At 48.1% G+C, this 143,581-nt stretch overlaps 2 protein-coding genes and 2 pseudogenes across 3 annotated transcripts; 3 read left to right on the plus strand and 1 right to left on the minus strand.

Annotated features, from left to right (window-relative positions):
- The first annotated feature begins 1,266 nt into the window (after nt 1-1,266).
- Nucleotides 1,267-47,298, plus strand: LOC101140776 (protein unc-93 homolog A). Its single transcript, XM_055390804.2, has 9 exons — nt 1,267-1,433; nt 21,507-21,644; nt 25,967-26,148; nt 27,302-27,531; nt 29,216-29,341; nt 35,217-35,431; nt 37,262-37,397; nt 39,073-39,204; nt 46,480-47,298. Exons 2-9 carry the CDS (start codon nt 21,558-21,560, stop codon nt 46,743-46,745), a joined length of 1,374 nt encoding a protein of 457 aa, XP_055246779.1. The 5' UTR covers nt 1,267-1,433; nt 21,507-21,557; the 3' UTR covers nt 46,746-47,298.
- Nucleotides 47,299-56,256: 8,958 nt separating this feature from the next.
- Nucleotides 56,257-73,078, plus strand: TTLL2 (tubulin tyrosine ligase like 2). Of its 2 annotated transcripts, XM_004044959.5 has the most exons (3): nt 56,257-56,391; nt 69,874-70,030; nt 71,296-73,078. In XM_004044959.5, exons 1-3 carry the CDS (start codon nt 56,345-56,347, stop codon nt 72,868-72,870), a joined length of 1,779 nt encoding a protein of 592 aa, XP_004045007.4. In that variant the 5' UTR covers nt 56,257-56,344; the 3' UTR covers nt 72,871-73,078. The 2 variants fall into 2 exon arrangements, with proteins under 2 accessions (XP_004045007.4, XP_055246737.1); XM_055390762.2 differs by lacking the exon at nt 69,874-70,030 and having other exon boundaries at nt 56,283-56,391.
- Nucleotides 73,079-78,663: 5,585 nt separating this feature from the next.
- On the plus strand, nt 78,664-79,425 carry LOC101142654 (mitotic spindle assembly checkpoint protein MAD2A-like; annotated as a pseudogene).
- Nucleotides 79,426-88,576: 9,151 nt separating this feature from the next.
- On the minus strand, nt 88,577-115,558 carry LOC101141889 (putative T-complex protein 10A homolog; annotated as a pseudogene).
- Nucleotides 115,559-143,581: the final 28,023 nt, after the last annotated feature.

Raw genomic sequence — 143,581 nt, forward strand, 5'->3', positions numbered from 1 at the left:
GTCAGAACAAAGGACTGCCCAGAGGCTGCACGGGGCGGGGGGGCGGTGGCGTTCACACGGTCTGGAGCCCCCACCCCACCGCGTTTATATCTGGCACAGTCTGGAGGACCCATCCGTCTGTGTTCACGTCTGGCTGTGGCATCTATTGACCATGAGCTCTCAAAGTCACCTAATCATTTTGCATCTCTCTTTTTTCATGTCTAAGACAGGGATAATGATGGCACATACCTGTTAGCGGCTGTTGTGAAGCTCTGTGTTAAGTTCTTAAGACAGACCTTGTCACAAGGCAGCCAGGCGTCATAATCACCGATGCCATCTCTTAACAAACTGGCCGTAACTATGAGCAGAGGGTGCAATGCCGAGGGCTGTGGGGTGCCCAGAGGTGAACAAGATGAGTGCTGTTGTCAGGGAGCTTTCAGTGGGATGAGGGAGCAGGGCCCCATCACGAAGGACATGGGGTGTCGGGGGAAGGGGAGCCTTCTGGTGTGGGGGACATGGACAGACCTTCGGAGGAGAAAGGGTTGTGGGTTGAGTTGCGTCCCCCGGAAAGGTATGTTGAAGCCCTAACCTGGTGCCTGTGAACGAGCCCTCACTTGCAGAACTGATCAAGTTGAGCTGGGGTCAACTAGAGCAGGGTGAGCCTCGAGTTCCATGTGACCAATGTCCTCATGGGAGGAGAGGAGAGCACGGGGAGAAGGTGACCACTTGAGGACGAAGGCAGAGGTTGGGGTGACACGTCTACAAACGAGGGTTTCCCCGAACACCAGAGCTAAGAGCAAGGCATGGGCGCCCTCCCGCTGTGGAGTCTGCAGAGGGAGCCTGGCCCGGCTGACACTGTGGGTGCAGACTCCCGGCCTCCAGCCTGGGGGACAGGAAGTTCCTGTTGTGGTGACCTCAAGAAACTAACACAAAGGGGCATTTGAATTCAGTTGTCCAGGAAGATACAGGTGTTGCAGGGATGGGCTGCCACGTGGGCGGAGGCCTGGATGGGAAGGATTGTGCCAGGCATGGGTTCCTGCAGTGTGTTCCCCTGGCTGCCAGCGTCGCGGCACCTGGGAGTCATTAGGCAGCAAGGGAGGGAATTGCAATTCTGGGTGGGGCTCAGCTGTGCAGATTTTAGCAAGGTCTCCAGGTGCTTCTGCTGAGGGCCAGAGTTAAGACAGAGCTTAAGACAGAGAACCTCAACAGGAGGCCTGAAGGAAAGCACCTGGGAGTCATTAGGCAGCAAGGGAGGGAATTGCAATTCTGGGCGGGGCTCAGCTGGGCAGATTTTAGCAAGGTCTCCAGGTGCTTCTGCTGAGGGCCAGAGTTAAGAAAGAGCGAGAACCTCATCAGGAGGACTGAAGGAAAGGAGCCAGGCTGCAGCCCTCTGCCTGCCCTTCCATGCCATCATCTCCAGGATAAATGAAAGGGCCATTCAGGAAGCAGCACAGGTGAGACGTGGGATGGGCTCCGTGGCTGCCTCTGTTTCCTGCCTTCTGTCTGTAAACTTCTGATTCAAGGAGGTGGCGTGGCCTCTCAGGGCAGTTGTATTTTTGGTTTACAGGCTCGTCAGCCCCCCGCTTATCTATCATAAGTGGGACACACATATGGGAGGAAAAATTTCCTTTTCCTTCTACCCATCCTAGGTTCTCTGGCTGAGGTCCTATAAATTAGAATGGCAAAAGACAGGTTGACAAAATAGAAACAAACAAGGTTATTAACACGCTCATCATGCACACACATGGGAGCACTCAGCCATGAGTCACTCCAAGGGCTTATTAGAACTTGGGCTGATAGAGCTCCTAAACAAAATAATGACACATTTTAGAGGAGTGACAAGACAAAGGAAAAGACCTTTGGGCTTCTAGGGCAGGAAAGTGCAGCCGGCTAAACACATGGGAATTGAATGGAGGATAAGGCCTAGTTCCTAGTAGTCAAGTTTGCTGAGTAGGTTCCTCCAGTGCTGTCTCCAGGCTGATAAGGCCTAGACTTGCCCCAGTGACTGGCTTCTGTCCTTCCTGGTAGAGACAGGAGTGGGGACACCTTCACTAAATTATGTCCTGCTTTTAGGTAAAGAGGGGCAGGAGAGGGAGCTTCACTTATATCTGCATCTTAAAAATTGTCTTCAGCTCAAAATAATCCTTATGCCAAAGTGGCGTCTTTGGGGGTGGCTGACTCTGCTGCTCTTTACTTACCTTGAACTCCCACCATCATGGCTGCCTCAGAATCCCACAGGGCATCGAGAATGTTCTATGCAAATGGAGAGGCCAGGAGCAGTGGCAGACGTGCAGGTGGCACAAATCTCTGCCCTCAGGCCCGCTCCCGGTCCCAGTGACGTTTAGAACACACGTCCAAAGATATGATGAAGAATTTCCAGGTGGTGACAGCTGAGCATTAGGCCTAGCAAGGGGCCTGTTGACGAAGAGCCAAACTCTGTAAAATATTTGAAGAGATTTATTCTGAGCTGAGTATGAGTGACCATGGCCTGTGACACAACCCTCAGGAGGTCCTGAGAATATGTGCCCAAAGTGGTGGGGTGCAGCTTGGATTTATACATCTTAGGGAGACATGAGACTTCAATCAAATACATTTAAGAAGTACATTGGTTTGGTCCAGTAAGGTGGGACAACTTGAAGTGCTGGTGGGAGGTTTGGGGGACCTATTGCTATTAATAGCTTATAGGTAGGTTTGAAAATGTTCTGGTTGACAATCAGTTGAGTTTATCTAAAGACTTGGAGCAAATAGAAAGAAATTAAGATAAGTTAAGATAACAGGGTGTGGAGACCAAAGTTCTTATTTACAGAGGAAGCCTTTAGGCAGCAGGCTTCAGAGGGAACAGATCACAAATGTTTCTTATCAGAGGTAAGGTCTGTGTTGATGTTAGTGCTATAGGATATAATGAGGTCTGTCCGGCCTCCACTTCCCGTCGTGGCCTGAACCAGACTCTCAGGTTAAAATTTAAGAGTGCCCTGGCAGAGGAGGAGGTTCATTCAGATGGTTGGGGAGCCATAGAATTGTATTTTTGGTTTACAGGCTCGCCTGCCTGTGGGCCCCTTTGCGACTGCCCAGGCAAGCCCCTAACGTGAACATGCGCCTCTTACTGCCGCCTTCTAACCCAGGTGACATCAATCACTTACTCTCTTTCTGCTCTTTGCTCTGGTCCCAGGGAAGCAGGTCCTTTCACTCCTTGCCTTCCCGGGCTTGTGCACGCTGGGTCAGGCCCCATCTCATGGAGACTGCTCATCTTTTTGGGCATCAGAGTGAAAGGAGCCGGGCACATTCCTCAGCCCCGGGCTCAAAACAAACAAGCCCAGTACAAACACATCCCATCCTCCCATCCCACCACATATCGCCATATATCTCTCAAACTTCCTGAGCCCAGTACAAACACCACCAGGAAAGTCTCCGATAAGGAGACAGCCGTTCAAAGTTTTACTGAGAAAGCGGGAACCAAAAGAATTCCTTTGTTCCCCTGTAACTCTCAGGCTATAAAAAGCAAACACTCGCATTGTTCAGGGCCCTCTTGTATGCTGTGGAATGGAGGGACCAGGTTCGAACTTGTAGTAAAGATCCTTGCCGCTTGGCTTTGACTCTGGACTCTGGTGGTCTTCTTTGGGGAATTAATGGTCTGGGCATAACAAGAGCAATGAGGAAGCAGGACTCAGGCCCCCGACTCCTAACTCCAGGTGAAGTCCACCCTGAGCTCAGGAGCAGAGCTGCCTCCATCGGGTGTCGAGAGACAGAGCCTCCTCCCCAGCTGTGCCTCCTCATTGGCCCATGGGAGCTGCTGTGACTCTGACCCTGTACCTGGCTCTGTTGACTGGAATAGTCAGTGGGCAGCCAGCACACCTTTGGGTGCCATATGTGGTGAGATCCTATCCTGACTTGGCATTTTAAAAAGTTGTCTATAAAAAGAGCCAAACTCTGTAAAATATTGGAGAGATTTATTCCGAGCCAAACGTGAGTGACCATGGCCCGTGACACAGGCCTCAGGAGACCCAGAGAACATGTGGCCCAGGTGGTCAGGGCACAGCTAGGTTTTATACATTCTATAGGGCATAAGGCATCAATCAATACATTTAAGCCATACATCAGTTCAGACAGGAAAGGTGGCACACCAGGAAGCAGGGGCTTCCAGATCACAGGCAGATTCACAGATTTTCTGATTGGCAGTTGGTTGAAAGAGTTTATCTAAAGACCTGGAACCAATAGAAAGGAAATGTCTGGGTTAGGATAAGGGGTTGTGGAGACCAAGGTCCTTACTATGCTGATGCAGCCTCCAGGTAGCAGTCTTAGAGAGAACCGATGGTAAATGTTTCTTATCAGACTTAAAATGTGCCGGAAACTTAGTGGAGTATTTCCTGGATGAGGAAAAAGGCCTGGAAAGGGAATAGGATTTTCTACAGAATATAGACTTTCCCCACAAGAGACAGCTTTGCAGGGACATTTCAAGATATGGCCAAGAAACATATTTAGGGTTAAAATATTTGGATTTTCTTCCCTATCTGTCATGTGAAGTTACGCCAGAGTAAGGTTGGAAAGAGCCGAGTTACACAGGGTTAGTAAGACCCCTCCAATGAGGCTTTGTGGTTTGTAGGGTGACCTCCCCAGGCCCCTTAGGTAGGAATTTGGGCAGGAGAAGAAAAAGGTCAGAGTTTAGTCCTCAAGGCACAGACTTATGTTCTTGACCCTCCTTCCATCTGGTGGTACATTCAGGCTAATGGAAAAATCCTACGTATTCCACGTTCGGTCCGTCCTCCCTCCTCCTGCCTAAAGGGTTCTAGATGTGTGTAGTGATACAGCTGGGATGGTTATTTCTTCAGGAAGCTTCATCCTGTTTTCTTCTTCCTGTTTATCCTCCTCTTCCTGCCCAAATTTCTGTTTCTCACGCTGGAGTCCTTTTGTGTTTCATTCATACATTAACTTAAGGCCTGGATCCAGAAGGCTGATTCCTGTTAGTGCCTGCAGTTGATGTTTTCTCTATGACACTCTTAGCTCACTGGCGGCTGTCTAGATGAGGGTTCAAATCCAGACTCCATCACTCACCTGCTACGTGACATGGGCACCTTCTTTAGTCTTGTTGAGCTTTGTTTTCTCATACTTAAAAAGAATACCAATGACAACAACAAAACTACCATGCAGAGCTTCCATGCCCTGCACAGAGACTAGCGAGTAATGAAGTAATAATACAGAGTCAGCCCCCATTCCCTATGCAATTGACTTCTGCAAGGTCCAAGCTCACAGTGCAAATTGCTCCTGCAAAGCTACTTTGATTAGGCTCATTCTTTGACCTTCTTCCAGACAAATATGTCTCAGACAGGGAGAAAAAATAAGTCCTTCATACATCAACTGGTGTTACCAGACGTGGCACTGAGTCCCAGAGTGTGGTTCTAAGATGGACTGAGTTCTGCTTTTCCAATGGCAGCAACACCATGTGGAAGTGTTGAGGGGGCCTCCTTCCATAGGAGCTGACCGTGGCATCTGTGTTTTCAGGTGTCTGGGCAGTTGCATGCAGGAGACTTGGGCTGGTGTGTCACTCTTCTCACTTCACACTGAGCTGCCTGGTTGCCTGTGAAACTCTGCAGGGTCTTTGAGTTCCTGTTGGACTGGTTCAGCCTGTCATTCTGCCACCTCCTCCTCTGGCAGGATGGCCGCTGGCCCACAGAGCACCAGTCCCAACAGTGAGGCAGGTGGCTTCCTCAGTGGCATTTGGCAACGTGGCTTTCTATCTGTTGGAATACAGGTCAGTCCTCTTCACACCCTTCCGTTTCCCTAATGATTCCCAAGGTTGTCCTGAGAATGCAAATGAGTTTCCAGGAGCTGGCACTCTCCACATTTGGGCTTTCATGATACCTGGTGGTCAGCTCACCCACCCCCAAGGGCAGTCAGCGGGGGGATCTTCCAGGAACTCTTGGTCATGAGAGTGGTAACTTCCTGATGTGCCTGCACAGACACATGCGTGTGTTCATTGGCAGCATCCTCACACCTGTGCAGCATCAAGCAGGCCTGGCTCTGCGTGAGGCACATGTCCCAGCAGGCTGGCTGGACCAGCAGGTTCTGCCCAGTCAGACTTCCCTACCACACCAAGCACAGACAGGATGCTGGGTCCACACCCTGCTTTCATCTGTGTCCAGCTCAGATGCAACCTTGTGCTCCTCACGGGTTGTATGCTCGAGTATCCAAGAAGTGAGTCTTTTGATTGGACCTGAGCTAATCTCTCTCAGATTGGTGAAAGTGCAATGAGAATGGATGCTGTGTATTGCTGTTAACTCTGGTTATCCTGCCGTGGCACAGAACACTGGGCTCCTTCCTCCCGCCTAGCTGTGATTTTGTGTCCATCACACATCTCTCCCTACCCCTCCCCTCTCCCTACCATTTCCAGCCTCTACTATCCTCCATTCTACTTTTTAACTCTATGAGATCATTTTTTTCTTTTCTTTCTTTTTTTTTTTTTGCTCACACATAAGAGAGAGAATGTGTGGTGTTGAACTTTCTGTTCCTGACTTACATCACTTAATATCTTGTCCCCAGTTCCATTCATGTGGCCACAATGACAGGGTTTTATTCCTTTTTATGGCTGAATAGTATTCCGTTGTATATATATACTGCATTCTTCATCCATTCATCTGGTGGTGGAGACCTCTGTTGGTTCCATATCTTGGCTATTGTGACAGTATTGGGATGAATGTGGGGATGCAGATGTCTCTTTGATATACTGACTTCTTTCCCTCTGGATGAACACCCAGGAGTGGGTTAGCTGGCTCATATCATGATTCTATTTGTGATTTTTTTGAGGAATCTCCATACTGTTTTTTATAGTAGCTGTAGCAGTTTACATTCCTACCAATAGTTTTATGAATTTCTAAACCTTGTACAATAGTATTATTCTTCCCACTTCAGGGGCAAGGGATGTGAGACCCAGGCAGTTTAGGTGACCTGCTTGAGGACACACACTGTGCACAGTGGCTGAGCCTGCTCTTGCCACATCCAGGAGACTTCAGAGTCCCAGGATCCCAGCTGTGCTGTGCTCCTCCTTCAGCTGTGGGATCCAAGGCATGGTTTATTCCAGGACTCTTCCGTGTTTGGGAAATTTTCACAGGACACTACTGCTGTTGTTTGTCCTCCCTTTCTCAAGTCTAAGCAAAAAAAATGTATTTATGGGTAGCATTCTTTAGAATTTAGGAAACCCCAGGAGTCGTGGCCATCCCTGTCATCACACCTGGTTTCTGCTTTGACCTTTGGTACTGATAAACATGAGCAGCTGCCGTCCTGTGCCCAGTCCCCGGGGTGTACCTGCAGCCCACGCTGGCTGTCTTTGCTGTTCTGTGCCCAGGTGAGATGCGCTGCAGGCAGCAGGGAGCCACACAGACAACGCCCACCCTCCTGGGACTTGGCAAGCCCAAGGCCATGCACAGGCCACCACAGACTCCCCTGATGTGGGCTCATCAGGGGAGCCAGTGGGCCGGGGACACGTTACGGCCAGTCAGGTGCATTTGTCTCCAGTAGGATCACCCTCTGTGAAGGTAGCAGCTTGCACCTTGTTGACTGGTCACCAGTGACATGGAGTCTGGCCAAGGAGCCATCTTCACCCTGAGAACTGCGCCTGTGCCCCCAGTGCTCCCGCCTGGCTTCTGCTCTGTGCCTACAAAGCTGGGCTTTGTGCTGGCCCCTCTGCCTTCTGGCCTGTGACCTGCCTTGGCAACCTACCCTTGGCCGGTGGAGCCTTCCAGCTGGCCTCTGACCATGGGGCTCTCCAGGCCCTGAGTCACTGCTGGCCTGACCAATTCAGGTGTCCTGGCTTTTGCCGCAGGGCTTCTGTCCTGGGTCTCCTGATTGTCCAGCTCTGGGCTCCCCCTCCACAAATGAATGGCCTCTCCTGCAAAAGCTCTGGTCAGGGCAAATCCAAGGGCAGAAGAGGCAGATTGCAGGTAAGGCAGAGAGTGGACGGGCAGCTGCTGGGCCACTGTCTCCACCATTCTCTGGCTATCTCTGTCTCTCTCTCTCTCTGACTTTCTCTCTCTCTGTCTCCCTCTGTCTCTCTCTCTTTCTGTCTCTTTCTGTCTCTCTCTCTCTGTCTCTGTGTCTCTGGCTATCTGTCTCTGTCTCTATAACTCTCTCTGTCTCTCTGGCTATCTCTGTCTCTCTGCCTCTTTGTATCTTTCTGTCTGTCTCTGTCTCTGTGTCTCTGTCTCCCTATCTCTATGTCTCTGTTCTTCTCCCTCTGTCTCTGTCTCTGTCCCTCTCTGTCTCTGTCTCCTTCTGTCTGTCTCTTGGTCCCAGCTGGCAGCTGACTTTCCTGTCCTCCCAGGCCCTGGCAGAGCCACCAGGCGGGCTCCTGTCCTGTGCTGTCCTGGACCCCTCACCCTTGTTGCTGCTCTGGGTCAGAGCGCTTTCTTGAAGCATCCTCTACCCACCCCAGGGACTTGAAAACTGGATTTGAAATGCCAAATAGTTTTAAAATGCGAGCTACAGAATGTCTTCCTCAGAGCCCAGACTTCCCGGGGGTTCCTGTCAGGCACAGACAGGGCTACCACAAAGGAAAAAGGGACACATTACATTACATGAACCTCAGTCACTTGTTTTCACTGACATATACCTGAGTGAGGGCGGGAAGCAAGCCCAGGGTTGGGGAAGGTTTGACAACATGGTGTCTAGAATTTATGCCAATTGCAGTCAGTAGCTGAAGAGGACAATGCAACAGAGAAGCAGCCAAAGGCCAACTCGGGTGTCCCCAGGGCCCATGAGGCCAGCGCACGTGAGACTGGTTCATCAGTTACCATCAAAGCTGCACAGTCGGTGCATGAGGCTGCAGCACCACACCCCCATGGCCAAAATGGCGCTGCTGGGATCATGAGGACCCACAGCCCGCCCTCACCTGACAATCAGGAAGAATTTAGACTTTGTCAGTCTCAAAGAAGAAAATGATTATAAAATCCATACAGTGTTCCAGGGTTATCTGACAAGCAAGAACACCAGTAACTTAGTTCATTAGATGCCTTCCAGCGACAGGATGCTACTTAGACAAGTTCCCCTGAAACTCAGGGCTGCAAGTCTCTAGATTGATTATCTGCAAATGCAGCCATCTGCTTCCTGCTGTGACATTTCATTCCTCTGCCCTGGCTGCACTGCAGACAGACGCTGGGGAGACCTCGCCTTCTCAGGGTGGCACTGTGTGGAAGCCAGGACTCACCCGGCTCTGTTCCCACAGGGTGGCAGTTTTTCATTTTAACAGAGTTACAGAATAATCTACACGGATGTCACCCTGAGAGTTGTAATCTCCAGGAAAAGTTGTCATCCATGTGATTAGCACAGCTTGCCGTGTGTTCTGTTTTGATTTGGGTTTTGATTTTTAATTAACTTTGGCGAAAATCTTTTAATAAAAATCTTTGCTTCGAATTTTGAAAAGGTACACAGCAACCTGCAACACACGGGCAGATGATCAATTAAAAGAAGTTAAAAATAGTCCTTTTCCTGCAGAGTGGTACAAATTCACTAGTTAAGACATACTTATTAGATGTGTTAAAAAGAATGTGTTTCAGTGGAAATCTATAGCACATACTTTTAGGCTGTTCATTGTCTTTGAACTATTTTACAATTCTTTGCGAATTGCAGGTAACTGACGGAGATATATATAGAGAGAGATAGATAGAGAGAAAGAGAGAGGGACATTCTGTCCTGTCTAGTAGTGATTTTTACTGGCTTCTTCACCCTGTAAAAAAACAGCTTTCTCTCCATTTGCAATTCATTTCAAAATTCCTTTACACCATATAAATGTTTTCACTTTTCCTTTGAACAGGTTCTAACATCTGCCTAGTTCCCTCCTATCATATGTGTAAAATAAAATCTTTAACACTTCTGCATTTTAATATCTTGGTGCAAGTCATGATTTTACCTTTTTCTGAAAATTATCTTTCAGATAGTATATAGATGTAAAGTAAAGAACATGCTGTACTGTTTAGATTTTTAACCCATTGCTTATATTTTGTTCCATGTGAGTGAGAATGGGCTTCCGGGAATCAGAAAACATATTCTTTCCTTGTTTCAGGCAAGTATAACCATAGATGAAGTGTGTAATACTCATGGAATTTTCCACAGAAAAATGTGTGTATATTTTGCATCAAACAGAGCACAGCAACAGAAAAATCAAAGGACAAAGCTTTTAGTTTGCACATAGTAGAGGATAAAAAAGATGTCAGACCCTTATCCTTGGAGAATAAAAGAAGTTGGCATGCATAAAAGAGAGTAGGACTGCCTGACATATGACACTCAGTTGAATTTAGTTTGAATTTCAGTGGAGTCCTGCTGGGAAGATAAGACTACATGAATTACCTAGAAAACATTACCAGGCAATCCACAATTCACTGTGAGATTGTGTAATAAGCGATGTTCTTAAGGAAGTCCATGAGCACAAGAAGATGCTTGCTTTGGGAGAATTCCAGTGCCTTTACTTCCTCTTTAGTTCCTATCACTGGCCTTTTATTGATAAGTATTAGTTTGAGATTTCAAAACCCAATCTCATGTTTCAAGGTACAGATGTAACTGTACATTAGATACTCAAAAGCCGAGGATGAGGCCTCGGGATCGGCAAAGCTGGCCACCCGCCTTGAGAGTGGCTCCTACCTGCTGCGGGCTCCCTGTGAGCTCAGATGCTGCTTTCAAATCCTTTGTAGAGGATGGGGGAGGGGAAGGAGGAGCACATTTGTTAACGAGAGGGAAAATGCTGTGTGCTTTCAAGGGAAAATGCTAAATTCATTACAATAGCATATGAATTACTTGCTGTTAAGGAATAGGCACCCTTCATCTCAATAGAACCCTGTCTTTCAAAGCCTTCACTTCCGTATCCTTGAGGTTTCTCTTCAAAGAGGGCTGAGCACATTCACCCAGGCACTAGGAGGCCCTGTGCATTTTTTGTCCTGCTGTTTCCATGGATAATTTAAAAAGAATTACGAATATCTCAGTCCTTAGAGAGTCAAAGAGCCCCGAGGCCGCTCAGTCTAGGTCACCTGGAGTGGCTCCCTTTGTGGGTCCCTTTGCTGGCTGAAACCTGGCCAGAGCTCGCAGGGGACAGCACCCTGTCTTATCATAAGTTCCTCAAATGATTGTTGTATAGACCAATGCATAACCTGCTGACACTGGAATGAAACTAGGGAAAAAATTGTATGCTTCACTGTTAAGGAAATACAGCAGTATTGAGTTAGGTAACCGGTTGGATCAAGGTTGATACTGAAAACGCCCATCAGCAGGCAGGCCCTTAACTTGAACTTACTGTGTCAGTAAGAAAAAGGAGTACAAATTTATCTCTATCACAGCATTTAGAATCATCTTCAACAGGAAACCCAAGCCATACTTCTTTCCCTTAGCAAAACAAACAAGCAAATCAACCTATTTTTCAGAGGTTCCTTCTGAAGTTGAAATTATCATGATTGCCCAGAAGGATGTCCCACCAAGAGGAGCCTCAGGCGGTAATCCCACCAAAAGGAGCCCCAGGAGGTCATTCCACTGACAGGAGTCCCAGGAGGCCATCCCACTGAGAGGAGCCTCGGTAGGTCATCCCACTGAGAGGAGCCTCGGTAGGTCATCCCACTGAGAGGAGCCTCGGTAGGTCATCCCACTGAGAGGAGACCCAGGGGGACATCCCACTGAAAGGAGCCCCAGGGGGACATCCCACCAAGAGAAGCCTAAGGAGGTCATCCCACGGACAGGAGCCCCAGGAGGAGGATGCCCACCAAGGGGAGACTCAGTCCAATCATTAGCAATTCCTCTTACTCCCAAGCTGCCTGTTTATTCTGAGACCAGAAGGTCATACATGCCCTCCCTGGCCAGGAGCGAGAATGGATTGGAGTTGAGGATGAGATGAGTTGGGCTGAATACTTCTTGTAGATAAAAGGCAGCCAGGAGGCCTAGCAACAGAGCAGGATTCTAACACTCACTCCCTGGCCTGCAGGGCCCCTTGGAAAAGTGAGTTTTAGATGCACGTGGGGAGGAGAGTGTGTGTGCAGAAGCCAGCAACTCCAGAAAACGCCCATAACATGTGTATCTTTTTACAACGTAGCCTGTGTGTGGTGAGGGGAGATTCAGGCTCCATGACTAAGCTCTGGGTGGATCAGGGGCTGTCAAAAACGTGGGAGGGGCTTTTGGCCTCATGGAGTGGGGACTCTTCATTTGCTAGGTGCTGATGTCCACAAGTCAAGCCAAGCAGTGGGCTGTTCAGAAGCCGGCCCAGCCCGGCCAGCCAGCAGCAGTGCCCACATCTGCAGGTGGAGCTTGGCCTGTGTAGCTGACTCTCAGGCTCACCCCTTGACTTTCCTTTCAGAGGAGATAAGGATTCTGGTTTCTCAATTAAAGAAAGGGAATAAACAACTCCAAGTCATGGTGACATGTAGATGACGACCTCTACTTATTTCCTGGGAAAGTGGACTGAGACTTTATGGTCTTTCCTTAAGATTCATATGGAAATACGTGTGTGTTGTGAGAGATAAAAACCAAACAGACCAGCAGACTAATTTTTATTGTACCAGGGAGAGCCGCTATGCTAGAATCAGTCTTTGCAGGGTGGCTTATTGTAGACTTTCCTGGGATGGTAGACAAGTTTCAGACAGGGTGATGTAGAGCTGGGGGATGCCTCAGTCCATCAGCTGACCAGGAAACATTTTCAATGTGTCTGTATCATTCCAGGGGGTCTAGAGGTTCTACTCTCAGCTAGTCAACCATGAGAGAGAGGGGAGGCCTGCAGGGTGTGGGTCTGGCCTTGTCACAGGTAAACAAGAGGTCATCACACACCTCATGGGGTCAAGAGAAAGTGTGCATAGGGGGCCCCACCAAGGTCTGTGGGGGAGGGGGATTTTTTGTGCTGATTCTTTCCTGGAACAGAAAAAGGTGGGGGGAGATTTGGGAAAATAAGAAATTGGAGGGATTTTATGACTATTATTGTTTTCTTGGAGCATGGGTTCAGGTTCACTTGAAAATGTTGACAAGTTCATTGTCAGTAAAAAACAACAGATTTTGTAGCAAATGTTCAAGAAATGGTAGGTTGATTATAGACTTTCTTGTGTCCCAAATATCAGGTGAAATATGGATTCTATATGTTGATGAAAAAAACCTAAACTTTGTAAAGTATTAGAAGAAATTTATTTTGAGCCAAATGTGAAGACCATGATCCAGGACACAGATCCTGAGAACATGTGCCCAAGGTGGTTGGGCTACTGCTTGGTTTCATATGTTCTAGGGAGACAGAAGACATCAGTCCATGCATGTAATGCGTGCATTGGTTCAGTCCCGAAAGGCAAGACGACTTGAAGCAGGGGCTTCCTGGTCAGAGGTGAATTCAAAGATTTTCTGATTGGTAATCGGTTGAAAAAGTTATTATCTAAAGATCTGGAATCCATAGAAAGGAGTGTCTAGCTTCAGATAAGGGGTTGTGAAGACCAAGGTTTTATTATGTTGATGAAGTCTCATAGGTGGTACCCTTAGAGACAACAGATGGCAAATGTTTCCCATTCAGACATTTAAAAAATGCTAGACTCTGAGCTAATCACTTTGGGGTCCACAAAAGACCTGGAAAAAGAAGAGGATTCTTTAGAAAATGTAAATTTTCCCTGCAAGACACAGCTTTGCAGGGCCATTTCAAAATGTGTCAAAGAAATTTATTTTTGGGTAAAATATTTTGATTTCTTTCAAAGCCTGCTATCTGTCATGTGATGCTATAATAGAGTTAGGTTGGAATGTGGTGTCTTATTTCTACAAAGAGTCTGTTTTGTCATGCTTAAGATCTCTGTTTTCATGTGAAGTCTGGCTACTTGTTCCTGAATTCCAAAGCGAGGAGGGTATAATGAGGCACATTGGACCTTGCCTTCCCATCGTGGCCTGAACTAGATTGTTAGGACTCTATGGAATCCCCTTGGCTGAAAAGAGGGGTCCATTCAGTCCATTGGGGGTCTTACAATTTCATTTTGGTTTACAGTTATCTGAAAGTGGGAAGGGTAAGGTGGCAGGGAAAGAGGTGGGTGCAGGTACATCTGCAAAAATGATTTCTGCGCTTGTCCTACCTCTAAAACATGCGCACTCCCTCACTCCCCCGTGTTGCCTGACAGCTAGAATGAGTTGTGGAACATGCCAAGTTTGAGATACACACACACACCTTAATTTTCATTCTTTCACAGTTGGTCTGATGAATAAGAGGTAACAGAGACCCTTCATCATGTTTGGAGAGAAATTATAAGTACTCAACGGTTAAAAGAGTATAGTCACAAGAAAGAACATCCAAAAACCAGCATTAATAACAACTTACGATGTTAAAAAGACAGTAATTTGTAGATATTTCAAAGATAAATTGAGTCTTCGTGGTATGAGGGCATTTCAGCAAACGCTTTCATAGCGTCAGGATCTCACAGCACATTAAATCCCATCTGGGAAGGTTCACACTCAGGGTCAGGCTTTCCCTCATTTTGGCAGAGCCTGTACGTTCTACTAAAACTCTACTAGAATCCAACAAATACTTGCTGAATGCAAACAAGTGCGAAACCCAGGGCAAAATGCTCTCTGGCTTCTGCTCACTTCTGGGCCTGGGGCAGCCCCACAGAACAAGCCTTGTTCCATCTTCAAAACACTAGGGATGGGGCAGATTTTACCAGAACCCCATGGGCACGGGAGCACTTACAGACCCTCTACTGCAGCATGGAATCTTTCTTCTTGTTTTTTAACGTTTATGTGACATTTTTCTTCATAGACCACAATGATAACAGTTGTGTGAGCTTCTAGAGACTGTCCGGCCGCGTGCATGACATGCAGTTGGTGTTAACTAATAGCTGATGAGGAGATAAATCAAGATACTCAGCTCCTAAAAAACAAGAGACACAGTGTGAAGGCAGTGGGGAAAAGTGGTTTAGAAACAACTTCTGAACATCCGGGCTGGGGAGGGATGGGGGACAGAGGAGAGGAGGACTAGAAAGTGAAGGCCAGGCATGCCCATCCTCTCCGCTAAGCCCTTTTCATTAGGTTTATCCACACAGAGCTCATGTTGCCCACTTGAGTAGATACTGATCATAGCTTTTGGGCCACTGGAAATACACAGCTCAATATCATTCATTAACTGAACACACTGGGTAAGAAAAACACAGAATATTGGGGATTCCTTGGAAAAACAGAGTTTTACCTTTAGTGCCCACACACAGCCCATTTTCCTGAGAAGGGCCCTGGTCCCGTGTCCGGAGTGCAGACCCACAGTCTGAGACTCTGAGGGCGGTTGCCACAGGTGGGTGTGTTGACAAGTCATGGTTGCTTGAGAACATTGGGAGATCTTGCTACAGAGGTCCGTGGGTCCTTACCTTGGGAATGCCGGACACAGCGCACACAGCCCACCAACCCCAGACCCCTGGTGGTATCACACTGTAAGCACAGAACTCCTCCTCGTCTTGTAGTCCTCTCCATAATCCTCTCCAGTTCTCAAAACACATCAGTTTGATTTTCTCCTCGGCTGAGCCAGCGTGAGCCACCCATTTCTTCCCACACTGTCTGGGCCTTTGGGCCCTGCCAGGTGGCACCACTGCAGAGGGGCAGGACTGAGTGGGACACATAGGTGTGTGGTTACCTGCCTGAGAGAGGGTGGCTGACCATCTGGGACACCATGCCCAGTCACACTCCCTGCCACGCAGGCTGGCCCTGAGCCATGGCATTTAGGCCAAGGGGAGGGGCCCTGGCTGGCATTTGTCACACGTCTTCCCGTGTCTAAAGTGCAGAATTCGGGAAATACTTCTGAGGGCAGAATTGCCATGTAGCCAGCTGTCTGCCAGGGTTCATCCCAGGGCCCAATCCCACTGTGTGCTTCTTTACAGCTCATCATAAACTGGTCAGGACAAAAGGAGTTGCCAGCCAGGAGGCGAAGTGAGCTGGGGCCTAAATGATTGGTGATGAGCCGGGACTCACACTGCAGTGCCCACATGTGCCTCGATGGTGGCCTGACTCGCCCGTGGGGCTGGAGGGGATGAGAGTTGGCCTCTGTCGCAAGCACAGGGCTGGAGTGGTGGAAGCGGCTTCCCTGCAGCTGCTGCTGTCTTGGGTGACGGCATCTGGTACCTGAGCTGGCGTTCAGTTTCTTTATAACCCAGTGTGGTGGGGGTTCTGGAGGGCGGCCCTGGGCAGCAGCTCAACCAGGAGAATGGGCAGCCTGGAGGGTAGGTGGGGGGCTTAGCTTACCTTATAGAGTTCTTTCTACAACAATTCCTTTATAAAAGTGTAGTTTCCTTTAAAAATTGTATTCTTCTTAAATTAGATATTCTTCTTTAAAATATAGAAGTAGTATATAGGTGCATGAAATAAAAAGAGTAAACATGCCCCTTTCCTCCCACCAATTCTATGTCCAGTGAAGAGTTAGATTTCTCTCTCTCTCTCTCTCTCTGTATATATATATATATATATATATATACACACACACACACACACACAATGAGCCTATAATACATTTTGTATATATGCATGTCTATATATACATGTCTCTATTTATATTCACATATGGTGAATATATATACATATCTTCACATATGTATATATGGACATGCATATGTACAAAATGTGTATATGCATTTATGCATATGCATATGTATACGATTTTTCATACATGTTATTTTTAGTCAAAACTTAAGCAATAACCTTCCATGCTTGTCTTTACGAGATGTTCCCCCTTCATCATATCAAGTACCTTTCCAGTCTGTCTGTCTACAGCTTTCCAGCAAACCCTTTCCAAAGACAGTGGAGAAGTTTCCAGCAGGAGCAGCTGCTGAGAGACCCACACTGCACATACAGGCCTTACCGCCCGCTGAGCGGGAAGAAGCGGCACAGTGGCTTCTCAAGGACCACTGAAAAGAGGCGGTCATTGCACCGTAGCTGGAAACAAACGGGGAAAATGCCTCAGTCTCACCTGCTGACACTCGCTGAGATTTTAGAAGCCACCCGCTGCAATAGCGGCTGGGGCGAAGGGACGGCAAATAGGTCACGTCAACCGGGATGGCGTTATCTCGCTTGAGGACAGAGTTCAAATTGTATGGATGTTTGTGGTTGTGAGAGCAAAGGCACGAAATCTTTGGAGATTTTTGGACATAATTTACTATCACTGTGTCTTTGTCTGCATAGACAAAAATAATTGATAGAAAAAATGTCCAGGAAATTCCAGCAGCATCAGCACTTTCTGCCCCTCATCAAGGCACAGGAGACAAAGAGGTACTTGGCCCTCAGCTGTCCAATCAAAGGCCGGCTTCCTTGGCTGTCAAGTCACAGTCCTACTTGGCTGTCACCTGTCCAATCACAGCACGGCTTCCTCGGCTAATCACTGCTCGCAGCTGGATCTTTTCCACCCAAAGAGCCACTTGCTGCAGTTTGCGGGGCTGGCAGAAACGGCTGCTGAGCTGCAGACCTGGTGATGCCTGGGTCCAGCCAAGCTGCTCTCTCCAAACCCAGGTGCTGCTCTGTCACCCATGTGTAGATGGGGTGTGGATAGTGTGTGTACCTGCCCCATACTCCCTATCATTCCATCTGCTGCTCTAATTTTGGGATCGCACTTCTTCTCTGCATGGGAATTTGAATTCCCTGTTTTGCTTAGTTGTTCACTGTCTGTTTCCTGCACTAGAACTAGGCTTCTGTGAGAATGGAGACCTCTGGCCCTTTTATCAGTGCGGTACCCCAGTACCTTAGGAAGCATACCTGCTCCAGGGTAGACGCTCAATAAATAGTGTGGACGACTGTAGAAGTGGGTGCTGTATCCCAGGCTGCAGAGGGCTCATGGGAAAGGGAAAGGACCTACGAACTTGGAAAATAAAAAGGATGTGTGTGTGCATGTGTGTGTGCATATGTGTGTGTGTGCACAGTGCACACGAGTGTGTTCTGAACCAGGACCTACACGATCCCCCTGACTATGAGAGTGGAACAGGCCAGATTCTCTGCACTCGGGCTCACCTAGCGTTGTCGCCCTGATAGAAAGAGTGGAAGACAGTGATCAATCACAGAGCTGCTGCTTTCCTTCACTCTGGTGCAAAATGAGGGTTCCTTAGCCCAATCAGATGCTGTTGTTCAGGGGCCCTGCAGACCCTCGATGGTCTTGGATGGGTAGTCAGGCCACTCACATGTCCCAGGTGGAGACGTGGGCTAAGAGAAAGACCCAGAATCCCAGGACATCACCAGCAGCTTCAACCATGCCATGGAGGCTGGGAGGATTCACAAATGGTGTGAGGATGGGAGTATTTCCAGCCAGCATTGCTTTCCAGACCCCTCAATGGGTCTGCCCTCTCTGATAAGTAATGGAAATTAGCTAAGGGTCTTGGCTGAGGGCCTGACACAGCCAACTGGCCCCAAAGCTTTTTCTCTGATTGGCTCTCTGGGTTCTCCTTGGCTGAGGAAGAAGCCAGAGCCCCGAATGCCCGCTCAGCTCAGGAGGTGGCCTGTCTAGCCAGGGGAAGGCGGAGTGGTCAGCCCCTGCCAAGATTTAAGATGCTTTGGAACATTTGCTAAGAGAAAATACTCTCTCAAGCCGTGGTTGTGTTAACACAAATTGTTCTTCCTTAAACACACACACACACACACACGCACACGCACACAGCATGAGTACGTTTATTTCCAAAGTGTGAAATTCCCTAAAGTAGCCAAGAACTCCTTCTACTCCCTATAGATACCTTCTTCATCTTTATGTGGATAAAAAGGTGTAAGATACATTTGAATTTATTTGGTGTTGCTTTTATTAACAAAGATTTCAGATGTAAATGTCAAGAAAATTGATATTAATTTGCTTACATGAGTACATTCCTTAAAAAAGCAAACCATTGAGTAGACTTCCCTTAAATTAATCTTTAGCTTCTTGGCAGGAAGTTTGGTGATTTACAAGGTGATTCTGCAGCGCGAAGTACCCAAGGAGCCTGCGGTGAACCCAGTGGTAGGAAAATAGTGCCATCTAGTGGCTGGTGAAGTCTCAGTTTTCCGGAACACGCATGCTCTGAGCTTTGTACCACCCAGGGCATCTGTCATTTTAACGTCCAATGAGTGACCTGCAGATTCGAGCAGATCTACAGAACCACCTCTTTTCTCAAGCTGATAGAGCCCAGATGTCAATTTTAAGGACTGAAGTGGCTATTGACACCTTTTAAATCCTTTACACGTGCCCGTCTTTGGCCTTTGGGAGGTCAGCCCTGGGCCAGGCCATGGCTCCAGTGCACACACAGAGCTCATGACGCCAAAACCAGCTCTGAGAGCCAAGCCAGCTCTGGGTTTCTAGAGATTGCACTCTCTTCCCTCAGGCAACTCCATGTCTGCAGGAATGTGTAGGCTGCGGGAAGGCAGCCTCAGGGGTTGGGTAAGATAAGAGCGTCCCTTTGTTTATGATGAGACCAGTGGGCGACCTGCCCTGTGGTCTCATCCTAAGACCTGCCCTGGTCACAGGAACACTGGGGGATGTTGGGAACTATCTCCTGTAAGAAGCATTTTATTTTGCTACAGAGAAAAGGCAGAGAGTGAAATATACTGTTCATTTAAAAAAAATCCCTTTTAACATAGATAAAGGGGAGGAACTGGGAGGAAAAGAGAGAAAAAGCAGATGTAACTGAAGCCATGGTTTCAGAACTTCAATCCCAGTAGAAGTGCTGGAGGGACAGGGAGGGTGTGGCTGGGAAGGATGGAAACAGACCAGGTTTATTTGTGCACAAAGGGAAGCTCCTTAGGAGACACAGGCTGGTGAAGGGGAGGGGAAGAGCAGCCTCTGGAAACAGCCCCTAGAGCCAGAGAGCGAATCCTAGAGGATGGGGCTGGTGAGTTGAAGCAACCAAGGGAGAAAGAGCAGCAGACAGTGCAATAAAACATCAGGAAGGTCTTCTAATATCAAAATACAGGTCATCCGTGGGAATTAATGACAGGCCAGAAATGAAGTAAACTAAAGTGTTGCCAAAAAATAAAAATAAGGTCCAAGTTGATTGATCGATAACACGGTTAGTATGAAGAAGTCCACGTTATGCTAATTTATTTACGTATTATTCCAATTTGTATTGTCTCTGAAAGTCAAAATATCATCTTAGTCAATTAACATTTATTGGTGATAACATTTATTGGTGAAGTTGAACCATATAGGTATCTTGAAGTTAACATTTTTGCTATATATCAGGTGCTGTTCTAGGGGCTTTAAAAATTATCCAAGTCTTGAACTTTTGCAACCCTCCTTTTTAAAGAGGAAACAGGTTCGGTGACTCAGTGACCCACCTGAGATCACCTAGCTAACAAATTACAGGATTAGGGTGTGAACCCATGGAGCTCATCTGTTTCCATGCTCAGATCCCTTTGCTAGACTGCATGGCTCTTAAGTCTATGTGAGCATGATAGTCCATGATAGTCAATATAAAAAGCTATTGTTTTCATAAAACTTTCATTTTCACTGAAATACATTAAGTGACAAGAACTTTACCCCATTTATCATTGGCCCTGATCTTCTGATGGTCTGGCAAGCTTCCCTGAGTAGTGTTGCCAGGACGCTAGACTTACCTGCAAGATTTGCCTTATAGATCTAATCTAGACAGAAATGGCTGACTTCACAGAACTTTGGAAACAATCTGCAGACATCAAGTTTTACTTATAATTGAATAAAAATAATTTTTCTTATTAGCTATGACATTTGTGGTAAGTTGCTTAAAGCTCCAGACTTACCCCGTCTAATACAGTTGTCTCTAGCCACATGTGGTTAAATTTTAATTGTAATTAACTAAAAGGAGATGCAGTTGTGAACTCATTTTATCAGTTGCACTTGCCACATTTCAGAACTCAATAGTCACATGTGGCGAGTGGCTACCATACTGGACAACACTGCCCCAGACCAAAATACCAAATCATTTAACTTTTCTGAAGCTGTTTCCTGTCTTATAATGGGTCTAAGATTTCTAATGATCATTAGCATAGCACTGTTGTTGGTAACATGAAATAATGCACGAAATTCTTTGCATAAAGTACTCTACTCATGTAAGTTGTTTTATCTTTTAATAATTGCTGTACAGTGTTGTGAAACTCTACAGTCTTTGCAATACTAAGACTTTGGCCCCAGGATCTTACAATGACGTTAGCGCTTTTTCAGAAGTTGAACTCTGTGTCTTGAAGTTGACATTTATGCTTTGTTCTTTAAGACTGAAGTCCTCATTCTGCACCACTGACAGTTTCTGACAGTTTCTCTTACTGTGGAGGGTTCTATTCTATATACATATAAATAGTGAAACGTATCACTTTACCATCTGGGCCATGTCTATTAGAATTCAATAGGAAAAAAGCGCAATTACCTAGAAGCTGGTAAGAGTAATGATCTTTTGCCCCATACAAAGTGGACATTGTGGATCACAGAGAAGGTGAATGAGTAACAGAGCTCCCGTATGCTTCATGGGGACAGTGATAACCAAGTTCATTAACGAGTGACAGGCATAATGACTAACACACCTCTAACTTTCACCTCTAGCTCAGATGAGAGAATGGGACTTGGTACTGACTGTTTTTCCCGTGCCTCAATTGGTTTCTTTCAGGGAGCTACGAATTTACGTGTCCACTGATGATTGATCTTTTCATCCAGCACAATGGACAGAAGTCTAAGGAACGTCCTTGTGGTTTCCTTTGGGTTCCTGCTTCTCTTTACAGCCTATGGAGGTCTGCAGAGCCTGCAGGTATGTGTGTCCGGTCATCAAATTACCTGAACTTCTTGGCCTCCAAGAATCCCTGTGGTCACAGACAATAATGAATTGGAAATTTGAAAAATCTAATTCACCTGGTGTTTCTTTTTCACTCTGCACCAAATCCTCTAAAACAAACAGTGGTTCTCAGATGCAGTCCTACAGTGAGCAGTTCCCACTCATGTCTCAATAGGATTGCACAACAGCGAGGTGTGCGTTGCTCTTGGACAAGGACAGCAGGGGTCTTGGGACTGTGATTTGTTGGGACATTCTTTGCCTTTGGGCGGTTAAAAGGAGACACAGGAAAAGTCATTGTGAATTCTATGATTGATTGGATGCCCTTGGCTTTGTGGTTAGGGGCAGCCATGTGAATTTATCAAATGTCACTAGACCTTATAGATTCCAAGCCTACTCTAAGCTAAACTGTGAACTTTGACAACATGATCTCTCTATACTTTGAACTCCTTATGGCACGCTCTCCTCCATAGTTCCGTGAGCCCATGAAAAAGCCAAACGGCATTCTCTGAAAGGCTGCAGCATTCATCATGTGCACCTAGACGTAGACCTGACACATTTTCCCAAGCTGGTTACATTTCAAGTCTGATCTTTACCTGGATTCCAGTCTGAATTCCAGGGAATTCCAAGGGCTGGTCAGGAAGCAGGGCTATTGTTACTCCCCCGGCTTATTCATTGCCACAGTGTTGTACCCTGTGGCCTGGTGTGGTCACATAAAACATTTCAGAGCTTCTGATGACAAATTAGTGTGGTCTTACATGGTTCGTCAATGAAGAATAAGAATTGGGCACCTACTGTGTGCATAGTATGGAACCAGAAAAACACACCTGGGAACTCAGAATCCGAGGTTTCTCCTCTCACTGTTGTTGTGCAAACACTTGGGACGCCTGGGTTGCCAAGGAAGCTGGAATTCAGTCCTGAATTCTCAAGTAATGTTTCCTTTTGCTGAACTCCTATCTGGTTCTATTTCTGATCAGGCTTACAGAGGATAAAATGGCAGCCAACAGTGACTCTCAAAGTCAAGTGGAAGGGAACAGTCTCTTTTCTTTCTTTTTTTTTTTTTTTAGGCTTTCTGATTTATTGTGGAACATGTATTGGTCTATGAAATCTAAGTTTGGGAACCACTGGTTTGGTAATCTACTATCTTTTTTTTTTTAATTTATTTTTTTTTATTGATCATTCTTGGGTGTTTCTCGCAGAGGGGGATTTGGCAGGGTCATAGGACAATAGTGGAGGGAAGGTCAGCAGATAAACAAGTGAACAAAGGTCTCTGGTTTTCCTAGGCAGAGGACCCTGGGGCCTTCCGCAGTGTTTGTGTCCCTGGGTACTTGAGATTAGGGAGTGGTGATGACTCTTAACGAGCATGCTGCCTTCAAGCATCTGTTTAACAAAGCACATCTTGCACTGCCCTTAATCCATTTAACCCTGAGTGGACACAGCACATGTTTCACAGAGCACCGGGTTGGGGGCAAGGTCATAGATCAACAGCATCCCAAGGCGGAATAATTCTTCTTAGTACAGAACAAAATGGAGTCTCCTATGTCTACTTCTTTCTACACAGACACAGCAACAATCTGACTTCTCTATCTTTTCCCCACATTTACCCCCTTTGTATTCGACACAACCGCCATCGTCATCATGGCCCGTTCTCAATGAGCTGTTGGGTACACCTCCCAGACAGGGTGGCGGCCGGGCAGAGGGGCTCCTCACTTCCCAGAAGGGGCGGCCGGGCAGAGGCGCCCCCCACCTCCCGGACGGGGCGGCTGCCGGGTGGAGGGGCTCCTCACTTCCCAGACAGGGTGGCTGCCGGGCAGAGGGGCTCCTCACTTCTCAGATGGGGCGGCTGATGGGCAGAGACGCTCCTCACCTCCCAGACGGGGTTGCGGCCGGGCAGAGGCGCTCCTCACTTTCCAGACTGGGCAGCCGGGCAGAGGGGCTCCTCACATCCCAGACGATGGGCAGCCAGGCAGAGGGGCTCCTCACATCCCAGACGGGGTGGCGGCTGGGCAGAGGCTGCAATCTCGGCACTTTGGGAGGCCAAGGCAGGCGGCTGGGAGGTGGAGGTTGTAGCGAGCCGCGATCACACCACTGCACTCCAGCCTGGGCAACATTGAGCACTGAGTGAATGAGACTCCGTCTGCAATCCCGGCACCTTGGGAGGCCGAGGCTGGCAGATCACTCACAGTTAGGATCTGGAGACCAGCCCGGCCAACAAAGCGAAACCCCGTCTCCACCAAAAAAACACGAAAACCAGTCAGGCGTGGCGGCGCGCGCCTGCAATCGCAGGCACTCGGCAGGCTGAGGCAGGAGAATCAGGCAGGGAGGTTGCAGTGAGCAGAGATGGTGGCAGTACAGTCCAGCTTCGGCTCGGCATCAGAGGGAGACCGTAGGGAGAGGGGGAGGGGGAGGGGGAGGGAGAGCCACAGTCTCTTTTCTTGCCGCAATGGTTCATTACTTTTGGAATCCCTGCTTTGCCCAGAACTTTGTGTTGTTGTCACAGAATGCTGGTGTGAGTGAAATGCCTGTTGGGTTGAGGTGAGTGCATGTTGAATGCGGTTGGTGTGCACTTTCTGGAAGGAGGGAGTCTGAAGGATGTGGACTGGTCAGTAGCCCTTTCTCTTTAGAAAGCTCACCTGCCTGCAGAAGGAGACCCTGCTGTCCTCCTGGCACAGCAGCTCCCCTGGGGTCAGCATTCCTAGGAACCGACAGCTCCCCTGGGGTCAGCATTCCTAGGAACCAGTTCTGGTGGATCTGCTGTGGCTCAGCCACTGTCTGAAAATTGGCCTCTGGACTTGGAAGCCAGAGGAAGGGGGCTGGAGGGGGCTGGGAGCTGCCAGGGGTCCCTCCTCTCAGGCTGTGACGGCAGGACCCAAAGCTGTGGGCAAATGCGGGCAGACAACCCTTTGCCTCTTCAGCCCCACTTTGGGGTTGCCTCGTTGGGGAATCACTCATGGTGGCATCTGGATGAGCTCCGCAGCTGTGAGCAGCTGCCTGGGGAGTAGATTGTCCCACGCCCCGCCAGCACTTCCCACTCCTCCTGGGCTGGTGGAAGTGGGAGCTGCTGTCTCATGATGTCAGCGCTTCCTTCTCAAAAGACTGGAGATGCAGGGGAGCCATACCTCCCTCTCTGCAGGGTCCCAGGTCTGTGGAAGGGTCCCCTCCACTCTAGCTCCACCCTGGTTCCCGGCCCCACCCGGGCCTATTGTCGGCAGCTGACCTCAAGCATGCGGACGTGCTTTAACCCTCTAACCGGGACAGCTGTCTCTGCTAGTCAGGACTGGCGTGAGCAACACAGAGTGTTCAGATAGAAGTGACTCAGGATTGGCTTTGCCCCAGCATGCCGAGGAGCCGAGCCCACCTCTCTCCAAGAACCCCAAGGCTTCTATGGGGTTGGCTTCGCTCTCAGGCCCCAGTAAGGCACATGCATCCCCAGGCTCCCTCCTCAGAGCTCAGCAGCCCCAGTGAGAAGACAGGGCCTCATTCCAGAGAGTTCTCCTGAGTCCTCACCCTGGTCTGGACTAGGTCCCCTCGTCCAAGGACAAAGGACGCTTTTTTGTGGCACCTCCCCTGTAGCCACCTCCTTTCACTCTTTCTGGCTGCAGGCCTCCAAGTTCTCATTCAGCCCTCAACTTGGAGGTCACCTCCTTCTCCCCACCCTGCCCTGGAGCTGAGGTCTGGATGGGACACCCAGCACCCTCGTGGCGGCGTGTGCCTGCCCGGGTCGTCTCCACCAGTGGTGGCGGCCTGCAGTTTCCAGGATACGAGGGCCACGTCCCTGGTCCATTCTTGAACCTTAGACAGTGACGGGCACTCAGAGGCGGGCGATGGATATTTGGTGAAGGAAGAAATCATTCATGTGCACTCAGCTGCTTCATATCCTTGGGGCCTCCCCATGGGCTGAAGGACCCCTTACATTCCCTGGGAGCATGCAGGCCCCTCACAGATAAGTTCTGGCAGAGTCTCCAGCCCCATCCTGTCACACTGTCCCGTTCTCAGCTGAGATTCAGGCAGGCGTCCACAGAGGTGTGAGCGGCTCTCACAGCCACCCAGCCCCGGCGCAAGCACTCACAGGGGTGCCGGGCCTTCACTCCCTGATGTTTAGACACACTAACTGCTTTATTCCGAATTCACCTGCACTTTCCTCCCACCAGCTTCAGAGGAGGCTCCCAGGGCAGCAAGCCTGTGGCTGGCGGTTCCTGGGAGCTGTGGCGGCCTCCAGCCTGGGGGACACTGAGGACCTGCTGGTGCCTTATCCCACTGTGTCCATCTGTGCTCTGACAGGGCTGACTTTGTTCCCACAGAGCAGCCTGTACAGCGAGGAGGGCCTGGGTGTGACAGCGCTCAGCACCCTCTATGGAGGCATGCTCCTGTCCTCCATGTTCCTCCCACCACTCCTCATCGAGAGGCTGGGCTGCAAGGGGACCATCATCCTCTCCATGTGTGGCTATGTGGCCTTCTCCGTGGGCAACTTCTTCGCCAGCTGGTACGCAGCCCCCACCCCCTGCCCACCCCACCCCGGCCGTTCCCCATGCTAGGGACATTCACTCTGCACATGAGTTGCATTTGCACCTGATTACTGTTCACTGCAGGCATTTTAAAATGAGCTCTGCTGCCCCTGCACCCCCGCCTCACTTTGGTGACAGACGGTGCTGGGCTTCCTTCCTCTTTTCCCACCAAGGCTCCTCTGTGCCCCCCATTGCTTCTGTCTCCTCCTCCCAATCCCCGATGCTGGCCTCTCCCTGGGATCCGTCCTGGTCCTCAGCTCCCCTGGCTGGGCGAGGGTTCCAGTAACACAGGGGACTCTAACTGCAATGCAGAGGGTGAGTCTCGTGGGCACCTAGGCAGATGTCACCAATGGACCGGAAGCTGCACCTCACCCACCATTAGGAGGTGGGTATGGCCAGGGCAGGTCACAGGGATGGGAGGCCACCCTGCTCCCTGGTGAGATGGACCACAGAGACCGAGCTCTGAGGGCTCTGGCCTGCACCCCAGGCCCCGGGAACACAGCCAGGGAGCATCTCTTCCAGGGACTCTGGTTGTGCCAGGACACGCTGCTGCTGATGGCTGCACGTCCTTCTTCCCGGTAGCTGCAGAGTCTTACATGGCATGCCGCCGCCGAGGCCCGAGCTGGTCACTAGGTCTTTTTAACCGGGGCTGTCCCTCGGCCTTCCTCATGATCCTCGCCTTGCTCGTGATCCTCGCCTCCCTCGTGATCCTCGCCTCCCTCGTGATCCTCGCCTCCCTCGTGATCCTCGCCTCCCTCGTGATCCTCGGCCTTCCTCGTGCTCCTTGCCTCCCTCCTGCTCCTCGCCTCCCTCGTGCTCCTCGCCTCCCTCCTGCTCCTCGCCTCCCTCGTGCTCCTCACCTTGTTGTTTGCGATCGCATCCGATACAAGGAGCCTCACTGGCTTCAATTTCACTTTTGCAAATCAGTCCAAGCTGGGAAATGCACTGATTTTGCTCATTTTTCTGAGTGTAATGGTGAATCCATCCATCCAACCAGCAACACTCATCACCATGCTTGCAATGGGCCAGGCGGTGTTTCCTTCTCCCAGATTGACTAAAGAACTGCAGGGACATGGGTGCGATGGGCTTGCGTCTCCTGTTACAGGCTATGGGTCTGCCTTTTACCCACAGGTACACTTTGATCCCCACCTCCATACTGCTGGGACTCGGGGCTGCCCCGCTGTGGTCTGCACAGTGCACATACCTCACAATCACGGGAAACACACACGCAGAGAAGGCGGGAAAGCGTGGCAAAGACATGGTGAACCAGTATTTCGGCATCTTCTTCCTCATATTCCAGTCATCTGGTGTGTGGGGCAACTTGATCTCATCGCTGGTATTTGGCCAGACTCCCAGGCAAGGTAAAAGGAAAAGGGGCAAGCAATTGTCTCCAAGTGGAGCAGGGGTTTCAGTGATGGGGGAGAGGGTTCCTGATTTCAGTTGCACACCTGCCTTGATTCTGTAACTTGAGCAGGTGAGTCAGGCCCCACAGGTGAGATTCTCAACCTGCCTGTGCTTCAGAGTTGCCTGTTACCTGCTGTCTTCTGGACAGTCGGGTGGGACTGAAGAAGATCTGTGTCTTCCACAGGTGCCTCCGCAGGGACAGGGGAGCCCTTGGGAGAGGGCGCCATGGGAAACTGAGGGCCACGCCAGTAGAATTTGGGTTCATGGAGTCTCAACTGCACAACTGTCCTTTTTAGACTAAGGATGGGGTTGCCTGATTTCTTTTCCCTGTGACTTGATACAATGACCAGAGTTTCAAATGTTTTATGACAGGCCCCTCATCCCATGATGGACGTGGGACATTGGATGGGCTGATGCCCTGGCTCCTCTGTCTCTACCCGACCTTGCCCTGGTATAAATATAAAGTGCATATCTCATTTGTGCCCATGACCTTAGTGCCCACGTTGAGGCTTTAAGCACAGGGCAGAGGACACACATCTCTTTCATGCTTACAGGAAACCTTTCCCAACGGGGTAAAAACCAATCCAGCCCTCCTGACTAGTATCACAACTATTTCTATCACTTCATCAAGGTTCTCCATCTTGCTATCCCATAAAAGTCCCACCCTTGGTAAACTCTGTAGCCAAAACCCCTCTCCCTTTTTCTCATGCGATGTCATGCCTGCTAAGTGCATTTGAAGAAGGGAAGCCGTGAAGTTGATGCATAGCAATTTTTACTCATTATTGCTGTTGGTGTCAGCAACAATGAAACAGAAACCGGGGTTACAGCTCAGTCTGCATATCACGGCCAGTGAAATGGAGGAACAGGCATTTCTTTCGAAGACCTTTCTGCAGGTGAGTTAGTTCTCCAAGTCAGCACAGGACACAGAATCTGGGGCTGGAGGGATTTGGAGGGCGTCGTGTGCTTCTCCACCTTCTTGTACCTTCTCTTATCAGCTGCACATCTCACCGGCCTAGAAGATTTTGTGAAGCTGTCTGTTATATAATTTGTGTTATTAAAATAATAAAAACACTGAATATTCTTTCTCCCACCACATCTTTCTCCTTTCCCCAGAGATTCTGACAGGACTTCTGGCTGAGAGTCATTGCTAATTCAAATTGTATTTTTCTAAGAGATCACAGAACTAACGTTAGTTTTCAAAAACAGAAAAGTTATGAGATCACCTGCCCGACGTCATGGAGTTGGTAACAGATGAATCTGAAAGAGAATCCAGCATTCCTGGCACCCAATCTCATGCACTTTTTTCTTTTTGACTAATTTTGAAAAGTTGAAAAATTTTAATTATGTCAGAAAAGCAGTATAACAAGTAACCAGCACTTTTCCAAGTTCATTCTTCCCTGAATCTTTGCAGAACACGAATAGGATTTTCCACCTCCCAAAGTGTCTTAAATCGAGTCGAGGGACATGTGCCTAGACTCGATCTAAATCTATTTTGAGACACTGGGTCTTTCCACGTGACCTGTAGTGATGCCTCCCCCCAGGTGTCCAATGTCCTTTCCACTGTCACTTTGATTTCTCAAGAACCTACATCTTGTCACATTTGCCGTCATCTCATGTCTCCTGTCCGCTCTGACTTCATAGAGACCCTCCCAGAAGAGCAGCTCACGTCTTGTGGGGCCAGTGACTGCCTGATGGCCACCACAACCACCAACAGCACCCAGAGGCCCTCCCAGCAGCTGGTCTACACCCTCCTGGGCATCTACACTGGTACGAGCTCCATCGGCCCAGGGCAGGGTCCCTAGCAAAGCAGAGCCAAGCCTCCTTCCTGGGCTGACAAAGACTGTCTCTCCCAATGTAAAAGTAATCTCTCTTCTTCTGAAATATCCTTGCAAAATGTATTGGTCTGGATTATATGCAGGCGGTGTTCTTATGAATCAAATGCAGTATACCCATGCTGTCTAACAGAGGATCCTGGGGTGATGAGATTGTTATACATCTCCAGAGCCCAACACAGCAGCCATTAAGCACTGTGGTTGTTTACATCTTAACTGATTAAAGTTTCAGTTCCTAAGTCTCCCAGCCACACTGCAAGTGCTCAGCAGTACAGGGGGCTGGCGGCTACCATTACAGACAGCTTGGTGGCCGGCTAGGGCACTGGGATTGACTGTTTGTGTTTCAGCTGTGGCCAAGGGGCCCTGAACATCCATAATTGCTATAAGGCACTTTTTTTTTTTTTTCTGAGAAATGTGCTGAGTACCTTCTGTGGAAAGGCTAGAGGGGCGAGTGCTCCCAAGTGCTTGTTGCACCTTAGCTGGAGACGTTGCAAGCTCATGGTGAAACGGCTGCCCAAAGGAAGTTAATTGTCGTGATGAGGCTCATTCTTAGAAGTTCATTTTAATAGAGAATGTTATGTAATAGTTTCATATGTGACTTTAGTGTTATAGTCAAAGGTTTATTACAACTTTGAAGGGGATACATTTAGAGAGTTTTAAAAACCATTTTGTAAAGAATTTAAATATATTCTTTTTTGGCTGGGCATGGTGGCTCACACCTGTAATCTCAGCACTTTGGGAGGCTGAGGCGGGCAGATCACTTGAGGTCAGGAGTTCGAGACCAGCCTGGCCAACATGGTGAAACCCCATTTGCACTAAAAATACAAAAATTAGTTGAGCAAGCGTGGTGGCATATGCCTGTTATCCCAGCTACTCAGGGGGCTGAGGCAGGAGAATCACTTGAACCCGGGAGGTGGAGGTTGCAGTGAGCCGAGATCGCGCTGCTGCACTCCAGCCTGGACAACAGAGCGAGACTCCATCTCAAAAAAAAAAAAAAAAATATATATATATATATACACACACACACACACACACACACACACACACATATTTATATATGCATGTACGTATACATATACACGTATATATTTCTATATGTATATATATATTCTTTGTCATTCTTGGATTTGGGGATTCATAAAGGCCTTGGAATGGGCCCTTCTTAAAGATCAAAGGCCTGGCACCTGTGAGCTCTGGGGGTACCAAGTCCCACACTCTGCCGGGGTCAGAGGTGAGGAGGGTTCGTGGGCACTGCAGAGCTTTTCCTCATGCTGAGATGATGTGCGGCACCAACCTCAGGTCCCCTCAGGCCACTTCCACATCAGAGGCTCTGAGTGAGCACTTGTAAAGCTATCGCTGGAAGTCGACAAAGCGTACTGGGCACGTGCTAGGCCATGCTAGGCTTCTTGGTCCAGACATTCAGATGACTAGAAGCTCACCTTTAGTAAGCTGAGAGCCTAGTGAAGGAGGCAGACACACACCCAACTAACCGAGACCAGTCCGACAGTGTTCTGAGCACAGTTCCCAGCTGACTTGCAGCTGCATCTCCCTGGAGCACGGAGTTTCAGGAAAGCCTCCAAGGGCGGGTGGTCCCTAAGCCGAGTCTGGACAATGAGCAAGATTTGGCCAGGCAGGGAAGTGATGCTGAGGTCCCTGGAGGCGAGATGTCCAGGAAGAGCCCGCAGGGCTGGGGGCAAGGTGGAGGGGCAGAAATGGGGCACAAGACTAGCTGTGGCCCTTGATGTTGTGCCAAAGGGTCTGGATGAGTGCAGACTTGCCTCCTTGACAGACCCCATGCCAGAGTGACTTAGAGGTGCAGAGGGACAGCGGGCAGAGACCCACTGAGGACGGAGTGCTGAGTCCAGAGGAGGGAGCAGGGAGGGGGAGGCAGAGGTGGAGGGGCTGAGAGAGAGGCCAGCAGGGTCCATGTGGGTTGGACATGGTGTGGGGAAGAGAAGACAGCCCTGGGGTTGACAGGAAGATGAGCTCAGGCCGGGAACACCTGGCTTGAGGACGCAGTGGGACTCTTGCGTAGTGTCCAGTGAGCAGTCTGATGCTGTGCAGGGCTCAGGCCAGAGGCCAATGCAAATGTGGACGTGGAGGCATCTTCCGACGTGGTGACTGGAATCATGTCAGGGATGAGGCTCTTAGGGAGAAGAAGCAGAGGGAATTGTTACAGAGAAGGGAGTACAGCCAGACCCCTGGTTCAGCAACACTGAGGGCCAGGCAGACAACTGGAGCCTTGGAAGGAGACAGAAAACCAAACCAGGGTCTTGGAGGACACCAGGGTTGTAGAATCAGCTGGGGAGGGGGTTTGAGAGTGTTGAGTGTGGCAGGGCCCCTAGGAGGCTCAGGGGGGAGGCTGGACGAGGCTCTTAGCCAGTGAGAGGCTGTTGATGCCCATCAGGAGAGCAACCTGGGGAGGGTGCTCATGTGCAAGGCCCAGACTGAGGGTTTCAGAAGTGAGTGGAAGGTGTGGACAGGGAGTCAGGAGGAGCCACGGTTTGCTCTGGTCTGCAAGTCTCTGCTGACTTGGAATTGTGGTCATGTTTTCCCAGCAGTCCCCAAGGTTCCCATCAACATGGTCCCTGGGACCAGCCAGGCCTGTGCTTCCCCAACACTTCCCCTCACCACCTTCTCTACATACCTAGGAGGCTGGGGGACTTGGGGACATTGAGCTGAGTCAAGACCCTCAGGTCTCCTTCCAGCTCCACCAATTCCAGTCAGGCAGCCACCAACAAAGACTTCTCCTATCTATAAAAGAACAGAATTTTGGAGTGGGGGCTGCAGCCTTCTTCTGTGAAGGGCTGACAGCAAATATTCCTACATGTAAGTATCTTTCTGAGGATCATATGGTCCTTGTTGCAATTGTTCAACATTGTCTTTGTAATGGGAAAAAGCCATAGACAACATGTAAGCAAATGAGCATGCCTGCATGCCAATAAAACTTTATTTTCAAAAGCAGGCAGTGGGCAGGCTTTGGCCCGCAGGCCATAGTTTGCTGGCCCCTGCTCTAGAGGAACAGCACAGGCTTCTCTGTGGCTTCCAGGCCCTTCATTGCCAGCTGTCCTCCGCAGGTGGCTGTTGTCTGTGGAACCTCCCCTGCAGGGTTACCCCCAGTGTGCTCTCTGGCCACAGCCCCGTCTCGGTTCACGGAATCCCGCAGCCTGAGGGAGTCCAAGTCTAGAAGTTATGTAGAGCAGAGATCACACACGTGTAAATGAAGAAGTGCTCTTACTATTGTGACTGTAACAGTCCTGCAGGATCCTGTGTGTCCTTTTCTATAAAGCAAGACCATGTCTCCATAAAGAAAAACATAGGAAGAGAGAAAAATGGACCTAAAAGAACAGGAACACCCTCTCCCTGGGTAACTTTCCTGGGGTTCTGAGCATTGCATTCACAGTCGAGTTTCTTGCAAAGAGCCATTCTCTTTAGAATTTAGGACACAGCTGTGCAGCATCCCCCAATTCATGCCCCACAGAAGGCTCTGAGTCACATGACACCCGGACACACATAATTCTGAACAAAGGGGTGTGGCTTCTGTGTTCATAACCTGCCTTTCCCCTTCCCACAAGGCTTTCGGGGAGATTGTAGGTTGTGTCCTATTGGGCTGCTTGACACTGAAGTCCTGGCCCACAAGACGAGATTGTGAAGAAGGCGCTGCCTTCAGTGAGTGGAGGAAAAATGTGTCTTTTCCACATGGTCTACACACAGTCAGCTCGGGGGTCGGCTTGGAAGGGGGCCCTGATCATTGTAAATACCCTGTGGCCTCCTGTGCAGGCGTGACAACCTGCCAGACCGCATGGTGGCCAGGACAACGCAGAGGAAAATCAAGGGTGACCAAGAAACACCTGTGGCAGCAGGAGTCCTGCTTTCATACGAAATTTCACAAACTTCATGAGAATCTTGAGTTATGAAATAGGAAGGGGAATATGTTTAGCCAAGATGGAAAGTAGCCAGATAACGGAAAGTAAAGCCTAGAAATAAATCTGCATTTCTAGGTGGAACCACATTAACAACGGTGCTTTCTGAGACAGGTGCTAGGATTCTGCTGTTTCTGCACACAGCTTGGAAGAGAGCTGGCTTTGCAAACCTCCCAGTTTCAGGAACGCTCAGCTGCCGGGGCACAGTGCTGCAGCAAGCCCACTGCATGGGTCACATGAGGACCCTGACGCTGAGAGAGACAGAGAAAGCACTAGATAAGGTTGGTCAGGCACAGTAAGATAGGATAATTCCCATTGTCTTTAGATGAGCAGGGGTCTAAGTTCTCGGAGGTAGAAATGAACCGTTCTGAAAGATTCTGGCCCAGAGAGAAGGGAAGGATCGCCACCACTCTTGAGTCATCTGTGGTGCCCCAAACACTGTGTGTCATTTCCACTGCCAGGTGGGAGGGAAACAGTGGAGATGCAACAGTATCACAGAAGGCACTTACAATCATTAGGGGACGAAAGGGCTTCTAGTAAAGTGAGAAACGCCTAAATAAACATCAGTTCTCCATCGACAGAAATTAAGGTGGATCAAATAATAAAGTGGTGGGCAGATGGAGATTTAGTCATATTTTGGAATTATGAGAAAGTACAGGATGCTTCCTCATGGATGAAATGAATAGTTAAAATATTTTTTGTATAGATAACCCATTTATATAGTTCAAAATGGAAATCCAGGAGTCCCCCTTGTCCCCATTTCATTTTGTGTGGCTTCAGTGACCTGAGGCCAGCTGCGGTCTGAGAACCTTAAGTGGAAAATTCCAGAAATAATTCATAAGGTTTAAGTTGCGGTTGTTCTGAGTAGTGTGATGGAATCTCTTGCCGTCCTGTCCACCCCGCCCAGGCTGTGACCCTTCCCTCTGTCCAGCGTGTCCGCACCCCCGACGCTCCCCGGGCCATAGTCTCTCAGTAGCCACCTCTGTTGTCAGAGTGAAAATCCATGGTACATGTAGAGTCTGACACCACCCATGGTTTCAGGCATCCGCTGGGGCCTTGGAATGAACCCCTTTGGGTGGGCAACCACTGCACTGTAAAAGGGCATGCGGTGGGGAGTCTCCCTCTCACCGCCGTCCTCATACCCAGTTCTGCACCCATAGAAAGTCCATGCCTGCTTTATTTCCTAGACATATTTAATGCACATATAAACAAACACATCTCTATGTCCTTTCTTATTAAATTCAATTGGTAGCGCACTCTACGCAGAGTTCTGCATGTTGCTTGTTTTTTCTCTTTTTACCATTTATGGTGGGGGATTTTCCCATCCGTGTATAAAGAGCTTCTTTTTTATTTTCTTCAAATGCACAACATTCTGTTGTAGTTCAGATACCCCTTAATATCTTTAACCAGTTCTTATTGGAGGTTAACTTTTACACAAAATTGTTTATTTGAAATAAACAAAAGTGTAGCAAATGGTACCTTGTGGGAATCATTATCCTAAAAAAAAAAAATCAGTAAAAAGCTGTCTCCTGTTAGAAATTGCTTTGGGGATTAGAATGAGAAGCAGAGTCCAATGGTTAAGGACACTCAGAACTTCTGGGGTCGCTCCGGAATTTTTTGTATTTTATGCCGGTGAGGACAATACTGACCTATTGTGGCAGGTTTCTTGTGAAAGCCGGTAAGTCTTGAGGTAATCAGAGAATCAGCACAATCAGGTGCAACTAGACACCTGAGATCCTTAAGCATGCCGTGTCTAATGTCGCCTGAAATCTGGATCTGAAGTAGCCCTCCCTCTCGAGAGGAGGATGAGTGACTGAAACAAATCCTTGCCAGGCACCCTGCCTCTGGGTCCCCATGAAAGCTGAAGCCTTTGCTATGTCCTTTCAGGGAGTGGTGTCCTGGCTGTCCTGATGATAGCTGCGTTCCTCCAACCCATACAGGATGTTCAGCGGGAAAGTGAAGGAGAGAAGAAATCACTACCTTTCTGGTCCACTTTACTGTCGACTTTCAAGCTATATAGAGATAAACGTCTGTGCCTCTTAATTCTGCTGCCGCTGTACAGTGGATTGCAGCAAGGATTCCTCTCCAGCGAATACACGAGGGTATGAACGAAAGTGAGGGCCGGTGGCTCAGGCCATGCGTGGCATCACTGCCTTGCCTGTGTCTGTACCTGCAGGACCGCAGAGTGTCTCAGGCCACCTGCCCAGGGCTGGGGCTGGAGGGCGCGGGGTCCTATGCTCCCAGTGCTACCATAGCTGAGTTTATGACTCAAGGTCTCGACCTCCAAGTAACTTCCAACTCACAGGAGCTTCCACTTCTTGTCTCAAGGGAGAACGTCTTGCTTGATCCGTGTCTTCCTGGGGAAGGAGCCGGAACAAGTGGATGGGCAGCTACCGCTGACTCACCCCGCAGACACTCATTGGTGTTATCCCTGCCTGGACCTCACCCTGCACTCTTACTTTAGAGTTTACATATAGGAAAAGCATTAAGTCCATGAATACCACCAAAATTTCTTATCCCTCTAGTTTTTTTTTCTTTCTTTCTTTTTTTCTTTTTTTGAGATGGAGTAACACTCTTGTTGCCCAGGCTGGAGTGCATTGGCGCCATCTCAGCTCACCGCAACCTCTGCCTCCCAGGTACAAGCGATTCTACTGCCTCAGCCTCCCAAGTAGCTGGGATTACAGGCGAGTGCCACCACGCCCGGGTAATTTTGTATTTTTAGTAGAGACAGGGTTTCTCCATGTTGCTCAGGCTGGTCTCAAACTCCCAACCTCAGGTGATCTGCCTGCCTCGGCCTCCCAAAGTGCTGGGATTACAGGCGTGAGCCACTGTGCCTGGCACCTCTAGTTTTCAAATCATGCTTCACAATCTAAAAATCGATGTGGCTCTCGAAGCTTCTGCTCCATCCACTCCTGCCACCTTCTCCCCTCAAGGTGAGAGAGGCGGTGCCCCACCTCAGGGTGCATAAAGAAAGAAGCCACTCCTGGAGGCTGTTGAGAGCTGGGGGCCAGAGCTGGACCAGCAAGGGCCTGTGTCTGGCAGAGGCTCTCCTTCCGGAGGAACCTTCCCTGCTCCGTCCCCACCCCAGATCCCTCCCAGGCAAGGCTGCCAACTTAGCAAGATAAAAAGCACCTCCGCAGGTAGAATTTGAATTTCAGATAAACCACAAATGTCTCTCCAGGAGTATGCCCAGGCCATAGTGGGTGTCCTCAACTTTATCTGGCAGTGCTACTTTTAGGACAGCCTTGATGGAGAATCTCAGGGGCTTAAAAGAGTAGAAACAGGATAACAGAAAGGTCTACTTGGCGTTTTGGGGACAGCCCCTCCTGCTCCTCCACTGGACTTGTCCTTGTCCCCCCTGATGTGGGTGTGGCTGGTCTTCTTGTCTCAGTCCCTGTTCTGCGTGTCCGCCCTTGAGGTCACCCGTGATGGGAGTGTGGTGCGGTGGGCATGAGACACATGTGCAGCCGGCTGCTGGGCTGCTCTGAGGCCCCGGAAGAGGTGTCAGGGCAACCTTTTCATTTTCTCTTTCTCTCTTTTTTTTTTTTTAACTCTCTTTAGACCTAACAGGCAATGATTGGCCCCAGCAAGTGCAGGGTGTATTGGCTTCCATATAAAATAGTGCCCATTTCACAGCAATTGGCTTCCATATAAAATAGTGCCCATTTCACAGCAAACAGCAAGAAATATATGAGAAAGAATTTTGTCCAGAGTTGTCCAAACTGCCTCCTTTTAGTTCTCCCCAAAGAGGATTTTCTTACAAACACCAGCTTTTCTCCTGCATGGGAGCCACAGAGCCTAGAGGAAGGTGTAGGCAACACTGGCCTGCCGGCCATCTCAGAGCAGATGTTCTAAGCACCCGACTGCAGCTTCAGCTTGAGCGCGGGAGGCCTGGGAGCGTCCGTGACGTGGCTCTGCACCCCTCTCCCCAGTCCTATGTCACCTGCGCCCTGGGCATCCAGTTTGTCGGCTACGTGATGATCTGCTTCTCGGCCACCGACGCGCTGTGCTCCGTGTTGTATGGAAAGGTCTCGCAGTACGCCGGCAGGGCTGTGCTGTACGTGCTGGGTAGGTATCAGCGTGGGTCCCGTCCCAGCTGTCGTAACGATTTGCAGCAGCGAAAGCGCGCAGCTCACAGGCTGGAAACGTGTCCCGGAAACTGCTTTGAAATCAGTAATGCCCTGTAAGATGCATTCATTCTTTCAGTCCTTTCTTCACCCCCTCAACAAGCAGGAATCAGATCTCTCCCCAAGCTGGCTCTGGGCAGGCACTGTGCTCGGCATGAGGCCACATAGCAAGTGCCTGCTCCGAGTGGGCGCTCGGTGTGGTGACCAGGCCGGGGTGGGGCAGGGCAGGGTCTCTGCAGGTGCAAATGAGGGACACGAAGCCAGTGGTGAGGCCATGGGGGTCACGGAAAGCCACGCTGGGGTTGGGGCAGCTCTGTTCCACATCTATTCACACAGTGGATAAGGACAAGACTTCTAAGGCCACAGACTCCTCCCTAAACACATAGCACCTTCCATTTTTCTTGGGAAGGGAAGGGAAGGGAAGAGATGAGTCAGAGATCACGTGAACAATGAGGAATGCGGGCACTACGAAAAACAGCACCTGGCATGTCAATGCCCCAGGCAGGGCTGGGTGTGGGGACACAGCCAGAGGAAGGGCACATGGTGAGCATCCGCCAGGGCCATGGAGCCTGGAGGCTCTGCCTGGGGTTTCCTATCCATCTTCACAGCTCCCTGTGAAGCAGACAGTGTCCCCTTACAAATAGGAGATCATGGAGTGCAGAAATGGAGGGACTTGCCCAAGGTGGCACAGCCCTGGGGCATGCGGTGTGGACCTGCCTTTCCGCTGCCAGAGACCCTGCTCTTCCTCTGTGGCGTCTTGAGCGTCAATGGGCAGCCTCATTACTGCATCCTAGAGATGCCACAGCCTGTGGAAATTGGGGTCCCAAATCTGTGACCTGCTGGGACGAGTCACAAGGTGGGGCCCACAGATGCTACCTGCCTGGGGGGTCTGTGGCCTCCTCCCTTTTGTCCCCATGCCCCTACTTGGAAGGCTCAGATGAAACCATGGGCATACTTTGTCCTATCCCCCGGCTACTCAGAAGGGTGCTGGGATGCTTCAACTTATACCTAATGAGGAGGCCCTTCTCTTTCTGACTTTAAACCCTCTTAGCTTAGGGGCAACCTCAGGCCCAGACAGGGTGACCTTCCTTCCCAACATGATGCCAGACCACACCCAAGGCCCTCCAGGCTGAGGCTGTGGGTCACGCAGCAGGTGTGTGGTGCAGGGCATTGATTCAGAGCTGGCAGCACGCATACACATCAGCTCACAAATTAAATGTCAAGATTCCAACTAAAAAGATGACTTCCAGAGCATTAAGGGAACATTGAGCATGAAGCAAACATTGAGACAGTTCCAGAGGATGGTTGAGACGGTTGAGATGGTTGAGACAGTTCCAGAGGACAGTTCCAGAGGATGGTTGAGATGGTTCCAGAGGACGGTTGAGATGGTTCCAGAGGACGGTTGAGATGGTCGAGATGGTTGAGACGGTTCCAGAGGACAATTCCAGAGGATGGTTGAGATGGTTCCAGAGGATGGTTGAGATGGTTGAGACGGTTCCAGAGGACAGTTCCAGAGGACGGTTGAGATGGTTGCTCCAGCACTGACCCACCTCCAGGCCCCTCCAGGCCATGATGATGGCCCTCATTGCCTGGCGGTTTCCCCTCTGCACCTCCAGGCGCGGTGACCCACGTGTCCTGCATGATCGCCCTACTGCTGTGGAGACCTCGTGCTGACCAGCTGGCAGTGTTCTTCGTATTCTCTGGCCTGTGGGGCGTGGCAGATGCCGTCTGGCAGACACAAAACAATGGTGAGTCCCCAGCCCAGGCCCCTTCCTCTGTGGCAGCAGGGGGTGGTCCCTGGCCAAGGCAACTGTGGGGCTCATTAGATGCCAATGGGCCAGAGCCAAGAGAGATGAGTTGGGAGAGACGGGAGGGCCAAGAGGGCTTTGATGTCACCTCTGAGTCTGACGTATTTTCTCTGAGCATTTATTCAGATTCATGATGCAAAACTGGAAAACCACCCAAGGTTCCTTCTGGGCACCATTCCCTCAGGATGATGTGGTTTTGCTTAAGTCAAGTCGCCCATTCAAGCTGGGGTGCAAGACTCTCTACCCCTAGGACAGCAGTCTCTTCATGACTGAAAACCTTTATTCAGACGTGCTTGTGAGCAGAGGCACACTCCCATGTACCTGGGCCTGGGGTGTAAACATGCAGGGCCTTCCAAGGAGCCCACAGGACGATGGGAGGTGGCAGTGTGAGCCACAAGCCACACACGTCACAGGTCACTAGGGTCAGTGTCTGTGGACGGGGCTCTGGGGCTTCCTGGGCAGTGGTGGGTTTTCTGGGAGCAGCAGGTGGGGGCCCTGTGGATGTCGGGGAGCAGGGGAGGCCAGGGTGGGCTTCCTCCTAGAGGCCACATCTGCATCACATCTGGGCTGACCACTGTCCAGGTGGGGTGGGGTGCAGGAGGAACCAGGGCAGGAGGCGGCAGGGGTGCTCCAAGGCTTTGCTGGGGCTGGGGTCCCCGAGAAGGCGGCCAGGGGGGAGTGCAGAGGGGTGGGGTGGAGTGGCAAGTCGGGTCCCCACGTGTGGGGCCGGCATGTGGGGGAGGGTCAGATGCAGCTAGGGTCACTGGAAGCAGCAGAAAGCGCTGACACCCAGGAGTGACTGGGAACTATGTGGAGTCGGCCCCGTGTCACAACAATCAATTCCAAAAGGCAGGTGACAAGGTCCAAGGTGCGGCCCTGTGGGGAGCCGGGAGGGCTGGTTGTCGGATGGAAGGTGACATCCTGTGATGATGGCAGGAGCCAAATGCCAAAGTCCTCACAGAATAGGGTGGCCTGGCCAGCAGGTCAGGCAAGGCAGTGAGGACATGGATGGGAGATGAGCAGGAGCCAAGGAGCCAAGCAGAAGCCAGGGAGGAAGGGGCCCCAGGCTCAGGCAGCTGCACCAGAGAGGCCTGAGGGCAGGAGAGCTGGAAGGGGACATGGCCGTTGCACCTGTAATCCCAGCTACTCGGGAGGCTGAGGCAGGAGAATCACTTGAACTCCAGAGATAGAGGTCATAGTTAGCCGAGATCACACCACTGCACTCATGCCAGGCTCTGCTGGGCTCTGAGGTGCTTTGTGCTGGCCGGCTGTGTTTTCCACAAGGAGATGCGTGAGAGCGTTTTGGAGGAAGGTCACTAGGAAGAGAAGGAAGCTGGGACAGTGTGTGTGGCCGCTTGCCGGAGGGTGTGCGTACTGGGTCGTGTTGAAAATGACACAGATGAGGACTTAGGGTAGGAACCCTGAATTTCCCAAAAAACCCCATCTAAGGCCCCAAGGGGTGTCAGAGGCCCAAAGAGGCAAGACTGCGTGTCTAAGAGATGCTGATGACGTGAGATGAAGGGTCAGCTCGGAGGTGAGCATGGCTCACATGAGACCCTCTTCCCTTCAGGAGAGACTTCACCATTCTGCCTTTATCTGGCAAACACTCGGGGCTTAGAAAATGGAAAAAGCAAACCCACAAACGAACTACAGGCCAATGTTTCTGAGATGACAGACCTGGCTGCTGTCCCTGCACTGAGGATAAAGAGCACATGTGACCTCAGATCGCGGACAGAACACTCCAGCCACTTCCTTTCTTGTCTTCCTGGTGGGTTGCTTATCCACAGGACAGCTGAAAATCACCTTGGAACAAACCCACACTGTTGGATTTAAGGAGCCGTGTTTCACAGTCCTTTCTGCTGCCCCAGTAATGCAGGTGGACCTAGTGAAGCTCTTCACCAAAATGCGTGTGTACTTGGCCCAGCTCCACACTCTGGCTCGTTGGGATCAAGGCCTGGAGGCTGGAAGGGGTAGACTGGACCCGAGGCCAGGCCGGGGCATTGCTTAACAGAACAAATACTGATTTAATGGAGGCGAGACAAACAGCAACTCACTTTGGTGTTTTTGGCAGTGCAGAATTATAAGCTAGTGGCATGTCACGTCGCTGCAGGACTCTTAGCTACGTTACCAATAAGCATCAAACAGCATTTGTTTAAACTGTCCCCTGGATGTGTGGCAGAGCCGGTGTTTCACTGAGCTCCCCAAATGCACATCCCATTACCAGAAATGCACAGTGACTTATCTGAACTTACATGAATTTTAAAATGTATTTACACATTAAATGAAAAGGAGAACACTGGGACGAATATCCCCACAATATTCCATACGATAACTCTCTAAATGCTCCCAATGAATGTGATCATTCATATTTGGTTTTTGTTCTTCCTGAGCTATGTGAATAGTGGACTTAACTCTCCTTTTCCTTATATGGACACATGATACCCTCAGGGAAAGCCTTGTTGAATTGTGCAAACAAAGTTACCTAAGGTCAAAGAAAGAGTATGAACGTCCAAGTCCGGTGAATGACTGGAATAAAGACTCCCTTTAATAAGGGATGCTAATTTAAATTGAAACTCTTTCTTTCTGTACAGGAAAAAGTAATTTTTTTCAAAAATAAACCAAACTGGCCGGGTGCGGTGGCTCACCCCTGTAATCCCACCACTTTGGGAGGATGAACCAGGCAGATCACTTAAGCTCAGGAGTTCAAGACCAGCCTGGCCAACACGGTAAAACCTCATCTCTACTAAAAATACAAAAATTAGCCAGGCGTGATGGCACATGCCTGCAGTCTCAGCTACGAGGGAGGCTGAAGCTGGAGGATCACATGAACCTGGGAGGCAGAGGTTGCAGTGAGCTGAGATCACGTCATTGCACTGCAGCCTGGGTGACAGAGCAAGACTCTGTCTCACAAAAAAAATGTTGGGGAAAATATTTTCACATACTTGAGAAGCTCCTGTGGACTTTATACTCGCAATCGTCATGCGTGAGTGGCATTTTAGTACCGTGTTCCTGCACTCCTGGCGGGCTGGCTCTCCATGCAGCACAGCACACACACAAGGTCTCTGTTCTCTATTTTTTGAAAAAACTGGAAATTTTATGTAGCTTTGGCTACATCTCAAGAACAGCTCTCTCTCATTTTTGTTTTTCTAAGTAGCAAGTTAGATTTCTAATCCTATTCTCCCCAAATGTGTGCTTTCCTTTAAGAACATATGTGGACCACGTATGTTCTTAATTAACGACACTGAATAAAACCCAATGCACTTTGTCCTCACCTTTCAGTCATCACTGCTCAATTTAAAGACTGGTCCTTACAGTCTCCCACTTAGAAGCAGGTCAGAGGACTTCACCATTTGAACCCCTCCTTCCTGGGCCAGAATTGAGGATCCCTGGCTCACTGTCCCACTGGGCTCCAGCCATCCCCCGGCCTCTGCAAGGGCACATCTGTGCCAGGCACTCCTCTCTTCTTATTCCCTCGGACAGCCAATGAAAGATGGGTGCAGTTGCCATGGCAACCCTTCCCCGCCAATGCGCTGCCGTGAAGATACAGAATGTCTAGTCTAAAAATACTCTTTTGCTCTGTTGGCTGTTTTCAGGGTGATAAACTCAGAAAATCTCACTTCTTCAGTGCCCTATTCACTTAACCTGTCTTCTCTGACTAAACAAGATTACTGGACTTCTCATCCACATCCTGGTCTCTTTAACCCTGGGCCACCTGGGAAGAGGAGGCAGACAGGCCAGGCTGAGAGCAATGCTTTGTCTTTTTAAATACAGCTTTTATTTTGAAATAGTTTTAGATTTACAGAAAAGTTGCAAATGTAGTACAGAGAGTCCCCTTGAAAGGTACCAACCTATAGATCCAACGCATTTACCCCGTAGGCCCTGTGCCAGCTTCCCCAAATGCTGAGCATCTCACAGAGCCACGGCACATTCGTACAGCTAGGAAGTAACGCTGCCATGTGACAGTTAGTGGGGGGACAGCCTTTATTTGGGTTCCTCCAGGCTTCCCACGAGGGTTCTTTTTTCTGTGCCAGGATCCTGTCCTGGATTCCCTGTTGGACTCAGTCATCGTATCTTCTGGCTGCTCTGTGACAGCTTTTCATTTTCCTTGTTTTTCATGACCTGGACCCTTTTGAAGAGCACCGTAGTTTGTAGGCTGTTCCTTAATTTTGGTTTGTTTGCTGTTTTCTCATGATTAGGCTGGGGCTGTGGGTTTGCAGAGGACAGCTCCCTGGTGAGGCGCTTTCTTGTCCCATCATATGGGGGATACAGGAGAGGGACAGGCCTCCTCACCAGCGATGTTAACCTTGATCCCGTGGGCTCCGTGGTGCTGGCCACATCTCTCCACTGCAAACCCACTGCCTTCCCTTTCCACACGCGGTTCTGTGGGAGCGAGTGCCCAGGGAGCCAGCAGTCAAGAAGAGAGCAGCTAATCTCCACCCTGAGGAATGTCTATGTGTACTCTGTAATTCTTCCATAAAAAACGCCTGTCCCTTCTCCCCGATGTATTTATTACTCAATCATTGATCTGCATCAGCATGGGCTCATATATTTACTCTACACTTTGGGTCACCATCCAACACCATATTATTTCTTTATTAAGGTGGTAAGACACGGGGCTTATTCTAGCCCCCACTGCGTAGCTGTCACTCCATTCTCTGGCAGCCAGAAGCCTGGTTCCCACTAGGTATGACTGCTTCCTTATGTGTTCAATCTTTTACATGTGTACAGTCATTTCAGAATTGTTGAAATACCATTTTCAGTCTACTTTCCTTTTTAAAAAATGTCTTTCCCCAGTATGTCCTTAGCTGTGGGTAGTTCCCTGCAATTCAAAATAATAAATGCATTGCTTTCTTTATGTTTGGATTAAAATAGGAACCAAATCTTGAGTAATTCCCTGAAAAGCCTGAGTTTAATTATCACTGGCATTGGCCTCTCCTCCCCTAGACTGGGCTGATGTCATTCACACATGTGGCTTCCCCTTTCCCGAGTGGGACAAACGGTTTCCCCTGATTCTTCCTCCGTGTTTCTTAAAGGCAGTTCCAGTGGCTTCGTCTGGGTCCTAGGCGTCTCCCTCTGTGGGTGTGGACCCTGCTTGTGTGGGTAGAGCTGGGTTAGCAGACAGGCAGGAGTGAGGGTGTCACCTCTGTCTGGGGCCACACATGTCTTCTTTGGCCTCCTCCATTCTGTTTTGTGGCCAGGGGACAGCCCACTTTCCAGCCACCTTCTGGGTCCCCTAGTCCTCCATGCTGGGGACCCTACTGTCTCCCAAACACATCTAGGTGATTTTGAACACAAGTATGTGAGCTAGAAGACAGTCTAGCTCTTTCTGTCTTTGTTGTAGATCTCCTCACTAGGTCCAGATTTTGGAACCAGAGTCAGAGAATGTCAAGTTCTTCGTGTGACATGTGAGGCATTGAGGGCCCGGAAAGTTTATGTTTATGGAAAAACTCAGAGGGCCGAGGAGAACATGGCTACTTATGAAGAAGCTGAACTGGCCTTGGACCAACCAGAACTTGATGAAGGGAGATGGTGGGGGGGCTGGGGGAGTGGAGTGAGTCCCTTTCTTGGAGGACAATGATTTCTAATCACGGCAGCACAATATAAATTTCATCTTGAAATTCTTGAATGACAACAACTCATATTCCGAAAAAGTTAGCTTAAAATTAGAGTTGCCTGTATTACTAGACTATTTATAATCTGGGTCCATTGGCTCTGGTTTTCCGACCTGCCCAGGGTGTAGCCGGGAGCTTTTAGCCACAGAACATGGCATGATCTACCACTTATAGCCATGGTGTCTCAACTTGGATTTTCTTCCCTAGAACCTTGGTTTTGGATCCCATACTAACAGTCACCCTCAAAAAACAGACATGAGGTGTTTAGAATAGTCTCAGAAGCCAACTAAATCAAAATTTATTCAGTTCTCTTTGGTTATTACTTTTATTAAGGTGGACAATGTGCAGACTGTGGGACAAGAAGGGTGCCTTGTCCTGAGGGTTCCAAAGAGCTTCTTGTTTCCCAAACATCCATGAGCTGTTGACAGTGTGAATCTTAGGGCTCTAGCAGGGCACTCCCCTGCTGTAAGCGCATCTGCGTTGGTCTTCAGCAGTAGAGGGAACATTCATGATGTGAGTTGTTTTGTATAAAACTGATTAACACATTTAGTGCTGGGCCTCCCCGCACACGGCATTGTCTCCAGCACTAAGGGAGGGGTGGGCAGAGCGAATCTTCGGGAAGACGGTTCTTTCCACACTCATGTGTGTCTCGCGCTGAACCAGGTGCCATGGAGTTTACAAAATTAAACGCCATCCTCCCTGCCTCAAGGACCCCATGGCTGGCAGTCTGGAATCCTCCTGGGGAACCACATGCTTCTGCCCCTGGTTTCAGGCCCTGCTGCCTGCAGTTAAGGTCGCCGCACACCCTGCCTCACCGGGGCTCAGGCTGCCTCTGTCCCTGCTCCTGTCCCTGCCCCCCCACCGCCTGCCTACTTCGCCTCAGGCTGTGGAGGGTTTTCCTGGGTCTCTGTGGCCAGCAGCCTGGGTGGAGCCCCAAAAGCGGCCCTGTGTTTAAATCACAAGCAGGAAAATCCTGGGGCTCCAAAATCCCTAAGCTAAAGGGAAAAGTCTAGCTGGGATCTGCTTAGCACCAACCTGCCTCCCGTTCTATTCAAAGTCACCCCGCTGCTCACTGAGAGAAATGCAGATCTGATTGTTTCCTTTGAAGAGGCTAATCAGAAACTCAAAAGAATGCCACCATTTGTCTCTTATCTATCCGTGACCCGGAAGCCCCCTCCCTGCTTCCAGTCTTCCTACCTTTGCTTGGAGTTGTCTTGCCTTTCTGGACAAAACCAATGCTCATCTTAACCAAAACCAATGTTCATCTTACGTATGTTGATTGATGTCTGATGTCTCCCTAGAGTGTATAAATCTACAGTGTGTTCTGACCACCTTGGGCACATCTCGTCAGGACCTCCTGAGGCTGTGTCACGGGCACCGGTCCTCAACCTGGGCAAAATAAACATTCAAAATTAACTGAGACCTGCCTCAGGTTTTCGGGGTTCATGCTATCATCTGGCATGTAAAATCATTCTGTTGTGAAAAAAGAAAAATGTCTTGATTTAGTTGAGAAAATGGGGCAGTGGGAAAGCTGTGCTCTTTTCATGAACAGGGTCACTGTGGGGCCCGTGGCAGAGCTCTCACGCCGCTCTCTCCTCTGCAGCTCTCTACGGCATTCTGTTTGAGAAGAGCAAGGAAGCTGCCTTCGCCAATTACCGCCTGTGGGAGGCCCTGGGCTTCGTCATTGCCTTCGGGTACAGCACATTTTTGTGCGTGCGCATCAAGCTCTACATTCTGCTGGGGGTCCTGAGCCTGACCATGGTGGCGTATGGGCTTGTGGAGTGCGTGGAGTCCAAGAACCCGATCAGACCCCACGCTCCAGGACAGGCGAACCAGGCAGAGGATGAAGAAATACAAACAAAAATGTGAGAGCAGTGAGGTCCGAGGAGGATAAACTCAGAAAGCACCAGCCAGAGAGTTTTCTTAGAAGATGCCTCAGGACATAGAGCGGCTCCTCATCACCACCTCAGCACAATTTGGCCATTCTGAAGAGATCATATTATTTCACTCTTTATGTATTTTTTTCTATTCTAACAAATTTTTAGTCCACCATCTTATTAACAGAGATCAAGTGTATACATGAAGGTATCTGTTAATTTTAGATACAAAAGAAAAAAGTACAATCAGCCAATTAGAATTTGCCTGAAATCATAGACTCACCCTAGTTTTATTGCTGTAGTTGTTTTTAAGAATTGGAAGCCTGCTTAAAACAATGTAGTCTAACCCCATAATTTTACAAATGGGCGAACTTTTAAACTTCTAACTCTACTTGGATTAAAACCTCATACATTTTACAAAGGGGTCCTGACAAGTCAGCTGACTCAACCTCACAGAGTCAGGGGGTGACAAAGCCAGACTGGGGCTCAGGATTCCTGAAACGTGTGGGGTCTGCGTTTCTAAATAAAGACGGTTATTTAACGGACTCACCTCCTGCCCAAGTACTGTTGTGCTAAGTACTCACATGGACACACACACACGCTTCATCACATCAGTGCTTTAGTGTGCTGTGGCCTTCGCAGACCTTCGAGAGCATTTCAGATGAAGATGCTACACATGTCTGTTAACATGGAAAATGGTGCCGGGCACGGGTTTGGTGATATTTGCGGGTCTCAGTCACCGTCTGGTCCCTTGGCACCTGGTCTCCTCTCTCCCTTGTTCTTCCTAGCAGCGCTGCTGGCCACTGATCTCCAAGGCGTCTTCCTTGTCCACTGCACTCAGGTCCCCAGGCCCTCCCCAGCCCTCCCCCATTACTAGCACCCACCTTGCCCAGCCCCTTCCCGCCTCCCGCTCATCGTCTCCCACAACCCACCCTCCCAGGCCCTACCCCTGCCCCCCCCACCCCTCCCCAGACCCCTTCCTGGCCCCTTTCCTACCCTCCTTGGCACCCCCCCGCCCTCCCCCTACTCCCATGCCCTCCCCACCCCCGCCAACCGCCTTCCCTGCTTGTCCCCCCGCCCTCGCTCCCTGGACCTGCCCCGCCCACCCTGGACACCCCCCTACCCCCTCACTCCTGGGACCTCCCTGGCCTGTGTGCCTGGAGCTTGGGGATCTCTTTTGTCCTTTAACCCTAAGCTGCTTCCTTCCCCTTCCCTTCCTCTTCCTTCCCCTCCCCTTCCCCTTCCTTCCCCTCCCCTTCCCCTTCCCTTCCTCTTCCTTCCCCTCCCCTTCCCCTTTGGTTCACACTGAGGCTTCTTCTAGACCTTCTGTGTCCTGTCTGTGGCTCTCCCACCTGCATGTTGTTCGTTTATTGTTTCTACGAGCATCTCCTCCTCCTGGAAATTCAGCTTTCCAGTGTCTAGTACACAGCACTAGCAGGTGCTTCATATGTGTAGAAGGAAGTGGGCCTCTCTGTGAAATTCCAAATGCTTCCTTCACTCACCCTCATTCATTAGGATGCTGGCTGCCTCTGGCCATGGGAGGGGGAGCAAATGCCTCCTGGCCCTGGCCCTTTCTCCTTCCAGTGTCAGCCAGGTGCCCAGACGGGCGATGATCAAAGGCAGAGAAAAGTGCAGCTGCCACGAGCTAATGCTTCCTGGCCTCTCAAATGTTACCTCTCAAGCTGCCCCACGATGAGCTGGGCATTTTCTCCCATCTGTTAGAATTCCCCTGATAGCCCAGTGTCTCTGACCACCAGCAGCCTTCTTCTCGTCACCCAGGCTCATGTGCCCTTCATGTGCCACTCTGTCCCTGGCCTGGCTGATCAGGGAGGAGGCCCTGCCATTCCTCCCCCAGGCTGCCGATCCTCCGCCTCCGTTCCATTCCCTGTCGGCTGCTTCCTGGTTGACTGTCCTCCCTGCAGGGCTTGTCCTGTCCTCCATCCGGGCTATTGAGAGAGGAATTTCGCTAAACACAGGACACTTCACCCTCCAGCGCCCATCTAAAGAGCACAGTCGTACCCCCTGGCCGGGACAGTCCAGGCCTCCGTGAGTTAATGCCAGCTGCCTCTCTAGCCTTCCGTCCGTTTCACCAGACTTCTGTGTCCAATGCTTCTGTTAGATACCGAGGTCCTTCCCTTGTGGGCCCTTCACTCCTGCTGCTCCTGTGTCTCTATCCAAACCACGTTCACCCTCCCAGACCCAGTGGAATGCCGTTAACTCTTTGCAGGCTTCAACCATCTTCCTAAAGCTGGGCCTCTGCACTCTCTAATCCCTGCCCTGCTTTGCCCTCCCCTTTCCCGCCTTGCACCACGGGCTGCCCGGTGCCATCCCTGTCTGTGGGATCCATGGCCGTCTTGCCCGGCACCATGCCTGTTTGTGGGATCCATGATGGTCTTTGCAGCTCCCACAATAGGGTCATGTCAAAAGAAGTCAAGACTGGCTAGGGTATTTGTGTAGAGGGCATTCATCGAGGGTGAGGTGACATGTCACGTCCCCTCCATTTGGAGGTTTAGGATTTTGTGAATTGATGATGGGCACTCCTGGTGCTCCTCAGGATAAGTCTTATTTGGAACTGGTCTTTGGTTTCTCAGTCTGCTCAGAGCATTTTGAACCCTGTAGACCCTAAGTCAGTAGGAACTCCTTAGACCTTCGGGGGTAGTGAGGCCTTTGCAGAATGTCCTGGAGACAATGAACTAGGCCTGCTCATGAGGTGTGGGGGGCACTAAGGAGTGAGCCCTGGGCCTAAGGCTGCAGGGGAGGACCCAGAGCTGAGAGGAGCTGGGGAGTGCGTGTGCATGTGTCCAAACCAGTGTGCATCTGCGTGGCTGCAGCCGGCCGTTCAGAAGTGAGGTGGAGCAGGGCAGCCTCTCCAAGTGCTCCTGGGACAGAGAGCTTGCTAGTTTAGAAGAGTCCACTTGAGGTTGCAGGATCATCAGAATTCTGCTCAGAGACTGAGCCATGATCGTGTTCTGCTGCTGTTGATGCTTACAGGAAAGTGCCAGGCTCTGTGTGACAGGAGCCCGAGCCTCCTCCGAGTCACTGGAGGGGTTCAATCGAGCTCGATGGAGGGTCTGGTTTTTGGGAGCGGCCAGCTGGAGCTATGCAGATGCCCTCAACACACAGCACTACCCCACTGCTATGCACCTGACCAGCAGCTTGTCTGGACAGCCAGGCTCTCCCTGAAGGTGGCCAGTGGCATTGGGGACTTTTCTGATTTCTTCATCCTTTGCATTTTGGAACTGAAGCATTTGTGCCTGCGCCCAAGTGCCCTGGTGAGAGCCTGGAGAAAGAGCAAAGCAGATTCTAATCTCTTCCTGGTCCCGGGGGGAGGGTGTGTGGCTGGGTCCCTGGGTGGTATCGGTATTGCAAGCCCAGCGTGTGCTTAGTGGGAAAGTTGAACGGTAACGGGACTTCAAAGCAAATTTTTGGTTTTTCGGGTCTCCAGATAGCATTTATTTCGATCAGATCATCTACACACTACAGAAAAAATAGTTTCTCTCTCTGGTTTTCACATGACTGCTAGTGCGTCCAGGTCACTTTGATCACAAAACCTTTCTAACCAGTTTCCAGGTTAAGGGTCCAATTTATGAAACTCTTAATAGGAGCCTCACTTTCCATTATGTCAAAGCAAATTAGTTAACCTCACTCTTTTTAGTATTCAGTGTGTAAACTGGGAATATTCCTACTTCACAAAGAAAAATTAAAAGTGTGTATCATAAAATGCTATCAAGAGCTATACAACGGAACAATAAGAACAGCCATCCCCTAAACCAAGCTTAAAATGCAGTGCTTTTCTGTCAATCCCTGAACTGCAGTGCACTCTTCTAAGCTTTCATAACATTTCATTCATCAGTCTTAAGTTTCCATGGCCCAACTCCCAGGACTCAGAGGCAAATGTGCCCTGTTTTTACTTGATCAGAGATTTGATGAAGGCAAGATTTTTTAAAAATATAATGTATGCCACAATATATTATACAAAATTTTCTAAAATCTAAAGATCTATCTATAAGAAAGCCCTTAAATATAGAAATTAAAAAGTTAAGAGCATATAATGAAGAGACAGGGAGGGTGCCGCTGACCCAGATCTGTTGCCCGTCTGCAGTTACTATCGCATTCTAAGATTAGCCCTGAGCTTGCTGGCAGCCACGGCAGAAAAATAAATGCAAATTATAAAATAGTCAGTTTTGATAAAAAGAGGCCTGCCAGCATCAAGAAAGAGATTCGTTTTCTAGGTCCCAAAATATAAGGGGATTTTCATGTGGGTCCCCAGCCAAAAAACATGGAGCGAGTGTAGTGGACACTCTTCTCTGATGGGTTGTTACGGCTGTTTGGTGATTGTGATCTTTGATAACTGCAATGATCTCATTGGAACGTGATTCTCTGAACGTGTGTGAGCAAGGTCTGCTAATGAGACCAGGAGTGTGCACCCTCCTGAGATGAGGGCCGTCCACGCCTGGGCTTGGGGCCTCTGTAGCACCCACCTAGCCTGGGTCTGTTTAGTCAGTGACTCATCGCTACCTTACCCCAGTGAAAGCCGTGATGCCGAGATAGCTAACCCGCAGGAGAGCTCCAAAGCACTGAGGTGTCTGGCCTTTGTCAAGGTACTTGAGTCTGTTCCAGCTTCACAGCCAAATAACAAACAGACATTACTTCTTTTTCCCAAGTTCATTTCCAGGCCCAAGTCAAAACTGCCGGAGTCCCCAGGGCCCCACTCCAGTCCCTCTGGAATGTTCTTTCTCTCAGAAGTTCCCGGCCCACCTTCTCCTAGCGTCCCGAGGACAGATCACACCAGCTGAAAGAAGACCTGAGTCTGGGGAAGGAATCAGGAAACTTGTCTTCCTTCCTCCTTCCCCCTTTCCTCCCATGGGGTCAGCACCCTGGAAGGCAGGAAATCCAGAAGGAAGCACGTGTGTGGTGGGAATCGTTCTTGAGAGAGCTGCGGGTGCCACGGGGCCAGCCACGCTCCTTCCCCCGAGACCACCTGCCCAGGCCCCTGCTCAGCCAGACCAGAACACAAAGGAGCAGCGGCCGGAGACGTGGTGCCCTGATGGACAGGGGCTGTCACCGTGGCCTCAAGGAACATGCATGGGCAGAGAACAGTCTCCTATGGTGAAAGACAGATGCCGCCGTGGGTTTCCCCTGGTGACTATAAAGCCTCCATCCTACCCACGTTGCAAATGTCCCACTCTCTGCTCCCTCCTGTGCCTGACTCACTATCCCTGTCTGGAGAGCATCTGTCTGACTCCCAACACGACGCTCCCTCCCTGAGTCCCTGACTCCCTCCCTTTCCTTAGTCATTCTGTTTGCAAAAATAAGACAAAACAAAAATCTACAGAGGCGTTCGACCAGACCGTTTTGGAAGGTAAAGTCTCACACCGGGAATGCAAAGCAAGTTATTTATCTCCCATGACGCCTCCGTCTGCCTGTCCTGATGCATGTGGGCAATAGGAAGGCTCCTTCCTTAGGGAATAGTTCTTTCCTGCCCATTGCTGGCAGTGCAGGCTTTGCTTCATCTCTAGCCATGGCCTGAAAGGGCACCAATGACAGGGTGGGCCTTTGAAAATATGGCCCTGAAACCCAGAGGGTTTACCTGTTCAACTTGGAAGTGTGCCCATGGGCACCCGTGTGTGTGTGCACATCTCATGAGCTGCACAGTCCACACACTCAGCTCCGAGGAGAGCACAGCGGCCTTGAAGAGAAGCAGATTCGGGAATCTCACATTCAATACTGAGCCATGGATCTCACTCAGCCTCCAAGTGCAGGAGAAAGCCCCACCCACCACCCCTGTCCCTCCTTCCCTGGCCTTCCCGCCAGGCCAGCCCCCTTCCAGGGCCATCCCCTCACTCCTCCCTCACCTGCCCAGTCCTGCAGAAGGCAATTGTGATTTCTGTTTTTGCAGCAACCTTTCCTGAGACCTCATCTGTCTGTTCCACTTCCATCCTTAACCCTGACAAATTCCAAGCAGGTCTCATTCTCATCACGCAAGAAAATTAATAAGCAAATTAGGATATTTATTCATTCATCCAACAAGTATGTACTTAATATCAAGCATTTGCTAAGTGCCACACATTGACCTAGATATAGTGAATCAAGTGGGCATTAAACGGCAATGTTTTGTTCTCAATAAGTTTCTATTCTACAGAAAAAATGTAAAATCGGTTTGTGGGTGGCCAGAGGCAGGAAGAGCAATGGAATTGGGTGAGGGCATGAGGACAGACATGGCACAGCTGTGTGCAGGGTGGAAACACCGCTTCGTCTGACAAGGTGGTGGGAGAGGCTGGAGCACCCAGCGGGAAAGCCAGGGAGGTAAAGGGGGGCTGGGGACTGAGAGGAGGCCCACGGAGGGGGCCCAGATCTCACAGGGCCCAGCACCGAGGTAAGGCCCTTAAGTTTTATTCTGAGCCACATGGGAACCGGTATTCATTTCCTAGGGTGTCATAATAAAGCACCACAAATATGAGTGGCAAAAACAGCAGGAATTCATTCATTTTCTCACAGTTTAGAGGCCAGAATTCTATCAAGATGGCAGTAGGGCCAGGCCCTTCTGAAAACCCTAAGGGAGGGTCCTTCCTGGCTCTTCAGCTTCTGGAGCTGCGGGCCATCCCCAGTGTTCCTTGGCCCGTAGATGGACCACTCCAATCTCTGCTGCCATCTCCATGCGGCCTCTTCCCCATGTGTCTGTATCTTTGCTCAGCCTTCTCCTCTGTGTCTCTGTGTCTAGTTCCTCTAAGAGGGGGAACTTCATGCCACTGGTGTCCACAGAAGGACACAAGTCATACTGGATTAACCACATCTGCAACAGCCCCATTTCCAAAGGTCACACTCTGAGGTTCTGGGAAGACATGAATTTTGGGGGACACTGTTGATCCCAGTACAGAACCCGCTAGAAGGCCTTGATTAGAGGAGTGGCAGGCATGAAGTGACTTCTTTATAAAAAGATCATTCTGGCTACAAGAAGCATTTTAAAAAGAACACGCTTATGTAACCAGCGCCCAGAGCAGGTCATGGAACGCCACCAGCAGCAGCCGAGACCCTGGGGACCCATCACCACCACTTCCCCCAAGGCAACAGCTTCCAAAACTGGAGACTCGTTTTATGTACTGAATTTGATGTATCTCTGTCTTCATTAACATTTATTATGAAAGCATCATGTTCATTATAGTCCTTCAAACAGTACTGAAGTAAAGATGGTAATAAAAGTCCATTCTCAGTTAAAATTGACTATCTCCCCCAGTGAATCAGGTACTGTGCTCGTTGGCGGGTTTTTGAGGAATGCTAACTGGAAAAATGTCTAGGCTTTGGCCACCGGGTTGGGAAGATCTTTGGGAGGCACAGAAGACCCCCTGAGTTCCCTTAAGTCATGCTGTTTTTCAGTCTTTCTCCCTCAGGCTCAGTAGAGGGTAGAAGGGGTTCTCCTTCCATCAACCACCTGGGATGAGAGTCTTGACGCTCACTGGAGGGATAGGATAGAGGTGTCATAAAATGGAGAAAATTCTACATATTGGTACAGAGTTTTCTTGCACTTTGCCAAAATTATAGATGTAAACATCATAATGAATCTAACCTCCTCTTGATTCCACAGGAGGGCACGTAAAATAAGTGTGTTCTGGTGCCAACAGTGGGAAGCGGGGGATAGATTTAGGCCATCATAGTGGGCATTTGTGAGTTCCACACAACAGAACATAGAGAGCCCCCAAGCACGTTGACTGCAGCACGAAGCCAGGGCGGGAGGAGACACTGGACCAACACTGTGGTGGGATCCAGCGCTCCTCTGGGTTGGGTCTCTGACGTCAAAGTCCAGAATCTGTATGGTCAGTCCCTAGGAGGTGCAAAGCCCATCTCCAAGCCTTTCCATATCCAGTAACCAGGAGTTGGGTGGAGAACTGAAGCCAAGGAGAGGAGTGAGCCCCATGTGAAATCAGGGAAATAATCAAAGGGAACAACAAATGGTTTGGGGAAATGTGTTTGCTTCTAGTGCTCATTTCAGAAAAAAATACATTTTTATAAAAAATGCACACCGCATATTTTTCTTGCCAAAGTGCCCTTAGCAGTCTCCTCTCGTCTTGATAGCTTTGCCCTTCTTCTGCCAGATACCGAAGCGGAGAGTCAGCACGAAGTCTCGGAGGTGCAGGTGTAACATCTCCAGTGGAAGGGACAGATGAAACATGGCTGAGTAAATGCATGATTTACAAATCGACACACCAGTGATCTGAGCCCAGGTGCTCTTGCTTGTGCCAGGATTGCCTTCCCTGGGAGTGCAGGAAGCCCAGATAAAGTAACCCCGCCCCCCCACCCTTCCTCGCACGCTCAGGAAGACAGTCCTGGTGGAAGAACCTCATTTCACTTCATTTTTACAAAATTTACCTCACCACGTGCTGGGAGAAAAACAATAAATAATTAACAATGCATGAACATGTCAAATGGAAAAAGAAAAATGCCTTTCAGATTATATCTTATGAATGACTTTTGTTCTTGGTTTGTGGATAAGGAAATTAGCCATGTTTCCCTGTGCTTGACAGAACTTGGGCAACCTCCTCAGCACCTTGGTGTGCAGTTTTTATAGAGTTATGTGAAGCAATTGATTGTTCCTGGAAGACAGTGGCGATGCCTGTAATCGAATAGATGGCAATAAAGCATTCAACTGTCATCCACAGAGGCAGCCACTTGCCAGAGCCAACATGGGCCGAGGGTAGAGAGTCTATGGCTCTGAGACGCCTGGCAAGGCCTCTCCAGTTCCTGCAGTCCTGAACCTCAGGGGTGGTGGCCGGAGGCCGTTAGATTAGCGAGGACACAGCCTGAGCTGGAAGGAGGGGTCCAACTGGGATCTCTGACACAAACATGGCTTAAACAAAAAGACACGTAATTCATTTTGGAATCTCAACTGCTTTTGTGTAGACATAACTTTTTTTTTTTTTTTTTTTTTTTTTTTTTTGAGATGGAGTCTTGCTCTGTCGCCCGGCTGGAGTGCAGCAGCGCAATCATGGCTCACTGCAATGTCCACCTCCTGGGTTCAAGCAATTCTCCTGCCTCAGCTTCCCAAGTAGCTAGGATTACAGGCACCCACCACCATGACCAACTAATTTTTGTATTTTTTTAGTAGAGACGGGATTTCAACTCGATTATCTCTGTCTCCTGACCTTGTAATCTGCCTGCCTTGGCCTCACAAAGTGCTGGGATTACAGGCATGAGCCACCGCACCCAGCCCACGTTAAATATTAAGATTCCATGCAGGCGAAGCAACAGGAGAACCTGGCAAGAACAGATGCCACCCCGCCAGGCAGCCCACCAGGCCTGCCCCCTGTGTGCTGGCCGCTGAGACCTGAGGCATGGGGACTGGCAGGAGGCCCACTGGGTCGGAGAGAGAACTCTGAAGCTTGGAGGGAGGAAGGTGTGATGAAGCCTGGGTCCCTGTCCCTAAGGGGCCCTGACAGTCTGGGCCCCACCCTGAGTCTATGACTGGCCTCCCCTTTGTGAGGAGAGCAGACCCTGCATCATCAGCAACCAGCGCTCCCTCCAGCCTCCGCGCATTTCAGCTGGTGCTGTAGCTGCTGCACAGAGACCCACAGAGGCCACCCTCGGAACCAGCGCCCAATGAGAAGGCGGGACCTGTGTTCCTCCACACAAAGCCAGGTGCTGGGGTAAGCGTAGGAGGCGACACGTAGGATGGGAGGGTGGCCCCGATCATGCCTCTGTCCCAGGACCAGCCCCTTCCCGAGAGCACAGGGGCCGGGGTCACTAGGAGCAGCGAGTGTGCACTGGGACCCCCGGGGGGCAATTTTTAGTCAGCCCTTCTTACTCCTTCAAAGGAAAAGCAGTCCAGCATTGTATGAAGTCATGTACTTTTCAATCCAAAAATTTCCTATGGTGTCCAGTGCCTCCTGCAAGCTGAGGTGCCAGTTATATAAGAGTGAACGAAGTAGACCCGATCCTGAGACTAAAGTTACCAAAGGAGGGGAGTGTAAGTTAACTGCATCCCACAGTGGGTACAGGAAATTCAACTGAATTCAACCAAAGCCAACTGAATGGCCGCTGTGCTCTGGGAACTGTGACAGATGCTAGGGTTATGAGACTGAACTGAATCATCTATGAAACACACGTGGTTGTAATTCAGGGCCGAGCAGAATTGTTTCCATAGGATAAGTGTGAAGTGGTATGGACCCCACGGGGGAAAAGAAAATCCCCCCAGTGTAGAAAGGGAGGGCTTCAAGGAGGAGTGGGCATTCATGCTGGGCTTCCTGGGAGAGGTGGGCTTCCATCAGCAGAAACTCAGGGGCTCTGGGGGCATTTGAGGCTGAGGAGGGTGGGCTGAAGCACTGGGCTCCTGTTGTCACACGCGAGCGGGAAGTGGGCTGTGACAGGCCGAACAGCGGCCGAGGACGGGTGCAAGGCCGTGAGTGCCTGCCGGCCTGTGGCCTCCACACCGCAGGCAGAGGTCATGATGGGGGAAGAGATCACACCTGCCCATCTCCAGTCTTCAAAGAGGCAAAGTCAGTCCTCCCAACTTGGGCTAGTGATGGCGTTTGCATTTCAAGCAGCTCAGTCTGCCCCGGGTTTGTTGGAAATGAGGCTACTCTGGGTGTCTCGGGGCTGAGTGTACACATGGGACGTGATCTTTGACCTCTGCGACCTTAGAACTTTCTTGAGAAAACAGAACTTTCCTGATAATTAACAGAAAAAATAGTGCATGATTTCTGGTTTGATAATAAAATAATTATTCTGTTTCAAGCAATACAAATTTTTATTCGAAAGAACATTTAGGTAGGAAGTTTGTTTAAGTTGGTCAACTCAAAAAACGGGACTGTCTCATCTATAATTGGGGTGAGAAGCATTCTACATTCCATATAAACTATAAGCCACAGCTATCAACTATGCATCAGGAAAGGTGACCAGCAGAATGTGGACCATTTACAGGCCAAGTGCTTGAGGGTGACTGATCTCCACAAATGGCTTCAATGACCTAGAACAATCACGCACAAGGCCTGCAGCTACTGTGCGTTCCTACCCAATAAAGGTGGGATATTTTCTATGTCTACACCAAGCTTGTCCAATCCGAAGCCCTCGGGTCTCATGCAACCCAGGAGAGCTTTGAATGTGGCCCAACAAAAATTTGTAAACTTTCTTAAAACATCATGAATTTTTTGTGATTTTGTTTTGTGATTTTAGCTCATCAGCTGTCGTTAGTGTGAGTGTATTTTACGTATGGCCCAAGACAATTCTTCTTCTTCCAATGGGCCCAGGGCAGCCCAAAGACTGGACACCCCTGGTAGACAATGTAAATCAAAGAAAATGACCAACGCAAGTCTCAATCATTTAAGAAGTTTATGTGCCAAGGTTAAGGATGTACCCAGGAAAAAGAACACAGAGCCACAGGAAAAGGCTGTGGCTTATGCTTTTTCCCCCATAGAGGGTCTAGGGACCTTAATAAGTAAAGAGAAAAGAGTAGGTATTGGGGGAAAGAGGAAGGAAATAAAGGAGGGTCTGTAAGAGGGAAGCAGTTGCAACTTTTTGAATCTTTGGTCAGCATTCACTGAATACACAGTTTATAAGTGGGGCGGGTAGAGGAACAGTCGCTTAGCATTCGTCTTGCTTAGTGAGACTTCATTTTTATATAAGATGAAATAAACATAGGACAGAGGATGCCATCAGCTATGCATTTGCCTCAGGTGAATGGAGGGATGACTTTGAGTTCTGTCCTTTGTCCCGTGCCTGTGAAGATGAGTTATCATCTTACATTGTCAGGGTGAAATTCAGCAGAACTGTTCTTGGGTAAAGATCTTGGAGCCCACCAGGAATTTCCTTGTGAGGGAGGTCTGTATGTAGCTTTTTCATCTTTGCAGCCATCTTGTTTAGGAGTAAAATGGGAGGCAGGTTTGCCTGATGCAGTTCCCAGCTTGACTTTTCCCTTTGGCTTAGTGGGTTTGTGGTCTTGAGATTTATTTTCCTTTTACAACAACTCACTTCTAAATTTGGAACTCACTGTGCTAAGCCGTGTGGAACAACAGCTGTGTGTATGAATTTTACATTCACACCAAGATGGCATATAGGTTTTTACATATTTACGGCTTGGCTACAGGGGTGGCTATTAATAGTTAAAAAGTGAAGGAAACCATATTTGCACAAGAGAAACGGAAACATACAGGTTATGTATGGTGAATCTGCAGGAATTCCAAGTAAAGCAGGGAAATGCTTTTGTAATTAACCTCTGAAATCCTAAAAGTATAGGTCTTTTTATATAAAAATGGACACTTGCCTTTCTATCTCTTGCACATGAAAGAGGCAAAGAGCAGCATTGCCTATTCATTGGCGGATGTTTTCTTTGGTTCTCTATGTTGGTGAAAACTCCTTTTACAGCATCTGGTATCAAGGTCACTTAAGAAGGGCCCCTCTCCTTGACCCCAAAATATTTTCTCCTCATTTCAGTTCAATGACACCTGAAATTCCTGGTGTTGAATCACATGGTTTAACCCTTCAGCTGGATCCCGGTCAAATGGAAAGTTGCTCTGGGGCTGTCTGTCCTTTAAGCAGTGAATGTGCCAAAAAGATAAAATGTGAAGAAAAAGACTCTTAGTTATTTTTGCAGAGCCTGTCTTGGATGGAAGAAAGCACCAAAACTAGGAGCTGTTGGCTAAGGAGGCTGCCGTCCCTGGGAGCCGCTGTCTCCTACTGCATCCTGTTGTCCCTCAGTCTTCTGGGCAAACCAGTGGGCCCTCATCTAGAGATCAGGATTCCCGCAGTGATGGAATACATTATTTTTGGCTGACTTCCTTGCCATGGGACCCCATACACCCAGGAATATCATCAAGGTATGGAAAAAGGGGGCTCTTCCCCCTTCCTACACCAGGAGGCTGTGGCTGTTAAGAAATTGGGTCACTCCTGGTCATTGGAAAGCTGTCTATGCCCTGATGACATTGACTGGTGTTCTAGCCCTTGAAGAGGGAAGAGCTGTGCTGGCTTCAAAGTGTCTGTCTGTTGGCTGCGTGGTGGGAGATGCCATATGTGTTTCCTTGTTCTAGGTGCATATGCAGTTGGGTTAAATGGTGGCTCAGTACTGAATGGTGGGTGGTATTTTCCTTCCAGATGAGGACTCTGACCTTAGAAGTTTTCAGCGGTGGCGTTTCACAGTAATGGAGTCTGACATACACAAATGGGACATCCACCTCCATTGCCTGTTCTTGTAGGCTGTGATGTGGCAACGACTCTGTTTAATCTCCAGGATCTCAGAGTTTACATCCTCTGAGCTTGGTACTGGGTGCTTCACCAGTGATAGTGAGATTCCGGGCAGGGCTTTCCCTACCTATGGAAACAGGCACAAGGGTGTCCACTCTCTGAATGTGCACTCCCTTCCTGAACACTGGTTGGGGGAATAGCTCAGATGTACTCTAGTTTCCTTCTGGAAGCTTCTATGTGGAGGTCTGACTGCACTCTCCTAGGATGCTGCCCAGTCAGGGACTCTTTATATACCAGGTGTCATTGACAAAAGAGCACTTTCAGTGTCCGCAGTTCAAAGGGCCCATCCCTCTCTCTGTGGCCCCCAACCTCGTTAAGGATCTGCTCGCAGAACCCCTCCCACGGGCCGCACCTGAAACACAGGCTCCCACCTCAGGAAGCTTTTGGCAGTGCAAGGTAGAGACCTTAATCAGAAAGTTCCTTGGTAGTTTACATATTAGTAGCAAAATCACACTTTTACCTACTTCAGAGACTATCATGACTCAACAGTGTGACTTCCCAGTGAGGCTGAAAACCCTCACTGAGGCCCTGAAAACCCAAATACAGTTTTTTGACATTTTGAGCTTATGTTGAATGACTTCTTTTCAGATAAAGCTTGTAGGCCCGGAGAGCTGTTTTAGTTGGGCTGTTCTGTCTATGCTCAGGGTTAAGACTGGGTTGGTTAAATTGACAGGTGTCCCAGCTTCTGCCCCAAATAAGTGGCAAATACTGTTACATAATTCATAATTTCACGTTATATTTTTGTTGTAATATATTTGTATATTTGTATAGTACATTTGTATCATATTACACGTCCCTTTGCCTTTTAACTCTGAGTACGGTAAACCTAATTTATTCTTCTCTAGATAATTTTAATTATTGATTATAAGCTTTGGCTAATATAAATGGATGCCTTCAGGGCCTAGCCAGGACCCAGCCTCTGCAATCAAGTGCCCCAGACCCTGTGGTTTTATGTGTTATTTGTATCTTTCGTGAATTTTATTGTGCTAGCAGTCGTTCTTGTCTGGTTCCAGCACCATCTCACCAGTTCCCCACCAGTACATCTGATGTATTATAGGCTAGAAGTCCAAATATTCAAAAGCACATTTTATATTATATAAATGTTTCCATGTATATGTATAAATATACACCCAGATGTGATACACACACATGTACATGCAGCACACACTGATTTAAGCACTGAGGATAAAAGTGTAGGCCTCACTCTCTTTGGTAAAATGTCAGGTTTTGTGATGTTTGTTTTCATTGAGAGTAGATATTCCACTGAATTTTGGGTTCAAAGCCAAGAGGGTTAAGTTAGCCTTAAATCTCCTGGCTTCCGACCTAGAAAACAGATATTATAAAAATGGAGGAAGAATTTTAGGCAGATATGAGCAATGGAATGGGAATTGTGTGTCTGTATTACTTGTACTCAGTATAGTTTTTCAGTGGTTGAAATAAAAACAATGTACTGGCCAGGTGCAGTGGCTCATTCCTGTAGCCCCAGCACTTTGGGAGGCTGAGGCAGGTGGATCACCTGAGGTCAGGGGTTTGAGACCAGCCTGACCGACATGGTGAAACCCCGTCTCTACTAAAAATACAAAACAAATTATCCAGGCATGGTGGTGCCCACCTGTAATCCCAACTACTTGAGAGGCTGAGGCAGGAGAATCGCTTGAACCAGGGAGGCAGAGGTTGCAGTGAGCCAAGTGTGCCATTGCACTCCAGCCTGGGGGACAAAAGCGAAAATCCATCTCACAACAACAAAAAAAAAAAAAGAAAAAAGAAAGAAAGAAAACAATATACAAAATGTTTTATTCCATTAATGTAAAGGAAAAGATCTAGACCCCTGTGCCCCTCCCTCCCTGCACTTTGGTGTGTTGATTCATTCATTTATTCCACAAACATGAGGGCACCCTGTCCAGGAACACAGATTAAAAGGACACCCGTGGCCTCATATTTCAGCCAGCGAGGCAGCCAATGGACATTTCCCAAATCACACAGGCCCCAGGACCAAAAAGGGCAGTGAGGGAGAGCGTTTGGGATGGAGGCTCAGCCAGAGACCCAGGAGGGCAGCGTGGGCATTCCCGTGATCCCTTCTGCAGTGCACAACACTGCAGCACGAGCTCGATAGCGCCGGACTGGGCAAGCCTGCAGCTCAGCTCCTTGTCCAGCCAGACCCAGTCGCTCCCCGGGTGTGCTGGGAGAACACAGGGTGAGGTCATGGTGCACCAGTGCCCTTCCTGTTCCTGCACAAGTTCGCTTTCTAAGAGCTACTCAGTACAAATGAGTGTCATTTTCTCTTTATTTTCATTATTTTATTTTATTAACTGAAAAATATTAATTGTATATATTCATTGGGTACCTAGTGAAGTTTTGTTACGTATAATGTATAACGATCTGATCAGAGTAATTAGCATATCTATTGTCTCAAATATTTATCATTTCCTGTGGTGAGGATGTTCAATATCCTCCTTCCAGCTATTTGAAACTATTATATATTACACTGCTGTTAAGCCTGGTCACCCTGTAGTGGCATAGAACACTAGGACTCCTTCCTCCTGTGTGGATGTGACTTTGTGTGCTTTAACAAATGTCTCCCTATGCCCCCTCCTCCTAACCTTCCCAGCCTCTAGAAACCTCTGTTGTACGTTTTACTTCAATTAGATCCACTGTTTTTTTAGCTTTCACCTATGAGTAAGAACATGCGGTGTTTAACTTTCTGTTCTTGGCTTATTTCATTTTACGTAATGTTCTCCAGTTCCATCCATGATGGCATGAATGACAGGATTTCATTCTGTTTTGTGGCTGAATAGTGTTAAAGTGAAGTAAATATGGCCGGAGAAGGGCTCCGTACTTTTATATTTGAGTCCTTCTGGATAGGTAGACAAGATTGAAACCCCAACTTAGGAGTATGCACCTGTAACAATCGCTGAGTCTTGGCCAATCCCCGCAGCTGTACTTCAACCACTCATACACTGCCGAGTGCTCAAACCGTGTTCAAATAAGGCAAACAGCAACCTGTAACCAATCCAGCTGTTGCTGTACCTCACTCCCGATTTCTATACGCCGCTTTACTTTTACGTCTGTAAATTTGTTCTGACGACGAGGCACCCCTGCAGTCTCTCTGAATCTGCTGTGACTCTGGGGGCTGTATGATTCGTGACTCATTCGTTGCTCAACTAAACTCCTTTAAATTTAATTTGGCTGAAGTTTTTTTTTTTAACGATAGTATTCCATTGTTAAAAGAAAAACCTTAGATAAATTAAATGTAACAGAGTTTAACTAAGAAGGAACTCTTCACGAATTTGGCAGTCACCAAACCAGAACAGGTTCAAAGACCCCACACTGTGTCCGGGTGGGTGAGAATTCATGGAGAGAAAAAGGAAAGTGAGGCATGGAAAATGGAAGTGAAGTACAGAACCTCCTGTTTGTTACAGCACGGGGTTTGCCTTTTTTGAACACAGTTTCAGCAGTTGGCTGCCTGTGATCGGCTGATTAGTAGTGTGCTAATCACTACTTGGTGATTAGTACAACAGTAAGTTACAGTTTGTTTACCCTCCCGTTAGCTGACAGCTCACTGTGTATGAAGGAACCTTTAGACCCAACTTATAAGGAGGCAATGTTAGGCGAAATTCAATTTAATATGAACTTTAAAGTAGTTTTTTCCAATTCTGTGAAGAAAGTCATTGGTAGCTTGACGGGGATGGCATTGAATCTGTAAATTACCTTGGGCAGTATGGCCATTTTCACGATATTGATTCTTCCTACCCATGAGCATGGAATGTTCTTCCATTTGTTTGTATCCTCTTTTATTTCCTTGAGCAGTGGTTTGTAGTTCTCCTTGAAGAGGTCCTTCACATCCCTTGTAAGTTGGATTCCTAGGTATTTTATTCTCTTTGAAGCAATTGTGAATGGGAGTTCACTCATGATTTGGCTCTCTGTTTGTCTGTTGTTGGTGTATAAGAATGCTTGTGATTTTTGTACATTGATTTTGTATCCTGAGACTTTGCTGAAGTTGCTTATCAGTTGAAGGAGATTTTGGGCTGAGACAATGGGGTTTTCTAGATATACAATCATGTCGTCTGCAAACAGGGACAATTTGACTCCCTCTTTTCCTAATTGAATACCCTTTATTTCCTTCTCCTGCCTAATTGCCCTGGCCAGAACTTCCAACACTATGTTGAATAGGAGCGGTGAGAGAGGGCATCCTTGTCTTGTGCCAGTTTTCAAAGGGAATGCTTCCAGTTTTTGCCCATTCAGTATGATATTGGCTGTGGGTTTGTCATAGATAGCTCTTATTATTTTGAAATATGTCCCATCAATACTTAATTTATTGAGAGTTTTTAGCATGAAGGGTTGTTGAATTTTGTCAAAGGCTTTTTCTGCATCTATTGAGATAATCATGTGGTTTTTGTCTTTGGCTCTGTTTATATGCTGGATTACATTTATTGATTTGCATATATTGAACCAGCCTTGCATCCCAGGGATGAAGCCCACTTGATCATGGTGGATAAGCTTTTTGATGTGCTGCTGGATTCGGTTTGCCAGTATTTTATTGAGGATTTTTGCATCAATGTTCATCAAGGATATTGGTCTAAAATTCTCTTTTTTGGTTGTGTCTCTGCCAGGCTTTGGTATCAGGATGATGCTGGCCTCATAAAATGAGTTAGGGAGGATTCCCTCTTTTTCTATTGATTGGAATAGTTTCAGAAGGAATGGTACCAGTTCCTCCTTGCACCTCTGATAGAATTCGGCTGTGAATCCATCTGGTCCTGGACTCTTTTTGGTTGGTAAACTATTGATTATTGCCACAATTTCAGCTCCTGTTATTGGTCTATTCAGAGATTCAACTTCTTCCTGGTTTATTCTTGGGAGAGTGTATGTGTCGAGGAATTTATCCATTTCTTCTAGATTTTCTAGTTTATTTGCGTAGAGGTGTTTGTAGTATTCTCTGATGGTAGTTTGTATTTCTGTGGGATCGGTGGTGATATCCCCTTTATCATTTTTTATTGTGTCTATTTGATTCTTCTCTCTTTTTTTCTTTATTAGTCTTGCTAACGGTCTATCAATTTTGTTGATCCTTTCAAAAAACCAGCTCCTGGATTCATTGATTTTTTGAAGGGTTTTTTGTGTCTCTATTTCCTTCAGTTCTGCTCTGATTTTAGTTATTTCTTGCCTTCTGCTAGCTTTTGAATGTGTTTGCTCTTGCTTTTCTAGTTCTTTTAATTGTGATGTTAGGGTGTCAATTTTGGATCTTTCCTGCTTTCTCTTGTGGGCATATAGTGCTATAAATTTCCCTCTACACACTGCTTTGAATGTGTCCCAGAGATTCTGGTATGTTATGTCTTTGTTCTCGTTGGTTTCAAAGAACATCTTTATTTCTGCCTTCATTTCGTTATGTACCCAGTAGTCATTCAGGAGCAGGTTGTTCAGTTTCCATGTAGTTGAGTCGCTTTGAGTGGGATTCTTAATCCTGAGTTCTAGTTTGATTGCACTGTGGTCTGAGAGATAGTTTGTTATAATTTCTGTTCTTTTACATTTGCTGAGGAGAGCTTTACTTCCAACTATGTGGTCAATTTTGGAATAGGTGTGGTGTGGTGCTGAAAAAAATGTATATTCTGTTGATTTGGGGTGGAGAGTTCTGTAGATGTCTATTAGGTCCGCTTGGTGCAGAGCTGAGTTCAATTCCTGGGTATCCTTGTTGACTTTCAAGTCAATCCTAAGCCAAAAGAACAAAGCTGGAGGAATCACACTACCTGACTTCAAACTATACTACAAGGCTACAGTAACCAAAACAGCATGGTACTGGTACCAAAACTGGTATATAGATCAATGAGATCTATATACCAGAGAGATATAGATCAATGGAACAGAACAGAGCCCTCAGAAATAACACCGCATACCTACAACTATCTGATCTTTGACAAACCTGAGAAAAACAAGCAATGGGGAAAGGATTCCCTATTTAATAAATGGTGCTGGGAAAACTGGCTAGCCATATGTAGGAAGCTGAAACTGGATCCCTTCCTTACACCTTATACAAAAATCAATTCAAGATGGATTAAAGATTTAAACATTAGACCTAAAACCATAAAAACCCTAGAAGAAAACCTAGGCATTACCATTCAGGACATAGGCATGGGCAAGGACTTCATGTCCAAAACACCAAAAGCAATGGCAACAAAAGACAAAATTGACAAATGGGATCTAATTAAACTAAAGAGCTTCTGCACAGCAAAAGAAACTACCATCAGAGTGAACAGGCAACCTACAAAATGGGAGAAAATTTTTGCAACCTACTCCTCTGACAAAGGGCTAATATCCAGAATCTACAATGAACTCAAACAAATTTACAAGAAAAAAACAAACAACCCCATCAAAAAGTGGGTGAAGGACATGAACAGACACTTCTCAAAAGAAGACATTTATGCAGCCAAAAAACACATGAAAAAATGCTCATCATCACTGGCCATCAGAGAAATGCAAATCAAAACCACTGTGAGATTCCATCTCACACCAGTTAGAATGGCAATCATTAAAAAGTCAGGAAACAACAGGTGCTGGAGAGGATGCGGAGAAATAGGAACACTTTTACACTGTTGGTGGGACTGTAAACTGGTTCAACCATTGTGGAAGTCAGTGTGGCGATTCCTCAGGGATCTAGAACTAGAAATACCATTTGACCCAGCCATCCCATTACTGGGTATATACCCAAATGACTATAAATCATGCTGCTATAAAGACACATGCACACGTATGTTTATTGCGGCATTATTCACAATAGCAAAGACTTGGAACCAACCCAAATGTCCAACAATGATAGACTGGATTAAGCAAATGTGGCACATATACACAATGGAATACTATGCAGCCATAAAAAATGATGAGTTCATGTCCTTTGTAGGGACATGGATGAAATTGGAAATCATCATTCTCAGTAAACTATCGCAAGAACAAAAAACCAAACACCGCATATTCTCACTCATAGGTGGAAATTGAACATTGAGATCACATGGACACAGGAAGGGGAATATCATACTCTGGGGACTGTTGTGGGGTGAGGGGAGGGGGGAGGGATAGCATTGGGAGATATACCTAATGCTAGATGATGAGTTAGTGGGTGCAGCGCACCAGCATGGCACATGTATACATATGTAACTAACCTGCACAATGTGCACATGTACCCTAAAACTTAAAGTATAATTAAAAAAAAAGAAATGGAAAAAAAAAAAGAAATTCAATTTAATAGAGTAGAGACCACATTTCCTGTATCCATCTGTCCCTGAGTGGACCCCTGGGTAGATTCCGGACCTTGGCTATTGCGACTGTGCTGTAGTAAACACGGGTGCGGTTGCCTCTTGGATGAACTGTTTCCTTTCCTTCCTACAGATGTCCAGTGTGCGGGCAGCTGAGGATCATGGGGGTTCTGCTTGTAATTTTATGAGGAGCCTCCATGCTGCTCTCTACAGTGGCTGTACTGGTTTCCATTCCCACCAACAGTGTATGAGAGTCCTTTTTTCTCCACATCCTCGCCAGCCAGCCTCCTTCACTGAAAGAAGAAATAATAATATATGTTATGATATAATATATCTAATTAAGTATTGTCACTATGTTCTATATTTATTTAGCATATTACATAAGATGTTATTGTTGTATACTAATTTGTATTAGGTATTAATAATATACTATTTAGAATATAAATTAAGCATATAAATATATAATTAAATCAATTCCCTGCCATGGGTCGTGGGTGGCATTGCTCATCCCCATCCTCCTTCTCAGCGATGGGGACTTTGTCCCCCTCAGCACAGATCAAGGAAGAAAATCTGCAGGGAGAACTGTCCTCTTACCATAGGGACGAGAGTCCCTCCGAGACAAGACAGTGGTTTTGCTCGTTGGCTCAGCTGTCCTGTTCCAGAACGGGGGCTCGGCCTCACCCGTGCAGAACTAAAAATTGCACTGAAGAGCTTGTGGTCTTGTTTGTTCCAAACAGGCAGTCTCTACCCCAACCCCACAGGCAAACTCCACCACTACAGCTAGGGTGACGGAACATCCTCAGTCAGCTTTAAAAACAGCATTTGCTTCCTTCAGAATTGGGAGGTGGAGCCATTTAACTGAAAAGAAGCATTTCCTCCCCTCTGTGTGGGCCTTGGGGGGCTCCTCCCCACCTCTGTCCCCCGCCCTGGGATGATGGCCAATCAGGCCACACCATGACCCACACCCCAGCCGGCACCCTGGCCCTCTTCACAGCCACAGGACAAAGTGCTGGCTCTCCCTCCCATGCCAGGGGCTGCAGACGTGTCCCAGCCGACTTCAACAAACCGCACATGCTTTCCACACACAATCAAACCAACCGCTGGCTGTGTTCAGCATCTTCAAGTCTGAGAAAGGCAGGATACAAGACATCTGTGGTAGTTCCAAAAGGACTTTGAGAAGAAAAAGTTCTTGAGTATGCATTGCTCTCTGGAGGACACTCCAATGGGAAGGCAGATGCGTAGTTGAAATGGGGTCCCCAACCTGGCATGGCTTGCCTGGGCAGCCCCGGGAAGGGGCAAAGCCTCATGGACTGCTCCAGGGAGGGCCGGCCACTCCTCTTGCTGCTGTGGGGAGTCGGAACTGAGGTTTGCAGACCTGCCCTGTCTCGGACGGCGCTCGCTGACCAGGCACGATGGAGCCTGGGGGGTCCAGGCCAGGCCCTAAAAGCCTATTCCAGGCGAGGCAGGGCTCAGGCCAGGGCGCGCCAACCTTCTAGAGCCTGGATGCAGCGTTCTCAAGGCTGGGAAAAGGTGGGGGTGCCAGAGACTGGACAACATTCAGTCTGCAGTCTGGCGCGGTGTCCCCACATTGGTTTGTGAAATGGCGACTGAGCTTCCACAAGATTCAAGAGGGAGCTGTGATCAGTTAACAGCGTATTTCTTGGTGATAGGAAAGAAGCATTTTTAACTTTGTTTAATCCAGTATCCATGGTTATTCCACTCTGGATTTCCTCCTACACACACATGCACAAACACACACACCACACACAACACATACACACAGATAACACACACAACATACACACAACACACAGACATGCAACGCACCACACACACAACACAAAATAGACACACAATATAAGCAGCATACACACAATGCACACAACATACACAGCACATACAACACACACAACCCATGAAGCACACAACACACATACACACCACATATAACACACAATACACATTCACATATACACAGCAGACATACACAGCACATACAACACACCACATGCAATACAACACACACTCATACACAACATAAAACATACAACAAACAGCACAAACAAAACACACACCACATGCAACACACGACACACATACATGATACATACAACACAATACACAATACGCACACAACATAAACACACAGCACATACAACACACAACTCATGCATACCACATGCAACACACAACACACACAACATACAGACAACACAAGCAACACACACAACTCATACAACATACACAACACACAGCAAACATACATGCTAGATGCAACACAACACACATGACACACATGCATGCCATATGCAACACACAATACACTCACACAACATGCAACATACAGACAACACATACCACATGTGACACACAATACACACAACATGCACACAAAACACAATACACACAACATGCACAGACAACACAGAAACAACAAACACACTCAACAGGCACAACATAGTCACACACACACACACACACACACTGCTTGAAACTTATAGATAGCATGGAACAGAATTTGAAAGCATTACTGCAAACTAGGACAACTGAATTTTAATAACCATGATGGATTGATCAATTCTGTATGTTCCTTATTAAAGCAACAGCGACAAGGGAGATGCTGTGTGTTCACTGTTGATGCTGCTTTGTTCATAGATCTTTGAGAACCACCACCCCAGCCTTTACCCTTAACATTCCATCCGAGGCAAACCACACTGAGCAGCCGCCTGCAGGCCTGGGAGCAAGGCTACAGGAAGCAGGTGTTTCCATCCCTCCCAGGCGAGGCCGCCCAACATCAACACTGGAGAAGAAGGTGGGTGGGCAAGCCAGGTAGTTCCTTCCTTCCTTCCTTCTTTCCTCCTTTTTTCCCCTCCCTCCCCTCTTCCTTCTTTTTCTTTCCTCCTTCTCTCCTTCCTTCCCTTCCTCCTTCTGCTCTCCCTCTTTCTTTCTCTGCTTGCTTCCCTCCCTCCTTCCTGCCCTCCCTCCTTCCTCCTTTTCTACTCTTTCCTTCCCTCATTTCCTCCTTCCTTCCTTCCCTCCCTCCCTCCTTCTTGTAAAACCTTCACTGAAAGTACAGCATCTGTCAAAATTTACTTCTTTTATATCAATCAGAAATTTTCAAACACTATAGAATTTCCACCAAGTAAGTTATTTATATCATTATGTGATCAATTTTGCATGAACAATACAAATCAAAATTGCCTTAACTTGAAAATTTTGATGAGCACGTTGTCTCAGGACTTTGAAATATGTACATTTTTATCAAGAGTCTTTGACGTTTTTTACCTTTTCTCTAGATCTTAATGAAACATCACACTTCATCATCAGTTATGATCTTCTTAAGAATTATTCTGCTTTCCTTCTTCGAAGTTCAAAAGAATATTTCAAATCTGCCTTTTATCTTTTAAAATGTGAGGCAAAATCTCTACATTATTATTTTTACTGAATAGGTTTTAAAAACTTAAGTTGTTCTTTCCGACTCTGTTTGTCACTAATAACCACTTATTTGAGTGACCCAAGCCTCTATGCACCGAAACCCCTCCAGTGGGCCTGACGGGTCAGGTGGGTGCATGGGGAACCATGGTAGGTGCCTGGCCTTCTTAAATTTCTCAGGCCAAAAGAACTCTTACTAATTTTATGACATCATTGTTTCACACCTCTTGTAACATACTTGAATTCATTTAACTAAATGAAAGTTGACATTCGTGTTTTGTTCTTAATCATGCTCACTTTTTAGGCCAACAGGATGGGCTGCAGATATGGGTCTGCAGGGACTCAGCCCTCAAAAGTATGATGGAGTATTTGCAAACATTTTTAACATGTTACTAACACAATGCAATAGCAGGGCAAAATCTGAAGAAAGAGTAAAGGGGTTCCCAGGACAAGATGGATTTATTCTAATAAAGGGAGCAGAGATGGGTGCATTGGTGAAGAGACGCGGGTGTCCGGTGAGACTGCACAGTGGGAGGGTGGACACACAGGACAGCTGGCAGCACCAGGTGCATGGTTTCATCAGAAAAATCTACTAGGTTATGGTCTTGACCACTCTCCTAACCTTTCTCAATGATCCATTTTTAGAAAAAACCTCATTTGATGGCGGAAGATGAACCCTCAGGGGCCCTCTTGAAGCCGCTGGTTTTTCGCGTTGACGAGACCACCCCGGCTGTGGTGCAAAGCGTCCTCCTGGAGAGGGGGTGGAATAAGTTTGATAAGCAGGAGCAGAACGTGGAGGACTGGAACCTGTACTGGAGGACGTCCTCTTTCCGAATGACCGAACACAACAATGTTAAACCATGGCAGCAGCTAAACCACCACCCTGGAACCACCAAGCTTACCAGGAAAGACTGTTTGGCCAAACACCTGAAGCACATGAGGAGGATGTATGGCACTTCCCTGTACCAGTTCATCCCCCTGACGTTCGTCATGCCCAATGACTACACCAAGTTCGTGGCTGAGTACTTTCAGGAGAGGCAGATGCTGGGCACCAAGCATAGCTATTGGATTTGCAAGCCTGCTGAGTTATCTCGTGGGAGGGGGATACTAATTTTCAGTGACTTTAAAGACTTCATCTTTGATGATATGTACATAGTGCAGAAATATATCTCCAATCCTTTACTTATTGGCAGATATAAATGTGATCTCCGCATCTATGTTTGTGTTACTGGCTTTAAGCCTTTGACCATTTATGTTTATCAGGAAGGGTTGGTTCGGTTTGCCACGGAAAAGTTTGACCTCAGTAATTTGCAAAACAATTATGCCCATTTGACCAACAGCAGCATCAATAAATCCGGGGCCTCTTATGAGAAGATCAAAGAAGTGATTGGTCATGGTTGTAAATGGACGCTCAGCAGATTTTTTTCCTACCTTCGTAGCTGGGATGTGGACGATCTGCTTTTGTGGAAGAAAATCCACCGCATGGTTATTCTCACCATTCTCGCCATTGCACCATCTGTCCCCTTTGCTGCCAATTGCTTTGAGCTCCTTGGGTTTGATATTTTGATTGATGACAACTTGAAACCATGGCTTTTAGAGGTCAACTACAGCCCAGACTTGACCTTGGATTGTTCAACAGATGTGTTGGTGAAGAGAAAACTTGTCCATGATATTATTGACCTGATTTACTTAAATGGTCTAAGAAATGAGGAGAGAGAAGCCAGTAATGCCACACATGGAAATTCCAACATCGACGCTGCAAAAAGTGACAGAGGTGAGCTTGATGCTCATGACTGTCCTCCTTATGATTCTCTTTCGTTCACAAGCAGAATGTACAATGAGGATGACTCTGTGGTGGAGAAAGCTGTGAGTGTGCGTCCTGAAGCTGCACCTGCCTCCCAGCTGGAAGGAGAGATGAGTGGGCAGGATTTTCATCTGTCAACAAGGGAGATGACACAAAGCAAGCCCAAGTTACGGAGCAGGCACACGCCTCACAAGACACTCATGCCCTACGCGTCCCTCTTCCAGTCGCACTCCTGCAAGACCAAGACCTCCCCGTGTGTCCTCTCAGACCACGGCAAAGCTCCAGATCCCCAAGCAGGCAACTTTGTTCTTGTTTTTCCTTTCAATGAAGCAACTCTTGGAGCTTCCAGGAATGGATTAAATGTCAAAAGAATAATCCAAGAGCTCCAGAAACTAATGAATAAGCAACATTCCTAAGTGGTAAAAAATCAAATCAAGAAAAAGTGACATGGATTTTTAAAAACCAAGGATCCTCTCCTAGAGAAAGCAATAGTTCAAGTCCCTACCTGTGCCACCAGCATGTTAACTATGACATTGGGACTGAAGATGTGGCCATATGTATAAATATAACAGCTCTGACAAAGCACAATATGTTCAAGTGGTGATTAAACTACATTACATCCCATGTTTATTTGCTCAGGTGTCTTGAAAGAATTCTACAAATACCACACAGCCTTCCACCGGTAATTGAATATGCTACACTACGATTATGCTATGTATGTATTTAAAGAGGAGAAAAAGATTATTCTAATATTTTTAAAGGATTATCAGGTGAAAACAGTACAAAAGAAGCCAGGAGTTAACTTTCTGTGTTTTTTTTTAAATCAACCAGTTATTTGTTAAAATTATTTTGTTAACTTAAGATCAGACAATCATTCAGAGTGAGATAAATCACTGAAAGTCCTAATGACTCTGTTGTTTACGAATCCTGGGCTTGAAATCAGACTTTGCACCAAAGAGCTCCCTGTGGGGGCATCCTTTGGCTCTATTTAAATAGTGGCCCCTTGGCCTTGTCACCATTTGTTTACCATCACAGCATGTGAGGTCATGGCCTCCCAGATCAAAGTATGCTGTCATTCCTGCCACATAAAAAGCATCTGCAGTCCTAAGACATAAAAATTCCAGTAGGTTACCTGAAAACATTATTCTAGTGAAAGTAGTCAGATACAAAAGGCCACATGTTGTATGACTCCGTTGATATGGAATGTCAGAATTGGCAAATCCATCAAAAGCAGATTGGTGGCTTAGGGGAGGGGTAATGAGGAGTGCCTGCTGATGGGTAGGGGGCTTCCCTTTGGGGTGACAGAAATGTTCTGGAACTATATAGAGGTGATGGTTGCACAACACGGGGAATTCACTAAATATCACTCATGGTACATTTTGTGTTATGTGTGTTTTACCACAATAAAAAAGTTAAAAGCTGGCCATGGTGGCTCATGCCTTCAATCCCAGCATTTTGGGAGGACAAGGTGGGAGGATCTCTTGATCCCAGGTGTTTAAGACCAGCCTGAGCAACATAACAAGACTCTTCTCACTTAAAAAAAAGAAAAAATATTTTTTCATTTAAAAAAAAAAGGTAGGGATGGGGAAGCGCAGACAGGCGTATCTCCCAGCAGGTTCCTGGGTGGGCAGGCCTGGTCGCAGGTCATAGCTGAGAAGAGCTGGAGACAGTTGAGAAGAACCACCGCGGACCAAGGTCAGAAGTCAGCCTGCAGGGGCACTGCTGGACATGTGCCTCCAGGGTCCCCAGGTGGACAGAACCACTCTCAGTCTGCAGGCAGGATGGGCCAGGACCGAGGTCCAGGGCCCTTTGAGGATCTGCCATAGGACAGAGGTTGGCAAGCCTACTCCAGGGACAGAATTGTGTGTCTCCTGGCAGGACCCCGGCTGGGCAGAACTCTCCCAGATCATAGCCTGGTAGGAAAGGCTAGACCCGAGCCCCAGGGCTGTGTCAGGATTTGCAAGGGTCCAAGTTCATTAAGCTCCATCCAGGGGCACTGGTGGGTGAGACTCCAGCAGTTCCCTATGTGACTGGAACTTCTCCTGGGTGGCAGTAGAATGGGGCTGGAGTCAGCATTCAGAGCTTGTTCAGGCTCTGCAATGGGACGGAGGCCAGCAACCCTATCCTGGTGGCCTAGACCAGCGAGTCTCCCAGCAGGCTCCTGTGTTGTTAAGAGGGCTCCTGGGTCACAGCCGAGAGGGCCTAGAGCCAAGAGAGGGTCCCGTCAGCATCTGCTGTGGAACAAGACCCACCTCAAGCCTCTGGGTGTTTCAGATGGCTGAGTCTCTCTCTGGGTCCTCGTAGGAGCAGGATTAACCTGCAACCACAGCTGAAGGGGGCTGGTGCCAAGGCACAGGGTAATTTTCAAATCCACAGCTGGGACCATGTTGGTGGACCTGCCTGCTGAGGCACTGCTGTGCGTGACTTCTCCAGGACTCCTTGGCAGGTGGTTTAGGCAGGCTGAAAGTGAAGGGATGGAAAAAGATATTTCAAACAAATGGAAACCAAAAGAGAGAAAGAATGGCTATCCTTATGTCTGACAAAACAGACTTTAAGTCAATAACTGTAAAAAGGACAAAGATGGTCCTTACATAATAATAAAGGGGCCCATTCATCAAGAGCATGTTACAATTTTTAAGTCTGTGTACCCAACATTGGGCCACCTAAATATGTAAAGCCAATAATAATCAATCTGAAGGGAGACATAGACTGCAATATGATAGCAGCAGGAGGGCTTCAATACCCGACTTTCAACAGCAGACAGATCATCCAGACAGAAAATCAGCAAGGAAACATTGGGCTTGAAACTCACATTGGCCCAACTGGACCTAACAGTCATGCACAGAACATTCTCCAGGATAGATCATAGGTGAGGCCACAAAGCAAATCTTAGCAGCTTTAAGAAGACTGGATTCATTATCAGGTTTCTTCTCTGACCACAGTGGAATAAAAATAGACATCAAAAACAGGATGATTTTTTTAAAAAAAATCACAAACATGTGGAAATTAAGCAATATGCTCCTGAACAACCACTGAGTCAAAGAAGAAATTAAAAGGGAAATTTTAAAATATCTTGAGACAAATGAAAATGGAAACACAACATACCAAAACTTATGGGATGCAGCAAAAGAAGTTATAAAAGAAAAGTTTATACCAATAAATGCCCATATCAAAAAAAAAAAAAGATCTCAAATAAACATCTGAACAACGCATTTCAGGGAAGTAGGAAAATAAACTCAACCCAAAGTCAGAAGAAAGGAAATAAAAACTAGAGCAGAAATAAATGAAATAGACACTAGAAAAACAATAGAAAAGAACAATGAAACTACTTGGTTTTTTAAAAACATAAAAAAATTGTTAAATCTTTCACTTACTAAGGAAAAAAAAGATGACAATAAAATCAGAAATGAAAGAGGAGACATTACAACTGATACCATAGAAATACAAAGAATCATAAGAGACTATTGTGAATAACTATATTCCAAGTAATTGGATAACCTAAGAGAAATGGATAAACTTCTAGACACATACAACCTAACAAGACTTAATCATGAAGAAATGGAAAGCCTGAATAGACCAATAACAAGTAAGGATATTGAATCCACAATAGAAAGTCGCTCCTTAAAAAAAGTCCAGGACCTGATGACTTCACTTCTAAATTCTACCAAATATTTAAAGAAGAACAAATACCAATACTCCTCAACTCTTCCAAAAACCTGAAGAAAATACTTCTAAATTCATTTTACAAGGCCAGACAAGGACACTACAAGAAAGAAAATTATAGACCAATATCTCTGATGAACATAGATACAAAAATCCTCAACAAAATACTAGCAAACTGAATTCAACAGCACTTCAAAGGATCAGAATCAAGTGGATTTTCCCCTGGGATTTGAGGATGGTTCAACATAGGCAAATTAATGAATATTGTACCCCATATTAACAGAACAAAGGGCAAAAATCATTTGATCATCTTGATAGACACACATACAAAAAAAGGATTTGACAAATTCGAAAACCTTTCATGATAAAAATTCTCAGCAAAGTAGAATCAAAGAGGTTACCTCAACACAGTAAAGATCGTATATGGCAAGCCTGCAGCTCCCATCATACTCAATAGTAAAATGTTGAAACCTTTTCCTCTAAGGCCAGGAACAACATGAGGATACCTGCTCTCACCACTTCTGCTCAACATCATACTGGAAGTCCTAGTCAGCATTAAGAAAACAACAAACAAACAAACAAATAGGAAAGAAAGAAATAAAATTGTCTCTGTTTGTTGATGACATTATCTTATATATAGAAAACCCTAGAGATCTCACCCCAAACTGTCGCAAACTCAAACAAATTCAGTAAAGTTGCAGGATACAAAATCGACAAGCAAAAAGCAGTTGCATTTCTACACACTAACAACAAACTATATAAAAAAGAAATTAAGAAAATCCCATTTACAATAACATCAAAACAATAAAAATACTTAGCAGTAAATTTAACCAAAGAGGTGAAAAATATGTATGCTGAAAATTACAAAATGTGATGAAAGAAATTGAAGATGACACATATTAAAAGATTATCCAGTGTTCATAAACTATCAGAATGAATATTGTTAAAATGTCTGCACTACCCAAAGCAATCTACAGATTCAATACAATTTCTATCAAAATCCCAATATCATTTTTCATAGAAGTAGAAAACACAATCCTAAAATTTGTATGGAACCACAAGAGACCCCAAATAGCCACAGCAATCCTGAACATAGAGAACAGAGCTAGAAGCATAGCACTATTTATTTTCAAAATAAATTACAAAGCTAGAGTAACCAAGCCAGCATGGTGGTTGCATGAACACATACGCGTCGACCAGTGGGACAGGATAGAGAGGCCAGAAATCAAGCCACCTATTTATAGGGAATTGATCTTTGACTAAGGTGCCAAGAACACACAACAGGAAAGAGCAGTCTCTTCATTAAATGGTGCTGGGAAAACTAAGTACAGAAAGATGAGATTGGACCTTTTGTTCACACCACGTACAAAAATCAACTCAAAATGGATTAGAGGCCCAAACAAAAGACCTGAAACTGTGCAACTACTAGAACAAAACATAAGGAAAAAGCTGCACAACATTGGTCTGGTCAATGATTTCTTGGATATCACCCCAAAAGCGTAGGTAACAAAAACAAAAATAAATGGGATTAGATCAAACTAAAAGCGCCTACACAGCAAAGGAAACAACAGAGGGGAGACACAACCCACAGGCTGGGAGGAAATATTTGTAAACTCTGTATGTGTTAAGGGGCTAGTTTCAAAAATATGTTTAAAAATTCAAATACGAGCTAAGGACCTGACTAGACATTCTCAAAAGAAGACACACAAATGGCCGAGAGACACATGAAAAAATGCTCACTATCACGAATCATCAGGGAAATGCAAATTAAAACCACTAGAGCACTTCATACCTGTTAGAATGGATATTATTAAAAAGATGATCCATTACAATATCCCTTCTAACAGGTATGAAGTGATATCACACTTCGTGTTTTGCTGGGGATGTGGAGAAAAGGAAGCCTTTGTACACTGTTAGTAGGAATGTAAATTAATACAGCCATTGTTTTAAAAAAGTATGGATGTTCCTCAAGATACAAAAGATGGAATTACCATATGATCCATCAATCCCACTTCTGGGTATATTTTCAAGAGAAATGAAATCAACATGTCAAAGAGATGTCTGCACCTCCATGTTCCTGGCATCATTATTCCCCATAAGACACGGAAGCAACCGAAGTGTCCGACCACAGATGAGTGGATAAAGAAAGGCTGGTGTATGTCTACAATGAAACGCCATTCAGCCTTTAAAAAAGAAGGACACTGTCATTTGTGACAACATGGGTAAACCTAAAACACATTATGCTAAGTGAAGTAAGCCAGGCGCAGAAAAATAAGTGTCACAGGGCTTCCCTTGTACGTGTAATCTAAAAATGTTAAGTTAATTGAAGTAGAGAGTAGAATGCTGGTTACCAGAGGCTGAGGAGGGGTAGGGGTGGCAAATGAAGAAATGCTAGTCAAAGGATACAAAGTTCAGTGAGGCAGAAGAACTAAGTTCTATGAAGCCGTGGTGGGGAACTGCTGCGGGAGGGGCCGGGGGAGCGGCTGCGCTCTTGGGTCGGCCAAGTGGAAGCCCATGCGCCTTGGTCTGTGGGCCTGGCTGAGGCGATGCAGCTCTTCCGGGAGCAGAGAATCACCCTGGCAGGAGCGTGGAATCCTGGCTGAGTTCTTCCCGTTTGGTATCAACAGCATTTTATATCAGCACAGCACATACCCACCTGAAGCCTTCATTGGAGTGCAGAGTACAGACTCACCTTGCTTGTAACTACAGATCCTGTGCTCATACAATACCTAAATAATGTGCTCGAACAACCAAAGGATTGGCTATACAAATGTTCAGTTCATAAATTGGCCACAGTCATTGCAAATATTGAAAGTGGTGATGTCCTTGAAGGAAGGCACTTTGATACTGAGTGTGACAAGACTGCAAAAGATGACGGTGCACCCAGAGAACAGACAGCGCACCCAGAGAAAGGAGGACAGGTAACCCAGAGAAAGGAGGACAGGTAACCCAGAGAAAAGACGACAGTGAACCCAGAGAAAGGAGGACAGTCAACCCAGAGAAAAGACGACAGTGAACCCAGAGAAAGGAGGAGAGTGAACCCAGAGAAAAGTCTCAGAAAGCTATCCAGGACAAAATCCATCCAGCGATCAGATGAACCACAGTTAGTGACATTTCTGCAACTGTTGAATTTTCTTGTTCATTTGATCTATGATTTATGCAAAGATCTGGTTGTACCTGGAAGATGGCAAGAGTGGGGACCACAGTTCATGACCAATCCGAGCAAGGCTCCCTTCGTTCATTTGCTGCTACATCCACACAGCTCACAGCATGGTGGCCCACAAAACCTTGTCAATGACCGAGGATGATATGAGGAAGATAATGTAATTTTCAAATGTCGTTTTCCTGAAACCAAGTCAACTATAGCTGATATGTTTTATTTCACTGGTTAATGTTGACATGGGAAAAACCAATATTATACTTTACCGAACTTGGTGTAATTGGTCCATTTTTTTGATACCTGTTAGGCTTACCATGGGGTTGACGTAATGAATTTATTGCACATTGTTCAAAAGGAACCAGGAGGTTTTTGTCAGCACCGTAATGTAAATTCCATTGCAGATGGTAACTGTAGATGGAAAAACTTTTGCTATAAAATGAAATGCTTCCCTAAATCAGACATTCCGGTAAAGTGGCTTGACTCAGCACAGGTAGGGAGATATTTAAATATAAAATACAATGAAAGCAGTTTAAATATTTAGAATCTTGGTTTAGATTCTGAAAGTGACTAATAATCCATAAGCAATGCAATATTGCTCTACTGGATCCTTTTCACATTTATTTCATTATGTAGTTTTCCATATTTAATAAATTTACAGATTTAATTTATATAACTTGAACCTATGAAGGAATGGATATTTCTACTGTTTAATGTCCTGTGATGTAGAACTCTTGAAAAAATTTTATATTTTGTATAATCAAGCTTTAAGTAAAAAATGAAGAAATAAAGTTAAACGTGTTATTCTTTTTTAATTAATTAATTAATTAATTTATTATTTTTTTTTTGGCAGAGTCTTGCTCTGTCGCCAGGCTGGAGTGCAGTGGCGCCATCTCGGCTCACTGCAACTTCCGCTTCATAGGTTCAAGTCATTCTCCTGCCTCAGCCTCCTGAGTAGCTGGGACTACAGGTGAGTGCCACCATGCCCAGCTAATTTTTGCATTTTAGTAGAGACGGGGTTTCACCATGTTGGTCTTGAACACTCCTGACCTTGTGATCTGCCTGCCTCGGCCTCCCAAAGTGCTGGAATAAAAGAAGTTCTAGTGATCTGTTGCATAGCATGGTGATGATAGTCAATAATAATGTAGTGTATATTTCGAAATTGCTAAAATAATAGATTTTCAATGTTTTCTTCACACAGAAAAAATGATGCCTGTAAAGTAATGGATATGTTATTTAGCTTGATTCAATCATTCCACAATGCAAACATACATCAAAACTTCACATTGTACCTAATAAATATATACAATTACTGTCGGTTGAAATTATTTTGAAAGAGGCCAGATTAAGCTGCTGCAAGTAGGGATGCAGAGTGGGTGGCACAACAGCAAAGAGCAAGGGTCACCGCCAGGGTCAAGACAGTGACCTCTAACCTTGGCTGGGTGCACAGGGAGACTGCGGGTACAGCTGACAAAGCCTATGACCTCAGCCAGGTGTGGGGGTGTGCACCTGTGATCCCAGCTACTCCAGAGGCTGATGCAGGAGAATTGCTTGAACCTGGGAGGCGGAGGTTGCAGTGAGCTGAGATCGCGCCACTGCACTCCAGCCTGGGAGAGTGAGAGTCTGTGAAAAAAGAAAAAAAAAAAAAAGGCTGTGACTTGACCTGCATGGAGTTCAGAGAAAAGGCAGGAGAAAAAACATGTTCCGGGAAATTTAGACACAAGACTGGAATGAACACTTTGTTCATTGCCTGTTTTCACGCATTTATACATTCATACGCTCTCAACTCTGTTCCAGGAAAGATTTAAAGGACGCAAGTAAGAATGCAAGCCCGTCAAGGCTGTTCCGATTTTAAATGTCAGTTCAGCTCCTACTTTATGGGGTTTGGCAAATAGAGTTAAGGGCCTTTTCCTCAAATGCTCAAACATTCCAATGAGACTAAATCAAGCAACTGGAATCGCTTGAAAACCAGAGACCAGATTCCATCCTCCCTCCGTTTTTTTGAAATCTTCACTTCTTTATCACTAGCTGGGTTTCGATGACTCTTCAGGTGTAAAGGTCAACCTCACAGAAATGGGAAAACCTGTGTTGTTAGGAAGGATGGTTTTATGTGAGCATTTGAAGTTTTAGGGCAAGAATGGCCTCGGGCCATCTGTCAGGAAAAGCTGCCACATCTGGCAGTATTTCTCCTAGGGTGAAACGTGCGGAGATTAAATTGAAGTAATAACGAGCTCACGTAGAGTCTGAGACGAGACAGGAAATTTATATGCACGGCATGTGCCTTCGGTGCCCGGGCTATGGAGGAAAGAACACAGACAGTCCTTCTGAGGTGAGGCAGACAAAACCACTGAAAGTGAAGGAGAATTAAGGCGCTACACGATGGTCATTCAAAAAGCCTCAGACTTCCCCTCCTAAGAAGATGGAACAGGCGTGCGTTTTCCTCCGTCCCGCAGGTGCAGCCGGAAACCTCGGGCAGTGCCCATCAAACAAACGCAGGAAGAGGAGAGGCGCAGAGAGGAAGCCCGGGGGAGCTGGGGGACCCTGAGAACGACAGGGTGGGGCGTTCCTGGGTTTTTTATTTTTTGACTCTTCCACCCCAAACTGGGTGCTCAGAAGGACGCGGAGGAAGACAGCCCCCGCTGCTGTCTCCAGCCAGAGCACTGGGAGAGGCGCGGCTCCAGGAAATAGTTCAAGGACCCTGGGAAAGGGGTGGAGATCTCCGAATCTAAAAAACCTTCAGGAGACTGGAAGTGTTTTGAAGTTGAGGGTTGTGGTTCTTTCTCATTTGGTTTCAAAACAGGATCCCCATTTCCCTTAATGTAGGATTCCAAGGCATAAGCAGAAGAGGAAAGGGGTGTCAAGGTCAGAGCCGCCTAGAAGGCAACGAGAAGCAGAAGCGCAGGCCTGCCACATGCTCTTCAGAGTGACTTCGCTGTGGGCCGCGGAAGGCAACAGAAGGAACCAGCATCCACTGGCCACGTTCCCCTCCCCGGAGCGGAGGACACAGCCCAGTTTCTTCAGGCGGTGGCTCCAGCCAGCTCTGCCCCACAGGGAAGGAGCGCGCAGCTGCCACACACCGCAGGCGGCGCTGACAGACTCGGCCTTCCGGGAGCGCAGGCGTGTGGGGGGCGCCGCCCTTGTCGCTGTCTGGAGCCCCGCAGGCCCGTGGCCTTCTGCCGGGTTCTCCGGCCTCTGCAAGCCTAGCCTTCAGGACTCCGCCTCGCCCCCCTCTTTTCTGTTCGGAGACTCACGGGGCCGTCTGTCTGGACGATGTGTGCACATTTCTTACCACGATTCCTTTGCACACCAGCTACAGGCACCGCAGCGCTGGGGACGGCACAGCTGAACTGTGCTGGCAGCGAAGGGGCCTCACGGGGACCGCTCAGCTCCCTGAGGGCGCAGCCCACCTGGTCCGGGGGCGGGGGGCGGGGAGGAATAAACTTCCGCGGTTTTCAGTGACCCAGTTTGTGGCATGGCACATGTTGAAAAGGTGAATCTGACCGCGTTACTTCAGAGATGCGCTGTGAGCTGCTTTGTGCCGCGAAATGACCTGTTTACCCGACAGCGCCCTCTGTAGCCCGGTGCCAGAACCGGCTTTTTCACGATGTTCCTACGTTGTGTTTACAGCCTCCCTGCGAGGGGTTTGCACGCACAGGCGGACCTCGTTTTATTGCGCCTTGCTCTATTGTGCCTCGCAGATACTGCACTTGTTTTTACAAATTGGAAGTTTGTGGTAACTCCGTTGGGGCACATCTGTGGGTCCCGTTTTCAAACAGCTTGTGCTCACTTCATATCTCTGTTTCACATTTTGGTAATTCTTGTAATATTTCGAATTTTTTCATTATCATTATATCTGTCATGGTGATCTGTACTTAGTGATCTTCGATTTTACTTTGTAATTGTTTTGGGGAACCAACAACTGCACCCACGTAAGACAGAAAACGTAATAAATGTCACGTGTGTTCCACATGCTCCACTGACCAGCTGCCCCCATCTCTCTCCCTCCCCTCAGGCCTCCCTATTCCCATTACACTATTAATAACCTACAACGGCCTCTAAGTGTTCAAGTAAAAGGAAGAGACACACATCTCTCATTTTAAATCAAAAGCTGGAGATGATTAAGCTTAGTGGGGAAAGCCTGTTCAAAGTTAAGATAGACTGAAAGCAAGGCCTTTTGCACCCAGGAGTTAGCTCAGTTGTGAATGCAAAGAGAAACCTCTTAAAGGAAATTAAAAGTGCTGCTTCAGTGAACACATGAATGACAAGAAAGTGAAACAGCTTTATTGCTGATATGGATCCCTCAAGCCAAAGCCTAATCCAGAGCAAGGCCTCAACTCTCTTCAGTTCCACAAAGACTGAGAGGAGTGAGAAAGCTATAGAAGGAAAGTTTGAAAGTAGCAGAGGTTGGTGCATGAGGTTTAAGGAAGTAAACCATGTCCATAACATAAAAGTGCAAGATGAAACAACAAGTGCTGATGGAGAAGCTGCAGCAAGTTATCCAGAGACCTAGCTAAGGTAAGTGATGGAGGTGGCCACACTAAACCACAGATTGTCAGTGTAGATGAAACAGCCTTCTGTTGGAAGAAGATGCCATCTAGGACTGTCATAGCTAGAGAGGAGAAGTCAATGCCTGTCTTCAAACTTCCAAGGACAGGATGTCTCTTGCTAAGAGCTAATGCAGCTGGTGACTTAAAATTGCAGCCAATCTCATTAACTATTCCAAAAATCCTAAGGCCCTTAAGAATTATGCTAAATCGGGAGGCTGAGGTGGGTGGATCACCAGAAGTCAGGAGTTTGAGACCAGCCTGACCAACACGGAGAAACCCTGTCTCTACTAAAAACAAAAAAAAATACAAAAAATTTGCCGAGCATGGTGGTGGGTGCCTGTAATACCAGCTACTCTGGAGGCTGAGAAAGGAGAATCGCTTGAATCCGGGAGGCGGAGGTTGCGGTGAGCCAAGATCATGCCATCGTACTCCAGCCTGGGCAACAAGAGGGAAACTCTGTCTCAAAAAAAAAAAAAAAAAAAAGAATTATGCTAAATCTACGCTGTCTTTGCTCTATAAGTAGAATAACAAAGCCGGATGGGAGCACATCTGTTTACAGAGTGGTTTACTGAATATTTTGAGCCCACTGTCAAGATCTACTGCTCAGAAAAAAAGACTATTTTCAAAATATTACTGTTCATTGACAATGCACCCAAGGGCTCTGATGGAGTTGTGCAAGGAGAGGAATGTTGCTTTCATGCCTGCTAACACCACATCCGTTCTGCAGCCCATGGATCAAGGAGTAATTTCAACTTTCAAGTCTTGTTACTTAAGAAATGCATCTCAAAAGGCTATAGCTGCCATAGATAGTGGTTCCTCTGATGGATCTGGGCAAAGTCAATTAAAAACCATCTAGAAAGGATTCACCATTCTAGATGCCATTAAAAACATTCATGATTCACGGGAGGAGAAACAATATCAACATTAACAGGAGTTTAGAAGAAGTTGATTTCATTCCTCATGAATGATTTTGAGGGGTTCAAGCCTTCACTGCAGAAAGTAACTGTAGATGAGGTGGAAATAACAAAAGAACTAGAATTAGAAGTGGGGCCTAAAAATGTGACTGAATTGCTGCAATCTCAGGATAAAATCTGAACAGATTAGGAGTGGCTTCTTATGGCTGAGGAAAGAAAGTGGTTTCTTGAGATAGAATTGACTCCTGGTGAAGATGCTGTGAACATTATTGATATGACAACAAATGATTTAGAATATTCCATGAACTTAGTTGATAAGGCAATGGGTAGGGTTTGAGGGGATTGACTCCAATTTTAAAAGAAGTTGTACTGTGGGTAAAATGCTATCAAACAGCATTGCATGCTACAGAGAAACCTTTCATGAGAGGAAGATTCAATCAATGCAGTAAATTTCATTGTGGTCTTATTTCAGATATTGCCACAGTCACCCCAACCTTCAGCAACCTCCACCCTGATCAGTCAGCAGCCATCAACATCCAGGCAAGGCCCTCCACCAGCAAAACAATTATAACTCACTGAGGACTCAGATGATCATTAGCATTTTTTAAAACAATACAGTATTTTTAAATTAAGATATGTTCATGTTTTAGACATAATGCTATTATACACTTAATAGACTACAGTATAATATAAACCAAACCTTTATAGGCACTGGGGAAACAAAATATTTGTGTGACTTGCTCTGTTGCAATATGAGCTTTATTGTGGTGGCCTGGAACCAAATCCACAGTATCCCCAAGTCCTGCCTGTAAGGTGAGGCAGCAGCCCAGGAGCTAGTGCAGCCTGCCAGGTGCTGTGTGTTCCCAGCAAGCAAGGACACTTGGGAAGTGATACAAAGACACAAAAGTTTTGGTCATTTGATAATCAACTCATAATAAAAAATAAATAATGAAATGTGGTTAATTGAAGTAAGTTAATTAGAAATTGAAAATGATATTCAGAAGAAAAAAGTTATATACAAAGATGGTTGTGATACAAAAGAATATAATGACACATTTAATTTTATTCCCTTTAATAAATGAGGAATGTGGTCTTACCCCTTCCATTGTCTGCTTCTAAAGTATAGATATAAACCTGTATCCATCTGCAGATGCAGATAAGAAACCTGGGAAACCACAAGAAAGCCAAGTAACCTGGGAAAAAATGGGCATTGAGCCAAGAGCAAAAAATAAGAGTCGATCCCATTGGTGCCACCTGACAGCAGAGATGGCTGAGGACCCCCAAGCATGAGTCAAGAGAGCTGCCCTGCAGCCCCACCCTGCCTTTCCAGGATGAACCTTCTCTGGGAAGCCACTGCTCATTCGGAAAGTGAAGAATGCCTGTGTTTCCAACACCAACCCCAGCTCTGCTGACGTCTCAGAATGCCAGGACCACGCGTGATGGAACACCAGGCAGGGGAGACTCAAATATACAAGGCGAGAGGCCAGGCAGGGCCAGCGTCTCCCTCAGGCACATGAGGGCCCACGATACTTTTAGGAACCCAAGAAAATGTTTTAATTTCTCTTAAAAATCAGAAGGAAACAAATAAACTCTTAGGTATAAGAAAGTGTTTCAATATACACGATTGATATATCCACCTTTATACAAATGCAGTAACAAAACTTACGTGTTTAAACTTTTTAATGGAAAAAAGATCCCACAAAGGCAATGAAAGTCATGATGTGGCCTGATCCCAGGTTGCAAAAAACTAAAACATTTGTGAACGGCGTTCATTAGAAACACAAGAATGCTAATGTAGAATGTCAGGTTTAACCATAAAATGTTGAATACGATGTCCAGTGACTTGAGTTTAAAATGCTGGAGGAGGAATAACCAGAGAGTAACACAGTTTCCGCTGTCATACCCACACCCACCGCAAGACGAACTACAGAATTTCTGTTTTTCTTTTTAAAGCAGGGAGAGAAGTAAAAATGACAACAAAATATAATTATAGTAATAATTCTAGGAAAATATAAAAATTAAATATAGAATAATGAGAAAATGGTTAATGTTGTAGAGTAGGTTCAAAGTGGAGGTATGTAAGAAGTAGGTGATAATCTGAATTGTTTGGTTGTGTCTCTTGTATAAGGTATTTGCTCAAAAGAATCAGCCATGCTAAACCTATAATTGCAGTATTCATTAAGACAACTTAATTAGAATCAATCTTTAAGTGCTCAAGCAAAGGTTGTTTCAAAGGTGAATTTGATAAACTGAGCATCAGAGTCCTCATTTTTGGGCGTCAGCCTCCATGTTGAAATCCCTTTCACTTTAACACCAATAATCAGAGTTCACGAGGCCCCTCTCCATGTTCTCACCTCTTCGTTTGCTCCAGAGCCTCTGAGGCTCCACTCTCCACTCTAGCTGCTGGGGAGAGAAGGTGAAGGTGACTGAGCTCCGTCCTCAATGTGTTCTCTAGATGGGGATGGGCAGGTCCCCAGGTCATTGGGATACAGTGTGAGGAGGACCCGAGGGGTGCGGGGTTCAGGCAGCACTTGGGGGCTTTAGCCTGGGGATGGAGCAGGGTGAGCCAAGGAAGGTTTGCAGAAGGAATGATGAGTCGGAGTAAGCAGGATTGACCTAAGGGAGGGCCTTCTGCTTGATGTCGGCCATGAGGAGCAGGAGAGAAGGGGCGGGAGGGGCTGCCCCTGATGGCCATGAAACTTGGGGGCCCATGCTCTGAGAGGGACCTGTGCTCCTTAGGAAAACATGGAGCCCACAGGACTCCACGCGCAGAGACAGGAGGGCCCCACCCGAGACTCCCTTCAGGAGCAGCACCTGGGTGGAATGGATGAGACGACTCTGTCCTGGTCCCTTCTCACCCATCCCCACAGCATCCCTGAGCCATGCAGGGGATGAAGTGTCACCCACTTAGGGAAAAGGAAGTGGGGGACAGCTGAGGGTTTTTTCCAAGGTGGCAGTAGACAGTGGCTCAGATGGGTGTGACTCGCCCCATCTTCCAGCCCTTTATACTCTGTCATTGTTTCATGATTGTCTTAATGCTACCTTTTTGAACAAGTAAATGTGCTTGTTTACAATTTGTGCATAAATGTGCCTGCAAATAGGTAAATACGGACCCCCTCCTCAAAATTAATGTAATAAATATAATCAGATTGTACATCTAATAAGAAGCCTTCGGGAGATTGTTAAGAACTAAAAGTAAATTCTGGCTTTTTGCAAATCAGTATGAAGTGTTGTTTTAATAAGCTTGTACTGATTTCCAGTATCACAGAATGTATATTCCACGAAGGGCTTCCCGCTGAATGCACACACTGAATTAATCCTATTTGGATGACAGATTTTACACCCATCACTATTGGAGAGTGTACTGCAGATGATATTTAATGAAAACTTCCAGTCAGGCAGGTGATCTGATGCCTGAGCACGGCTTCCTGATAAAATTGCATGTTTGTTTCTTCCCCGATCTCCCACAGATAATGAGAAGTGCATTTTTTGAGTACAGCTGTGTATCGTTTTGTTTGCTTCAGTGACAATTCTTAGTATAAGCTGATTCAAAACAATCAAAGCAATAGGCAAGTCCATTCTTTCAGCCAAATGCAAAGTAGCTTTTTAATAACGGATTTGTTTTGCCAGTTATGCCTGACAAACAGCCTTGCATTGCTTTAGCATTCATCTGAAAAGAAAAGGCCTCCATCCACTGTAATTGTAGTAGAATTCCTTTTTTTTCCTTCAAAGCCAGATAGCACATGCTTCTTGAGTCACTTTAAATAGCATTACCAAATATTGAGGACTACAATGATGCATGCACAATTTTAAGGTTAAAATAATCCCTGGCCCTAAAATATGGTATTGTATTTCATAAAAACATGAGTACATAATGGAAAAAAATTAACTATGCATCTTCTTATAAGATTTTCAAGAAATTATATCTTTCCAAAATCATGTTGGGGGCATCTACATTTCAGTATAAAAATTAGGTGAATTGGCATTTTGTATTTCTAGGTGGCCTGCAAAACAACAAAAGAAGTAAGTAACTGGTTATCATTTTTATATTGGGATTTAAGAAATCTCGAGTTTCAGGAGGCGACATGCTCCCTGGGCTGCGAGAGGCCATAATAACTGCACTATTGGAGCCCTGACTCGGACGCCCCTTGGGTGTCCTTGTAGTGACTAGAATTGTCTCCCTCTTGTCCCAGCGAGGACAGGGGTGTCAGTGACCAGAGGGGAACAGGCCAGGCTGAGCTTCTATAATTCTGGAGGAATGAGCCGTGCCTGGGGTGGGCCACACAGGGAAGAGGGGCTCAGCACTTTGTGAATCAGCTGGTCCAAGGACACTTGCTCTGCAGAGACCTCCTGGGTCCATCACAAGGCAGAAATGGCCCCTGTGATGATCAAAGAGGGTGCAGCCTTGCTGGGGGCACTGAAAATCGTTCTTTTGTGAGCCTCCTGTTCTCTGACGGGTGCTGCTCTAACCAAGTTTCCTAAATAGAGGAGAGAATGTCTTTTCCTTTGCAATTTCTAGATGACTTGGGTAGTCCTAAAGTTTTGGTGGCTCTCCAAGATCATTTAGGGCAGCTAATATGTTATTAGTTTTTGTCTGTTTTAGGAAAAATCTGCAATTGGCATTTCCCATGTGATGCTGCGTGTTGAGGGCTCATCTGCTTCTCATCCAGGATGACATTTCCAGCTTCATCTTTGATCTTAACCCTCCCGGAGGCATACTTGGTTTCCTGACAGCCGCTGCAATACACAGTCTTGACGGTGCCATCCGGGTACTCCCTCCTCTTGAACTGGGCTGTGTGGATTTCTTTCTGCCCGTTGCTGAGCACAATGGTTTTGTCGCCGTTCCTGAGAGGAGAAAATCATGGTAAGGCGGCCTGCGCCAGGGCCAATGCTGCCAGGGTGGAGGCCAGTGGGGGTTGGGGGAGCACAGAATAATGCCCCCACCGGGGTCTGGAGCCCTCCTTCCAAATCTCATTAGATGAGGGTGCAGAAGGCCACGGGCAGGGGCAGGAAAGGTGCACGGGGGGCTCAGGGAATCGGCAGAAACTCGGTGTGGGTGAGAGAGGGCAGGTGGGGAGGGCCAGGAGGCGGGGCGGGAGGTCGGCCGCGTCTGCTCACCTGCAGGCTGAAGCCTGTGCTGACAGCTGGCTCTGATGGTGAGAGGGACGGCAGGGTTGACACAGGGAGTGACAGAGACACACATTGAATCGTTTCAGAAAAGTGGCCCGGGAGGTGACAGGGAAGGTTCTGACTGCTGTGAGGAAGCTGGGGGAGTCTATTGTAATGGCCCAAGGGAGAAATGGTGAGAGCAGGAGACCTCAGACCTCAGAGAAAGGGCGGAGGCGGGGCAGCGAGGAGACACAGCCCACAGCGCTCCGTGTTCACTTTGATATCAGGAAAGACATGGAAGGTCTAAAACAACTTCCCACACTCTCCCTCGGGCAGCTGAGTGGATCTTTACTTTCTGCACAAACTAGCATTGAAATAGCAGCTCTGATGAGCTCTTCCTTGGTGTGCCTTAAACATTTGCTTGCACATGTTCTGCAATAGACTCGGGCTTCTAGACTAGTGGTCTGAGGTGAGCGCTGAAGACTGGAGTGATTTTTACGGTTATAATTCAAACGAAGCTAATGTTGGTGAAGTAAATACCTAAAAGTCCATTTGAAACCCACAGTCTGTAGAAAGGGATTCAAATCAAGGCCGTAAGACAAAACTTCTAGAGTCAATGGCATTATTTTCTTTTTTTTATACAAGCACTTAAATGTTTGCAAAAATCTAAATTAATATAAAGAAATTATTAAATACACAAACAAAAACTGGGGATGTTTCGAATTCGCATTGTCTGACTTTACTGACCTTTCCACCCTTACGATTGTCCCATCAGGAAATAAGGTCTCTTCCTGTCCATCCTTGAGATGTTTCACCGTCCCGTCGGGAAACACGATTTCTTTGGAGCCATTGGGGTAGAATTTTTCTGCAGAATGCAGTTTTTCAGTGTATGTTACATTGACTCTGTTTAGAAACATGTTCTATCCAAATAATCTATAAAATATTCATGAGATTTACAGAGAGTATTTTCTTTCCTTTCCTTTTCTTTTTTTTTTTTTTGAGACAGAGTCTCACTCTGTCGCCCAGGCTGGAGTGCAGTGGCAAGATCTCGGCTCACTGCAAGCTCCGCCTCCCGGGTTCACGCCATTCTCCTGCCTCAGCCTCCCGAGTAGCTGGGACTACAGGCGCCTGCCACCAGGCCCGGCTAATGTTTTGTATTTTTAGTAGAGACGGGGTTTCCCCCTGTGTTAGCCAGGCTGGTCGTGATCTCTCTACCTCGTGATCCGCCCGCCAACGCCTCCCAAAGTGCTGGGATTACAGGCGTGAGCTACAGAGAGTATTTTCTAATCATCTGGCTTTATAACTAGGATTGCCAGGTATAATACAAAATGGCCAGTGAGGTTTGAATTTTAGATAAATGATGAATAATTTATTTTTATTATTATTATTTTTTTGAGACAGAGTCTCACTCTGTTGCCCAGGCTGGAGTGCAATGGCATGATCTCGGCTCACTGCAACCTCCACCTCCCCAGTTCAAGCGATTCTCCTGCCTCAGCCTCCTGAGTAGCTGGAATTACAGGCATTCGCCACCACACCTGGCTAATTTTTGTATTTTTAGTAGAGACAGGGTTTCACCATGTTTGCCAGGCTGCTCTCAGACTCCTGACTTCAGATGATCTGCCTGCTTCGGCCTCCCAGGGTGCTGGGATTACAGGCGTGAGCCACTACACCTGGCCAAATGATGAATAATTTTTAACATAAGTATATTTCAAATAGTACATGGAACATACTTTTATACCAAAAATTACTGTTGTTTATCTGATATTTCAAATTCAGTGAGGGACTTGAATCTTTATTTGTTAAATCTGGCAATCCTACTTATAATAAAAGTTTAAGGACTTCAATACTGTATGAAAATACTCAAGAAGAAAAACTGTGTGAACATCTGAGAGCACATTTGCTGTGTTTCACTGTTTCAACCAGGTTGTAAACAACATACACATCTATCATTGCAAATTCACTAAATTTATATTTCTAAACCAGGACACTTGTGTCACTTAGCTGCTTAAATCTACTTTGTGGTGACTGCTCTACTATGGGCTGAATGCTGTGTCCTCCCCAAATTCGTATGTTGAAACCTAATCCCCAAAGCAATGGTGTTGGGAGATGAGACCTTTGGGCTGTGACGTGGTCATGAGGGTGGGGCCCCGTGAATGGGATTAGCACCTTTACTAAAGGGACCCCAGAGAGCTGTCTCGCCCCTTCCACCATGTGAAGCTGCAATGAGAAGATGCCGTCTGTGAACCAGGCAGCAGCCCTCACCAGACAGTGAAGCTGCTGGCACCTTCGTTATGGACTTCCAGCCCCAACACCGTTGTTGACAAGCCAGCCAGTCTACGGCACTTTGCTATGGCAGCCTGAACAGGATAAGGCACACTCCATAAAGAACCGGTATTCAACATGCATTTTTGTACTTGCTCTTATCATTTTTTTACACTTGAACATCTTGCTCTAGGCAGAATGATCTTGGTCTCATTAAGACACAAAATTTAGATTCTCCCAAGTTTGCTCAAGTGATCTTCCTGGCTGAAAGTTTCCTTTCCCTCCCATACGTTGTCTGACTCCCTGAGTCCCTATGTTTGAGGTCAAATCTCCATTATTAACCCCACAGTCGGTGCCCTGTGCTTCTGAATGCTTTTGACTCTTGCTATGGTAAACATTCAACTTGACATTTTCATATTGATTTGCAGTTTTCAGCTGGATAATAAATTGTAGGAAAGAGCCATAATTCACCCTCTATGGTATCCTCCAGGGATGAATAACAGTGATTTTCACCTTGTACTGGAGACAGAACCCTTGGACGCTGAGGAACTCGCTGTGGAGCCTGCTGAAATACTGCTGCACTGCGTCTATTTCATTACAGGAACAGGAAGGTGATTACAGTGCCTGCATGTGGGGTACATTCACAGCTGCTTGATGTGTTTGTGAAAAAAAGAAAAGCTGCCGAATTAAACTTAATTGATGAGTTTTCATTTGTTCTTTTTTTCATTGAGATGGAGTCTCTGTTGTCCAGGCTGGAGTGCAGTAGTGTGATCTCAGCTCATTGCAGCCTCCACCTCCAAGGTTCAAGCGATTCTCCTGCCTCAGCCTCCTGAGTAGCTTGGATTACAGGCATTCGCCACCACACCTGGCTAATTTTTGTATTTTTAGTAGAGACAGGGTTTCACCATGTGAGCAAGGCTGGTCTCGATCTCCTGACTTCAAGTAATTTGTCCACCTCGGCCTCCCAAAGTGCTGGGATTACAAGCATGAGCCACCACGCACGGCCTCCATTTGTTCCTTTAATATCCATTTGCTTCTTTTTCATTTGTATTGTCCACTGTTAGCAGTTTCTGGCAGATAAGGGGCAGCACACACACACACACTGTGTGTGTGTCTGTCTCTCTCTGTGTGTGTGTGTGTATGTGTGTATTTAGAGACAAGGCCTCGCTCTGTCACCCAGGCTGGAGTGCAATGGTGTGATCATGGCTCACTGCAGCCTCAGACTCAGAGCTCAAGTGATCCTCCTGCCTCAGCCTCCCAAGTCTTATAGCTAGGACTATAAGAGCATGCCACGATGCCCAGCTAATATTTTATTTTTTTGTAGGAATAGGGTCTTGGTATGTTTCCCAGGTGCTCTCTAACTCCTGGCCTCAAGAGACCCTCCCACTGTGGCCTCCCAAAGCACCAGGATAACTAGTGTGAGCACCATGCCCAGCCCACAAACTGTATTTAAGAAAAATGAATACAGTGAAGAATCTGACAACTGAGGAAAAATTCTACCCCTTAAAATAATTTTTAGCACAAAATGGTAAAAGATTGTTTTCCGGTTGTATATTAATGGAACACCCTGCAGAAACTGGGGGCTCTTCTTTGGGTCAACAGCTGAGAGCAACTGAATTCACTCCCTGCCTGGTACATATCAATGCCTGACTCTTGGCTGATTTGTATGAATGTATAAGAAACATGCATGTGACACACAATTGCACCTGTAAAATGGAAGGAGTGGGAAAAATGGGACTTCCGTTTCACTCTGTTCTTGAAATACCAGCCATAGGCAGAACTGTTGAACGTATGATAAATATATCCAAGAACAGTAACAGAACTTAGAATTCCTGCTGGAAAATTAACTGATCAGAGACCTTCTACATGGACCAGCTGAGAGTCAAAGTTTTAGGTCTTTTAAACAAAAATAAAATACAGACCTATAAATACTTGTCTTTTTCAGAAGACTGGCGTTAATATTAATCAATCGCTCAGCGTGGCCTTTGCAAACTAGCAAGTGTAATTTTTCTTTGTCGAATGTTTGCTGGAGGTCACTCAAGAAAACAAATGCTCTAGTGCCCACTTTGCTGCTATGTGCCCAGTCAGAGCCTAAATGACAGCTTGTGAAGGCAAACATTCTAACAAGACACACAGCTGCACTGGCTGAAATATTAGGACAAAAAGAAAAAGGGTGGGAGCCAGGAATTCATAGGACAATGTGAGTCTCAGCAGCTTCAAGGGCCCATCTGGAGGTCCGTTGTGTCACGGAGGAGCAGATGCCCCACAGCGGCCTTGATTCTGCCCTGGCAATGGGGCAGATCAGACATCCCAGCCACACATCCACTACAAATACCGAGGAATGCTCAAGCAAATCACAAAATCCCTGGGAAATGAGCACCCAAGTTCATGGAAGGGGCTACAAATCCCAGAGGGTGCTGGAACGCAGACTCGAACCTGACCTGCGGCTGCCCTGGTGACCTCTGCAGTCTCCAGGAGGTTTGGCCCTTAGTCGCTCTGCTGGGATAGGATGAAGGGCTTTGTCTGGGAATTGGAACTGCATCCATGCTTAAAGAGGACACTCGCTGAAGGCTAGAGCCCCAAGGAAAGAGGGAACTAGAAAATATCTCCCTGTCGGCAGATGGAGAGCACCAAGGAGTGTTGCTGTCTCTCTCTGAGCTCTTTCCAAAGAATGTGTCACTACAGGGTGACCCTCATTTACCCTTAGCAATTGCAGTTCTGCTACCTGTACCTGGGACACCTTAAACTAAGAAGCTAACGTGAAGTGATCCCAGGCTGGCCGTGCCCTGGGACACCTGGCAGAAGCAAACACAAAGCTTTCTGGATACTATCTCCCAGACTGGGCCCCATAGGATCGCCACCAACACAGGCTGCCAGCACAAACATAAAATAGGTGAGGAAGTGCAACACCATGAGGAAGTGCCAGAAGTATTGGAAGCAGAGACAAGCTAGCAGCAGCCAGTGTCACGCGGAGCTCCGACACGGCAAGCGTGGTGCTACCAGAAACTGATGACAAGGCAAATGTTTGTAGAATATTTTAAAAATTAAAGTGGGAAATTAAAAATGAAAGAGAAAAAAATTCTTGGTGGATTTGAAAAAGAACAAATAAAATCAATATAGTCTTCAAAATTAAAGCTAAAATGATGTATTAAATAGCACATAATACTCAGCTGAAGAGAAAACTGAGGAAATAGATAAATAATTTACCCAGATGATAACAAGAAAATATAATATGTGAAGAGGGAAAGACGCTAGAATGAGGTGGTGTCATGCAGCTATAATTGGATGTGGAGGAAAGGTAAGATAGATAAAGATAATAGCTGTGAATTTCCCTGAACTTGATAGGGATCCCAGATAAATTATAGGACACCCAGTTAAATCTGAATTTTCACATAAACTACAAATGACTTTTTAGTGTAAGTATGTCCCACATACTGCATGGTAGAAAAAATCATTTATTATTCACCTGAAATTCAAATTCAACTGGGCATCCTGCATTTTTATTTGCTAAATCTGGCAACCATAGCTTCTGAAAGACACAGTGATTATATTTAAGATGCACAACAGGCTGGCTGCGGTGGCTCACACCTGTAATTCCAGCACTTTTGGAGGCTGAGGCGGGCGGATCACGAGATCAGGAGATCAAGACCATCCTGGCTAACATGGTGAAACTCCGTCTCTACTAAAAATACAAAAAATTAACTAGGCATGGTGGCATACACCTGTAGTCCCAGCTACCTGGGAGGCTGAGGCAGGAGAATCACTTGAACTGGGGAGGCAGAAGTTGCAGCGAGCTGAGATCACGCCACTGCACTCCAGCCTGGGCAACAGAGCGAGACTCCGTCTCAAAAAAAAAAAAAAAAAGCACAACAAATCCCCAATACAATGAACAAAATTAAATCCATAACTAGACATCTCATAATGTAACTGGAGACAGAAGAGTTCTTAAATGCAGCAAGTAAAAAAAAAAAATCACGTTCGAAGGAAGAAATTAGTCCACCATCAGATCCTCCAGCAGGCACCGTGTGGGAGTGGAATAAAGTCCTCAACACGCTCAGAAAAATCACTGTCATTCCATTGCTCAAGACTCTCCAATGGCTTCTCCACAATGGTCTACACGGCCTGGTCCCAGCACTTCGACCTCATCTCCTGTACCCCTGCCACATCGGCCTCCTTGCTCTTCCTCAGACACACCACACACTTTTCACGGCTCTTTCTCACTCTAGAATGTTCTTCCTGACACGCACACAGCTCCCTCTCTCACATCACTCATGGCTCCCTAAAATATCCCCCTCAGTGAGGCTCTCAACAGCCTACAGATGGCCCCCTAGGGCAGCAGCCCAGCACTCTCCGTCTCTGCTTCCTACCCTCTTGTTTTTCTCTCTAGCTTTTCATAGAGACTGATATTTTATATTGATTTTTATTTTTACCTGATTACTTTATGCTTCCCTCCAATAAAATGTCATGAAATAAGAACTTTTCACAAATTTGCTCACTGCTGGATCCCTAGCCCTAAAACAATGCCTGCCACAGGGTGGCCATGTAATAGCTATGGGATGAGGGGTCAGAAGGTGCATCAGGACGAACGACCACTCATGAACAAGGCAAAACAAAGGACATTTTCAGATGAGCCAAAAGGGCTGATTGCCCCCGTCTCCTCATGCTCATCAAGTAGAAGGAAATTGTGCCAAGAAGAAAGGCCCGAAATACAAGAAAGAAGAATCCCAAATTCTGCATAAATTTAAAAAGTTTAAAGTAAACACTGGTTACATAAACACCACGGTAATAATCATAACTAATACTGAGGGTGAAAATCAAGTTAGAGTAAAAATCCTGGCAGAAGCCAACACAATGGCATGAAAGATTGGGGAGGAGAATTCGAACTAAAAGACTCTTGATTTGGTTGTAGAGGACAGAAAGGACACTGATACATTTTCTGTTTATGCAGTAAAACCTCAGGTTAAAAGGAAAGTTATTTTCAGATTGTATATTTTTCTTAATGTCTGTTTCTTATAAGATCGTATTTAAAGGTAAAGATTTAAAAATAGCAAAAGAAGGAATAGAAACAGATATACCAGGCATATATTTACTAACTAAAAGAAATTACAAATAAATATTAGTAAATTCATAACCAAACTAGGGTTTTTTTGGTTTTTTTTTTTTTTTTTTTTTTTTTTTGAGATGGAGTCTTGCTATGCATCCAGGCTGGAATGTAGTGATATGGGATCACTGCAACCTCTGCCTCCTGGGTTCAAGCGATTGTCCAACCTCAGCCTCCTGAGAAGCTGGGATTACAGGTGCCCGCCACTGCATCCGGCTAATTTTTGTATTTTTAGTAGAGACAGAGTTTCACCATGTTGGCCAGGCTGATCTCGAACTCCTGACCTCAGGTGATCCGCCCACCTCGGCCTCTCAAAGTGCTGGGATTGCAGGTGTGAGTCACCGTGCCTGGCCCAAACTGGGATATTTTTAACACAGTTCTCTCATTATCTAATGCAGTGGTCCCCAACCTTTTTGGCACTAGGGACCAGTTTTGTGGAAGACAATTTTTCCACGGACTGGCATGGGTGTGGGTTGTGGGAAGGTTGGATGATTCCACTGCACTAAATTTACTGTGCACTTTATTTCTATTATTATTACATCATAATGAAATAATTATGCAACTCACCACAATGTAGAACAAGTAGGAGCCCTGAGGTTTTTTTTTTTGAGATGAAGTCTCGCACTGTAACCCGGGCTGGAGTGCAATGGCACGATCTTGGCTCACTGCAACCTCCGCCTCCCAGGTTCAAGTGATTATCCTGCCTCAGCCTCCCGAGTAGCTAAGATTACAGGCGCCTGCCACCACACCTGGCTAATTTTTGTATTTTTTGTTTTTTTAGAAGAGATGGGGTTTCACTATGTTGGCCAGGCTGGTCTCAAACTCCTCACCTTATGATCGGCCTGCCTTGGGCTCCCAAAGTGCTGGGATTACAGGCGTGAGCCACTGTGTCTGGCTGCCCTGAGCTTTTTTTCCTGCAACTAGAGGGTCTCATCTGGGGGTGACGGGAGACAGTGACAGATCATCAGGCATTAGATTCTCACAAGGAGCACGCATCCTAGATCCCTTGCGTGCGCAGTTCACAGTAGGGTTTGTGCTCCTGTGAGGATCAAATGCTGCCACTGATCTGAAGGCGGCGGAGCTCAGGTATAATGGATCCATGGGGAGTGGCTGTAAATACAGATAAAGTTTCCCTGGCTTGCCCTCCGCTCACCTCCTGCTGTGCAGCCCAGTTCCCAAGAGACCCAGGGGTTACCCAGAGGATGGCATTTTAGAGTCCAGGTGAGACTTCAGAAAAGAATGTGGTGGCTTTTAGGACAATGAGCTGACCGGGCTGTGCGAATAAGTAACGCCCATTTATCTCGGTTGTTACTCGAGCCATGTAGCCAGGCCCACCTGAAAAGCTGAAACACAAGCCCCTGACTAAGGTCTGACGGCGTTTACAGAGGCATCCAGACCTGGGTGCACTTACACACCCGCACAGAAGCCACGGGCTCACAGCTCTTGGATAAGAACCAGGAAAACATGCATTAAGCAGGGTAAGCCCCAAATTATCTGGACAGCTGCTGCTGTGGGGAACTTGCCTACAGGGCTCAGGTATCTGCTAACCTGCAAGTCTTCACACCTCTACACACTCACATGCAAAGGCACCTACCCACGCGGGTTCCTGGTGATGTCACTCACCTGTCTGCTTGTTAGGAAACTGCACAACTTCCAAACCATCAGGGTAGGTCGTGTGCATTGTCTGAGCATTTGCATGATAGTAAATCTGTAAGCACCAGAAACACCTCGTTGGGAGGTAGTCTATGTTATCATTTTGAACCTGGATTTAATCTAGTAAAGTCCTTCCTGCAGGTGGGTAAAAGCACCATCCCAGCAGGTGGGAGTGGGCTGACCTTGTCCATGGGCACCCTCCACAGCAAGGGGGCATGTGGGGAGGGCTTGTCACCCAAGCCCAAAAGTCAAGACACTGTGGCTCTAGGCTCGTGGGAGAGAGGACTGGACCGAGGTGGAGTTCCCAGGCCTTCACCTGGTGGGCTCTGAGCTAGAGTTTGCTGGGCCTGGCAGCCTTGGGGGCCTGCAGGAGGTCCAGGTCCAGCATAGTGAATATGAGTGGGGAGCCCTAAGACCCAAACCCCACAGCTCGTAGACCAAGGGTCTCCCAGCAGCTCCAAACAACAGAAACACTCCCCGGGTTGTGCCTCTTGAATTGTCACGTTACTGTGAAGTTTCCCATCATGGTGACCCCCTCTGGTTTCCAATAAAGTGGGGAAAAGAAGAGGGGAAGGAGCTGCTTTGGAAGAGGACAGTCATCCGGGAGGGGAGGGGACATTCCTTATGGTCAAGCGAGCCTTGACTATAAGTAGGGAAGGGGGAATTATTAAAAAATTAAGGGTCCAGAACTAGAAAACTGTGGGATGTACATGTTTATTTTGAAGTGGGACCACGGACAGGCATCCACTCTCTCCTGAGCTCTGGGACCGCAGCGTGTCACTGCATGTCTGCCATCTATCATGGCAAGAGCATCACTGCCCGTCAAAGAAAGGCTGAGAGAAGGCAGGAGAGAATAGGAGAGGTGACTTATTTAGAAAAATCGTGACACTGAAGTCGAAGGGAGTATTTCCCTCCAATTATTTTAAAGGCATTTTTCTCACATGGGGGAAATTTGTCCAAATGTCAGAAGAAAGCCACAAATGCTCAATTCTGCATCATCCCAGTAATCATCAAGTCCAAGCTCAGGCTCCTCGCTGGGGTCAGGGTTCCCTTTGGAGACCAGAGAGGTCTGAGGGGAACAGAGGTGCTGTCAGGAGACCTGGGGAGGTGCACACTCGCTGGCCTGCAGTGGCCATTCCCTCTGACCACGCAGAAGGTCAGAACAGGAGGACGTCCTTCCAAGGCCTGTGCCAGGCCCTGTTCTCTCCCACTGATTCATCCTTACCGCATCAATTCTTATATTGCCACACTCTGCCTCCCTACACCCCCACATTTGGCTAAGAAACAGCTATTTCCTACTCCAAAGTGATGGAAACCTAGACCTCACAATGAAAGGCTGGGGCAGGCTATGAGATCAGTGTCACAGATTCCTCCACTGGGCAGTGGCGTAACACAGGCCACCGTCTAAAGGGGGTCATCCAAACTCTTTGTTTGCATTTCCCTGCAAAAAAAGGGAGCATGCAAGTTAGTTCAGGTCGGTGGAAGAGCACGTGGTGGGCACACCACGCCTGTGTCCACACTCGGGGCTTCTAACATCCACCCTCAGAAAGGGTCAAGAGGCTTAGCTGGGATAAAATCACAGAGCCACAAGTAGGCGCCTCTCATTAAAGCAAGTAACACAAAAAACAGAGGCGCGCTCTGCAGTCTTTCAGAACTCCTGCACCCTGTGCCTCTACATTTGTACCCAAAGCTTGGCTCACAACAGGGAAACTGATCATTCTAAAGAAGGAAATGTTTAGAATACAATTTGGTAATGTGTGGGTTCTAAGAGACTATTCTCAATGCACTACAAACCCTGCCCTGACCTCCCTTATCTCACCTTATTTACAATCGGTTTTGGAAATTACCCAAATTTTCTTAAGTTAGAATCAAGTTATACCCTGAATTATCCGGACAAAAACATTGCCGCCCTGGAGACCTTGCCTAGACGACCTCCAGGTTGCTCAGCATCTGTGTTTTCCATACATGATCCCTAGACACACAGAGACGTAGTTTGAACCAGGGGGTGACAGCATCCTCACAGCTCCTCAGCATCAAGTGGGCCCCCAGCTACTGTGATCTGTGGCTTTCTTCCACAGACACATCATCAGCTTTTACCAGTGATGATCGTCATGGTAACAGCAGCTGTCAGCTGCTGAGTACTTGATGGGTGCCAAGCAATATATGCATGGCATAACTTTGGTCCTTATAATAACCTAATGGGGCTTTCCCAGCCTCAGAACTATTGACAATTTGGGCAGGATAATTCTGTGGGGTTGGGGGGCTGTCCTGGGCATTGGGATGTTTAGCAGCACCCCCGGGCCCCACTATCTAGATGCCAGCAGCACCCCCACCACCCCCAGTTGTGACAACCAAATATGTCTCCAGACATTGCAAATGTCCTCAAGGCAGGGGGAATAATTGCCCAAAGTTGAGAACCAGACCTGGGAATATTTCCTGATTTTTTTGATGCAGAAATTCAGGCTTGATGAGATGAATTAATTGGCTGGTGTTGGCACAGCTGGTCTGGCAGAGCTGCGAGTCAGCCGAGCCCGTGAACCCCAAGCCCGTGCTTTCTGCTCCACCTGCGAGGTGGCTGCCGGGCACAGTGCCTCCTCCTGGCTGTAAAAACTGTCTCCCTGGATCTCACCTCCAGCTTGTACCAGGGATTAGCTCCTGACTCTGCCTAACTTTGTTGCAATACTAATGCTAGTTCTATTATCAATGCACATGTACTAAGTGTTTACCACTGTGTTTCTAGAGAGTTCTGCAGAAGAGACATTATTTAATGGACTATGTTACTTAACTTTCATAACCATCTTTTGAGTTAAGTCCTAATTATCAGCCACATTTTGCAGAGGCTTAGAAAAGCTGAAAACAATGACTGAACTCAGAGCCAGGAGGGGTGCTGGTGCACTCTTGTGTCACCGCGCACATCGGAGGGTCTTGACAACAGGATCTCTCTTGCCTGAGCGCACCGAGGAAGCAGAACAGCCTGGCTCATAGACAGCCTCGCCCGCCTCCACAGCCTGTGCTCTGCCCGTCCCCCCCACCCATCCTGAACACCCAGAGGAAAGGGTGTACAGATGTGCAAAATCCTTCCTAATAACAGAGTTAGTTTTGATTTCTTTTAAAAAAAGACAGATCTTTAAAAAAAAAAAAAGATCCATTATACACACCACTCTCTGATCGGGTTTGATCTTCTTCACGTCGCCGTTAGAGAACCAGATGATGGTCGTCTTCTTATCCATGCTCGGCTCCTTCTGGCTGGCCTCGGGGAAGGTGGTGATGGCACAACCTTCACTCAGTGCCTGTTCTGCCTTTATGGAGACACAAAAGCTCCAAGACGAAAAATGATGTAAAGCATGATTATTGTGGTTTCATTATTTTTTCTTCAATCCAGAATTGTTACATGATTATCACCTACATGGCATTCTCGACACTGGCTGTGATATTTCCCCGAAAATTGTACTGACTGAGTAGATCAGGTCCAAATTCCCATCCCTGAATGTGGTTATCAGTAATGAATAAGTGCTATGATCTGTCCCACCAACATCCGTCTTTCATAAGCTCGTGTCGCACAGTGGCCTTCAGTCTAGATCTTCCACGGCCGCTGACTTGGTGAGTTTAGAGTCCTGGGCCATGGGAATTGTGGTAATTACTACGTAAAAATTACTCCTGGAACCTTTTTCTTTCCTTTTCGTCCCATTCTCCTGACCTCTACACTCCTACGGCCCATCCCAAAGATGTGTTGATTTTAATTAACTATCAGCAAATATTATATAACCTCATGTGCATAATGCTGCACAAGGAATGTAGAAAGAATATCCTTGTCTTCACACTGAAAATATTACTCATGTAAAGATTAGCAAAAGAAAATATCTGAGAGAAATAATCTCAAGATCTGGGGAGTTAAGAGAAGTGCATGTGAAAATTCCAAATGGCAAAATGTGTTTTTGTTATTTATGTCACACCGTCCCTCTTAACCATAGCTCAGAAATATAGGTGTTAATTCAGCTGAGAAAATACAAAGAGAATAAAAGCGAATGCTGGGCTTCTTAGAACTGTCTTCAACCATCCACCAAACAAACCTTGACGGTGTGCGCCACCTGCTGGCCGGGACAACAGCCTCCTGTTTGATGGGGTTTGAACCAAGATGACTCCACCGACTCCCGAGCCAACTCGGTGAATGAAGCAGGGCTGTGTTCAGTTCTGTATCTGAAGATGAACTTTTAACCAACACTAACAACTGCGGCAACGTTTAAAGAATCAATTACTCTCAGAAGTAATAAAGCACAAATAATATTTTAAATGTTCCACATGAAAAGAATCATACAATCTATTTTGGAGTTTATATTATTAAAAGAAAGAAAACACAAAAAAGGAAAGAACTTTGGCATATCCAATGCAAGATACACAAGAAGTAGACGCAAGATGAGTCACGAGAAGAGGAAAGTGCTGAAGACCTGGGAGGTAGGGCGGGGGAGCCAGGGAGCCAGGGACGTGGGGGCAGGCAGAGGTGGGTGACCGCTGGTTGTGGGGAGAAAGGAAGGATCGCGCTAGCAGAGGGCACAGCGCGTTACCTAGCTCTTGTGTCCTCATCTTTGTGGTTTCATGAGCTTGAGCGATTGGCTCCTCCATGCACTTAGCCAAGGAGGAGCATCACTTATGTCTCATGGACCTGCCTATGGGGATGGCAAGGTCAGGTGCTCAAATGGTGTGGGTTTCCTTCTCCCCTGACAAACCACTACAACCACTACACTAAAGACAAAAGCATTTCAGTGAATTCAAACTGTTACTGCAAGTAGCATTCCCTGTTGTTCATTTATCCAAATGCTTTATTCACTTGCAAGACATAAATTCGCTTTTACTGAGGCAGAGTTCCCTCAGCAAAGCTAGCCTGAGGCCGACTCCCAGTTTCTAACAGGCCAGCAAGAGGCGCGAGATGAACGAACTGTTGAGCTGAAGAAGCAGCGATGATGTGCTGCCCCAGGCAGGACTGGGTCTCCTCGGAGCTCACAAAACACTGTAGCTGCAGCCGCAGCCGGTGCCTCTTCCGACCCCTTCCTGAGTCAATGCCGACCACCGCCACCTTGATGCCTCCTTCCGGAACTGAGCTCTCCTCAAGGGCTAAAATGTGGTGGCTGGAAGATACTTGAGGCTATAGTTTTGGGGGTTTTTTTAAAGTATTTAAAACAAATCTTCCCCCTGAAAAGCCTATTGCTTTATCTACTGGGAATAAACTGGCAGTCAACAATGCTAGAAATGCCTGGCCTCCAGGTCAGGGCCCCATGGCCTGTCTGGAGGGAGCGGTGTGCAGAGCTCCTGGAAATTCACTGGGGAAACCGGACCGCCGGCAGTCATCTGCCTTGCCATTTGGATGTCGTTTTTCTTCCTGTACTTCCTCCTTTTTCATCTTAGTGTCCATGGCCTGTGCTATTTCCAGGGAAGATGGTGGGTTTACAGGAAGATTCTGCAGAAAGAGCATAATCCTAATCTCCCGTGGTCTCCATGAACACTGCAGTATGAGGTGGGAGAAATGCACCTTGCCCTGGCATTTTGCAGCCTCTGCCTCTAAGTCGGTGGGCACGGCTGAGCCCCAGACACTCAGCACCAGGACTTTGGACCATGTTTTGTGTTTTATTAAAGTGCTTATCTCCCACTTGTATGTTTGGTCTGGAGTCAGGGTGGCCACAATGACAACTGCCACATTTAACACCTGATACAAACACCACACAGAGACACCACCTGCCATGGCTGCTGAACTGCTTCTCAATGTAGATCATTAGCCCAGAGGCTTCCAGGTGAACTCATTAGCTGGATCCCCAAACAAAATAAAATCCCAAGAAAAATATTCCCACTCGTCCCCCCACTGAAGATGTCGGAGAGGGCAGAACAGAATGTGGGCTTTTCACAGGAGAACAGAAAATAAGCGGGACCCGTGTTCTGAGACTTCTCCGCCAGGTGCCTAGTTTTACATCATACGTAAGTTCACAGCCTGAATTTCCTGCTGTAGAGAAAATAATTTCATTTTATGGAAATTTTTTGTAAAATATAGCATGTTACAAGTGGGCCCCTAGCTAGGGCTTAGAAGTATGTTTGCTATTCTTGCCTTCGAGTCTATTAATGTCAACTGAGAACTGTAAATCAAAATGATAAAAAATGAAACTCTGACTAGGGGAACTCTTAAGTCATAAAAAACATTAATCTTGTTTGACTATGTGCTAAATGCAACCAACTGAAATCTATAAAAAAAAGTCTCTGTTTCAAAGGCTGAACTTCAGGAAATAAAGAGACATTTGGAATCATCTTAATTTTCTGTTGTTGTTGAGAAGATGGGAAGATGTAACCATCTCGTGACACCCGCTCCGAATCTCACTTCCCCAGGACGAAAAGGTCACCTTCTCAGGTCTCCCTGAGGGGAACCGGGTGGGCTGCCCTCACAGAAGCCACTCAGCCACCTACCTGCTGCTCTGCACTGTCTGGGGAAGAAGTGGCGAATTCGTCAGCTTGAACGCGGCTGAGAAATCCGCCTTCAGAACTCCCTAAGACTGATGAGCTTCTGTCTAAAAAGCAAAAAGTTAAATTTAAAGGGACAGAGCATATACATTGTGGAAATATCATTATCCTACTGCGATTGCTAAATCCAATTGAAGTGAATGGATGCACAGGTTCTCTCTTGTTCATGAGATCACTATACACATGTCAGGTCAGTTCAACAAGTGATCCTGTAAGGAACATTAATTCTTTCATGAATACACTCAGTCAGTATTTCTTGGGCGTCACTCTCTCTCGAGTATTCTGATGGATCAGGAGATTCACGGATGGAAAGGCACTGCCTGGGCCCTGAAGCTGCTCATGGTTCTGCAGGAGGCAGACACAGGAGAGAAAGGCCGGATCACTGCACCACTGGCTTATGGGACCTACGAAGGGACAGGGGCTGTGGTGAAGGAGCATCACAGGCTTCCAGGAGAGCCCGGGATCGGGGGGGCTTCCCCAGGATGGCGTCACTGTCAGCTGAGATGATGCCTGGAGGTTGCGGAGGTGCTAGCAGGTGTGTGGTAGACAAGGCCTCCAGTTCTGCCCAGCACCAGCAAGTAAACTGAAGTCTCATCTGGGGGCCTGAAGGGGAGGGGGCAGCAGGAACAAGGCGGCCAGGCTGGTGCTGACCTGACGGCAAGGGCTTCCCCACCCCGCAGAGGGGCGCAGAGGGGACTGTGAGGACACGCAGGGCCTGGGGTGGTCTGAAGCAGATGATGGCACCGGCCTTACCTACGAAGCTCCCCACAGAGGCCATGAAGCAGCCTGGGGGGCAGGAGGCCCAGGGAGCGGACCCAGGAGGAAGACAGTGTCGGGTTCAGCCCTGCAGGGCCACACAAGCCTGGGCCGAGGATGGGAAGGAGTCCAGGTGCCAGGCAGCCCAGGGCGAGTGGTGCCCACAGGGTTGGGCTATGCTGTGCATAAGGACCACACCTGAGGCTTGGCCACCACTTGGCCCCTGTTTCTTTACCGAGATAGGTTCCTGGGGGGTTGTGAAGCTGCTATGGTCATTTTCTGGCAGCAACGTGAGGAAGGAGTTCTTTCCTGACTCACCTAGGGGCACTCTTGGCTCTTCCCGGTGGGACCCCCAATGCAGAAAGCACCCACAGCTGCATGGACAGAGCTGGGGCTCAGGAAAGAGGCCGGGCAGGTGCCCGATGAGAGGGCGCTCCATCAGCGTGGCAGCAACGCCATGGGCGGGCAAACGGAGAAAAGGAAACAAAGCCCCCGAGTCCGCCCAGGCCCAGCCAGACGCCTTCAGCTGGGAGTGTGCTCAGGGGGAAGCGGCCGGTAGGATTCGGAATCTCCAGCCACGGCCCCTGGAGACCGGCACGTGGGCTGTGTGTGGGGTGGAGGGCCAGGGGTGTCGGCAAGACTCCCAGGTGAGGACCCAACCAGGGAATGGGACGAAAGTGGTCAGAAATTAGGCAGCTCCATGAAGGACATGTCCTTGCCGTAGTAAGATGTTCTGCTCACGCGTATCCACAAGAAAGCCCCGCACTTTACAGGAAGCATGGAAACAGTTAGGAGCCCCCGACCCTGCTCACCAGCTCCTCCGGCTGCTGCCGTCTGCTCCTGCAGCGTGGCGGCCTGGGAAGGCTGCGCTGGTGATTTTCTGCCACTGGAGTTTTGCGGACTTCGGGAAGATGGATGCATAACCTGGGGCAACGACAGCCAGAAGCCCCCCTTGTCACAAGGTCCCTGCAGCCGGCAATGCCTCGAGACCAAAGGCTGGGAGCACGAAGCCATCTTCAGCCATCCACAATTTCCAGCAAGACCCCAGGGCTCACCCAACAGCCCTGAGCTCAGCACTACAAGGTAGATCAATTCTTTTAAAGACTCTGCAGAAATATACCAATTACGGAGCTCGGGAAAGTAATTGATTTTTAAAACCCAATTCAAATTGTTTGCTTTTTTAGCATTAAAGACATGTCTGAAGAAATGTAAGGTTTTATCTATAGAAACATAATTAGGTTAATAAACAATTATGCTAATTATTTATTTAAAATTAATTAATTAATTAGTAAAATTTATTAATAAATTAATAAAGTTTTTATGTATAAATAAATAAATAAAGTTTTTATTTATAAATAAATAAATAACATAATTAGGTTAATACTAGGTCTATTTCGAATAACAAATTGAGTACTCTTATTAGACCTAACTGGAACTTCATCTGAATCTGAATTTTCCATGCGGCCAGTGTAGCGTGACCCAGGTTTCCGAGGTCACCTTTCCGTCTTCAGACACCCCCCCGTCTTTCTGCACCGGGAGTCGGCCTTCCAGTGGGTGCTGGACTTCTGTCTTGACGTCTCCCGGGAGGACTCTTCTCTCTATCTTCCTGTGGTCGTGTTTTCCCCGAGTTAATTCTTTCTGTCTTTAAACTCATTGGCTGAAAATAAATGTGGTTGCATTAGTAACCATCATATTATTTTAAAATGTTGAGCAACACATCACACCAGCTACCACAGAATCTAGAGGATTCTACCCCCGCTTCCTACAGAAGGACACACGAGGCATCCACGCTCTCATTCCCCATTTTACAGCCACGCTCTTGAGGAATTCAGGGACGGTATGGCCGACACTGTAGAATAAAGTCAACAGTGAAATAAAGTACTTGAAACTCAATTCAAAAATGCATAATGAAAATAATGTTCTACCTTTTCTGCTGTTTAAAAATTCAGGCTTTGGAGGCGTGGATAAGCCACCCATTCAGTTATCTATTTACTCGTACATGGCCCGGCTCACGTGTGATTAACTCAGGTCAATGAAGAAGCGTGAGAGAAGTCCGCGTCTCACAGGAGGCTGGACCTATGCAGTCCGTCCTGGGACTTTCGATGTTTTGTACTCATAGGATCTGAAAGGACTATTTTCCTACTTGTGACAAATGCTCAGAGTAGATTTCTGATCTTCCTTCAGGGAATAAAGTGTTATCTGCTCAGCAGTTGCTTTGGGAAAGAAGCGAGGGGATAAATCATCTTCAGGAGTTGGGGGGCAGTCTTCTCCATCCACATCGACCCAGTATCAGTTGCTGGCTGAGGACTCACGAGATTTGCCTCCCGAGTGTGAGGGTGACACAAAGCTGGGATGGGAAGAGACACACTGGCCAGCAGAATGTTCTAAAGAGGAGCTAATTTTAACAAGGAAAAATGTGTTGGAGACAAAATAACATCCTGCACCGTGGCCCCCAAGCAAGCGGCACAGCCCCCGTTCAGACGAGTCCACGCTGACAAGCAGCAGGTGCAAGACCACAGTGCAGAAGCAGAGAGCGTAGGAGGCTGTGAGCCCCCAGACGCAGGGGCCATGGCGCGTGGCAAGAGCGCCACGCATATCACCTCCGTGGGTGGCACCCACGGAAACAAAGCCCCCGAGTCCACTCGGCCCCAGCCAGACACTTGCTGCCGTGAGTGCGCTCAGAGGGAAGCAGCTGGGAGGACTTGGAATCTGCCCTACAGCAGGAAGTGCTGTGGTCTAGGATCTTGTTTGAAAGGCATGCACCCGTGTCCTTGGAAAAACGCAGGACTCCAGGGAGCACCACACTCCCCCAGGGAGGTGAAACTGTGTGGTGAGGAGCTGATGGGATGTGTGTGTTTGGGTACAGAAGCTCTGCTGCTCTTTATAGACGATAAGCATGAAGGGTCACCTTTGGAGGAGCAAAGTGGTTAGATGACGATCTTTGTCCCAGGAGAGTGGCACTCTGACTCTTGCGGCCAGCGTATTTGGGCGTTGTCTCTTCATCAGCTGACAGAGGTGAAATTTTTCCAAAAGCGGTTCCAATACCTAAAAGACAAAATGCAGGGAAAATGTTCATATTTTCAAAGGTAAGATAAATTCAAATTTTAATACAATCCAAAATAATTGGAATGTCCTAGAAAAAATTAGGGTACAAGGTGGAGGGACTTGGCCTGGGTTTTTCCCCTAACATGTTGATAAGAACAGAAACCCTCACCCAACTTTTGTGAAGGAAGCTTTGTGGAGCCCATGTTTGCTTTGTGTTTCTTATTGTGGTTCCTTGTTTCAAAATGATCACAGGATCCCAAAGGCTACAGAGTGATCAATACCCAACATATCTTCCTTCAGGCTCATGTGTCTTCAACGGGGAATGTGGAACAGTGGAGGAAAATGTGATGCTCCTTCTAGTGTTGTCTCTACAACTTGTCTAAGATTCGAAATGCAAATTCCCAACTTCCCCTGTTATCAGCAGACTGACCTGGAACAGCGTGATCCTTCAGGTGGGAGGACGTGTGTCAGGTCTGGAATGTTTAATTATTCCCCGCTCTCCCCTCTGAGGAGGAGGAGGGAGTGAGAAGGGGAGAGGGTTGCTATGAACGAACCCTTAATACCAGATCCAGAGTGGCTCACCCACACAGCCGTGCCCGCGTTCCGAGGGTGCTCATGCCTCAGCCTTTTAGATACTCAGTCCCTAAAACTGCGACTACACACAGATACACCTACGCGAATTTCAAGTGTGGAATTCACATATCCCGTCCTTTCTTCAAATCAGGTATGCTCTTGTGAGCATAGATCCTCTTCCTATAAATAGCCCCATGGTGATCAGTACAATGCACAGAATCAAAAAAAAATTTGGAATTTCCCCAAGCTCTAACCTCGAAAGAAGAGAACGATGGAAGCTGTAGGGAGTGTGAAGACTGGACGAGACTTCATTGGCTCTTGGGGTTACTGTTATGGTAACATTTCAACCAACATACAATGACCCAAATGGGGCAGTAGATACTATTTTTTAGGAACTGGCATACGGTATGTGCAGGGAAAAATCCCTGTGGGTCTCGTGGGTTCTCCTCACAGAAGGTGGACAATCCCGGCCAGTATTTGTGGCAATTTCTCCCTCTCTATCTCTGACGGAGGAACAGCCTGCCCGGCTTCCGCTCTTCCTTCTACAGAAGGACTGGGCGCTTTGCTGTGCTGAGAGGCTAAACCCGCTTTCTTTCTGAGGCAGCAGAAGCCATCTCCATGGAAACAAAGCTCTCGCAGAGCTCCCGAAGACTGGGAATAACTTCCAAGATCGCCCGTAATTTCTTGTAGAGGAATTTGTGGCTGTTCTTGCCATGCTGGGAGAACCGACCACAGAGCAGCCTCCTCTGGCTCCACAGAGCAGGCACCTCTGTGGGTGCCTCTGTGTGTGTGTGCATGTGTGTGTGCGTGTGTGTGCGCGCGTGTGTGTTGTAATCACTGTGTCATATCGGAAACATTCTAAGTCCTGGAAGTACCGATTTAAAAGTTCACACAATAAGTGAAGACAGGAAATGTTGGTACTTTTCATAACCCACTGAGAAATATCCCCACTTACATTTGGAGGGTGTTCATGTGGTTCCGTGTGTCCTGAGCTGTACGTATAATTTTAATGATTCAAGTTGTTTAGATCCATGTGCGGGAAACAGAACCCAGACAAGGCAGTGATAACACTGGCCACGTTCACACTCTCTTAGGCTCGGTCTTTGAGCCATGTGATCAAACTTGAAAGCTCAGTGTTCTGTAAAGGCAGGTGGGTGCTGGGAGGCACCGACTACTTCAGCATGAGAATGCTGGTTCTTCCTTTGGGATAGAGCAGGGCAGTGATATGGGACGGGCGCAGGAAAGTCCTGGGTAGAGAAGGGCAGGTCCCTGGCTAGGGCTCCACTCCCGGACCTGTGCCCAGGGACCTAGGCATTTCTGCTTTCGTGCCCAAATGTAGCATTTCCAAGACCACCCTGGCCCGCCACACTCCCATCTTGTGCCTGTGAAGACCCCGAGACCCTAGTGGGCAGAGACACAAGTGGCTGGCATCGAGAGGAACACACTGGCAGACACCAGCAAGCCATTGACTGGTGGAATGACAGGGAGATTGATCAGGGCGGTCAGAGGAGAGCCCGGCCGCTGGGCTGCCCACCTCCAGGTGAAAACCACCTTCCCACTCCATCTCGGTTCTGGCTCCCCCGTCTGCTGAGAGCTACCATCACACATGAAAAAACCTTGCACCCATCCTCCAAGCCCACGTGTGATCTGATTTTTCAGGTACACCGAGGCAGGAACCCAGGATACAGAAAGCCCTCTGTCCTAGTGATGTGCAGAGGGTCTAACTGAGCTGATCAACACAAGCTGCTTACAGAGAGCTAAACTGAAAGAACGCCCTGTAACACACGCCCACTGGGGCTTCAGCTGTAAACATTCACCCCTAGACACTGCCGTGGGGTTGGAGCTGCACAGCCTGCCCGTCTCTACGCTCCCCTAGAGGTTTGAGCTGTGGGACACTGAGGAAGCGAGCTGCACCCCCATCACATACCCTGCGAGGGCGACAAGGGAACTTTTCCCGTTTCAACAGGTCTCTATCGCCTTCTACACAGCTGTCCTAGAAGATGAACAGAAGGACACCGGGCCACTGAGCTGGCTCTGGAGTCACCCTGGGTTCAAATCCCAGCTCCGCATTCTCCAACCCATGGCCATAATGGAGTTAGTAATAGGATCCATTTTCATAGGGTCATCGTAGAGAGTAAGACGGTAAAGCTCCCCTACCTAGCCCATGTAAAGTCCACAGTAAGGGTTTGCTGCCGTTGTCCTGAGACATCATGGGATGTCTTAGAATTCTAGAAGTGAGACGTGCAGCCTGGAGGCGGCTGTGCTTCTGTCTGCTGGAGCACCAGGTGAGAGGCCTGATGTATCCAGTTCTTTAATCTTTACCTGTGGGAAACGGAGCTGATGGAAAGATAGCAAGCCCTCCCACCACCTGGAACGTGAGAGATACCACGTCACCCAGCAACAAAGCCCACATCTTTACGGGGACGCTATTTTTACACAATGCAAATGGTACAAAAACACAAATGCGCCTTTGGTACCGGAGTGTGTGATTCTCGCCCCGCGTGTGGGGACGCTGCAGGTTTCTTCCCGGCTTCCCACTGCTGCTGCTGCAGACCTCACAGCTCTTCTCGGAGCTCCCGGTTCTGCTTCCTCAAGGCATCCATATGACTCTGGAGTTTTCTGTGAACATCAGCCCACAGCGACTGCTGTCTCCCGAGCTCTTGGTGGAGTCTCGTGATCTGCTGCTGTAATGGCTGTCATTGGGAAGAGAACACCAGAAAACCTCTCAGACGCCCAACCGGCACATTCATCTGCAAAATACTCAAGCCCCCTCTGATGTGAGACCAACACTCTTTCCGGACAAAAGGACACCTGATGAGAAAAACAGGACTACTGCAGCCTTTTTCTTTATTTCTTTTCTTTCTTTCTTTCTTTCTTTTTCTTTTTTTGAGGCAGGGTCTCACTCTGTCACCCAGGCTGGAGTACAGTGGCATGATCTCAGCTCACTGAAGCTTCAACTTGATGAGCTTAAGTGATCCTCCTGCCTCAGCCTCTGATGTAGCTGGGACTACAGGCGTGCACCACCACACTTGGCTAATTTTGGTATTTTTAGTAGTGATGGGGTTTCACCGTGTTGCCCAGACTTGTCCCAAACTCCTGGGCTCAAGTGATCCACCTGCCTCGGCCTCCCAAAGTGCTGCGATTACAGGTATAAGCTACCATGCCTGGCTATAGCTTTATTCTTATTGAGTACTGTTTATTATGAGTTAGTCTACATGATATAACCAGATATAGATGGTCAGTGAATTATCATTCTTTGTTAAAACACTACTACAGCAATAAGAGGCTGGCATTCTTTTTCCTTCTTTTTTTTTTTTTTTTTGAGACAGGGTCCTGCTCTGTCAACCAGGCTGGAGTGCAGTGGCACAATTTCAGCTCAATGCAACCTCCACTTCCCAGGTTCAAGCAATTCTGGTGCCTCAGCATCCCAAGTAGCTGGGATTACAAGTGCACGCCACCATGCCTGGCTAATTTTTGAATTTTTAGTAGAGACGAGGGTTTGCCATGTTGGCCAGGCTGGTCTCAAACACCGGGTGGCATGGATGTGTGGTCAACAGTTTAAAAATTATGGAAGCCACTGCATTTTCAACCTGACATGTTAGCCTTCCCGTGGCATCCTTCATTGGACCGTAGAGCCTCCAGCCTTGCTCTGAGAATAAGTGGGATCGTGATAGAGGTACAGCTCTTCACTGCATGGCTCTGGCCACAGGGACCCATGGCACTTTCATGAGAGCAAGCACTGTCCAACAGGGTCTGGTGAGGAAGGAGCTAAAAATCAGGAAGCTTGCTGGGATGATGTGAGGAAAGGATAAAAATCAGGAAGCTTGCTGGGATGATGTGAGGCATGTCAACCTTCTGATTTTCGTTAATGAAGTTTTTAAAGTCTGGTGTCTTCTCCTGGATTAGAGGAGAAAAGCTGGAATGTTAATATTTTCTTTAACTCCCCATCCTGCCTCCCATCCACCAAGAGAGAAGGTTGCAGAGGGGAAAAGAACCACGTGCCCCTCTGAGAGGAAGTTCAGCATCAGCGTCCCAGGGTGGCGCATTCCTACAGGGGTCTGGCGAGGGAAAGTCCAATGACAGGCCACAGGGACAGGAATCAGGGTCCCGCCTGGTGGGACTAACTCTGTCCCCACAGAGGTCAGCTCACCAGCATCTCCCCGGCATTGCCGTCCTCCCTGGGGACCTCGGCTGCTGCAGGTGTCTTCTCCATGGCAGCCCCAGCTCCCGGGCACGGGTCCTCTGGGTGGGTGCCCTCCTTGGGCTCCCCAGCCTCAAGCTGACCCTCCAGCATCCTGGTTGGGAAGGGAAGAGCTATGGCAATGCCTGAATGCAGCCCCCTACCCCGTCAGTGTGGGCTGAAGGCCCCAGCCTCAACCTAAGGGCCAGCAGGAACCACAGCCTCTCTTCTCCCCCGGGGTCCTGTACACATTCCCAAGCCCGAAGCTGACCAGGTGAAAGGACACCACAGAGGGAGGGACTGAGAGGTCCACAACTGGCTCTCCACCATCCTCCATGGAAAACACTTCAGCTCCTAGAAGATCAGCCTGACACCTTACACACTGTCACCATCCACAGACGGAGGGACTGAGCGGTCCACACCAGGCTCTCACCATCCTCCATGGAAAACACTTCAGTTTCTAGAAGAAGATCAGCCTGACACCTAACACACTGTCACCATCCACAGACGGAGGGACTGAGTGGTCCACACCAGGCTCTCACCATCCTCCATGGAAAACACTTCAGTTTCTAGAAGAAGATCAGCCCGACACCTAACACATTCTCACCATCCACAGACGGAAGGACTGAGCGGTCCACACCTGGCTGTCCATCATCCTCCGTGGAAAATGCTTTAGATCCTAGAAGATCAGCCTGACACCGAATGCACTCTGATCATCCAGAGAAGGATGTGAGCGGGGTGTGAGCCGGTGTGAGTGGGATGTGAGTGGGGTGTGAGCGGGTGTGAGGGGAATGTGAATGGGTGTCAGCAGATGTGAGCAGGATGGTCTCGGGGTGTGAGTGGAATGTGTGTGGATGGTCGCGTGCGGCCCTGAGGGAACTCTTAGCCCTTTAATCAGCACCACTGGATCAACACCCACTTGGAGGGGCACAGGCAGACCCCACACTGTGTTGAGTCTGAGTCTTGAACCATCAGGATGACATTTGTGAATTCATGGTGAAGACGTGGAGAGGAAACACCATTTTATAGGTACAGCATTTATGCCAGTTTTAGGAAGCTCACAGCAATCAGAAAACTAAAACAAAAGAGAAAACGCAAAGCTTCCTGCAAGCCTGCAGGGTCCTCTCTGAAAGCCGCTCCCAACCCTGCCTCACCCTCTCGGTTTTAGGAAGCGAATGGCCCCCAACGAAACCCCAACTGTTTATTCATAAACTTCTCACTGTATACAAACCTGAGAATGAACAGTTTAACCACAGTGATTGGAGAAATGCTGTTTAAAAGAGAGTCTCCTGATGGAGGCAAATCAAAGGTCAAGAGCAAGACCTACCAGTAACCGGATCCCTGGCTGTTCCTTCCCCGCGGGGATTGGGACAGTTTCTGTGGAAGTGGGCAAGGGTCCGAGGTCCTCACAGCCCTGAGAAAGCTTCTTCTTTCCTGCTCCTCTGAGGGGATACCCCAGTGTCCTCGGCCCCACCAAACTCATGACCCCCTTAGTCTGGGGAAGACCCCTTCTCTCAGCCCCACTACCAGATCTCGTCACCTCACCTGGTCCCTGCCAGTCACTTCTGCCGGGACCGGATCATCTGGGCCGTGTCCCCAGCTGTCCCCAAGCCCTCCTGCTTCATCTCCAGAGACCAGGGAGCAGCAGACCGTTCCAACGGACTTTCTGTCTTAAAGGGGCATGAGCGTCCCACTCAGCGTCACCACTGGACCAGCTCAGATAATAATTAAACATCCCAAACCTGCAATTCTAACATAGGAGCTCATTGTCAGTGGAGTCCATCCATCTGCAAAGGACACTGGAGACAGCCAAACTGCTCCTCCCCATTGACAAAAACTATGTGTTTAATATCAAGTCTTCAATACCCAACGTGTAGTAAGAGCTCATTTCTCTGAGCATACATTCTTGAAGAAATATAAACTCTCTTTGGATGTCAAATTATTTACTAGAAAAAACATTTTTATGAAGGGAAAATAATATATGTGAGTTTAAATAGGAGACAGGATTCAAATTTTCATCATTTCACAAAATGCATCTCCATCTGAATTGTCGTGTGATTTTTGTGATAGAGAAGAGATTGAGGAGCAAGCGAGAGTCCGTGTTCCTGTTAAGCCCTGGCCGTCCTTCTCATCCACGGTGCTGCCTGTGGAGAGCACACCTGGGGCTCCCCTGAGGCTGCTTGTGCTGTGTGTCACGGATAGTTCCACAAGCAATTCGCATGCAATAGGCAGTAAACACTGATGTCTGGAATGAAGAAACTACCACAAAGAGGATACGAGGCACTTTTGTCCCTGCACGTCATTCTAACCGTGGGAATGTCGGTCCTGAGGTGTGTGAGGGGTTGTGTGTGTGTCCTGAGATGTGTGAGAGGCTGTATATGTGTCCTGAGGTGTGTGAGGGTTGTGTGTGTCCTGAGGTGTGTGAGGGGTTGTGTGTGTGTGTTCTGAGGTGTGTGAGGGTTGTGTGTGTGTCCTGAGGTGTGTGAGGGGTTGTGCGTGTGTCCTGAGGTGTGTGAGGTGTTGTGTGTGTGTCCTGAGGTGTGTGAGGGTTGTGTGTGTGTCCTGAGGTGTGTGAGGGTTGTGTGTGTCCTGAGGTGTGTGAGGTGTTATGTGTGTGTCCTGAAGTGTGTGAGGGTTATGTGTGTGTCCTGAGGTGTGTGAGAGTTGTGTGTGTGTCCTGAGGTGTGTGGTGTTGTGTGTGTGTCCTGAGGTGTGTGAGGGTTGTGTGTGTGTCCTGAGGTGTGTGAGGGTTGTGTGTGCGTCCTGAGGTGTGTGAGGGTTGTGTTCGTTTCTGTGCTCCTCTCAGGTTCCGCCCGGTTTTTGTTCGAGGGGTGAGAGTGGCCGGCCCCCTCCCCCCTCCATGGGGCAGGCAGCTTCCATCCCCATCTTCATGGTGTCTCCTTCCTCCAGAGACTCCGCCATCCCTGGGAAACCCTGGGGGTCTCTCTGCCCAGGCCTCACAGCACCCTGAGTTTGACCCAGCTGGAAGTTGTGATGTCCTCGAGTTTCTGGAAGCTTTTCTCAGTCATCTCTACAAGTTGGGGAATGAGGGCCCAGTGTCTCATGTCCATTTCCACAGACTTTTATTTGTTATCCCGAGGATGTGTGAGCTCAGACCTGTCCATCTCGCCATCAAAGCAGGTCCACCCACATGTTTTCATCACCAGCCATCATCGATGGGTTTCAGGCTTCGCAGCTCCCCTCCTGAGCCTCAGCCGGGGTGGCTCCCAGGGCAGGCTCCCCGCATCCCTCTCTGTGCTGCGGGTCTCTGTGGGCTGCTCTTCCCGGCCTGGCCAGGCCATTTTCTTCTCTGCATCTTCCCCAGATTCTCATCCTGCAGCAAACACTCGTGGCCACGGGTCAGGTCGGAGCCTCCTGGGCGTTTGGACTATGGGGCCCTTCCCTGCTCTCTGATAACGCCCCCGTTTTCTGTTCAGCCTGGTGGTGCCTTAGCCGCATTTCAGGCACAGTCTTCCAGGGGCCTTCTGGTTTGAACGTTCTGCAGAGGAAAGCACAACACATCTTTCACTCATCTTTTAAAATCAGAAGCCAGTTCCAGAGTCGGCTGCTTGGAGTAGCAGCAGATACACTTTTTAAAGTAGCTTAGCTGTTTAAATTTCTGGTTCAAAGGACTACTTCGATAGTGGTACAGACCCCTGACAAAAGAAATCACCTTTTGTAAATGTCATCGCTGCAAATGAGCAATGTGACGGGGAACTAGTGAGATGCCATTGAGACTGGAACCCACCCCACTGGAGGCAGCTGAGCGAATTCGTGGATGACTAAATGTCGGAATACTAAGTGAGGACGGGGTGCTTGTCATCCAAGGAATGACGCGCGCTCACCCTGTGCCTCAAGTGACACAGATCATACGAGATTCCAGCGGGACACTTGCAGCTGTGTTGAGTTCCTCAAACTACCACAAAACTCTTACGGTAAAACTTGTGAGAGGTGGAGATAAGAGAGGATAAGCCCTGTGATCGAATCCAAATATGAATTGTAAAATATGCCTTAATACTATCACCAGTAGCTGTAGCGTACAATGATAGAACAAAAAGAGAAGGATTTTCTACTCATTTTCTAGTTGTTCCCTCAGTGGTGCATTTTAGCACTCCCCAAACTCCACATTTCTTTTGGATTTTATGAGCTGAGTCTGAATGTTATAAGTGACACACTCCTTTTTTTTTTCTTGCGAGACAGGGTTTTGCTCTGTTGCCCAGGCTGGAGTGCAGTGGTGCTATCTTGGCTCACTGCAACCTTGACCTCTTAGGCTCAAGCAATCCTCCCATCTCAGCCTCCCTAATAGCTAGAACTACAGGTTCACACCACCACACCCAGCTAATTTTTGAATTTTTTGTAGAGACAGGTCTCGCTATGTTGCACTAGCTGGTCTCAAACTTCTGGACTCAAGCGATCCACCTGCCTCAGCCTCTTAAGTGCTGGGATTACACACTTTTTAAGCATTTTATCTGTACAATATTTTGTAAAAATTGAGAATAAGGAAAGACATTGCCCCTTTAAGCAAGGTGGTAAGGCAACATATAAAAACTACTCAATCCGCAACAGTGAGTGCTTCCATTAATTACATTCTAAAGTTTTTTTGTTTAAAATGAATTGGGGGAGTACATTATGCTCTTCAAGATAATGAACAGAGAAAAATGTCCAATGATTGCTAGCCATCCCAATAATGTATTTACTCTATGTTGTGTTATTTTGTTTTTGCAGTAGGACCAAGTGATTAGAAAGGATATCACATAGTCAGTGACCAGCTGAGACTGAGTACAGACAGGGGAAGAAGCTAACAGACCTAAAGGGACCTGGGGTCAGGAGACATTTCTAGATAAGCCCCTCAGCCAGATAACATCAACCCATGACTTCCAATACCAATGCTGAAGAGGCCACAGAGGAGAGAGAATCTTGAAAACATTTTTAATATCTGAAAGTTCTTGTATTAAAAGAAGTGGAAAGTTTCTTGATGTGTGTATGAAGGCCGAGATTGAGATAGTGATACTGAGGGTGGGATGATACCACATTGAGGCTGGGAGTTTTATTTCTTTCAAATCTTTCTGTAGGTATATCTCTGTGGATTCCTACCACTTCTAAACCATAGTTACAAGGCCAATAAATACATAGAACAACATTCCTACCACTGGTGAGCATCATGCTCTTCCTAATAGCTCTATTGGAACCCTCTATTGCTCATGACCTTGTGTCTATATCATGCTATCTGATTATTCATCATTTTTCCTGGATCCCTTTGATATGAAACATGGATAAAGCCATGTGTGAAGAAACATGTTATAGGAAAAAAACTCCGACCTTGGAATCTGAGGATTTGTATAATTTGGCCTTTACACAAAAGAATTATGTAATCTGGGGCAAGTCCCTTAATACAGTATTTGAACCCGATTTTATTGCCCCTTTTAGGTCTAAACTCTCAGCTGTGAGTAGTAATTTGCGGCATGATGGTGAGGTGAAATGACAGAGGCTCGTGGCATGTCGTTGCAGAATATCCACTAGACTTTCACAAGTCACCAGTCATGGATTTCAGGATCTGACTCTTGTCATCTTGGGAGACGTCAGGATCCGACTGCTCGTCTTCACGGGAGACGTCAGGATCTGAATGCTTGTCTTCATGGGAGACGTCAGGTACAGCTTAACAATTAGCTAAGGGGTTCAAATTACAGATACCTCTAATTACTGCTTTAGCTAAAAAAAAAAACCCATGAAAGACACAGGTTTACTGCATCATATGAACCCATAGTAAATATTTTGTGACCTGATACTTATCCAGTCAGAGCTCTGTTAGCCAGAACTAAATAATTGCCAGAAAAATGAACACTCATATTCATAATACCATTCTTTAAATAGTACAAAATCATGGGACTTTTGAGTCATCAGTGAAGGTAAAAGCTTAACACAACATGTTTCTATTCTGTTCCTTATTATTGTCTAATTCATTAACTATAAACTAATCAACAACCTCCAGTGCCTAGCACTGTGCAGCCGGTTGCAAGGCTTAAAGACGAGTATGAGACATGGTCCCAGGTGCCTGAGAAGTCGGGGCACAGTGAGAGAGAGGAAGAGACTGTACTAGGACAATTAGCACCTAGATATTAATAGCATGGTGCTGAGCAGAGTGTTTCACACAAGAGGGGACACCTTTCCAGGTCTTGAGCTGAGGCAGCTTTCTGTAGGATCAGAGAGAAGGGATATTTCCAAAGGAAGGTGGTCAACCAAAGCCCAGGAGGAAGCAGTGGGTGCCTCCTCACTTGTGTTTCTGCACCTGCACTTCCTCACCTGTGCCTCGTCACCTGCACTCCCTTACCTGCGCCTCCTCACCTGACTTCCTCACCTGTGCCCCCCCACCTGTGCTCCCTCACCTGTGCCTCCTCACCTGAGTTCCTCACCTGCACCTCCTCACCTGCGCCCCCTCACCTGTGCCTCCTCACCTGCACTCCCTCACCTGCACCCCCTCACCTGCACCTCCTCACCTGCGCCCCCTCACCTGCACCCCCTCACCTGCACCCCCTCACCTGTGCCCCCTCACCTGACTTCCTCACCGGTGCCTCCTCACCTGCGCCCCCTCACCTGCACCCCCTCACCTGCACCCCCTCACCTGCGCTTCCTCACCTGACTTCCTCACCTGTGCCCCTTCACCTGCACCCCCTCACCTGCGCTTCCTCACCTGCGCCTCCTCACCTGCGCCCCCTCACCTGCGCCTCATCACCTGTGCCCCCTCACCTGTGCCTCCTCACCTGCACTTCCTCACCTGCGCCCCCTCACCTGTGCACCCTCACCTGTGCCCCCTCACCTGTGCCCCCTCACCTGCGCCCCCTCACCTGTGCCTCCTCACCTGCGCCTCCTCACCTGTGCCCCCTCACCTGACTTCCTCACCTGTGCCCCCTCACCTGTGCCCCCTCACCTGCGCCCCCTCACCTGTGCCTCCTCACCTGCGCCTCCTCACCTGTGCCCCCTCACCTGACTTCCTCACCTGTGCCCCCTCACCTGCGCCCCCTCACCTGCGCCCCCTCACCTGCGCCCCCTCACCTGCGCCTTGTCACCTGCGCCCCCTCACCTGCGCCCCCTCACCTGCGCCCCCTCACCTGTGCCCCCTCACCTGTGCCCCCTCACCTGCACCCCCTCACCTGTGCCTCCTCACCTGCACTTCCTCACCTGTGCCCCCTCACCTGTGCCCCCTCACCTGTGCCCCCTCACCTGCGCCCCCTCACCTGCACCTCCTCACCTGCGCCTCCTCACCTGCAAGGAGCTGTGCAAAGACTGTTCTGATGGGAGAGGAGCTTTTCTTCAGGACATAAACCTGGAGGTATAGTGTGGGTCGGATGATGGTCCTTTCAAAATTCAGACACTCAACCTTGGACTTAACATGATCATTGGTGGGAATGGTTTTAAGTTTACCGTGATGAAATTTGTAGATTATAAAAGATGATTCTGGCAGAAGCATATAAATAAGTTAGAGGAGGAAGAGAGACAAGCCAGGCCCAGTTAGGAAACCATTTAGTAACCCAGTCATGTGGGAAGAAGGTCTAAGCTACCAAGTTTTCATATTGAGTCCATAAAATGTGTGATAGGCAGAATAATGGCCCCCAGAGATGTCCACATCCTAATCCCTGGAACTTGGAAATATGTTACCTCACAAAAGGGACTGTGGGGTGATGAAGTCAAGGATCTCGAGATGGAGAGGTTATCCTGGATGATCTGGGCAGGCTCAATGTCATCACTAGGATCTTTACATGAGGGAGGCTAGAGGGTCAGAGTCAGATGATGTGACAATGAAAGCGGGGAGGCCAGGCACAGTGGCTCACACTTGTCATCCCAGCACTCCGGAAGGCCGAGGTGGGGGGATCACTTGAAGCCAGGAGTTTGAGACCAGCCTGGCTAATGTGGCGAAACCCTGTCTTTACTAAAAATGCAAAAATTAGCCTGGTGTGGTGGTGCACTCCTATAGTCGCAGCTACTCAGGAGGCGGGAGTGGGAGGATCACTTGAGCCCAGGAGGCAGGGACTGCAGTGAACTGAGATTGTGGCACTGGACTTCAGCCTGGGTGAGTGATGAGACTGTGTCTCAAAAAAGAAAGAAGGAAGGAAGGAAGGAAAGAAAGAGAAGAGAGAAAGAAAGAAAGAAAGAAAGAAAGAAAGAAAGAAAGAAAGAAAGAAGGAAAGAAAGAAAAAGAAAGAGAAAGAAAGAAAGAAAAAGAAAGAAAGAGAAAGAAAAGAGAAGGAAGGAAGGAAAAGAAAAAGAAAAGAAGAAGAAGGAAGAAAGGAAAGAGAGAAAGAAAGAGAGAGAGAAAGAAGAAAAAAAGAAAGAGAAAGAAAGAAAAAGAAAGGAAGAAAGGAAGGAAGGAAAGGAAAGGAAAGGAAAGGAAAGGAAGATGGGGGCAGAGAGCTTTGAAGAGGCTCCACTCCTGCCTGAAGTGAGGAAGGGAGCAGCAGCCGAGGAGCTCTCAGCCGCAGAAAGGACAAGAAAGCAGAGCCCACTTCCAGCCTCTGGAACGAACGAGCCTGCCAAGGCCTGGGCTGTAGCTCCATGAGACTCAGCCAGGATTCTGACATACAGAACTGTACGAGAACACGTGATTGTTGTTTTAAATCACTAAGTTTCGGTAATTTGTGACAGCAGAAACTCTTTTTAAACGTCCATTTCTAGGCCTTACCCACATAAATTCTGATTCAATAGTTTTGGGTTGAGAATGTGAATTTGTAACAAGTGCCCCAAGTTACTCTGACCAGGTGCCAAGAATGACACTTTAAGAAAACATGGCTGCCGGTAAGCAACAGAAATATGAAGAAAGAGCCACCACTACTAGCTCTACGCCGACAGAAATGGTTCCGGAGATCGATGAGGCTCTGATGACGAAGGGGCACCTGGGTCAGGATGGGTCTCACGTTTCCAGCCAGAGAGGAAGGAGGAGGCTGAGTGGCTGCGCAGAGGAGAGGCCCGCAGAGGGGAGAGTCTCCTCTCCGACGCACTGGGTCTGCGGCATGGCTGACCAGGTGCCCTAATGCAGGAGGCATCGGAAACTGTGGGCTCAAAGCTAAGCTACGAGCGGGGTACTGAAGATACAGAGTAAGAGTTCGCTGCACAAGTTTGATAGTCGAGGGGAAAAAGTTAGATCGTGTTATTGGAGTTACAAGGAGAGAGGGACAGCGCAAGGATTCCAGTACTGGAGAATGTCTAGTTTACTGTAGCCAAGATATTGTATTTTAGGGCATAATTTAAAATGCTCCCTTGACTCCCCCACCCCATGGAAGGTCTCAGGTTGAGCGGCCCTGCTGGCCCCACATGAGGTCCTCTGTGAGCACCAGCTCCTCTTCTCTCCTTCCCTCTGTGATAGTGAAGCTCTCTATTGTGGGAGTCGGTCATATTAGGGGCAGGCCCAGCTCCCCCAGACGTCAACTCTCTGGCTTCTGAGTATCAAATCAGAGTCTCCTTCTCCCTAAGCCTCCCAAACTGTGGGGACTTACGTGTGAATGTCATTTCAGTTTTTGTATGACTATAGATACGTGAAAAAGGAATATTTGATTGATAAAATCTGATTGTCTTTAAAAATTGTCCTGACCTCCCTCCTCCCAACCCCTGTGGGAACCCACCACTTAACCATGCAAGGGCCTGACTCATCGAGCATCACAGCTTGGGGAAGAAATGCCAGCCGTGAGCCGGCGAAACAAAAATGAGGGCCTATCCCTAAAATGCAGGATCTAAGGGACTTGAACTGGAGGGAAATCAGGCAGCACCTCACGGAATCCGGGCTCACAGAAAGTCAGTTTCAATTAGAATTTAAAACATCCCTCTCTGTGCTGCAACTCTTAAGCTACTGAAAAGGTGACAGGACCACACTTTGTACAGGATACAAGCATATTCCCAATAGGTGGACAAAACGACCCCATATCCCGTCTACACCAAGGAGCTGCACCTGCGCCTTGTGTAGCCAGATGCAATTTTCTATTGTCGGAGAATCTACTTTAAGTCGTTCTTCATCAAATTCTTCCAAAGTACTGTTTTCTTTCCTCAATTTCTGGCCTAGCAAGTGTAGAAAGAAAACAAAAGGAATGTAAAATGTTCTTGGTTGACTTTACACTTAATTACTGAAACGCAAACAGAGAAAATTAAAATCAAACAGGTGCAAAAAATTCTTCTAGAGCCTTGCACACAATTCCAGTTCTTGAAATCGTTCATAAAGCAAAGCGAATGAAATAAACAAAGGCGTGGCTGGATGGATGTGCATTGTACTGTGCTTATGGTACTAAGTTGCTCACTGCGTCTCTCGTTCCACGGCCTCCGGGCTCACCCCCAGAAGCCTGTTCCTGAGCTGATTGGGGTTCTGGGCCAGGGGTCTCGAGGAGTGAGGCCCAAGCTCAGGAGGACAAAAAGCAACCGCCTGGAAAGTGGCAAAATCTGTAAAATATAAAATCTGAGTGGTCTCAGGAGCAAACACTGTGTCCAGAGCCTCATGTCCGGAGGTCCAGCCCGGCCTCCTGGCTGAGCCTTCCCACCCTGACACCCTGAGACCGTCCCAGCCTGGCTGGGGTCAGTTTGTGCTGTTATCACCTGGCATCTGCTCGACAAGCTTTGGAAATGAAGTTTCTGTTTGAGATGACAGAACAGTCATAGGACTAACCCAGTTCCCACATTCCCTACACTCTCAGCTTCCCTGCTAACAGCTTATTTGTATAAAACACTTGTGGCTGTTGAACTAATATTTACACACTGATATTAACTGAAGTCCACACTGGATTCGGATCTCCTCGGTTTTTGCCCAGTGTCCTTTTTCTGTCCCAGGGTCCCGTCCAGCCTCCCACACGACGCTTAGCACCACGTCTTCTTGGGCTCCTCTTGGCTGTGACCGTTTCTCAGACGTTCCTGGTTTCTAATGACCTTGGCTGTTTGGAGGAGGGTTTTGTCTGATGTTTTTTCTCAAGATCGGACTGAGGCTGTGGGTTTCGGGGAGGAGGACCCCAAAGATGAGCTCTATGCCTGTCACAGGCAGTCAAGGGCAGTGCTGTCAATGTGACTTGTCACTGACCATGCTGACCTTGTCCACCTGGTGGAGGTCATGCCCGCCAAGCTTCCCCTCTGCACACTGCTCTTTAAAAGGAAGTCACACGCACCACACACACAGGAGCATGACAGAGCGGGGCTAATTCTCCACCTCCCAGGGCGTGTGCCCCGTAATCTTCGATGGACACCAGTTCCAGGGCCTGCACCAGGGAAGAGCTCAGGTCCTGGAGGCCCTGCCACCTGCCCCTCGGTAGATGCTTCATAGTAACCCAGGCCTTCACTGCACCTGTGTCTGGAGAAAAGCTCCAACCACCTGTCCTCACTGCCCGAGCAGCTATGCCCTGTCTGAGCCTGGGCAGCTGCCCAACAGGCCTGAGACTGGCTGGACCGTCTCCTGTGAGCACTCAGGGCCTTGGTCTTACGCTGCTGAGGCCTGGGTCCAAGGGGCCGCGTAGGGCTGACTGAAGGCAGATGAGCCTCCCAGCACGGCTGTCTTCCACATTGGCGTGCAGTCTACTTCATTTATTTCTCAGAAAAACGACACAGGTATTATTATTATTATTACACTCACTTTAGAGATGAAAGCTATGGCTAAAGAGGGGAAGCCATGGCACGGGGCTGTGCAGCTTGGGGGTGGAGTAGGAGGGATTGAAAGCCAGGCACTTCCCATCCCAAAGTCTGTACCCTTCACCCTTGAGCTCCAGGGTGTGCCTTGACCACAGCCCCACATGAGGCCTGGGGACTGGGACTCCCTTCCCTTGGCCTGATGGGCTTCTCCGGATTCTAAAGCCCCAGTGAGGCTGCCGTTCCTGTCCGCCTGGTTCCCGCTGGCACCTGGTTCAGTTCTCCAGGTGTGAAGCATCGGCCCTGCCCTGCACAGGTGTGTGGTGGTCTCCCATTGTGGGAACTACTAGATTCACAGCAGATGCTGAAAATGCCAATACAGTCATTTATATTCTACTTTCTTAGAAGCCTCCTCTACTACAAAAGAGTAGCTTGTACTTCTTTGTTTTAGGACCGTGCCCACCTGGGCCCAGGCTGTGTTGAGAGGTAGCCGGCAAGTTTGACTATGTCAGCCTTATATCTAGCCTGGGGAAACAACACCCCGGCTGACACAGGTCTTTGGATTTTAAGAGTATTCAGCAATGCTCATGGAAAACCTCAAGGCATCCTACACTACACCCTTCCTAAATATGCATTGGGAATATCTATGGCCTTATTGTTCACTGGCCTCAAGAACTGTGTTACTTGGGAAAGTGATTACACTTCCTGGTGCGCCTTCTCATTTGCACAAGGACGTGCAGTAAAGGGTTGACTCAGCAGGCTTGGGGTGTCCAAACCCTGCATGTTCAGAGGAAGGTCTGGCCCTGTCCTTCTTCCCAGAGGATACCCTTTGAGCCCTTGGATTATCTTGCTTGATAAGAGTGTCTTTGTTTACCAGCGACCTCCATCCATGGCCAAGAGTTCATGGAGTTCATGTTAACAGTGATTTGTGTGCAGCCTAGAGCCACGCTACATCAGTGTGACCTCTGGGATAGCTGGAATGGGTGACTAGGATTAGCCAGCGGGATGATGCAGGCCTATGTGACCCACTCCCAGGAGAAGCCCTGGATCCCAAGGCTCGGGGGCTCCCCTGGCAGGTGGTGCTGTGTGCACACTGGCACAGTTGTTGCTGTGAGAATGAAGTGCATTGGTGGCTCCCTCAGGACAGGACAGCGGGCAGCTCACAGCTGGTCTCTCCTAGACTCTGTCCCAAGTACGTTTTCCCTTTGCGGATTTTAATCTATGTCCTTTTCTGTAATAAATGGTAAGGTTCTGTGAATCCTTCTAGTGGATCATTGACCCTGAGGGTTGTTGGAGGAGTCAGATACAAAGGGGATAAGGACACCTGCCCTGGCCGCCTCAGAGGGGCCATGGGGAGCTGAGATCCAGCCATCACAGTGGGGCCATACAAGTCCAGGGGTTCTTATGATGCAGAATTCTAGTGAGGCAAACAACTTTCAGAGTAAATAAAGGAGGGGTGTCCTTCACTTCCAGCGTCTTGTGGTCTGCCGAAAGCTACGTACCCTCTCCATGGAAGATGCAGGGGCAGGGTCTCCCATCCACAGCAGGCACACAGACGCCCAAAGGCCCTGGGTGCAAAGCTCTGAATTAGGAACAGCTTCCCTGCTGGGAGAGCCCCATACTGCCTTGGTCTTCTCAGGATCCCTGACACCGTTTAGGGTGGGGATGTGGGAAGCTGGCTTCAGGGTCAGACCTGAAGACAAGTAGCTGACCTGGGGGTTGAGCCAGGTCTCCCACCTAGGCCCTTCTCCAGGGTGCTTTACCAAAACCAGCCCCATGTCCTATAGACGTGACTTTTGTGAACACACACACATATCCTCTTCATATGCACATGTGTTTATGTAAAAGAAATGTATGTTTATATGCCAAGGTGACTTAAAAATCATAAAGTGCTGTACAAATATGTTATTTACGGTGTGATGAGGATAAGGTTTGGATTCCATGCTGTTTGTAATCAGTTGGAGTTCTTCCTGGGATAAAGGAGGGTGGGTGGTCAGCACCGTTCCTGTTTTGTGAATCAAGGACCTTCGTTCAAGCAGTCCTTACTGGACACCCGTGTCCCCATCCTCGCTAATACACCGACCAGCCACACATACTACACCACAGAGTCCCTGTGTCGCACCAGCCCTGCAGGCACCTGTTTCTTGGTGCCGAGCGTCTTTCACGAGTGTGAACCCATCTGATGTTAGTCCCCAGTAGGGAAAATGCCCATGGGAAACGGGGTGTCGGGGGAGCCTGAGCCTGTGGCCCAGACGTTCTGCGCAGTGAGTTGCTGCCAGTCCATGATGCGCTGATGCAAGTCATAGCTGCTCAGCACAACTCTGCCCAGATTCCGTTTATTATCCTACTAAATAATTATTTTCATTGTCTTCATCTTTTCATGGTGATGCTGATGTCTTTCTATTAAAATCTGAAGAACGCTCTCTCCACGGGGCAGACTTTGTCATTTATAAGCTAACTGGTGAGAAATCGAAGAGGAAAAGGCAATCACATAAATGCCTTTGGAAGACTGCAATCCTGGTGCACTCAATTATAACTTGGTGGGAAGGGAAGCAAGGAGGTTTGAGGAGGTGAGAGGCAGGACTCTGATTCAGAAACCTGTGCTCAGGCCTGGGTCCCTCTCATTGGCTGGGGGTCTTGGAGAAGACACGGCCTCTCTCTGAGCTCAGTTCCTGTATCTGCAGAGACCATGATCCATCAGCCTTTTGATAGGAAGAGCGGATGGGGGTCCCATGTGACAGCGTGCAGGACACTCCAGAACGCTGCATATTTCTCTGCATTTCGTGTGTATGACAAGCCATGTGGGGTTATTATTTCCATCAAACAGTAGACAAAATCCATTCCGCCTGATTCTATCCAGTTGTTGCCTTTCTAGAAACACAGGAATAACCTGCAGCACCATCCCCTTCCGTTCTGTGGCATTGACACAATTCAGGAATCTACTTTTGTGCTTTTACACATTGAACTGACAGGTGAGGTCAGGCATCGACTGTCACAGGGGCCAGTGGAGAGGTGGCAGGGACGCCCACATTTGATGAATCCTGCATCACCGTGTTGGACTTCTTGTTTTTGACACTAAACTTGTTCACATTCGATAACTTGAGCACGAATAAAGGCAGCTCACAGCAATAACGCCTGATGGGCACGGGCCCTGTGCTATGCTCTAAACACTGCTCCTGTCACCCCTCCAAGACATGGGTCCCGCATTTTACAAACATGAATTCTGAAGACAACGAATAACTGATCTTGCCCAGCTCAGCTGGGCCCTAGCCCCACGCCCGGGGCCGGGATGTGGGTCGTGTTTGGAGCCTGTTGCAGATGCGGATTTGTCTGCTTCACGCAAGATGCTCTGATGTACTCTGTGTGGCCTGGAGCTCAGAAACCTGTGCTGGACCCAGCGCCTGCAGATGCTGCACCAGGGTAGCTGTTTTCCAGGGGTCAGGAGACATGCTCCAGAGGCTCCAGAGGCACAGACGGCCCCTCTCCATACACAGCACTACCTGGGAACTGGTTGGAGATGTGCACAGGCAGACTCCAGCCTTGGGGGACATTGAAGTCCAGCAGACCGTGGCTGTTTTTCAGGCAGTTACCTGATTCCTATGATCTAGGAAGTTGGGGAGAAAAGAAAACTTGCCTACTTCATAATGTTTCTCACAGCATGCAAAAATCTGACTTGAGAGACAGGATCTCATGCTGTCAGCACGCAGAAAGTTATAGGATTGACGCCTTTTCCTTTGCTAATGCGTCAGGGTGGGATTGCACTAAAATCAGGTACAAAAACACACATGAGTTTTCGAGAGAAGAGTCTGGGAAAACGCAGCCCTTGTGACCTCCTCCAAATTGCTGCTATAAAGTGTTTAGTGAGCATCATTTCCCGACCTTTAGCTGATGAAATTCTTGCTGGGGGCAATTGGCAGGAGCTGGTAGGAACCCGTGTTTACCCAGTGTGACCAGGCGGGGTTGTGCTTTATGGAAAGCAATACACGTGGCTGGCTCAGGAAGGCTGCAGCCAACAGCCAGGCAAGTGGCGGACGTGACCCACTCAGGAAGGCTGCAGCCAGCAGCCAGGCAAGTGGCGCACGTGACCCACTCAGGAAGGCTGCAGCCAGCAGCTAGGCCTCCGCACACAGGGAGCCACAGTCGGCTGCCCTCACCACAGCACTTACTCACTTCTCCTAGAACATGCTGGCTCTGCCTGGAGTCCACCTCCGGACTGCGGAGTCTGTGCTGTCTCTGTCCCGGGGACATGCCAGGGCACTCTGTTCCGAGAGACACCCCTGCCTTTGGGGGACTCCTCACCACAGCCTCGCTGCAGGCTTCGCCTCACGTGAGCGTTTCTCATGGGGACTTCCCAGTCCTCAGTTCCGCTGCATCCTGGTGGAAGAGAGAGGGAGATTCACAGAACACCTCAGGGATGGGGACGGGCAGAGGGAAGTGAGGCTTAGTTGAGCATGGGTTTCCTTCTCGAGAAGGAGGAACCGGAGGGGAATTTATCAATTCTAAGTCACTGGGATTCTGGCATCATTGGTGAGGGCTGGCCCGGGAGCGCGGTGAGAAGGTGAGGGGACATTATTAACATTGCTGCTGGTTTACCCCTAATTGTTTAAGCTTTTTATTGACTTCTGTGCTCTTTCATTTTACCGCACATGCTGGAATGGCTCACACACCTCCCCTCTCCATGTCCTCCCTCTGCTAGGGGGCCTGCAATTGCGAGCGTGGGGAGCATACCCCTCACCTCCTAATGTTTGGCCAATGGGCTGTGCTAGCCTGAGAAGGGAGGGCCAGAAACGAGCCAGCACAAGCAGGTCAACCTTTCCTGTTGTTGAGCGCACCACCAGGAGGTCATGCCCCAGACAGTTGCTGTCCCTTCCGGGTGGGTCCGGACGAGACATGGAGAAACCTGAGCCCAGCCTGGGGTCTGGGGCTCCTGACCCACAGCCTGAGGCCACGCTGTCCAGTCAACCCACTGAGCCAGGTGAGAAAGAGAAGGGCCAATTGTCACCAGCCGCTGTGAGTCTGAGGTTGTGTGTTATGTGTGAGCCTGAGGCTGTGTGTTATGTGTGAGCCTGAGGCTGTGTGTTATGTGTGAGCCTGAGGTTGTGCGTTATGTGTGAGTCTGAGGTTGTGTGTTATGTGTGAGCCTGAGGTTGTGTGTTATGTGTGAGTCTGAGGTTGTGTGTTATGTGTGAGCCTGAGGTTGTGTGTTATGTGTGAGTCTGAGGTTGTGTGTTATGTGTGAGCCTGAGGTTGTGTGTTATGCAGCACACAACTGACTAAGGCTTGTGGTAAATGCACTGACTTGGAACAAAATTCAAAAGGTACAAAGGGAATTACAGTGACATATCTCCCCAACCCTGTCCCTCAGCCTCCCAGCTCGACTGTCCCAATATTATTACAATACTCGGAAGGTATATAATAACAATCCTTAATTGTTCTAGGTATATATAATTAGAAAGAAAGATATTTTTAAAATAATGGAACTAGTGCCATCCCTACAAAGGATTGCAAAATAGTATGGTCAGAAGTCCATAGTGGCTCAAAATTCAATACGTAACTATCTGAAAATCCCCCCATCCCACATCTGGCCAGTCTTTCTATTTTCAGGAATGAAAAGGAAAGAAGAAGGAAGGAGGGAGGGAGGGAAAAGAAGAGAAGCAATTATGGAATAAGACAGATGGGGACTCCGCTTTGCGCCTGTAGGAGAAATGCATGGACATTACCACTTCAGATGAGGATTCCAGATCCTGCTTTTTTGTGACAACCAAATCCTCCGTCTGGTTAAGTGCTAAGCAGTTCACCTGTGTTGGATAAATGGACCCCTGTGCTCAATTTGTACCTGATAATTCAATGCAGTCAATTCCTCCTTTCTCCCCAGCAGAGGTGCTCGGGGGCGTGACGCAGGTGAGCTGCTGGGGACACAGTGGGAGGCAGCCTTCCCGGCCCTGCTGCCTCTAACGCTCATGACCGCTTTCCAGTTTCTGTCCCTGTGACTGCTGCTTCCAGGCTGCCCCTCTGCTCCCCAAGATGCACACTGACTTCTCTCTTTGTGCCTCATGTTTTTATAGATCTGAGAATCATTTCTGAAATTGTAGCCTGGAAGATTTGTCCCTAGTTGTTCCCGCCTGTCTAGCTACAGAAAGACACTATGGAATGACTAAAATAAAATCTCCAGGGCATATGGCACTTCCAAACTTGTGAACAGTTCCAGGCAGAGCGGAGGGAGGGAGGGGCATCATCCCAGGATGGTCAACGCTGCTGGGCTGTCCCCTGGCACCACAAGCAGTCCCTCATCAAAACCAGGCAAAGCAACCATGCACACACCGAGAAGACCACACAGAGAGCAGCACAGTTCAGGGTGGATGGAGGGCTCTCCTGGGGGACATCGGCAGGCTCCATAGGTCTTGGTCATGCTGGTCCATCTCTCAGGTTGGGCATGGAGCTCGTGGTGCTCATCCTTATCTTAGTCCCTTAGTGTTGCTGTAAAGGAACGCCTGAAGCTGCAGGGAAACTTATAAAGAAAAGAGGTTTATTTGGCTCACGTGCCTGCAGGCTTTACCAGGCTCATGGTGTCAGTGTCAGCTTCTGGGGAGGCCTCAGGAAGCTTCCACTCACGTTGGAAGAGGAAGGGGAGTTGGTGTGCGCAGATCACATGGTGAGAGAGGAAACAAGAGACAGGGAGGAGGTGCCAGGCTCTTCTTAAGAATCAGTTCTCACGGGAACTAATAAAGTATGAACTCACTCAGCACCGCAAGGACAGGCACCAAGCCATTCACGGGGGATCTACCCCTGTGACCCAAACACCTTCTATCAGGCCCCGCCTCCAACACTAGGGTTCAAATTTCAACTTGATATTTGGAGGGAAAAGCACCCAAACTGTGTCACAAAGCATGTCCCAAACACAGCAATCCTCCCATCATTCTTTAGGTGTCTCATGCAGCCACCCTTTCATGTCGGGCTACGTTCCCCCTAGGGCTGTGGCATCTGGGTGGGCTGGGGCACCTGGTCCATTTGCCTGCTCACAGAGCATTCCTGTCCCCGCTGGTCCCTGCAGGTCATTTCTCGTGGTGACTGGAGAAAGCTCTCTACAGAAACGCCTGTCCTCCATGCCTTCGCCTACGCGAGAGCATCCTCTGCTCCCTAGACCACACTGGGACAGTTCTGCACGGACCTAAGGAGCTCACAGCCCAGCCCCCTCCCCGGGGAAATCTCTGCACTCAGGACTGGTAATTTCCAGGGCACGGTCTGCCTTTCTCAGCTTCGTGGGAAGCACCTTTGGTTCAGCCTCACTGGTGAGGGTGGAGGCTGCCTCCCATCCCCTCCTTGTTCACCAGCAGGCATCAGCAGGGCTGCTATTGGACCCCTTTAGACCAAGGCGCAACCTGGCTCCTCTGTTCTCAACAGGATCAGAAATGTCACACAGGTCGTATCTGGAGTGGTTCTCTTTTTCCCTTTTGTGGAGGGTTAGAGTGGTATTCACACCTACGCACGTCTACGTCTGAAATCTGTGATGGACTGACTGTGTCTCCCTCCCAAATTCAAGTGCTAACCCTCGGACCCCAGAATGTGATTGTATTTGGAGACAGGGCCTTTAAGGAGGTGATCGAGTTAAATGAGGTCATATGTGTCCCCTAATCCATCGTGACTGGTCCTTATTAGAGGCGATGAGGACACTGACACATGGGACGACGGCCACAGGAGGACACAGGGGAAGACGGCTGTCTACACAGCAAGGAGAGAGTCCGCAGGGGACACCAGTCCCGCCAATACCTTGACCCTGGACTTCCAGACTCCAGGACTGAGAGAGAACAGCTGAACAGATTCAGAGGTCCACTACGTGGCACGTAGCAGCCATTCATTCACTCACTGTGCCTGCTCCCTTGAGCCTGGCTGTAATCTGGCTGATAACATTCATTCATTCATTCATTCATTCATCAGGTATTTCCTGTGGGCCTACCATGTGCCAGGCATGGGCTAGCTTGGTTCTGGGGTAAAAATGGTCCTTTGCCCAAGCTACTGATGGAATCACAGAGACGATGGGGAAAATCAGTGAGTAAACAAGCTGAAGACGGAAGGCAGAGACTCGGAGCAGAGCCCGACCATTCTGCTGGCGTGGGGAGAGGGTGGAAGTCTTGTCCGGGGAGGTGGAGAGGCCACAGCAGGAGAAGCATGCCCAGGCTGAGACCAGAAAGATGAGAGGGACCAGAAGGAGGAAGAGCTGGGCTGGGACAGGGTGAGGTTGTGGTCGGCTTAAGTGGCTGCCAGTGGCTCAGTTCATCTGCAGAAAGCAGCAGGGAGAAGGGTGAAAGGAGACTGGGGATGGAGAATCAGACCCACCCCTTACAACCCTGTCTTAGGGTGTGGCCTTGGTCCACGGGGAACAGGAAGTCAGGAGCAGTGTCAGGCAGGAGGGCAGTGGGTGTAGGTTCCTTGTGACCTGTGAGCAGAGAGGGGCTGAAAGCCGGGCCTGGTCCATGCTAAGGGGTGTGAAGGGGAGAGCATTTTCCACCAGGGCTCAGGTGTTGTCGTCAGGGATGGGGCAGGGGCAGCGGCAGGGCCCTGAGAGCTGTGCCGCTTCGTGATGCCACTGTGACCCTTGCCACTATGTTTCAGGGGTGCAACGCTGCAGGTGAAATTGATGCAGACCCAGGCTTCAGACCTGTTCTCCTAGACTGCAGTGGTGCGACGACAGCTCACTGCAGCCTTGACCTCTGGGTTCAAGAGATCCTCCTGCCTCAGCCTCCCAAGTAGCTGGCACATGCCACCACACCTGGCTATTTTCTTTTAATTTTTTATTTGTTTGTAGGGACAGGGTCTCACCATGTTGCCCAGGCTGGTCTCCAACTCCTGGGCTCAAGCGAATCTCCCACTTCAGCCTCCCACAGTGCTGGGATTACAGGTGTGAGCCACCATGCCTGGCCTAGTTTGGGTAACTTTGAGTCACCTGAAGAGTCAGCCTCAGCCCCAGAGGGTTCTTCCTTCCCCAGGGTGCTGTGTTTGCACGGGAGCACAGAACCATTGCCCCAGCAGGGCTTTTCAGTGGAACCGAGTGTCCCCACACGAGCTTTGTCTCCGGATGCACACGAGGAGATTCTGCAGCACAGTGGAGCCGATTAAGCCATTACAGCTTTCCAGAGGGAAAAGAAAATTTAGGACACGTAGAAACTAAGTCTTTGCCCACAATCAAGTTTCCATTCAAATTATGAAAAGGAAGTGATTGAATGAGAATGAGACGACCTCCCCCTTCCCCCACGGATCTTCCTCCCTCTGCTCCCTCTGCTGCTGACGCGAGCACTGCACCAAGGCGACGGCCCCGGGCACCAAGCACTGCACCAAGGCGACGGCCCCGGGCGCCCAGGCTGATTCCCGCACTCGGGCGCGGACCTCACGGCTGGGCTGACTCCCGCACTCGGGCGCGGACCTCACGGCTGGGCTGATTCCCGCCCTCGGTCGCGGACCTCACGGCTGGGCTGACTCCCGCACTCGGGCGCTGAACTCATGGCCGGTTCTGAAGAACTCTGGTTCTGCTCATGCCCCACATCAAAATGGCCAAGTCTTCAGATTTGGGATTTCCCAAGCCAAAAGCATTTTCATAGAATTGTATTTCAATATTTACATTCTCTTTAAAGAAAGTCCAGGTAAAAATCAAGAATAAATAAAAATGTAAAAAATAAAACAATCCCAGAGAGAAGTGGGGTCTACTTGAATGCAATGCAAGATGAAGTGGACATCTGGACGACCCTCCTCCAGGGCTCCGCATGCTCCCCGGGGCTCAGGGGCTCGGGTGGGGCAGCTCCTCATGGCATGGGGGAGGGAGGGTGTCCCCAGGTTCTTAGTCGGGGCAGGTGCAGGCCTGTGGGACACTAGGTGAAGGAGGCAGAACTGGCTGCCGTGTGTGGAGTGGCTTATTCTAACTCAAACTCCCCTCTTTTCTTCCTCTTCCTTTTGGGGGAACTCATCCGTCTGAGACCTCAGACAGACATGCACCAGGCTATGGGTGGGGGTAGTGCAGGGCAGGCAGAGCGGTGAAGGAGAAGCAGTCTGCTCTTTTCTGCAGTAAGGTAAATATCGTGGCTGTTGTCTGTTCTGCCTCCTCCCTGCTGTCTGGCTTCGTTAGTGCAGATCAAGAGCACAGGTCAGTGCCCTGGAAGCTCAAGGGTGTTCAGGATGACCTTAGCAGAGGTCTCCATGCCATGAAGGGAACCCAGCCTTGCTAACTTCTCCAGGCTCGGTGCCCGGCACCCCCAGGGCACACAGAAACCACTGTGGTATCAGTGGTGCTGGAGCAGCAGACACAGGCGCGTTGTTGTTGGGAGGTGGGGGCCTCCACGCTCCGGAAGCCATTCCGGGGGATGGGGGAGCCCCCGCCAGCTTGCATGTTTTCTTCCTTAGCAACTGCCCCTCAGAAGCAATACAGGACTTTCCCTAATGTCACCTCTGCTGAGTCCATGCCGGGGAATGGCTGAGAAACAACTTCATGCCAGAATCCTGCCATTCTAATCTCTACAAAATTCTAGGAACCAAGAAATTATAAACTGAAAGCTCTTAATGAGAAGCTCTCTGTGGGCAATGATCTGGGCTCTGCAGGGAGCTCCAGCAGCAGCCAGAGGGAAATAAACGTGGACAAGAACAACCTGAGGCTGCTCGGCTGAAGGCTGGAGCATGGGGACTGCCCTACACCCTCACTCACAGTGCAGGGAGCTTCCCAGGAAGTCTCAGCTCACCTGCAGCCTTCGAACCAGGAGAGGCTCCATGAAAGAGCAGGTGCGTGGACCGGACGGAGGGGTCAAGAGAACTGATGCCGTGAATGAATCCAGATAAGCAGCCACCATTGTCCTGAAATGCCCTTGGTCCCTTCAGAAAGGGCGGGCCACTTCTGTGTAGGTTGGGAAGGTGCCTTGGACCCGGGCCGCCCCGTGGAGAGCCAGCTTCTGCCCAGGAGGTGCTGGCACCCAGCCACAAGATGGGACGCGGCCTGCTGGTGAGGGGTGGTCCCTGAGCTCCCACCACAGCCTCGACATGTCTCCACCTGGAGACAAACAGCAGCTTAGGCCTGGGGAGCACCTCTGCAGCTGAGAGCTCCGGGTGCATTGTCTCACTTCTCGAGCCAGGAACCCATGTCCAACATGAGTGGAAGTTAAAACTAAAAGCTTTTAATGGAACACTTTGAGTTTGTAATATAAAATAATCCTGTCCGATGCTGTGAGGCAGGTGCCATTGTTATCTCCATTGTATTAATAAGAAAGTCAAGGCCTACAGAGACATGGCATCTTATCCAGCACAGCTACTAACCCGGAGGCAGGTTTTGAATCCATGTGTGAATGCACCCAGAGCCCGCCGCCTCAGTGAGCCTTGAAGATGGCACGGCATCCTCACCGGCTTGGCACAGGGCTGGTGGAGACCTGCGGTGCCCACAGTCATTTGCAGTGGCTGTCACAGAACTCCAAGGCCTGGCTCTGGTCTCTGGATGTGCTGCGATCTGGGCTCAGGCTCATGTGACTGTCCCGGAAGCTGCGGGCTTTTCTGCCTGAGCTTCACTTCTGGTGGGTTTGTGAAAGCATATTTTCCAGTCTGTCATGTCCTTGCAGATTCTAGGGTGTGGGATGCAAATGACGGTTGTGTTCCATGCTCTCCTGCCTGCTCTGCAATACAGTGACTCCTGTGTGTGCCCATGGCTGCCCTGTCACTAGGCGCTCTCTGCTTGTATGTTATCATCAGTGCTGCGTCTTCACCTCTGAGGTCTCCGTGATGCACTCCATCAAGGATCCTACCCTGAACCTTAATAGTTCTCACAATTGCCTCGGCAAAGGACCACCACGGGATGACTGCAGGGTGGATTCACGTGTAAAGCGTCTCCTGCAGCAGCAGAGGCATTCCCCAGATGTCAGGAGGGAACAGCCAGCCCTCGCTGTGGTGGATGGCAAGGCCTGCTCCAGGAGACTGGCACTGTTGTGGAATTTCACCCTTTCTGTGGACTTTTATTATTCTTCCTGGGCTAGCTTCATCTCCTGCTCAAGGGTTTCGATTTGTTCTACCCACACCAGTGAAAACGCCAAGTATTCCCACAGGATCATCCTAATAGATTCCAGGACCTGGCGGCTCCTCTTCCAATGCCCCAAACTCTTATGGGGATCAGTTTCTCCTGCTCGGTTCGAGGATGCTCAGGGTCTGGCCTCAACCCTGTCATCATTGTCAATCCCTGTGGCTCCTCCTTCCAAGGAGGCCGGGCAGAACAGCAACAGGAGTAGGTGCGAAGGGACAGCAGATGGTCAGGGACAACAGGTGCTCGTGGGGCAGCAGGTGCTCAGGGGGTGGCAGGTGCTCAGGGACACCAGGTGTTGGGGGCAGCAGGTGCTCAGGGGACAGCAGGTGCTCAGTTGGCAGTAGGCGGTCAGGGACAGCAGGTGCTCAGGGGGCAGCAGGTGCTCAGGGACAGCAGGTGCTCAGGGACAGCAGGCCTGGGTCTAGACCTGCTCCAGCTTGCGTCCTTGGACACCTCACTCAGTGTCATGGGGCTCCCTTTCCCCTTCTCCTGGTCGTTGTTGTGAGTGTCAGATAAGACTTTAGCTCCGAGATAGGCCATGGACACATTTTGGCTGCTGTTGTTAGGCCCTTGGACTCAGGTACCATAGACTCTGATCCCAAAAGCACTAACTCTGAGGAACAAGAGCCTTCTTTCCATCCACACCACAGCCCTCCCACACTGAGATATAAGTGAAGACCCATCCCCTCCAGCAACATTTCCCTACATTCCCAGTTGGTCTTGAATCTTGCAACACAAATGTCGTCTCGCATCTATAGACTCTCGGGCATGGAGCCAATACCCCACCCAGCAGAGACGGTCACATGGAAGGAGTAAAACGCATCCCCTGGTGTGAAGGACGCAGGGCCTAAGGGAGATTCCCACCCAAACAAGAAACAAGGGAGCTCTGACATCCCTTGTGAGGCAGATGCCCAAGGCAAGAATAGGAAGTGAAGGTCCCGCCCAGAAAGCAAGGCAGGGCTGGCTGGGGAGGAGAGCCCAGAGCTCTCAGCAACAGTGCGCTCTGCATGGCAAGTTCACTGTCAGACAGCTCACCTTCCTGACAGCTCCCTTAGATTCCACGTCCTTGCTGTGGCCCCTCCCACATGGGACACAGGTAGGCGACCCCGGGCCTGGACACGAAGGCCCCATCATTACACAATGTCTCTAAACACACCGATATAACCCCATCATCCAGAAGTGCCTTCTCTTTGTTCTTGGCCTGGTATTCGTATTTTTAAAGCATGAACTCTCTACTCATTGTTCTGTACTCTCATGGAGAAAAAAGGGAGAGGAGGAAAGAAACCACCTTTTTGTGTTTGTTTGAATTAGTCCCTTGTTAGGCAGTTTCATAACAAGGTAACTTAGGTATAACTATAGGAGGCAGACATTATATGGCTGTTTTGCAGAGGTGAAAACAGTTTCAAGAAATTTGGAAAACTTGCTCACAGCTTTTGAATTATGCCACACCCTCTTCTGAAATACAACCTGGGCTCTACTCTCCTGCTTAGCTGGTAACCTAATGGCATTCAGCTGGGCCAGTGAGTGGCTAGAATGCTTATTTTGTGTACATAATGGAAGTGTTAGGAGATTTATATTTTGAATTTGTCAAGAGTGCCAGATTATTTTCTAGTTTACTTTGCTTACACAACTTGAAGTTCTGCTAATGTAAATATAATCGGTGCCTCAGTTTACCCAGGGAGTTGTTGAATAAGAATGAAAATGTTTCCTAGGGACAGGAGAATGAGAAATAGCCATCAAAAGGAGAGAACAGAAATCCTATTCCTTTGTGGGACTGAATACCCTACCCAGGAAATCCCAGGGCAATAAAGACCCCTTTCAGCCACATGTTCTGCTTTAATAATCAGATTCAGCAGAAATGCGAGCCAGGCAGGGTGTCGAGATGATCACAGGATCAACGCTAAAAAGGGATGGAGGTTAGATGCTCCTCTTGTCATCTTTCTTTAAAAAAATCAACAAAGTATAAAAGAGACTTTCATAGTCTTTTTATAACAAGTAAAACTACATGTAAGACGTTCATGAGGGAAGATTGTTGATGGACTTGATGAACTTAATTTTTCTCTGACGGCCCTTCCTACACATTTTTCTAACTCAAGAACATAATCCATTTTATTTTATTAAGGGCTGATTAAATAAGAGACTTATATTTACTATGTGATTATTTGATATTCTAATGAGTATTCAATGCATCACACGTTTGAGCCCTACTATTTGCAAAACATCATTGCAATGTGCCAAAGATTATGCAAAGATTACTAAGATATGCCCCTTTTCCATCTTTACTGACCTCAAATGAAACTGGACTTCCTGAAGATTCTAACGTTTGCCAGGAATTGTCACAGTGTTCTCGATGCTTATGGAAAATAAGAATACCGCAGCGGTGGTCAGATACAAATTACACTAAAGCCATATTTCTCAAAATGTGACCTTGAAACCACCAGCAGCAACAGCATTGCCTGGGAACTTTGTAGAAACTCAAGTTTTCACCACTGATGGGGTTCAGGAGATGCTACCCCAAAATATGGCCCCTTGGCATTTGAGAAAACAGCAAAACCTATGATCACTCTCGGACCTATTTCCATCCTTCTTCCCTGAAGCAGGTGATTCATTGGCCCTTCAATCCAGAGGTGATCTTCCTTTACCCACAGGAAGGGAGCAGCTTTATCTCTGACGACGAAGGGACACAGAGAAGAATCTGAACGCACAGACCTTGACAGGTTGCCCCGGTTTATCACCATTAAAGCATGCCGCCTTTGTCCTATCATACTTCCTCACAACTGTCCACTCTGTTGCAGGTGAGCGACAGCTATCAGGGCCAGCGATGCAGGGGGAAGAAGAATTGACCAAGAAAGCTGTAGGTAAAGAAAGGCAGATTTATTAGAGAATGTAGGAACATGCAACAAGGCAACGGGTAGCTGGCAAGAGAAAAGCTGACTCCCAGGAGACCAGGGTTTGCTGGGATTGTCCAGGATGGTGTTTACACTGCCTGTTGAAGACGGCTTTGTGCAGCATGGATCACTCCAGGATTGCAGTGAGCTCATGTGCATAGCTAGACACAGGGAGACTGTGAGTTATTTTCTCAGGAGAGCTGTGTGTCCTGGACCATGAAGAAAGGCAGACTTGTGGCTTATCTGCCTTCGGTTTCTGCTTTTCCTTGCTCCTGCCAGCCTGCTTCTTTTTCCCTAATGAGGACTCCACACGCTCTTCTTTCTAAAAATGCACAGGGTTCCCTGTTTCTTTGACTTTCATTTCTGAAGACTCCCGTGTCATGTAAAACTATATTAAATAAATTTGCATGCTTTTCTCTTGTTAAAAAACTATATGTAAGATGTTCATATCAGAGGTGTTTTTAATAAGGAAAAATTAGAAACTACAAGAGGAGTGGTTTGTTATTGGCAGTTCTTAATCACACTCAGCCATTATGAATGACAGTGCCACAGGTGGAAATGCTTTTGATGTACTGGGGCAGGACGTTGTATGTCTAGGGTGGTCATGGCGGCCGCTGTGGCAAGACACCCTGGTGAATGTCAGCACCTGGCAGCTTGTGAGAGGCCTGCTGAGTCCGTGGGTGCAGAAAGTGGGCCCTGAAGGGAATGGCTGTCCCTAAGGTGGGCCATCTTAGGAGGGGGCCAGGTCTTATGACTTATACTATACTTGACCAAAGGGAAAAAGTGTTTTACGTGATCAAGACAGGGCGGTGATGATTCAGACAAATCACACCAGAGTTGCCAAACTTGCTAAAAATGTGTGATGCTCTTGGCACGTTCAGAGCCCACGTTCTGAGCAGACACACAGAGGTCATGGTGTCCATCAGGACAGCTAGTGGGATTCTGCCTGGTGACTCTTGGGTGATGTAGGACAAGGAACACTGATTCTGAATGTGACCTGGTCACGGGGCACACACCACAATCACCCCGTCCTGCAAGCTCCTTGCTTCCATGGAGATCTATGGCTCACCCTCCCAGCCTCTTACCGATGATGGCCTCTGGGAGTGTGGGCAGGACGCTTGCTCCAGAGAACACAAAGCTCTTCCCCAAACCTCTTTCCTATGACAAATCTGTCTCCCTTTACTTTCAACTGTACAGTCACGTGCCACATAAAGATGCTTCACTCAACAATAGAGCACACATGCAACGATGCTCCCATAAGATTATAACGGAGCTGAAACATTCCCGTCGCCTGATGCTGCAGCCATCGTAACATCAGAGGACAATCACTTCACCTTTCAAAATAAATTGAGTGTAGCCTGAGTGCACAGTGTTTATAAAGTCTACAGATGTGCAGTAATGTCCGAGGCCCTCGTGCTCACTCACCACTCACTCGCTGGCTCACGCAGAGCAACTTCCATCCCTGCAAACTCCATTCATGGCAACTGCCCTATACAGGTGCATCCTTTAAAAAATATTTTATACCCTATGTTTACTGTACTTTTTCTATGTTTAAATACACAAATCCTTACCATTGTGTTACAACTGCCTATGGTATTCAGTACAGTCACATGCTGTGCAGGCTTACAGCCCAGGAGCAACAGGCTCCCCCAGGCAGCCTCTGTGTGTGACGGGCTGCACCACTCAGGTGTGTGGCAGTGCACTCTGCCATGTTCTCACGATGACAAACTCACCCAAGGGTGCATTTCTCAGAATACATCCCCATCATTAAGCAACCCATGACTCTATTCTATGGAAGCAGATTATTGATGTATATAACTAACTTAGCAGGTTAGCGACCAATGAATTATAACATTGTTATTATTAGTTATTACATTATTATACTTAAAGTAGATCTCATTTGTTAATCTCAGATGAAACTTTATCTACTCTGAGCTTCTTAAAATTAATGAATTGTGTATCGAGGCACACTTACAAATTATTTCACAATTTAAACAAAATGTAAAACAGCTGAATTATTACATTTCTGTATAGTGATACCCAATTCTTTAATTTTTGTCTTACCTTCATAAAGAATAAGCAAGTTATTTGCAGTGTGTTTTGACATATACAAAATGTTATCATTTTTCACAGGTTTTATTTCCAGACACTACAATTTTAAAAAGGAAATTTTCCTTTGTGATGATTGAAATTCATGCAGTATATATAACTTGGTTTCAGCTCTGACTTTTTATTAATTGTGAGCCTTCATTAAAATAACTCATTTGAAAAGAGTAAGGATGGTTACTGCTGAAAAGAACATTTCTTGTATTAATATTTAACTAGCGGCACTCTTAAATCCACAAGCGAGTAAGTAAACACATCTGCAAAGGCTTATTGCAGAAACACCAAAGCTGTAACAGGTTCGTTTTAAGGCATTTGTTGTTCTTGCTGTTTTCCTTGATAGTCTTAAGACAGCCCCTAGGTCTGGGATAATTACTGTGGTATGTAGAATTCTCTTCTCTTGTCCTGCATGACAATTTCTCATCGTTCTCAAAGATGGAAAGTGCGGAGGCTCCCACACGTCTCTCCTCGGTCGTCCAGTTTCCCCCGACCCATGGCAGCAAGAGAGGCTGAGTGAAGAAATGAAGCCATTCCGGCCTAACCATACTCTGCTGCCTAGGTCCTCCTCTCCATCACATTTTCTCAAAGTTATCTACATTAATGTTAAGGAACATCCTGTTCTTTCTCTTTTCAAAACACTACGTAGCTTTCTTCCCAATGTGTTTTGCCAGGAGACGCATCCTGGGGAGGAAAATGAGGGAGATTTGGGATGAGGGATGTGTGCACCTGTTTCTGGAGTGCAAGGCTTTTCTTACTGGGCTTCCAGGCACGGAGGGGGCAGGCAGGGTTGGGGAGCCTGCGGTGGGCAGGGCCCGCACGATGCCACCGCTTCGGCCAGAGCCTGCTGCACGGCAGAGCCTGCCCTGCAGACCAATGGCCTTCCCAGGCCCGGTCCAGGGCTCACACCCAGCGGGCCTGCGTATAGCCGGGGCAGCCTGGGGTTTCCGCTGCAGGAGAGCCAGCAGCCTCAGCTGTGCTCCAGCAGAAAGGACATGGCCCCAGCAGGGAAGCAGCCGTCTCAGCTGGTGAGGACACAAGAAACCAAAGGCCAGGCA

Source organism: Gorilla gorilla, chromosome 5, assembly GCF_029281585.2.
Source record: "Gorilla gorilla gorilla isolate KB3781 chromosome 5, NHGRI_mGorGor1-v2.1_pri, whole genome shotgun sequence".
Classification (NCBI taxonomy): Eukaryota; Metazoa; Chordata; class Mammalia; order Primates; family Hominidae; genus Gorilla; species Gorilla gorilla.

Bases quoted from the DNA above. Each gene is read 5' to 3' on its own strand.
- TTLL2 (XM_004044959.5), top strand. From the start codon at position 56,345: ATGAGAAGGCGGGACCTGTGTTCCTCCACACAAAGCCAGGTGCTGGG. The intron at 56,392-69,873 runs GTAAGCGTAGGA...CTTTGTTCATAG, and splicing joins ACACAAAGCCAGGTGCTGGG to ATCTTTGAGAACCACCACCC. The intron at 70,031-71,295 runs GTGGGTGGGCAA...ATCCATTTTTAG, and splicing joins CATCAACACTGGAGAAGAAG to AAAAAACCTCATTTGATGGC.
- LOC101140776 (XM_055390804.2), top strand. From the start codon at position 21,558: ATGGACAGAAGTCTAAGGAACGTCCTTGTGGTTTCCTTTGGGTTCCTG. The intron at 35,432-37,261 runs GTATGAACGAAA...CCCTCTCCCCAG, and splicing joins TCTCCAGCGAATACACGAGG to TCCTATGTCACCTGCGCCCT. The intron at 39,205-46,479 runs GTGAGTCCCCAG...TCTCCTCTGCAG, and splicing joins CTGGCAGACACAAAACAATG to CTCTCTACGGCATTCTGTTT.